The sequence below is a fragment of the Carcharhinus amblyrhynchos genome, chromosome 1, assembly GCF_965287045.1.
Source record: "Carcharhinus amblyrhynchos chromosome 1, sCarAmb.v2.hapA, whole genome shotgun sequence".
Lineage (NCBI taxonomy): Eukaryota > Metazoa > Chordata > Chondrichthyes > Carcharhiniformes > Carcharhinidae > Carcharhinus > Carcharhinus amblyrhynchos.
In genome coordinates, this window is record NC_137324.1 from 88,554,207 (window position 1) to 88,698,385 (window position 144,179).

At 41.8% G+C, this 144,179-nt stretch overlaps 3 protein-coding genes across 4 annotated transcripts in view; 2 read left to right on the plus strand and 1 right to left on the minus strand.

Annotated features, from left to right (window-relative positions):
• Positions 1-14,280: 14,280 nt before the first annotated feature.
• LOC145349863 (uncharacterized) lies at positions 14,281-78,713 on the plus strand. Its single transcript, XM_080198469.1, has 9 exons — positions 14,281-14,324; positions 32,285-32,578; positions 36,480-36,761; positions 41,370-41,504; positions 50,477-50,587; positions 56,918-56,995; positions 64,891-65,025; positions 66,770-66,904; positions 77,497-78,713. Exons 2-9 carry the CDS (start codon positions 32,305-32,307, stop codon positions 77,577-77,579), a joined length of 1,233 nt encoding a protein of 410 aa, XP_080054595.1. The 5' UTR covers positions 14,281-14,324; positions 32,285-32,304; the 3' UTR covers positions 77,580-78,713.
• A 14,653-nt stretch (positions 78,714-93,366) lies between these two features.
• On the minus strand, positions 93,367-136,869 carry LOC145343045 (protein NOXP20-like). The gene is made up of 14 exons (XM_080188824.1): positions 136,777-136,869; positions 132,959-133,366; positions 127,002-127,086; positions 126,183-126,299; positions 123,687-123,787; positions 123,174-123,308; positions 119,852-120,004; positions 115,760-115,883; positions 112,658-112,740; positions 110,435-110,590; positions 104,479-104,618; positions 103,550-103,622; positions 102,603-102,656; positions 93,367-97,436 (listed from the first exon to the last, which is right to left on the minus strand). Exons 2-14 carry the CDS (start codon positions 133,352-133,354, stop codon positions 97,335-97,337), a joined length of 1,719 nt encoding a protein of 572 aa, XP_080044950.1. The 5' UTR covers positions 133,355-133,366; positions 136,777-136,869; the 3' UTR covers positions 93,367-97,334.
• A 109-nt stretch (positions 136,870-136,978) lies between these two features.
• Positions 136,979-144,179, plus strand: part of LOC145343050 (toll-like receptor 6) — a 21,118-nt gene continuing 13,917 nt past the window's right edge. Inside the window, exon 1 of one of the 2 annotated variants that reach the window (XM_080188848.1) lies at positions 136,979-137,075. The gene's annotated coding sequence lies outside the window, so the exon portion shown is untranslated. Of the gene's footprint in view, positions 137,247-144,179 lie in introns of both variants that reach the window. The other variant, XM_080188839.1, reaches the window with a different exon arrangement.

Genomic DNA, 144,179 nt, shown 5'->3' on the forward strand with positions numbered 1-144,179 from the left:
GAGATGGCATTGCTTGCCACTTGTGTGGCACAAATATTACTTGCCACTTGTTAACCCAAACCTGGATATTATCCAAATCTTGCTATATTTGGACATGGACTTCTTTGGAATCTGAGGAGTCATGAATGGTATTGAACATTGTGCAATCATCAGCGAACATCCCCACTTCTGACTTTATGATGGAAGAAAGGTCATTGATGAAGCAGCTGAAGATGGTTGGACCCAGGACATTACCCTGAGGTATTCCTGTAGTGATGTCCTGGAGCTGAGATGACTGACCTTCAACAACCACAACATCATCCTTTTGGTAGGTATGCACTAGGTATGACTCCAATCAGTGGACAGTTTTCCCCTCCCAATTTCCATTGACTCCAGTTTTGCTCCTTGATGCCACACTTGGTCATATGTGCCTTTGATTTCAAGGCCAGCCATTCTCACCTCACCTTTGGAATTCAGCTCTTTTGTCTAAACTTGAAATAAGGCTGTATTAAGGTCAGCAGCTGAATGGGTTTGGTAGAACTCAAATTGAACATCAATGCATAGGTCATTGCTGAGAAGTGCCACTTGTTCCTACTGTTGATGGCCCCTTCCATTTCTTTACTAATGATTGAGATTAGATTGGTAATTGGCTGGGTTGAATTTGTACTGCTTTGTGTACAAGACACAGAATTCTGATTAAAAATAAAAAGTGTCATCAAAAATGAGAATCACCATTGTCTCAGTATTACTTTTGGACACATTCAGAGAAAAAGCTGCAATCCTCCAGCTCCAGGACAAGCCGCTTCCTGAACTCATTTATGCCCTTCTTTGTGACAACTTTTAACAGGAGTTTGATGTGTGGAATCCACATTGCTGGGTAGATGCCAGTATTGTAGCTGTAATGGAACAGCTTGGTTGGAGCACAGCAAATCTGAAACACAAGTCTTCAGTTCAATTGCCAGAATGTTGTCAGGGTCCATAATGTTTGTAGCAGCAAGCGTCTTCAGCCGTTTCTTGATATCACGCGGTGTAAATCAATGGGGGACATAATGGCACAGTGGTTAACACTGCTGCATCACAGCGGCAGGGATTTGGGTCTCAGGTTCAATTCTGGCTTTGGGTGACCGTGTGGAGCTTGTGTGTTCTCCCTATTTCTGTGTGGATTTCCTCCAGATACCTCGGTTTCCCCCCACAGTCCAACGATATGCAGGTTAGCAATAGCCAGGGCTTTCAGCTGTAATTCTGATCCATCAATGTGTTTGTCTTCCTGGGAAAAAATGAGTGATTGCATTTGTCCAAAATGTCCTCTCAAAGAGCTGAGAATGCTGTGGGAGATTGAAGCCCTTTATGAAGAAGGAGACAGGGGAAGGGTAGGAATTGGATAGAATCTGCAATTGTACAGGGGGTTTATAGAAGTCTGAAAATGTAAAATTAATAGTTTAAGATAGTTATTAAAGTTGAGATTTTTTGGGGCGGGGGGAGGTGGAATGTAGAATAATAGGTTAATAGTTATGGTAAGGAATAGTGATATGTATGATGATGTAACAGTGATATCAGCAATAATGAGCAAGAGACTGAAAAGATAAGCTGGAACAGCTTGACCAAGAGAGAAGTACTCATCTAGAAACTTGGAATGTACTGTCATTTAAATAAAGAAATTTTTGAAGAAACATACCGGAATCACTCGTAGGTAATGGGAAACCTTCCCAATCCAGAACAGGCTACAAATTACCTGAAGAGAGATCCAAATCTCTCCCAGTAAAAGTCTCAAACAGCGAACTATTTTTCTTTTTTCATTGAGCAAGTGGTCCTTCAGCTTCCATGTCACCAGAAACGTGACAGCTGAGCTATTTTCAAAAAAACAACTATAGCCTGACCAATGTGTGACTATGAGCCAGATTATACCATCAAGTTGCACCCATTTTTGGGTGCAAAAACTTGGTAAATGTGGGCATGAGGTGAGTAGTGCAATTTGCGCCCGCCTGCATGCTGGTTCCCCCTTTACCAAGGCCCGAAAATGCCAGAATCGGGACTGTGCCTGAAACAGGCTAGATGGCCATTTAAATGCATTTGCATGCATTTAAATTGACTTAATGGGCTGCAAGCCCAACCTTACCAGCACTGTCCATCCAAAATCAGTGCGAAACAGACATGCTCCACAAAAGTCCAATTTGGGCACTCCAGTTAGTGAGGAGGTAACCGACGGCTCCCTGTTTGAGATTGTTGGGTGGTTGGGGGCTCACTGCCACTCTGCCTGTGATCAGTGAGAGGGCAGGGGGGTTCCGCTGTCACTCTGCCTGAGATCAGTGAGGGGGAAGGAGGGGTCTGCTGCCATTTTGCCTGAGATCGGTGGGGGGAGGAGGGTGGATGGGGGAGAGGGATCTGAAATTGGTTTGGGTGGCAGAGGGGATGGGGTGTAAAGAGGTCAGTAATGTTGTGGGGTGGGGGCAGTCTCTGTGGAGGTCAGGAGAAGCATTATCCAGCGTGGGGCGGATGTGGCAGGGGAGCTGCATTCTATCATTTTTTTCTGTGCATGCACAGCTGGAGGCTCTGATCAGAGCTGCAGGATTTCAGGTGCGTTAAGCCCTGCCCACAGGCTTCTGCAGCGCGATTCAAAATCGTTGAAATTTTTTCAGGCAGAGTGCGTGTGGGGTATCTGAGAATGGGTCTAAAGGTCGGATCTGAAACACTTCCAGTTTCAAGTCCGCCCAGCACTTAGAATCAAAATGGTAAAATAGGGCCCTATGTTGTCTAACAGCAACATAGTTGATTCTTTCTTGTTCATTCAGGGATGGATGACAAGATGTCCAGTGACTGATCTCCGTACTCTTATCAACTGCTGCAACTTTAATACAACTCAGTATTATCTTGTTCTAAAAATGAACAACATCTGTTTACCACATGTGGCAAGCAGTAAGCATATTGGACAACACTGACCAAGAAGAACAAAGACAACAGAAACATGGGAGCATTGTCACCTGCAAATTTTCCTTTAAGTTACACACCATGCTGAAGTTCAACTATATTCCTGTCCCTTCGCTGTTGCTGGATCAAATTCCTGGAACTCCTTCCCTAACAGCACTGTATATGCACTTACACTACATGGACTGCAACGGTTCAAGAAGGCGAAGAAAATAAAAGTGGAAGTAGCCATTCTGTTGATGAGTGAGAAGATTTATACTCGAGGGAAGTCCATCCTAAAATCATCATGATTGGTAAATGGCAAGTTCATCCCAACTACTTGGAAGTTTTTTAATGGGCGAATGTGGCAGTCCATTCAAAACTTCATTGACTTTGGCAGGACCAGAAGATCTCGTGGGTGGGAGGGGCCATAAAATTCCACCCTGTATTTCTAATCAATTGAACACTTTTAAAGCACAGTCATTATTACGATAAATGTGGCAGCAAAATGGTTCACAGCAAAACCCCATATGATACATATGAAATACCAGATAATCTATTAAACTATTAACCAAATTTGGTGAACTGGTGCGGCAACAATAATCTCTCTCTCGATGTCAACAAAATGAAGGAGATTATCATTGACTTCTGGAAGCATAAGGGAGGACATGCCCCTGTCTACATCAACAGGGACAAAGTAGAAAGGGTCAAAAGCTTCAAGTTTTTCGGTGTCCAGATCACCCATGACCTGTCCTGGACCCCCCATGCCGACGCTATAGTTAAGAAAACCCACCAAAGCTTCTACTTTCTCAGAAGACTAAGAAAACTTGGCATGTCAGCTATGACTCTTACTAACTTTTACAGATGCACCATAGAAAGCATCCTTCCTGGTTGTATCACAGCTTGGTGTGGCTCCTGCTCTGCCCAAGACCACAAGGAACTACAAAGTATCATGAATGTAGTCCAATCCATCATGCAAATTAGTCTCCCATCCATTGACTCTGTCTACACTGCCCACTGCCTCAGCAAAGCAGCCAGCATAATTAAGGACCCCACGCACCCTGGACATTCTCTCTTCCACTTTCTTCCACACAAGAAACAATACTTTTCACTGTATACTAATATATGTGACAATAGATCAAATCAAATAATCTATTATCTGTTTACCAGATAAACTATTGTTCCTTTGGTTTTGCATGAAGGAAGAAAGTTAGTCAGAAGATCAGGACAACTCCCTGCTCTTCCACAAACAGCATGTGATGGTTTACATTTATCTCTGCAAGTAGCTGAATGTTTCATCCAAACAATAGCACTGTCATTCATTGTGTGCTCTTCAAGTGCTGCAGTCACGCCACCCTTGGTTTTGTGTTCATGTTCAAAACAGTGCTTGCAATCACTACTCAGTCCAAGGCTCCCAACTGTGTCAAATCATTTTATCATGCTAACTGCAATCAGCGACTGATCAGCTAAAATCAGAAGTTGAATCTTGGTCCTTCTGGTTCCATGGGAAACTGCTTTTCATTTCTTTAAATAACAGCCATTGGGATTTGAATACAGTATTTATATATTACACTTTAAATATTGTACAGATTCATGGCATGTTGCACACTGCTATCCAAACTTGTACTTTTCTAACAAATCAAACTTTTAATAATCACCATAAAGTTTTGTTGCCGCCCCCTTCCTTAGTGGAATTGAACAGAAAGAGGAAGGAACTTGCCACAGGCAGACAGACTAGAACTTATTGCTCTCCAACCATGTGCTGAAACAACAATGGCAAGAATGGTCCTTGTGAAAATAATAACAATTGCTCTGGCTGTTTACATTATCTGTTTGTCTGATTTCTTCCTCCCGTCTGAAGGTAAGAATCACAGATACAATAAGTAGCTTTTTTTTTAACAAAGATCTGTCAGTACTGAAATCGTGGTCCCTTCAGTGTAACAATGAGTGACACTGCAGAGAGGAAGCTTCCAGTTATGGAACAAATAGTTTTAAAATTGATACTTGGCATGAAAGATGTGTCAAGCTTTTATTCCTGTTGAGTTTTTTTCTTTAACTATACACTGCAGGGAAAGGATATTTTACATCAGTAAAGGCATTTTATAGTTCAGTTTGTGTTTTCATTTCAAATTGATGCAGATTAGCTTTCAGTAGTCAGTTTTCAGTTAGAAAGCATTTGGTGCCACACTTATGTACAATTTTGATCTCCCTTGGTGAGGTATTTTCAAATTCTAAATCCTGTGTTCCTTTCATGTCACATATTCTTTTTATACAGTGTACTTTTGCTACATTCTGAATGATTATTTATCTGAACAGTTTTTTCATTTTTAGTAGCAAACTCATCAGTAAATGAAATTGCTTGCTAACATGCTGGAGATGCGGTTTGTCTATTGTGAAATATGTGATGGATGGAATGTAAAGTCTTTCAATTAGATTAGCTATTGAGAAATACCTATGTGAACAAAATTTAACATTAATATCAACCATTCCACATTTCACAATATAATAATTTTGTAAATCAGTAAATATCAAAATGTGTTGTAAGATTTTCTTGTTGACTTTGATAATGTTGACAGTGAGGTATGTCAGTATTAGGAAATGATATACTTTTCCATTCTTGAACAAGGTCAGAATTGAGGGAAGTATGCAGCACAGGGAATAAAACTTGCTTTATTTTCTCTCAACATTGTTGGTTAGCTCTAATCCTATGAAGACACAAGAGTAAATATTCAATTTCTCACAAAAACGTCCTTGTACAGCTATGAGTATAACTACCAATTTAATGTTATTTGGTGCCAAAACGTGTTTTATTTTCTATTGACTTACTTTCATAAGATAATGGGTGCGTATTGCACCAATTCCTTCCATTAAGGACTTTTGGAGCAAAACAGAACATCATCTGTTCGGCTGTATGGAGACAAATTCAGTTTCCAGAGGTAGAAATACATTTGTCTGATAAGAACATTTGCTTCCGTTTTTACGTCAACATGAATCGTAGCCTTCTTGCTGATTGATTAATAGTTTAGTGCCACAGGTCACATCCCGATTATTAAGCTTTTATTTTGCAATCAGTAATTGAACATTCAGAGCAACGTTTATTGTAGATCTTCCATTTAGCATAACTTCAAATGGCAAATAGCTAAATCATAAATCGTACTTATTTAAGGATTAAATTTGGTAAGCAAAAGAAAATTTTTTGAAGTAATCTGATAAGAAGAGAAGTTGGCAGAAGGAGGGGAAGAATGAAAGTGACTTAGAGTATGGGGACCTCTGACTTCATAACTCACCTTAAATGGAGGAAATAGGAGTGGGGGATAGATAGTTAAACGTGAATGAGGGGAGAATACTGGAGTTGAGTATTTAAACGGAAAAGGGGCTAGGACTAGTACGAGTGAGGCAATGCGAAGAAGAGGAATAGGCAGTGGCAAAGTGAAACGTTATGGATGCAATGGGAATATGAAAGAGAAGAAGAATGATTAGTGAAGGAGAAAATGGGAAGTGCACTGAGAATATATTTTCATCAATACTCCAACCCCAAGTGTAGCTATTGGTGACTTCTTTCCTCCATTGATTTTTGCTTTCCTGTGAAAGAGGCACACATCTGAAATTGGTTCAGGCCACTCAAAGCTGCTTCAGTTAGATGGGTGTTGCACAGCCATTCTGCTGACTTTGTGGCTGTTATGGCGAAAGTCAAATTTCGCATTTTTTTTACATATGCTCTGAGAATGTGTGGGAAAGTAATATTTATTGCCCATTTTGGGTTGTTTTCATTGACTTTGCCCTGAATGGTGTTCAACATCACGAGCTGCACCCATTCAGGTGACTGGCAAACATTTTGAATCCTGATTGCAGCCTTGCAGATGGTATTGGGTGAAAATAAAGCAAGTTTTATTCCCTGTGCTGCATACATAAGAACATAAGAACATAAGAAATAGGAGCAGGAGTAGGCCATCTAGCCCTTCGAGCCTGCCCCGCCATTCAATAAGATCATGGCCGATCTGTCGTGGCTCAGTTCCACATTCCCGCCCTCTCCCCATAACCCCTAATCCCCTCTCTTATCAAAAACCCATCAACCCGCGTCTTAAAAATATTTAGCGAGGTAGCCTCCACCACTTCAACGGGCAGAGAATTCCAGAGATTCACCACCCTTTGAGTGAAGAAGTTCCTCCTCAACTCCGTTCTAAACCGCCCCCCCTTTATCTTGAGGCTGTGCCCCCTAGTCCTACTATCCTTTCTGAGCGGGAAGAGTCTCTCCACCTCTATCCTATCCATCCCATTCATCATCTTATACGTCTCAATGTGATCTCCCCTCATTCTTCTAAACTCTAACGAGACAAGCCTAGTTTCTTCAGCCTCTCCTTATAGCTCAACCCCCTCAACTCCGGTATCAGCCTAGTAAACCACCTTTGCACTCCCTCCAAGGCCAAAATATCCTTGCGTAAGTACGGCGCCCAAAACTGCACACGGTACTCCAGCTGCGGCCTCACCAATGCCCTATACAGCTGTAGCAAGACCTCCCTACTTTTATATTCAATCCCCCTCGCTATGAAGGCCAGCATCCCATTCGCCTTCCTGACCACCTGCTGCACCTGCAAGCTGGGTTTTTGTGACTCATGCACAAGGACCCCAAGGTCCCTCTGCACCGTCGCCTGCTGCAGTTTTTCTCCATGTAAGTAATAATCCTTCCTACCATTATTCCTACCAAAGTGGACCACCTCGCACTTGCCAACATGAAATTCCATTTGCCATTTCCTGGCCCATTCGCCCAGCCTATCTAGATCCTTCTGTAGACTCTCCACACCCTCTGCACAATTTGCCGTTCCACCAATCTTGGTGTCATCAGCAAATTTCGACACCCTACACTCGGTTCCCTCCACCAGATCATCTATATAAATGGTAAATAGCTGAGGCCCCAGCACCGACCCCTGGGGCACTCCACTAGTCATCATCCGCCAATCCGAACAGCACCCATTGACCCCCACTCTCTGCCTCCTATTTGACAACCAATCCTCTATCCACGCTAACATCCTACCCCCAACTCCATGTCCCCTGACCTTCTGCAATAACCTCTTGTGAGGTACCTTGTCAAACGCCTTCTGAAAATCAAGAAAGACCACATCCACCGGCTCTCCTCTATCCACCGCCCTAGACGCATCCTCATAGAACTCCAGTAAATTTGTCAGACACGACTTCCCTTTAACGAAACCATGCTGCGTCTGCTCTATCAAGCAATTCCCCTCAAGATGTCTCGCTATTTCCTCCTTGATGACGGATTCTAACATTTTACCTACAACAGACGTTAAACTAACCGGCCTATAATTCCCTGCCTTTTGCCTGGCACCCTTCTTAAACAACGGCGTAACATTAGCCGCTTTCCAATCTTCCGGCACTTCCCCGGAATCCGGCAACGTCTGGAAAATAACCACCAAGGCATCCACTATCACCGCCGCCATTTCTTTCAGAACCCTTGGATGCATTCCATCCGGTCCTGGCAACTTGTCCACAATCAGCCCCTCCAGTCTGTCGAGCACTGCCTCTTTCGTAACAGTAATGTCATTAAGACCCTCCAGTCCTACCACCTTTCCATCTCTAACACCCGGCAAATTACTCACGTCCTCCTCCGTGAAGACAGAAACAAAAAAGTTATTCAGGACCTCAGCCATATCCCCATCCCCTACCACTAAGTCCCCCTTCTCATCCTCTAAGGGACCAACGCTCACCCTAGCCAGCCTCTTCCTTTTTATATATTTATAAAAACTCTTGCTATCCTTTTTTATATTAAGCGCTAGCCCAGCTTCATAGTTTCTCCTACCCTTCTTTATCATCTTCTTTGTCAATCTTTGTTGACATTTAAACCTCTCCCAATCCTCTTCTCGCCCACTACTCTTAGCTACTCTAAACGCCTCTGCTTTTAATTTAACACTTTCCTTCACCTCCTTCGTTATCCACGGCTTATTACCTCTCCTCCTACTGCTCTTTTTGACCATCGGAATAAATTTCTGCTGAGCACCAAGAAAGATCTCCTTAAAGATCCTCCACTGCTCCTCAGCAGACCTACCTTCCAACATGCTCCCCCAGTCCACATTCGCCAATTCTTCTCTCATCCTACCATACTGCCCTCTGTTCAAACAAAGGACGTGTGTCTGGGAACCCACTTTCTCCTCCTCCATCTGCACCAGAAACTCCACCATACAATGATCACTCTCCCCAAGAGGATCCTTCACCGCAAGGTCCCTAATTCTACCCGCCTCATTACATAACACCAGATCCAAGATAGCTCGCTCCCTCGTCGGCTCCAACACACACTGTTCCAGGAAACTATCCCGGCAGCGTTCCAAGAACTCCTCCTCGAGCCCACCGCGTCCAACATGGGTTGACCAATCTATATGTAGATTGAAATCCCCCATAACTACGGCCGTCCCATTCCTGCACGCTGCACTTATTTGCGCGTTAACAGCCTGCCCCACCTCCAGATCATTATTCGGGGGCCTATAGATAACACCCACCAACGTCTTCCTCCCTTTGCTGTTCCTAATCTCTACCCACAACGATTCCACTTTCTGCTCCTTGGCTCCAATATCATCCCTTGCTACCACCCTGATGCTTTCCTTAATCAGCAGAGCTACGCCCCCCCTTTTCCCTCCTGCCTATCCTTCCTAAACACTTGATACCCCTGGACATTCAGCTCCCAGTCCCTGTCACCTTGCAGCCACGTCTCTGTAATGGCCACCAGATCATATCCATTTGTGCTGATCTGCGCCACCAGCTCATCCACTTTATTCCGAATGCTTCGTTCATTCAGATAAAGTGCCTTCATCCCAGATGCATTTTGGAAGGAATAATGCAGAGAGGAGTTATGTGATAAAAGGTAGGCCGATTAGGAGTATAGATGTACAGAGAGACCTGGGAGTGCAGGTCCACAAATCCATGAAGGTTGTGTCACAAGTGGAGAACGTTGTTAGGAAGGCTTATGGGATGTTAGCCTTTATAGGAAGGGGCTTAGAGTATAAAAGCTGCCGTCTAATGCTTCAGTTATACAGAACGTTGGTTAGACCGCATTTGGAGTACTGCGTCCAGTTCTGGTCACCTTATTACCGGAAGGACGTGGAGTCTCTGGAAAGGGTGCAGAGGAGGTTTACCAGGATGTTGCCTGGCATGGGGGGACTGGGTTACGAGGAGAGACTGAAGAGACTGGGGCTATTCTCCTTGGAAAGAAGGAGATTGAGAGGGGACATGATAGAGGTATATAAGATACTGAAGGGAATAGATAGAGTTAATAGTGAGAGACTGCTCCCTAGACTGGGTACGAACACAAGAGGTCATCAATTAAGGGTGAGGGGGGGGAGGTATAATTTGGAGGTAAGAGGAAGGTTCTTTACACAGAGAGTTGTGGGGGTCTGGAATGCGCTACCGAGTAGGGTGGTGGAGGCAGGCACGTTGGACTCGTTTAAGATGCAGTTAGATAGGCATATGAGTGAAACGGGAATGGAGGGATATGGTAGGGGCTATTAAATAGGGTAAACCTCGGGAGACACCGGAAGGGCAGGCTGTATAACTAATATGTTTTGTCTTTATTCCACAGGTGGAGGTCCACCTCGTGTCAAGCGAGGGGCATGCACACGGCAGGTTGTGCGTGGGCTGCTCTTGGAAGTCCAGGAGTGGCCTAGTACTTCATGTCGGTGTGTGTGCTTGATCCTGGACCGATAGACGGGCACCGCAACAGCTCAGTGACTAGCACTGCTAGCTGTGCAGATACATGGATTTGGGCCTGTGTCTGTGGGAGTTTGCGCATTCTCCCTGTGGTTGCGTGGGTTTCCTCCGGGCGCTCCGGTTTCCTCCCACACCCCAAAGATGTGCTCTTAGGCTAATTGGTTTCCACCAAATTGACACTATTTCTTCCCTGAATCTGACTGAGTAGGGTCCCATTCGTAGACATGCAGGGTAGAATAGGTGTAGGGCGATGCGGCGGCGCGGGCTCGTTGGGCCGAAGGGCCTGTTTCCCGTGCTGGGTTGTTCTTTGTTCTTTGTTCACCTGGACCCTATTTGCCATAACGCCACCAACCATACTCACGCCCCCCACTCCCTCTATTATTGGGACATCCTCGGCCTTTTCCCTTACCTGTACCCTCTCCTCAACTTTAGACCCCATAATGTCACCTACCCTCGCACCCCCCCCCCCCCCCCCCCCCCCCAATTAGTTTAAAGCCCTGTCTACAGTCCTCTTTACTCTATTCGCCAGCACTCTGGTCCCTGCACGGTTCAGACCAACCCCATCCCGCCCGAACAGGTCCCACCTACCCCAATACTGATGCCAATGCCCCATAAATTCAGACCCATTCCTCCCACACCAATCCCCGAGCCACCCATTCACTTCCTTTATCCTATCAACCCTACGCCCGTCTGCACTTGGTTCAGGCAGTAGCCCACAGATAACCACCTTGTCGGTTCTACTCTTTAATTCCATTCCCAGCTTCTCATACTCCCTCCCCAGATCCTCAGTTCGCATTTTGCCTACGTCGTTGGCACCCACATGTACCATAACGACCGGATTCTCACCCTCCCACTCCAGGTTCCTGCATGAATGAATGAATGAATGAATGAATGGCATGAATGAATTCAATGCTGACATTGTTCATAAGTATATAATTTCCTAAAACTGACAAATCTCATTGAGAACACTATCGAAGTCAACTTCCCGAACTATTTTCCAATATGATTCTATTTTATCACTGAAAATTAACACAACCTTTCATACCAACAAAAACCAAATAGTGATAAAGCAGTATAGCAACATGCAGTATGAAATTATTAGATGTGTGGTGCAGATCAAAAAATATAAAAATCTGTTTTTTAAGTACTTTGTAAAAATATCATTATTTTTATGCACTCACTAAACCATTATTTCACCTAAGCCACTCTAACCCATGGATTTTAGGCAGGAAGGATATATTGAGGGTTTTGAGGTGGATGATGTTGGGACCCATATCATTCTACAGTTCCAGGATGATGGGGTTGGGCTCAGAGACACTGCATGCAGATCAGCTGTGGAGGCATCACTGCCCAGTTCAAGGTTGGATTTCCAGACTCAGCAAAACAGCCACAGGTCGAAGTCCATGGCCTGGAGAGAGAGAGATCGAGAGTCAAAGAGAGCAAGGGGTAGGACTTAGCTTTGTTGTTGGTGCACGACACAGTCTCAGAGGAGGGGATGCTTGGCCTGCACTTCATGTTTACAATGTTCAATCACTTCAGAGAAAAGTAGTGATTGGAAATACAATCTCACTCAATATTTCTATTGTATTTTTATTGCTGAATGCAAGGTAGAAATAGTGATGATATCAAATTTGGCATTTTTGGTACATGTGAGAGAAAACTTCATTGAGTAGTGCCAGTTTGCCAATGAGAATTACTGTTTACCTGTCTAAGCTGTGTGGGCTTCCTCATTGATACCATTGTTAAATGCTTGATGGGGAGTAATCCATGGCATTGTCTGCTGCTTCCAGGGAATCCATATAGTTTACCTAGCACTGTCAGAAGTGAGGATGCACAAATTTTTTGATGTAATTTTTTTTGTTCTATCCAAACACTAAATAATGTTTGAAGAATATGCTGTTTAAAAATGCATGGTAAACAAGAACCCAGAATTATAATGCATTTGTCAAAACTGAATAATTGTGCTTATGTTGAAAACATTTCCAAAAATCCATTACCCAGCCTGTCATTTTTCATCTGCTTGTTGGAGCATCAACCTTTAGCAAATCATATTGGTCATTTTTGAACAAACAACATATTTTTCTGCACAATCTACTAGATCAGCGTTTCACTGATTTAGAAAAAGATTGAGAAGGCAGAATATTGGCATTTTATTTTTCTGCTCAATATATGCAGTGGCTGCACTGATCCTGCTATCTAAACAATACTGAGGTCTTCAATAAGTACAATGAGACCTACCTCTAGATGTGTGGGTCCAATGCAGATGGTTTTGCTATTGAAGCTATTTGTATATTGTACAATATATAATTTATGTATCTTGCACAAAACTAGCTGTGATGCCTCTGGAAACTGGAGCAAAAAGTCATCCCAGTGTTTTATTCTCTCTAAGAAAGCCATACATAAAATGAATTCCTGTACATGTGTTTGCATATTTTTTACACAGGATCACATATGGTACAGAAAGAGGCCAGTTCTCCCAATTCTGTTGGTATTTAAACTCCACACAAATTCTCCTCGCATTGTATCCAACTCATCTCAACCTTTCAGCATATTTTACTCTTTTCTCTCATGTTCTCAGGTTGTTTCCTTTAGAAGCATCTAAGTTACTTGAAATACCACTTCCTATGGTAGGTAGCAAGGTTCAGATTCTAACCATTCTGTGAATAAAGAAATTTCTTCATATTTCCCTATTGGATTTATTAGTATTCAGTTTATATTTATGGCACCTATTTTTGGATTCTGTCACAAGTGGAAACATTCTCTATGCTACTACCCTGTCCAGCCATTCGTAATTTCAGATATCCTCTATCAGGTCATCCCTACATTTTCTTTGTTCTAAAGAAAAAAGCTTCAAACTGTTCAATCTTTCCTGATAGTTCTGATACCCTGCCAGTTAATTTCTTTTGCATTTTCTCCAAAATGATATTCTTTTTATAATATGATTTTTATGATGTAGGTAATTTTTCAAAACAAACTCCAAATGTAAGCAGAAAGTCAAAAGGTAAATTGAATTCCTTCACTGGGGAGAAGCGTTTTCAGATACCCTGAGGGCACTTAACAGTTAAATATTTATGGTTAAAGGAATGCAAAATTTTTACAATTATGAGAGGATAGTTGGTCTATTATAACAAGCCCCCAGACAAGTTACCAATATAGTATGAAGTCAACCATTTCCTTTAATTTGTATTGTTAGATAAAATATTACTTCAGGGACTTTTGATGATGGAGCATTTTAAGATCATTTAAAATGAATTTGAAAATCCACAGTTAAAAACTAATCTGATGAAGGGTCATCCAGACACAAAACATTGGCTTTGTTCTCTCTTCACAGATGCTGTTAGACCTACTGAGATTTTCCAGCATTTTCTGTTTTTGTTTCAGATTTCAGCATCCACAGTATTTTGCTTTTAAAAGCTCATCATCCTGGAAATGAAGAAGTCAATTTACAGTTTTAATAATATATTAACTTGCCATTCTGTTAAAAATGCAAATTGCTGACAGTCAACAACATTGTATGAGATAAATATCTACATTAGTGTATTCCAGTTTTCAAACTTAACCTTACATATGTTGCTCGTCTTAAGTATGGATTGGGATTCTCCCAAAAAAATTCTAAGTATCAAATTCATGTAAAAACTGGAGTAAAATTGGAGTAAAAATTCACGTAAAAACTGTTCCTGAGGAGCAGTATCAAGAGGCAGCGATTTTTGGGCGTGAGAGGAGGCAGCAAAAAGGTACATTTTTCTGTTTATATTGTTTAACTTTTTATTTATAGTTTTAAAGTCGCGAGTTTCGGCGGTTTTTTTAAATTAGTTAGAAACCGGAAATCGTCACTAGGACGCTTGCCGGTAGTTGTAGTTTGTTTTTCTCGGGCCCCTAACCCTATAAATTAGTGTAGAGAGGATACCCGATCCTCTACACTGGTAGAGAATCCCACCCTCCCACCTCCTCTAACCTAATTATAAGTGTGGGGGAAGTTTTTTAAATTTTATTTATATTTTTCTGCTGGTAATTGCTTCAGGGATGGCAGTTCAGGCAGTAAGCTGCATCTCCTGTGGGATGTATGTGGTGAGGGAATCTAGTAGTGTTTCAGGTGATTTTACTTGTAGGAAGTGTGTTAGATTGCAGCTTCTGGAGGAGCGTGTAAAGGAGCTGGAGGTGGAATTAGAGGAACTTCGCATAATTCGGGAGGCGGAGGTGGAAATTGATAGGAGTTATAAGGAGATAGTCACTCCTAGAAATGAGTCTTGGGTCACTGCCAGGAAGAGGGGAAAGAAGCAATCGAGGGGACAATCCCCTGGGGCTGTTCCCCTCCAAAATAGGTTTTCGGTCCTGGAGGCTACAGTTGAGGAGGAATCAACTGGGGATAGCCAAAGGGAGCAGGTCTCTGGGGGTGAGCCTAGTGTGAAAGCTCAGGTGGTTAGGGGCTGTAAAAGATTGGGCCCAGTGATTGGGGACTCCACAGTTAAGGGGACAGATAGGAGAGTTGGAAGGTAGGGACTCAGGGCTGGTGTGTTGCCTACCAGGGGCTGGGGTCCGGGATGTATCAGAAAGGGTATTCAGGACTCTTAGGGGAGAGGGAGATCAACCCCAAGTTATAGTTCATGTGGGGACACATGACATAGGGAGGTTAAGGGAAGGGGATATTAAGCAGAGGTTTATGGAGTTGGGGTGGAAACTAAAGGCCAAGTCTGATAGAGTGGTTATCTCCGGACTCTTGCCTGTGCCACGGGATAGTTTAGAGAGGAATAGAGAGAGGGAAAGTTTGAACTCGTGGCTGAGGGGTTGGCGCAGGAGGGAGGGGTTCAGGTACTTGAGCAATTGGGGCTCATTCTGGGGAAGGTGGGACCTCTATAAAAGGGATGGTCTACACCTGAATCAGAGGGGGACCAATATCCTGGGGGGTAAATTTGCTAAGGCTATGCAGGGAGGTTTAAACTGATTCGGAGGGGGGGTGGGATCCTGAGTAGAGGGGTTGAAAGTGAGGGGGGCATAGATGGGGACTGCAATGCACAGCATCGCAGGGGTGGGGTGGAGCAGGGTTTGAAATGCGTATACTTTAATGCGAGGAGTATTCGCAATAAAGTGGATGAACTTGCAGCATGGATCAGTACCTGGGACTTTGATGTTGTGGCCATTTCAGAGACATGGATAGAGCAGGGGCAGGAATGGTTGCTGCAGGTCCCGGGGTTCAAATGTTTTAGTTGGAGTAGAGAAGGAGGTAGAGGGGGGGAGGGGTAGCTTTATTGGTCAGGGACTGTATCACAGTGTCAGAGAGGAAGTTTGATGAGGACTTGTCTGTTGAGGTAGTATGGGCGGAGATTGGAAATAGGAGTGGAGAGGTCACCCTGTTGGGAGTCTTTTATAGACCTCCTAAAAGTTCTAGAGAGGTTGAGGAAAGGATTGCAGAGACGATCCTGGTTAGGAGTGAAAGTAATAGGGTAATTGTTATGGGGGATTTTAACTTTACTAATATTGATTGGAATTGTTATAGCTCTAGCTCGTTAGAGGGGTCAGTTTTTGTACAAAGCGTGCAGGAAGGTTTTTTGACTCAGTATGTAGATAGGCCAACTAGAGGTGAGGCTATATTGGATTTGGTGCTGGGAAATGAGCCAGACCAGGTGCTAGACTTGGAAGTTGGTGTGCATTTTGGTGATAGTGACCACAATTCGGTTACGTTCACCTTAGTGATGGAAAGGGATAGGCATGAACCTCGGGCCAGTGGTTTTAGCTGGGGGAAGGGTAATTATGAGGCTATTAGGAGAGAATTAGGAAGCATAGGTTGGACTAGGAGATTACAGGGACTGGGAACGTCTGAAATGTGGAGTTTTTTCAAGGAGCAGCTACTGCGAGTCCGTGATAGGTATGTCCCTGTCAGGCAAGGAGGAATTGGTAGGGCTAGGGAACCGTGGTGCACCAAAAAAGTTGTTTCGTTGGTTAAAAGGAAAAAGGAGGCTTATGTTCGGATGAGACGTGTGGGCTCGGGTAGTGCACTAGAAAACTTTAGATTGGCTAGGAGGGAGTTGAAGAGTGAGCTAAGAAGGGCTAAAAGAGGACATGAGAAGACTTTGGCTGATAGGGTTAAGGAGAATCCTAAGGCGTTCTATAGGTATGTCAAGAACAGAAAGTTGGTTAGGGCAAGATTAGGGCCAGTTATAGACAGCAGAGGGAAGTTATGTGTGGAACCGGAGGAGATTGGAGAGGCATTGAACCAATATTTCTCTTCGGTGTTCACGCAGGGGGACATGGATATAGCTGAGGAGGACACTGGGTTGCAGGGGAGTAGAATTGACAGTGTTACAGTTGATAAGGAGGATGTGCTGGATATTCTGGAGGGTCTGAAAATAGATAAGTCCCCTGGTCCGGATGGGATTTACCCCAGGATTCTCTGGGAGGCAAGAGAAGTGATTGCAGAGCCTCTGGCTCTGATCTTCAGGTCGTTGTTGGCCTCTGGTATAGTACCGGAAGATTGGAGGTTAGCGAATGTTGTCCCATTGTTTAAGAAGGGGAACAGAGACTTCCCCGGGAATTATAGACCGGTGAGTCTCACTTCTGTTGTGGGCAAGGTTTTAGAAAAAATTATTAGGGATAGGATTTATAGTTATTTGGAGAGTAATGAATTGATTGGAGATAGTCAGCATGATTTTGTGGCGGGTAGGTCGTGCCTTACTAACCTTATTGAGTTTTTTGAGAAAGTGACCAAAGAGGTGGATGGGGGTAAGGCAGTGGACGTGGTGTATATGGATTTTAGTAAGGCATTTGATAAGGTTCACCATGGTAGGCTTCTGCAGAAAATGCAGATGTATGGGATTGGGGGTGATCTAGGGAATTGGATCAGGAATTGGCTAGCGGATAGGAGACAGAGGGTGGTGGTTGGTGGTAAATACTCATCATGGAGTTCGGTTACGAGTGGTGTGCCTCAGGGATCTGTTTTGGGGCCACTGCTGTTTGTAATTTTTATTAATGATCTGGATGAGGGTATAGTTGGGTGGATTAGTAAATTTGCTGATGACACCAAAGTCGGAGGTGTGGTAGATAGTGAGGAAGGGTGTCATAGTTTGCAGGAAGACTTAGACAGGTTGCAGAGCTGGGCCGAGAGGTGGCGGCTGGAGTTTAATGCGGAGAAGTGTGAGGTAATTCACTTTGGTAGGAATAACAGATGTGTCGAGTATAGGGCTAACGGGAGGACTTTGAATAGTGTGGATGAGCAGAGGGATCTAGGTGTATGTGTACATAGATCCCTGAAAGTTGGGAATCAAGTAGATAAGGTTGTTAAGAAGGCATACGGTGTCTTGGCGTTTATTGGTAGGGGGATTGAATTTAGGAGTCGCAGCGTTATGTTGCAACTGTACACAACTCTGGTGCGGCCGCACTTGGAGTACTGTGTGCAGTTCTGGTCCCCACATTACAGGAAGGATGTGGAGGCTTTGGAGAGGGTGCAGAGGAGGTTTACCAGGATGTTGCCTGGTATGGAGGGGAGGTCCTATGAGGAGAGGCTGAGGGATTTGGGGTTGTTTTCGCTGGAAAGAAGGCGGCTAAGAGGGGATCTTATTGAAACATATAAGATGATTAGAGGTTTAGATAGGGTGGATAGTGATAGCCTTTTTCCTCTGATGGAGAAATCTAGCACGAGGGGGCATGGCTTTAAATTAAGGGGGGGTAGTTATAGGACGGATGTCAGGGGTAGGTTCTTTACCCAGAGGGTGGTGAGGGATTGGAATGCCCTGCCTGCTGCAGTTGTAAATGCGCCTAGTTTGGGGGCGTTTAAGAGATCCGTGGATAGGTTTATGGACGAAAAGGGATTGGTTTAGGTTAGTGGGTCATTGTTTTGTAACTGGTCGGCGCAACATCGTGGGCCGAAGGGCCTGTTCTGCGCTGTAATGTTCTATGTTCTAAATCTGGCTATTTTTTTAAGTGGGATTTTCAAAATGAATTCCCCACACACCAGTGCACTCTGCAGTGCACAGCAAGATTCACCTGAAAAATCAGGGAGTGGGGCCTTTTCCCACTGGAAGGTGGCAGCGGGATGTCCTGCCTCCTTGGCATTGTCCAATACCTGATGGACAGTGTTAAAGTGTCTCCTTGGCCATTGCCACTTTGCCCATGGGCCAGTGCCAGGGGGCCAGGCTGGCACTGCCATTCTCACAATGCCCGGGGTGGGGGGGGGGAACCCTCCTCACCCCTGACCTCCTGCGGGGCCTCAATGGCCCCTCTTCACTCCAGTGGGGTTAAACTGCTAGTTTCCAGCAAGTGTGGAGCTATTGTAAAATCCACTGGAGTGAAACACTCCTGGAGGGGAGGGAGACTCTAGCTAATGCTAATCCTAATTTAAATAAATTATATAGCTCCATGCTGATTTTTGGCATAGAGCTGACAGCGTCGGAAATCCAGTGCCCAGAGACTCATGGAGGCATTGGCGCCCAGTGGGAAGCCAATTACATGGCCTCCGCTTGAGTCTCCTAGAATAATTGCCCCTTGCATTCTGATTCACAGGCAAATCATGAATGCTTAGGATTGAAAATGTGCATGCAAGGGTTTGTTGTGGATTTGTTTGTACCTGTTTCTATTAATAATGGAAACCTTTCTTGATTGGTGACATAGTGACATGTGGGTGATATATCTGCAACTGAAACAACAATTAAGAAATGTAGAGGGGACTCAGTAGAATGCATACCTGTGCTATGTTGTCAGGAAATTGGCCATGATAAATAAGTCAATGGCAAGACCATCAAATTGTAGCAAAATGGAAAGACATTTTAAGTATGACTTGATAAACTAGACAGTTGTTAGCATGGTAGCACAGTGGTTAGCACTGCTGCCTCACAGCTCCAGGGACTGGGGTTCAATTCCCGGCTTGGATCACTGTCTGTGTGGAATTTGCACATTCTTATTGTGTCTGCGTGGGTTTCCTCCTACAGTCCAAAGATGTGCGGGTTAGGTTGATTGGCCATGCTAAGTTGTCTCTTGGTGTCCGGGATGAGTGGGTTAGTGGGATTAGCAGGGTAAATATGGGGTTATAGGGATAGGACCTGGGTAGGATTGTTGTCGGTGCTGACTCGATGGGGCAAATGGCCTTCTTGTGCTCTGTAGGGATTTTATGATCCGAGTGCAATGACAACAATGTTCAAAACTCAGACAGGATTTGTTTTGTAGATCTCCCTTTATTGTTCTTTCTCTTTGGTGCAAACTTCTTAAACTTCTAAAGTTTATTCTTCAGGCTTCTGTGACTTGCTCAGTTCTCGAATCCTGGTTAGGGGTAACCTCTTTCCTTTGCATTCTGATTTACTCCAAAAAACATTACCTCAACCTCTCTTTACATTAAACTACTAACTAGTTCCCTCATTGACAAAACCATTTGAGCTAATCGATCAATTATCAGGCACCAGGCATGCAATTGAATTTTGATTGAACTTTGGCATCTGATCTTAGCTCCAAATCTATAAAATTCCTAAGTAAGAAGATTCTCCTGTGTTTAAATGCCTTATCACTTTATATTGGTTCTTACTAGTCTAACAGTTTTTTGCAGTTAGAAGGCCAAAATGCAAGCTATGGTTATGAAAGCTCATTTATATTATAGTGTTTGAACCAATACAGAAGTGTGTTAAAGCTACAAATTTGAAGATATTGTTTAATTATTTTACAAAGTATAATTCTAAGGCATTATTTTCTCAAGCCTCCCCACCTTGAATGTGCAATATATTTATTGATTCCTCAGTAATTACTACATCCCACTGATTGGTGAAGCTATCTCTGAGCCATTCGTTCATTTATTTAATTTGTGGACCAAGCATCTCTGATAAGAGGACATGAAAATACCATCAATTAACACCAAATCTGGATTAGGATCATCAGAATTGATAGTATTCTGACCCAGGGGACTTGCCCAACATCATAGACAGTTTCCCACCAGCATCGTTCCTTTATGTTATTCCACTTTGTTATTCTGCTTCATTTTGACTAGATGATGCTATGAGGTGGCTGTTCTCTTTCTATTAACGAGAGAAGAGACATAGGATGTCCGAACTGTCCAATTTCTTTGGGTGCCTCCTCTTGTGTTCTGAAGTTTACCCTTAGCTCAATAATGTTATGCATCAGTACTGAGAACAAGACATGGCTTCCTACTTGGGTGTTCTGGGCTGGCTTAAAGGTAGAGCTGGATCTTTCAATGGGGCATAGCTTTTCCCCACACCATACTTTATGGGAATTCCACTTTAAAATCTCCCATTCAGCATACTCATATAGCGGGGCAACCACAAAACCACTATGATCCTATTCTGATAGTCTCTAGTCCCCTTTATTAAGTAGGACAATTTATGCCCATGGTCCAGGCACATAGTAGAATTCACATTCTATCCTCAGCCCTCATTGTTACTTTTAGTATTTCCAAGATACAATACTGACAATGCTTTTAACTGTTTGATTGAGTACGACGATGTCTATGTTGCTTTTTCAACATTGTTTTGAGGGCATTCTTTCTCCTTTTCACTATTCCTGATGACTGAGGTGATGAGAGATTGTAAATTCGTGTTTAATCTGCATGATTTTTTTTGCAACTGAGTGAAAAAATTCCAGTAACGTGGTTCCTGATCACGATTACTTGTAATAATTGTTCCCACCTATAGAGAACTTTACTCAATAATATCCCTTAACTGTTTGCAGGAGAGCTGCTTAGGCTGCAGTTTAATATCTCTTACATAAATCAAGAATTTAAAAGATTCTCCAGCATTCATCTTGTGGTTAGCTCTTACCAGTATTATTACTTCCAAGCCCTTAACTGTCTCAATCCTAATCTTGCACTTTAATTTTGACTATTTCTACTGTGTTTAATTCTATCCTGATTATTTTAAAGTCAGTTTCTCTATGGAGTATGCACAGTGCATATGTTTACAACAATGAGACAACGTTTACAATATTGTCTCATTCTATTGGTCACATTAACCATTTCATATTATGCTGTTTGTCAAATACTTATGCATGTCTGAGACCTGTTCTTCCTTGCATTTCCCCATATATTTTAGCATATTAGTTGCTTCACAAGTCACATTTTCACATTCGTGGCAGCATCCTAATATCATACCACACATTCTTGACTTTCAGGCGATTTCATCAAGATATCAAAGGGAATCTGTTTCAGAATCTTTGCTTGTCTCTCCAGTGAGACAAACAGAGGTCCCAGTGCTTTAGATATTGGCCAAACTTATCAAATTCAGTTCTCTTAATAGTTCATAGGCAAGGACACAATTATGACCAAAAGAAAGCTATTAATTTATTAGTCACATCAACACTTTTGCTGGAGAGCCTCTACTGTCCAGTACAGTGTTCTTATGATATCTTCAAACAGAAATTAAACATTCACATTTGATGCCAGAGACTAACAAATTTGTTTGTTCTTCATTTTAGATCACATTTTATTTGCTCAAAGTAATTGGCTAAATTGTGCTTGACTTCCTTTTCATCCCAGTGAGAGGTGAACCAGATAATCATATTTATATATTAATTTAAATATGCAGGGTTTGTTCGGCACCAGATTCTCCCGGCTCCTATAATTCTTTAACCTGTGAGTGCAGCAGGAACTCGGCGCAAATCACTTCTGGTCTTCATAAACGGAGACTATCATGATGGCCATGGTAGGGGAGCCAGAGACTATTGAAGTCCCTAAGGGAATTGGCTGAGTAGTGCCCTGGCAATGCCCCCTGGTAGTGCCAACCTGAGCATGGGAGGGGGATGGAGGGGGCTCCTGAATGGAATGGCATGGGGGGGGTCCTTTGTTGAATCCTTTGTGGTGTGACACTTATTTGGGGATTTTCAGGGGGGGCTGATGGTAGTGGGTGTTGGGAGTAGGGTGGTCTTTGCTGGTGAGTAGCGGGAGGGTGGTTGTGCAGGGTTGTCTGGAGATTGGGGTGGTCTTTAAAAATGGTGCCCCAATCTCCAAGGAACCGGTCTTGCTGGCATCTTTAGATGCCCACTCCAAAGAAATTCTAAGTGTGAGAATTTAACTGATTCACATTACACAATGGGAATCTCATTGGCTTCTTCAAGGCTTCAATGTAGAAATTTCACTGTGAAACTTGCCTTTTTCCAGGCAAACTAATTTTTTAAGCTAAAAATCACTTCTTACAGCACAACACTCATGTTTTAAATTTAAGATGCTGATGTCATTCTGTCCTTATATTTTAATTGATTTAATGATCAAATTCATACTGCTTTCCACAAAGAAATACATGTACACTGATAGATAGATAGGACCAGCAACAAATTTGTGCTTTTAACATTAAGAACCATACAGCAAAGTTCTAACGATGCTAAATCTACAAAAAAGCAAACAATTCTTTTAGCTTATTTCCTTTCTGCTGAGCCACTTTCCCTTCAAACCTTGCTTCAATTTACATCCACGTTTATAGCAGGGGTACAAGCGTTTTTACATTAGTGCCAAGCACCCTCCACTGCAACAACCAGTTTCCTCAGTGCATGATCTTGCTGTGACTTTAGGCACTTCTTTACCATCTCCCATGCCCTGCAGACATTGACTTTCATCTCTTCCTAGCAGTCCATATGTTGGCTGGAGATACGGAAAGCTGCTGTAAGCATAGGCTGAAGTTCAGCCAGGAACATCCTTAAAATGCTTCTGAATCTGCCCCTTCATAATATCCACTTTTGGTACAGGGAGCACTTATACAGATTGTAGAGATGATCAACAAAAGCTACCGGGTTCTCATCTGGTACTGTTTAGTTTGGCTCAATAAAGCCAGTAAGTTTTAAGTTCTTAATCCCAAGATAATTGGGAACCTTTGGCATTACATCAGTGTCAATAGCATCCATCTCGTAATCCAAAGCACGCTGTTTACCTAACATCCCATTCAACTCTGTTATCTTCAGCTTACACAGGGAATGATCTGCTTCCTGACGGGGCCATTACCTGCCTCTCCTAGTGATCCTCCAGTATCCTCAAGCTCCTGTTTGAACTTCTCACTCTGGAACTTCTTCAACTCGTGTTAGCCTTCTAACAGAGCAGTTTCCACATTTAAGCTAGAGAGACTGCTGCTGCAGTATCATGGCTGACTGTTCAATTGCCAATTCCGAACTGCGGTTTGACAAATTACCTCCTGATCTTTCTGGTATGTGATCTCCTATATCTGCTGTTTGAAATTCCAAATCTCTTCTTCTCTCTGTTTACATTTCTTACATCTCTGACTGCAGAAGTGCTTTAGATTTTTTTCACCTACCCACTCCTGGATAAATTCTACTACTTCTGAAAAAGACATGTGCTTGCCCTTTGTGAGGCATCCTATTAATAGTTATTGTACATAGAAACATAGAAAATAGGATCAGGAGTAGGCATTCAGCCCCTTGCACTTTCTCCAACAGTCAATATGATCATGACTGATCTTCTATCTCAATGCCATGTACCCAATCTCTCCCCATACTCTTTAATACCTTTTGTGTATAGAAACATATTTATTTCCTTCTTAAATGTATTCAGTGACATGGCATCCACAACCTTCTGTGGTAGAGAATCCCACACATTCATCACCCTCTGAGCAAAGAAGCTTCTCCTCATCTCAGTCCTTTATGGCCTATCCCATTTCCTAAGACTGTGCCCCACTAGACCTCCAGCCAGGGGAACATCTTAGTTTAATGTCTGTGGTAGGTAAAATGTTAGAATCCGTCATTAAGCAGGAAATTGCGAGGCATCTTGAAGGGAATTGCTTGATAGGGCGGACGCAACACGGTTTCATTAAAGGGAAGTCGTGTCTGACAAATTTACTGGAGTTCTATGAGGATGTGTCTAGGGCAGTGGATAGAGGAGAGCCGGTGGATGTGGTCTTTCTGGATTTTCAGAAGGCGTTTGACAAGGTACCTCACAAGAGGTTATTGCAGAAGGTCAGGGGACATGGAGTTGGGGGTAGGGTGTTAGCGTGGATAGAGGATTGGTTGTCAAATAGGAGGCAGAGAGTGGGGGTCAATGGGTGCTATTCGGATTGGCGGTTGGTGACTAGTGGGGTGCCCCAGGGGTCGGTGCTGGGGCCTCAGCTATTTACCATTTATATAGATGATCTGGAGGAGGGAACCGAGTGCAGGGTGTCGAAATTTGCTGATGACACCAAGATTGGGGGAAAGGCAAATTGTGCGGAGGGTGTGGAGAGTCTGCAGAAGGATCTAGATAGGCTGGGCGAATGGGCCAGGAAATGGCAAATGGAATTTAATGTTGGCAAGTGTGAGGTGGTCCACTTTGGTAGGAAAAATGGTAGGAAGGACTATTACTTACGTGGCGAAAAACTGCAGCAGGCGACGGTGCAGAGGGACCTCGGGGTCCTTGTGCATGAGTCGCAAAAACCCAGCTTGCAGGTGCAGCAGGTGGTCAGGAAGGCGAATGGGATGCTGGCCTTCATAGCGAGGGGGATTGAATATAAAAGTAGGGAGGTCTTGCTGCAGCTGTATAGGGCATTGGTGAGGCCGCAGCTGGAGTACTGTGTGCAGTTTTGGGCGCCGCACCTGCGCAAGGATATTTTGGCCCTGGAGGGAGTGCAGAGGAGGTTTACTAGGCTGATGCCGGAGTTGAGGGGATTGAGCTATGAGGAGAGGCTGAATAAACTAGGCTTGTACTCGTTAGAGTTTAGAAGAATGAGGGGAGATCTCGTTGAGACGTATAAGATGATGAATGGGATGGATAGGATAGAGGTGGAGAGGCTCTTCCTGCTCAGAAAAGACAGTAGGACTAGGGGGCACAGCCTCAAGATAAAGGGGGGGCGGTTTAGAACGGAGTTGAGGAGGAACTTCTTCACTCAAAGGGTGGTGAATCTCTGGAATTCTCTGCCCGTTGAAGTGGTGGAGGCTGCCTCGCTAAATATTTTTAAGAAGCGGGTTGATGGGTTCTTGATAAGAGAGGGGATTAAGGGTTATGGGGAGAGGGCGGGAAAGTGGAACTGAGCCACAACAGATCAGCCATGATCTTATTGAATGGCGGGGCAGGCTCGAAGGGCTAGATGGCCTACTCCTGCTCCTATTTCTTATGTTCCTATTTCTTATCTCTCCCTCGAGTCTGTCCATCTCTGTCAGAAATTTTATAAGTTTCAGTGAGATCTTGAAATTCCAGTGAATACAGGCCCAGTCAACCTGACCTCTCATCACATGGCAATCCTTCCATCGCAAGGATCAGTTTGGTGAACCTATGCTGCATTCACTCTATTGCAAGTATATATTTTCTTAGGTAAAGTGACCAAAACCTACTCCTCACCACTCATATTCCCACTTGTGTCATCAGCAAACTCAGAAATATTACATTTGATTCCCTCATCCAAATCATTGATATATATTGTGAATAGCTGGGGCCCAAGCACTGATCCCTCTGGTACCCCACTAGTCACCACTTGCCTCTTTGAAAAATACCCATTTATTCCTACAAGGCAGCATGGTGGCACAGTGGTTAGCACTGCTGCCTCACAGTACCAGGGACCTGAGTTCAATTCCCATCTTCGGTCACTGTCTGTGTGGAGTCTGCACGTTCTCCCTTGTGTTTGCGTAGGATTTCCTCTAGATGCTGTGGTTCCCTCCCACAGCCCGAAAGATGTGCTGGTTAGGTGCATTAGCCATGCTAAATTCTCGAACAGGCCTGCACTGTGGTAACTTCACAGTAACTTCATTGCAGTGTTAATGCCTACTTGTGACTAATAAATAACTTTAAACTTTACTGCCTGTTTCCTGCCTGGTAATCAATACTCAATCCATGGCAATATATTGCACTCAATCTGATGCGCTTTAACTTTGCACACCAACCTCTTGCATGGAACTTTATCAAATGTTTTTGAAAATCCAAATACATTACATTCACTAGTTCTCCTTTATCTATTCTACTAGTTATGTCCTTCCATGAGTCGTCAAACATGATTTCCTTCCCATAAATCCACGTGGACTTTGTCCAGTCTAGTTGTTATTTTCTAAGTGTCCCGTTACCTCATTCTCTATAATAAATTCTAGTACTTTCCCTGTTACTGATGAAGGAGCAGCACTCCAAAAGCTTGTGCTACTAAATAAATCTGTTGGATTTTAACCTGGTATTGTGAGACTTCTTACTGTGCCCACCCAGTCCAACACTGGAATCCCCACATGATGGGTACTGAGAGTACCCATGATAAGAGTAAGCAGTCTTTAATTCCCTGTTTTCTCTCCCCCTCCTTTCTTAATACTCCAATCTGCCAGGACTGTTCCAGAATCTACAGAATGGAAGATGACACCCAATGCATTTTTTCTAAGCATGTCCTCACACCCACACTACTTTTAGCCTCTGGAAATTGTAATGACTCAGGAAACCCAACTGGAAAGGAACATAATTTATTTACAGAATGCGAAGTAAAACCACTACAGTGATATATATACACACCAGGGTCAAGTAGTTCTGCAGACTCAGTCCTGGGCCTGCCTTGACTTAAGTAATGAGTTCCACTTGGGCTGGCCACTGCCTGTTACCATGGGAACTTATAGTCAACAACCCCACAAGGAGATCGATCAGTGATTCTCCATGGATCTTGTGGGGGTTATCATAGGAGTAATGGGGGAAAAGTGGTGAAACAGTTCCTGCACTGATTATCAGCCTGCTGAACCATATTGAACCCTCCTTCCAAAAAGCCTTGGCATTGGACTTGAACCTGGAGATTCTGGTCCAGAAGTAGGGACACTTCTGTTGTGCCTCAAGGCAACCACCCACCTCCATTAGTACCTTGTGTTTTAGATTATCAGGCACTAGAGATTTATCGGCTTTCAATCCCATTAATTTCTCCAGCACTTTTTTTAACTAATACTAACAGAACAAAAGTAGTTATTTTAATTGCTCTGTCATTTCCTCATTACAAATTCTCCTATTTGGGACTTTGAGGGATCTGCATTTATCTTCAATAGTTTTTTTCTTTTTACATACTATGGCAGTTTTTACAATCTGTTTTTATGTTCCTTGCAAATTTACTCTCATACCCTATTTCTCCCCTCTTAATCAATCTCTTGATCCTCCTTTGCTGAATTCTAAACTGTTCCCAATCTGTGAACTTGCTACTGTTTTTTTAGCAATTTTATACAATTTCTCTTTGGATTTAATACTATCCTTAATTGGTTTTGTTAGCCATGGTTGAGCCACTTTTCCTGTTTTGTTTTTGCACCAGAAACAAATGTGTGACTGTTACAATGCAAGCATTCATTCCTTCAGTATCAGCCATTGCCTGCCCACCATCATGCCTTCTAATAAAATTCTCCAATCTACCATAGCCAACTCATCCCACATATCTTCATCATAACCTTTATTTAGATTTAAGACCCTAGTTTCCGTTTGGACTTCCTTACTTTGGATCTTAATGAAGAATTCTCTCATGTTATGGTCACTCTTCTCTAAAGGATCACACACAACCAGATTATTAATTAACTCCTCCTCATGACACAATACAAAATTTAGGATAGCATGTTCCCTAGTTAGGAAGAATGGTAGGAAGGACTATTACTTACGTGGCGAAAAACTGCAGCAGGCGACGGTGCAGAGGGACCTCGGGGTCCTTGTGCATGAGTCGCAAAAACCCAGCTTGCAGGTGCAGCAGGTGGTCAGGAAGGCGAATGGGATGCTGGCCTTCATAAGGAGGGGGATTGAATATAAAAGTAGGGAGGTCTTGCTGCAGCTGTATAGGGCATTGGTGAGGCCGCAGCTGGAGTACTGTGTGCAGTTTTGGGCGCCGCACCTGCGCAAGGATATTTTGGCCGTGGAGGGAGTGCAGAGGAGGTTTACTAGGCTGATACCGGAGTTGAGGGGATTGAGCTATGAGGAGAGGCTGAATAAACTAGGCTTGTACTCGTTAGAGTTTAGAAGAATGAGGGGAGATCTCACTGAGACGTATAAGATGATGAATGGGATGGATAGGATAGAGGTGGAGAGACTCTTCCCGCTCAAAAAAGACAGTAGGACTAGGGGGCACAGCCTCAAGATAAAGGGGAGGCGGTTTAGAACGGAGTTGAGGAGGAACTTCTTCACTCAAAGGGTGGTGAATCTCTGGAATTCTCTGCCCGTTGAAGTGGTGGAGGCTGCCTCGCTAAATATTTTTAAGAAGTGGGTTGATGGGTTCTTGATAAGAGAGGGGATTAAGGGTTATGGGGAGAGGGCGGGAAAGTGGAACTGAGCCACAACAGATCAGCCATGATCTTATTGAATGGCGGGGCAGGCTCGAAGGGCTAGATGGCCTACTCCTGCTCCTATTTCTTATGTTCTTATGTTCTTATGTTAGTGCCTTGGCATACTGGTCTAAAGAAAACCCATCTCGTACACACTCCAGGAATTAATCATAGGTTAAGCAAATCAAATTGGCAATAATACTATGTGTAGATTAAAATCACACATGAATAATATTGTAGCACTCTTGCTGCATGCATCTCTAATTTCCTGTTTAATGTCATTCCTTAGCTCACAGCATGTAACTGTTGTGGGTTCCCTGAATCACTGACAACAAGGACTTTAAACAAGGTAGTTTGGAGGTCTAAAGACAACTCCCACTAATGTTTACCTCCCTATAATGCCAGCTATTCTCTATAAAGTTTCTAACATATCTTTATGAGCCATGGCAACTTTTCTAACTTCTCCTTATTAGCTGCAGCTACGTTTTTTGATGTCATCCTTACTGTTTCTAAGTTTGAAGTAACTGTACCTTTGATTATTAGTTGGTCTCACTGAGCTGAACTCCCACTGTGATGTGATATTCCTTCCCAGACCATGGGCTGGTCAAACAAAATTACGCTGAGATTCCAGGTTGTCGAAAAGGTGGTCTATGCCATCTTTTATCATGTCCTTTATGAAGGCCACCAGATTCTGCAAGTGCTCCCTCAGTCCTAATCACTTGCCAGTGGTGGGGTCTTCTGACCCCTTGCTGTCAATGCAATCCCTTGACTGCACCCCATGCAGCCATGAAACCCTTGGTGGGGGTGTGCTATTGACAGGATCAGAAGATCCTGCCGGAGTGAACAGTCGGAGAATCCTGGCCATTAACACTTCTTCTCTCGCTACAGATACTGCCAATCCCGCTGAGTTTTTCCAGCATTTTCAATTGCTCCACAGTGTACAAATGATTACATCTACTTGTCTGTAGGCGGTACATATGCTGCAGGGTTTCTGAATGCTGATTAGCTGGCATATTGAAGTCTCATTTTGCATTGCTGCGTCTGTCACAGTATGCTTTCTGCTTATCCGGATTTGTTCATTTGTTGAGCATTCTCTTCAGGAAATGTAACACATAAAACATAAGGTGTACCTGCTCTTTTCAAGTGCATACTAACCAGAATGACGCCATTTTCCTCTTCAGGGACTGGTGTTTAAAAGGCTAAGTATATTAAAAAAACAGAGTTTGTTTTATTAAGTATTCAATCACATTTTTTTTGTTATTGTTGAATGGAATAAGGGAAAAGTGCTTTGTTAAAAAATGTCATTTGCCTTTGACAATTGTATGCACTTCTAAAATCAATGCCAATGCAAACAAACAACACCAGACCAGCATGAAGAAAATTAATTTCTTTTCAACATTCAGTTCACCTCACTGATATTTTACCAATGAGCTGGTATTTGTGCTGTGATGTTGAAATCATTCTGACAATTAGCATATACATTTTTAAGCATATCTTCACACTCACACTTTTTTACCTTTTGGGGAATAGTGGGGGAAGTCATGGAAGGATTCCTGGACTGATTATCAGCCCATTGAACTGTGTTATGAACACTTCTTCCATGGCCAACAAGTCCTGGCGTGGATTTGAACCCAAAGCTTCTGGCCTAGCAGTAGGAGTGCTACAAGGTGGCACAGTGATTAGCGCTGCTGCCTCACAGCACCAGAGACTCCAAATTTGATTCCTGGCTTGGATCACTGGCTGTGTGGAGTCTGCACATTCTCCCCATGTCAGCATGAGTTTTCTCTGGGTGCTCAGGTTTCCTCCCACAGTCTGAAAGATGTGCTGGTTAGCTGCATTGGCCATGCTAAATCCTCCCTCAGTATACCCGAACAGGTGCCAGAATGTGGCAACTCGTGGATTTTCACAGTAACTTCATTGCAGTGTTAATGTAAGCCTGCTTGTGACACTAATAAATAAAATTTTAAAAAAACAAAGCCTCCCATTAGTTTATGAGCACCTCAGCTAATTAAAGGACATTCCCTTTTCTAAGTTTTAAACAGTAATTTTGGTCTCTCAAAAGAGTATATTTGCATTTTATGATGTACAATACGAAGAGACATGCATTCACATTTATCTTATGAATATATGTATGATTAATAAGGGTATGTTCAGAGAGGTTGTTTGAAGTCATTGGGCTGTTCATGCTCTGCCACCGCTGTCAGCATTCAGCCAAATCTCTGTTCACTGCAGTGGGACCACAGAATCTGAGCTGTATGTGAGCCAGAGAATCCAGCCATTGTAATTCAGGTGCATAATCACATGTATTTTATGAGTCTATGTTCCCCGCAGGTCCTAACTACTAGGTGCTTGAGAGCACATCAAGCCTCTTGTACTGGGAAGGATATTTTGACCCACCTGGTTTCTTGTAGTGGGGGAAATACAAGTCAGGTGGCCTTGCTAGTGGGAGTGGAGACCATTGAGGCCACCTGGATGGTCAGGGACAGGGTTGGGAAGTGCCACCCTGGCACTGCCCACCAGGCACTGGGCAGTGCCAAGGAGGTGGGGCCTGAAGGGGGCATAGTCTGAGGGGACAGAGCTAACTTGGGGGGAAGGCAAAGGAGAGGTCGGGGTTTGGTGCATAGCAGGGGAGGGAAGGAGGAATTCTGCATTGGGGTGGGTGCTGATCAGTTGGGGTTGGTAACTGGATTGGGGCCGGCTAACATGGGTTGGGGCTGATGATCAGGGCAGGGGGGCACTAATCTGGTGGAAGAGGATCCATGTGATGCCTTGGGGTTGACAGATTGACAGATCCCCTAGTATACTGTGAATAACTCCACCCACTCCACTTGCTGGTGGGAATCACATTACAGCCTCTGTATGGCACAGAGTGCCGTAAATTACCACCACTGAACCTCGCTGGAAAAACAGGTGAGACAACTTCTTGTTTTCTTGCCCATTTGACACTTTGAATTTTTCGGAGAAAATTTCACCTGAGTTCTTCAAGAGGAGTCAGAGCTTCTGGTATTCTATATACTGAATCCTCCAGGACTAGTCTTTAGCCCTTGAAGGTATTGGGAGTCCAGCGCTATACAGGTTATTTCAGTCACTTAGTAATAGATACTTGAAACATGTTTTCTTTCATTCTTCCAAGTCACCAAGGCTGGTTGGAAATCTTTTTGGAATATGCTTTTTTTAAAAATTGCAGAACATGTTAGAACATTTCGGCATATCTTTTAATTTAAACAGCATTAACATTGCAATTTTGAACAACACTTGGCAGGTTTGCTGTATTGGGCAAATTTACCACTGGGTGTACTGAGGTTTACAGCCCATACAGTTCCAGCTTCATTCCCCAAGTTTCTGCTGACCAGCTGATCTTAAACGGAGCCACAGCTCAAGTGTTACAATAGGCCTGAGTGACCTGTGTTAGAGACAGTGAAAATTGGATTCATGCTCCTAGTCACCACCCAGGGACCCCTGCTGGAATGTGCCTGTCTGTGGCTGTAATTAAGACAATAGCTCTGCTAATTCACTAAATTCACTCACGCATTTACTTATTGTCTGTTCACAGGAGATGTTGTTAATGTGCTGATGGTTGTGTGCATTCATCCAACCTTATCAAATAAAGTAGCCAACCTATCGTCTCTCCTCGGATTCATGAACATTACTAGTATTACCAGCTGTTCACAAAATGGAACTCTAAGAAGATTGACTGAGATAAAAGTTTCTTTAAATTATTCCAGCAATGCAAGGAATCGGGGAAGATCTACTTGTCTGAACATAACTCCACGTTTTACAGCCACAGGCTGGTTCACATGTAAAACAAAGGAAAAGCATACACTACAACAGGGATCACCTTCTCAGGGTAAAGCCATGTGATTTATTTGGTGCTTATGCCACATCTAAAACTCAGTGATTTGTCATGTTACTACTTACAAAATTTCAGTATTTCAAAAGTGCCTGGGTAAATTTGCTTTATATATCTCTCATTTGTTTCTAGTATCCATGGAGAGTTAAGTCATGATAATTGTTTTAAAGTAGAAATATTCTTTACCTCCTAAAACAATTACTGTAAGCACCATGTACTTTGTTTCTAGATAAGAGATGTTTGGTTTTCAAGGTTCATACTATGTAATGATCAAGGGCCACCACCAAAACTCAATTTAAAAGCGCAGTTAACATTCTTCTTAATGCAACCTAATTCTGGGTGGTGTTGCAATTCAAAATTGAGTGGTTTATTAATGTTGTAAAAGCACATCAAGATATTGGATGAGAAAATACTATTTAGATACAAGCCTTTTCATTGGACTTCTTGTCCTAACAGGAATTCTGCCTCAAAAGTGAGATATATGGATATAAGATAATCTGCAACTGAACCCACCAAGAGAGGAGCAGAGCTAAATTTTACAGGTTACCCATGGGTGAGAAAACAGGCACTTGGACCTATAAATTAAGGCATTGTGATAATGGACGGATTGGCCCACCACAATCACATGGATAGCCGGAGAGGCTTTAGGTGGGTCGCACATCCATGGCCCAGTTGAGTATCTTGAGCGGGAAATTAATGCATAATTAAGGGCTCTCTCTTGTCTATAATGCAGCCCAACATTTCAGTTTGATGACCTTTTGTCAGGATTGTAAAATGCTAGACCTGAAACATTGGGCTCGATTATATGATCCCCCACCAGTGGGTCTGTTTGAATGCATGTAAAAACCAGCTGCCCACCTGGTTGGCCCTGCCCTCACCATTTTGTCACTGGCAGGGGAGGCACAGGTGGCCTGCTGGCCAGTGGGCCAGTTGAGATCCCTCTGAGCACGTAACGCCATTCAGTGGCCTCAATCATTTATTGCCTGTATTTTAACCAGTGATGGGAGAGGCCCATTCCATTTGGGAAGACCAGCAGGTTTCTCTTCATGGGCTGGTGGTGGGCATAAGAGTCGGGCCATTCAGAGACCCCCACACTTCCATTCAGGTTCTCCTCCACCCCTGGCCTTTAAAACCCAGACTTTATAGGACTTGATGGGGCCAGGGCCTGCCAACTTGGCATTTGGGGAGATCCGTGACACTCCTGCTGGGCTAAATCCAATACCAGCTAACTCTTCTCAGTTGTCTTTACATACTGGAGAGCTGTCAGTCTTTGGCTGGTGACACTCTGAATTGAGACTTCCTGATCCAGATGGATAAAAGTTCCACTACCAGCCTATTAATGTTTAATTGGCCACTAAATGGCTCTGGAGCAGCTGGTGTTCTTGGTGGGCATCCTCTCTCCTGACATTTTTAGCCAAGGGAGTGTGGAATTCTGCACCCCATTTAATTCAGTCCATTTACTCTGGAAAAAGCTTACATAAGAACATAAGAAATAGGAGCAGGAGTAGGCCATCCAGCCCTTCGAGCCTGCCCCGCCATTCAACAAGATCATGGCTGATCTGTCGCTGCTCAGTTCCACTTTCCCGCCCTCTCCCCATAACCCTTAATCCCCTCTCCTATCAAAAACCCATCAACCCGCGTCTTAAAAATATTTAGTGAGGCAGCCTCCACCACTTCAACAGGCAGAGAATTCCAGAGATTCACCACCCTTTGAGTGAAGAAGTTCCTCCTCAACTCCGTTCTAAACCGCCCCCCTTTTATCTTGAGGTTGTGCCCCCTAGTCCTACTGTCTTTTTTGAGCGGGAAGAGTCTTTCCACCTCTATCATATCCATCCCATTCATCATCTTATACGTCTCAATGAGATCTCCTCTCATTCTTCTAAACTCTAACGAGTACAAGCCCAGTTTATTCAGCCTCTCCTCATAGCTCAACCCCCTCAACTCCGGTATCAGCCTAGTAAACCTCCTCTGCACTCCCTCCAAGGCCAAAATATCTTTGCGCACCCACCAGCGTCTTCCTCCCTTTGCTGTTCCTAATCTCCACCCACAACGATTCCACCCTCTGCTCCTTGGCTCCAATATCATCCCTTGCTACCACCGTGATGCTATCCTTAATCAGTAGAGCTACGCCCCCCCCTTTTCCTTCCTGCCTATCCTTCCTAAACACTTGATAGCCCTGTACATTCAGCTCCCAGTCCCTGTCACCCTGCAGCCACGTCTCTGTAATGGCCACCAGATCGTATCCATTTACAGGCCCCTACCAGCAGGTTTGCAACTAAGGAGACTCATAAGATCCTCTGGGTCACCTTCCTGCCACCTACCTGCCTGCTCCTGTCTGAAATTTTCCAAGGGCGGATGAAGTCTAGGGTGGCCACTAGCCTTGGGTCCCTTGAGTCTAGATGGTGAGTGGTAGTAAGTTACTCTAGTGAAGGACGTCACAGTGAAAAGGCATCATATATTGACAGTGCATCTGCCCCAAAACACTTTTCAGCATGGGCTAATGACAGCAACCAGGAATGGGAAAACCTTTGCCTTTTGTAGCTAAGGTGCCAAGGGTTGTTGAAATCAATTAGAACATTTGGATTTCTATTCGGGCTCAGATCAGCTACACTATTTTCTTCCTTAAAGAAATATTTTATCTACTTATTTATAATCAGGTGCTTGACATTGTTGGGTTCCTATGGCATGAAAAGAAATCCAGTACTGTGTTAAGAATTATATTCTCATGATTTTCTTTTAAAAAAAGGATTTTATGTTGAATGAAAATGGAAGGCTGCAACAAGCCACATGACCATGGGTTGGTCCTTTGTTCTGGGAGCAACCTTCAGGAGTTAGAAGCACAAAAGAATTCCTCACTCAGCCTGTAGAATCTCACACTTTATTGTACAAACCCATTGTAATCAACAAAAGTAGAGAAAGTGCAGACGAACTGGCTCCCTCAACTAGAACTAACATAAAAGACAGTGATCAAACTCATTATATTGGAAATTAAGCTAATAAGTGCTTTGTTGCGCTCTGAAGGAAGAACAATGGAATTCTGGCCTGGAACATAAACCTGATTGTTAAGCTGTAATTAACCATTAATGCAACATTGTTGCATGGTTTGTTAGACTAATTAAAGCACATGGGAAAGGAGGCAACATACTGGCATTGATTAAGAATTGGCCAACATGCAGAAAACAGTAGGAATAAATGGGTCATTCTCACATGACAGGCTGTGACTAATGAATTACCAGAAAGATCAGTACTTGGGCTGCAACTATTCACAAATTATATCAATGATTTTAATATGGGGCCAAATTTAATAATTTCCAAGTTTGCAGATGACAAAGCTAAATGGGAATGTGTGTTGTAAGGAAGATGCAAAGCAACTTTAAGAGAATTTGGGTAGTCAGTGGGCATGAATCTGCCATATGGAATATAACATAGAAAACTGTGAGGTAATCCACTTTGTTAGGAGGAATGAATGTGCAGAGTGTTTCTTAAATGGGAAGAGATTAGAAATTGTAGATGTGTTAAGGGACCTTTGTGATCTCGTCAATAAGCTACTGAAAGCTGACAAGCAATTAGGAAGGTTAATTGTCTGTGACTCTTTAACACAAGAAGATTTGAGCACAGGAGTAGAAAAGTCTTGCTTCAACTGCACCTGAAGTATTGTGTGTAATTTTGAATCCTTTCCTTTACCTTAGGAAAGATATTATTGTTATAAAGTACAACAAAGGTTCACCAGACTTATTTTTGGGTTGGCAGGTGGTGGTGGACTTGGATCAATTCTGAGAAATTTTCCTTCCAACCTTTCTTTCAATGCTTCAGTCTTGGCAACCATTAAGCAGACTTCGTGTTTCTTTTTCTTTGCTTCATCTGTGCTCATTTCTTATGTGCATTTATTTCCATACAGTATCCAAAATGATGATATTTATAACAAGGATCAGTGGATTGAGGAAACACATGTTACCCTTACCTAACAAAATTAATGCTACCTGGAGTTACAGTTCAGTAAATGGGATGAAAACTACCAAATGTTACATGGAAATTCAATTTTGGAATTCTGCTGGAGAAGATTTGACAGATCAGAACCAAGATCTTTGCACTAATAACTGTCACCCTGTTGTGAAGAGGGAAATTACTAATGATCCATGTTGCAGAGACACAATTAATTATTTGGCAATAACCATTAAAGGTAAATTGTGCATTGATGTTAATGTTTATTTCCTGCTACGGACATGTATTTATAAGTTCAGTACCTGGTTTAACATATAAACCTTGCCTAAACCTGGATAGTTCAATTGGACCAGCTAAACAAAAAAATCTGCTGTTATTTTTATTACTTCCCATTATAAGGTATTTTTATTTCCTTCCAGATATACCAGAATGAGCAAACATCCTGTTCTGAGTACTTTGCCTATTTCTGTCTTTGGACCATTCATTGTGAGATACCCAGTGGAGAAAGAGAGTTAGTTGGGTTTTTTTTTGATTCTTCCTTCCTTCACTTGCCTCATCACTACTGGCTACTGTCCAGTTACAGTGAGCATTGCAAGTGCAAATCTGTATTCCTCCACGCTATAAATTTGTCCACTTTTTAAGATATCCAAACTAAATAAAATATTTTGAGATGAGCCAAGCTTGAAGTTTTGTTGTGATAAGATTAATTCTGTAGTCAGAATGATTAAATTACCCAAATTCTCCTTGCTTTTGGATGGCTAGCAAAGTATAGCAGGAAATGGCTCAACTCTGCAGGATATCTCGAGGTTCTTTGGAATAGATTTTCCTCCACAGTAATGGAAAATAACTGAGGGAAAATGGAATGTCAAGGCCTATTGTTTCCTTCCCGTTGCAGCCTGATTTTTCTTCTGTATTTCTTCTGGGATAATTGTTGGTTGCTCTTCCCTACTTGCTTTGTGTAGATGTTAATGGGGAGTGGGCCCTGGATTTTCATATTATTTCCCTCCCAGCTGCCTTTCTTATCTGTTCCTTGGGATTGCTTGCTGGAAGGTATGCCCACAGCACTACTGTGAATTTTGCTTTATAACCCTAGCAGATTCCCTTTCAGTCTGTCAGCTGAGTCTAAGTTCATAGAATCATAGAATTGTTACTGTGCAGAAAGAGGCCATTCACCCCATTGTGCCTGCATCACCTCTCCAAATGAGCAATTCATTTAGTGCCATTCTCCCAGTAATCCTGCACATCCTTCCTTTTCAGATAACAGAATAATTCCCTTCTGAATGCTTTGATTAGGCCTGCCTCCACCACACTCTCAGGCAGTGCATTCCTTATCTTCATCACTAGCTGTGTGTAGTTTTTTTTTCATATCACTTTTGCTTTTCTTGCCAACTGCTTTAAATCTGTGGCCTCTCATTTTTGATCCTTTTAGGAGTGGGAAGTATTTCTTCCTAATTACTTGACCCCTACCCCTCATGATTTTGAATGCCTATGCCAATTTTTCCTCTCAGCCTTCTCTTTTCCAAGGAAAAGTCCTATCATCTTCAATCTATCTTCATAACTGAAGTCCCACATTCCTGGAACCATTCTCATGAATCTTTTCTGCACTCCCTCCATTCCTTCACATTCTTTTTAAAGTGTGGCATTCAGAACTGGTCACAATACTCCAGCTGAGGTCAAACAAGTATCTTGTCAAAGTTCAACACAACCTTTTTGCTCTTGTATTCAATGCTCCTATTAATTAAACCTATGATATTGTATGCTTAACTAATCATTCTCTCAACCTGCCCTGCCAGCTTCAATGATTTAAGCATATGTACACCCAGGTCCCTCTGCTCCTCTACCCCATTTAGAGTTGTACCTTTCAGTTTGTAAATTGGTAACACTCTCACCACTGAGTCAGAAGGTTGTGGATTCAAGTCCCGTCCAGACGAGTGCAATAATCTAGGCTGATACTCTCTGTTGTAGTTCAGGGAGAGTTTTGTCCTGTCAGAGGTGGTGCATCTCAGATGAGAGAGACATTAAACCCAGCCCCATCTGCCTTATCAGTTGGACACAGATGATCCCATGAGACTATTTTGAAGAGGAGTAGGGAGTTAGCCTCATGTCCTGGACAATACTTACCCATTAATCAGCATTACAATAACAGATTAACTGGTCATTTATCACATTGCTGTTTGTAGGAACTTGCTGTGCACAGATTTGCTGCCACGTCTCTGACATTACAATAGTGACTACGCTTCAAAAAAGTACTTCGCTGGCAGTAAAGCACTTTGGACGTGTAGTGGCTATATAAAGTTCTATATGGATTTAGGCCTTTCTTTCTCGGTGGTGGGAAGCCTGATGCAAACCTGTCTTGCGTGGCCAACAACTCCTGATCCTTCCTTAGATTTAAAATTGGACTAAAAAGGAGTGTACAAGTCCTGCTTTACTGTTACCTCATTGTTGGAAGGCAAACCAGCCTTTATTATGTAACAGCAGTTTTCAAACACTTGGATCATCTGGCGGAATGATTTCAATGTAACTCAATATTGGGTCACATCCTGAGCAATAGAGTATTCTCCTGCCGGTGGTTTGAGAGCAAGTAAAATCCAATGGTTGGCCTTCCTGCCTGCCCCCAACATGTCTGAAATTTTCAAAGGGGCAGGGAGGTGTCGGGCCACCTTGGCACTACAATGGCTGATTAATGGCTACTTAAAGGCTTCATCCAATCCCTGCTGTGTTTAAACCCATACCCCATAACATGATGGATGTAACTTAAGCTGTGTGTGCTGGTGTCAAGCAAGGGGGGAAACTTCCTTTGCAGACCAATAAAAAGCACCCACTTCAAGATTAGTTCCACTCTGCTCAGCCTCTTGAACGTGGCCCTGCACCCTCCTCATTGAGGCCCCCAGCTCCAAACTTATCTGAGCTCCTCAGCATTGGAAAATTCCTGTAATCCCAGCATTGGCGACCATTCCCAGCTGGTGTTATGAGGCTACAGAGTGGCCAGCAGCTCTCTGAAGCAGGGCTTCCTGCTGAGGTAGGTAACTGAAATCCAGCCGTAAAGTAACAAATGCTGCTCCCATTGTTAAACGGCTGCAGAGTGGCCATCAGGATCGTGGATGGGACCTCCCTCTCAGTTTTTTAGTCATGGGATTGAGGACTGATCTAGAAAATCCAACCCAGAATGTGGAAAAAAAAATGATATTTCAGGTATTAAAATGTGAGGAAAATATTCTACTCCAGTAGAGGTCACAGTCTGAGGGATGGTTAGTGCCTGAAACATTAACTTGTCTGCTTTCTCTGCATTTGCTGACTGACTTTTTACATGTTTACAATTTTTTTTTGCTTCACTTCATATTTCTCAGCATTGCAATACTTTGAGTTTTACTCACACTTGTTAACCAGATTAAACACTGCAAACCTGTTGCAGGTCATACCTATGTGATATATCTGCACTGTTATAATATAGGTCTCTGCTTCATTATGTTTAAGCTCAGTTGGCTGGACAGTTGATTAGTGATGCAGAACAAAGCCAATAATATGGGTTCAATTCCCCTACCAGCTGCGGTTATTCATGAAGAGTGATGTCACAAAAGCCCGGATGGGGCTGAGTTTAATGTCTTCTCAACCTGGCCCCCCCCGTCTGAGGCATGGCGATCCTCAGGTTAAATCACCACCAGTCAGCTCCCCTTTCAAAGGGGAGAGCAGCCTATGGTCATCTGGGACTATGGCAACTTTTGTCATTATTATCCTCAGTGACATTAATAGTCTAGTGGATAATGAACCCCATATTTTAACTCTACCACATATGTTCAGTGTTAAGCTGTTTTTGTTTAGCTTTATTATTGTTGTCTATTTGCCAAATTACCACATAGGAACATAAGAATAACTAAATTTCAAAAAGATCATTCAACTTCTACCATCCTGGTAGCTGGAGGTGCAACAAGTGTAGCGTGCACTCAGTGCCAGGGACCTGGGTTTGATTTCCAGCTTGGGTCACTCTCTGTGCAGAGTCTACATGTCTCCCTGTATCTGCATGGGTTTCCTCCAGGTGCTCTGGTTTACTCACACTGTCCAAAGATGTGTGTGTTGGGTGGATTGGCAATGCTAAATTGCCTCTTAATTTTGGGGACTAGCTAGGGTAAATACATGGGGTTATGGGGAGAGGTCATGGGTGGGGTTGTGGTCAGTGCAGACTTGATGGACTGAATGGCCTCCTCCTGCACTGTAGGGATTCTATTCTATGAACTCTGACATACTATATTAATTCAGTGTAATTACAATTATGCAGTTTTTCCTTGAGGCTTTTCTCTGTTCGGTTGTTGCTCTGTAATTTCAAAACTGAAAAAATAAATATTCCATCAAGAGCTTCCACCTCACTAAGGAGGCTTCCGGCTAAGCCACATCCAACAACCTGTCCTGAAAACCCAGCTCATGTTTTGAAAGCTGTGGTAAATTCTACACAGCAACTGAGACAATTCATGACGTTCTAAAATGATCAACAGCATTCTAAATAAAATAACCTACAGCATTCTTAAAAAAAGACAACTTGCCATATCTCCCAATGTTATCAGATCCTTTAAAAAATTCTGGGTTCTGGATCTGCAACTGTGCTAAAAACTGATCAGGTTTTCCTTGGACCATACCATATATGTGTACCAAGTTTGCTTAAAATCTATTCATTCGTTTTTTCAATATGTTGTTCACAAATGGGCAAACCAATTACTTGTGCCCACCTTTAGTGGCAGAGGTAATGGCAATGGAACTGTTGACTAACCTTAGCAATCAATGTGAGAAAACCAGACTAGACTGTGAAGCATTTGAATAATCAAACACATATATTTCCCTCTGATTTCCCTCTCAGATATGAACAAAACCACAGCGGAGCCTTCACGGGAAGATATTAATGTCGCCTGGAACAGTCATTCCCCTGATGGAATGCAAATTACAAAATGCTCTACACATATTCAGCTACAGAATCTCTCTACTGAATATCAAGGTCAGTACAAAAAGTTGGCTTTGATGAAGATCATAACTATATTGAACAGACTAATTTGCAATTAGTGGTCAAATATGTCCTTGTACCTTGTAAAATAATGTGAGGAAATTTGTGAATAGGTTTCTTATATATGTCCCTCTCTTGGTTAGAAATGCCTCAAGTCTTACTAACCATAAAAAGCACAAAACCAGTTCTTGAAAATAGTCTGCAATTATTTCCATTTTGCACCTCATCATACAATTCTTTTCATAACATAATATAGTTTATATTAGTTAACATCTAGATTTGGTTGTGCAGCTTATTTGCTGACATTGTTATCTAAAATAACATTAAAAATTCAAGTGAACTAGTTTCCTTAGATTTAGTTACTGAAGCCTACATTCATGCACATCTGTTTATGAGGACCTGCATGTAGCTTCATTATGAGGTTTCTTGTTGGTCCTTTTACACATTAACATAATAGTTGCTTGATAGCACGAAACTTGCATATTGTTGAGAAAAGGGACAACATTCTATCAAAACTTCTCATCTTGCACTCATTAGGACAGACACAAGAATACCAAATTTCAAAGAGAACAACAATTTATATTGAATCACAGATTACTACAGTGCAGAAGAGGCCCTTTGGCCTATTGAGTCTGCATTGACACATGAAATGCCATGACCTGACCATCTAATCCCACTTGGCTCATAGCCTTGAATGTTATGGCGTGCCAAGTATTTATCCAGGTACTTTTTAAAGAATGTGAGGCTTCCCGCCTCCATCACTCTCCCAGGCAGTACATCCCAGACTGTTACCATCCTCTGGGTTTTAAAAAAAAATCCTCAAATTCCCCCCTAAACTTCCCAACCCTCAGTTTTAACTTGTGTCCCCTTGTAATTGATCCTTCAACAATCGGGAACAGCTGATCCCTATCCACCCTGTCCATCCTCTTCATAATCTTGAACACCTCAATCAGGTCGCCCCCTCAGTCTTCTCTGCTCCAGTGGAAAAAAACCCAAGCCTATCCAACCACCAAAGTCCGATACAACTCCACCATGACCTGTCTGCTTTTGTAATCTATACCCCGATTGATAAAGGCGACTGTACCATATGCGTTTTTCAATGCCCCATTAACCTGCCTTTCTGCCTTCAGAGGTCTATGGACAAACATGCCAAGGTCCCTTTGTTCTTTGGAACTTCCTAGTGTCAGACATTTCACAGTATACTTCCTTGTCGAATTACTCCTTCCAAAGTGTATCACCTCACACTTTTCAAGGTTAAATTCCATCTGCCACTTTTCCACACATTTGACCACCTCACCTATATCTTTCTTTAATGTTAGATACTCAACTTCACTGTTAATCACCCAGCCAATCTTTGTGTCATCGGCAAACTTACTGATCCTACCCCCCACATAGTCAACTATTTCATTTATATAAACGATGAACAATAGGGGTCCAGCATGGATCTCTGTGGTACACCAATAGTCACTGGTCTCCAGTCAGCCGGCTGTCATCACTCTGTTTCCTACCGCTAAGCCAATTATGAATCCACCTTATCAGACCATCCTGTATTCCATGTGCATTAGTCTACATAGTAAGTCTCCCATGTGCAACTTAAATCCATGTCAACTACATCAATCACACTACCTCATCACACTTGGTTATATGCTCAGAAAATTCAATCAAATTCTATTAGCTATTCTAATTACTCGCTGTACCTGCCTACTAACCTTTTGTGATTCATGCATGCCCAAAGGCACTCAGATCCCCCTTCCTTCTACATCTCAGAGCTCTGCAATCTCTCACTATTTAAATAATGCCCTTTTTATTCTTCTTGCCAAAATGGACATTTCATATTTTCCTGCTTTTGCTAAATACTCCTTATTATGCTCCTTTTGCCAGATCTTTGCTCACTCACTTAACCTATCCCTTAATAGCCTCCTTATGTCTTTGTCACAACTTTCCTAAACATCTTTATATCATCAGCAAATTTATTAACTATATCTTTAATCCCTTCATTCGTCATTTATATAAAATGTAAAGCTGAGGTCCTTGCACTGATTCTTGTGGCACACCACTCATTATATCTTACCAGCCAAAAAATAATCCACTTATGCCTACTCTCTGTTTCCTATTAGCTGGTTAATTTTCTATCCATGCCAATATATTATCCCCTTCAGGCCTACACCATGAGCCTTTATTTTCCACAATAACTTTGATGTGGCACCTTATCAAATGCTTTCTGGAAATCTCAGATCAGTACATCGACTGATTCTCCTTTATCCAGAGCACATGTTACTTTTTCAAAGAATGCCAATAAATTGATTAAGCATATTTCTCTCTCACAAAGCCATATAGACCTTGCCTGATTGCCTTGAATTTATCTGAGTACCCCTCTATAACATCTTTAATAATAACTTATACACATGGTATTGCTGTTGACATGCAGGTTGTATATACTTTGTGTAAAATTGAAGGAATTCTTCATTGTTTTTGAAATACCTATTCAGAACTGGCTGTAGCAACCCCCTCCACCAGTTGACCAATTCAGGGACCTCAGGGACTGCATGGTTCAAGAAGGCACCTTCCCGTCTTTTTCTGAAGGCCAACTAGGGATGAGCAGTAAATGCTGGTCTAGCCAGCAATGCCCACATCCTGAAAATGAATTTATAATAATTTCAAGTTATACAGAATCAGTCATAGATAAGATAAGGCGTAATGGGATAGCTCTTTTGTGTGTCTCTGGCAGCCCGTACGTACATGGATGTAGTGAATCATGAGAATGAATCCTACCATATAAACCACAAGGCAGCCTGTTATTTTCAGGCAAGTCTAACAAACATTTTTTGTAATTTGCTTTCGAACAGGACTGTGCGACCATGTTTGATGACGAATTTGGATCGTTGCTAAGAATGGTGTGCATTCTTTCAAAATAACTGTACATGTAAAAGAGGATTATTCCAGTCTCTTTGCCCAGTTTGCAGATATGTAGGTCTGAATTGGCAGATATTCATGCTGCATGTGAAATTCGGACAAGTCATTGAGTAGCCCACAAGTGCTGGATCAGCAAGGCACACTTTCAGTGACTCAATATTTCACTGAACATGGGTTTGTGGAAGGATAGCTGAGAAGAGAAGAGTTCAAACTCCACAACTATGTTCTCCCATCTGATGTGGAATGTAGGAATACCAAAATTGTAGCCATGTTTTAACAGTACATGATCAGGCAGAAATTTGGTATTCTTCTGATGTGTAAATTTCATGCCTTTTTTGTTTTACGTTTATTAGTGTCACAAGTTGGCTTACATTAACACTGCAATGAAGTTATTGTGATAATCCTAGTCGCTACACTCCGGCGCCTGTTTGGGTACACTGAAGGAAAATTTAGTATGGCCAATGCACCTAACCAGCATGTCTTTTGGACTGTGGGAGGAAATCAGAGCACCCTGAGGAAACCCACACAGATCTGGGGAGAATGTAAAGACCCTGCACAGACAGTGACCTAAACCGGGAATTGAACCCAGGTCCCTGGCGCCGTGAGGCAGCGGTGGTAACCACTGTACCATCGTGCAGCCAATTAACAAAATTATTGCTCAAAACGTTCCTGTTTTTTATGTTACTGGAGTTGCACCAGCTGTTTACTCAGAGTGACCTGCAGGAATGTGTGGACAATAATTCTGGCTGGAATTCTGCAATTAATTTGGGACTAAAGGAACCTCCAATTATGGGGAGTCAGATGTTCTACACATTGGGTAACATCAGCTAGCATCAATGGGAATTGCAAAATTTTTTAAGCATTATGGATCGTGCAGTCCAGGCTATGCGATGACTAAAGTTTCTGAAAGCTGAGAACTTATGTTAGATGTACCTCATTGAAATGAGTGACATGACAACTTGAAAGTTTAGGATTCCTTTAACATAATGGTCAAAATGTTGTGGACATTCATGCTAGTGGGATTTTCCCATCCCACTGCAATGAACAGAGATTTGGCTGGGCGCTAAATTTCCTGCTGCAGCAGGAGTGCGGTAAGATCGCACCTAATGAGTAGATTTGGAAGAGTTGGTATTATTTTTAAGGATGGTTTATGATCATTTTCAAGTTCTCAGAGGTAATAATAAAATAAATATCTTATACTAGTAATGGGACTTCTCTAATGTGTGGAAAGGAACCAAATTTCATATAAATAGTACTGGTTTAAAAGAAGAAAGTTTGCGGTACATCTCGCAACCATGTGAAGAGCACATGGAATTCACCAGGTTATTAACATAAGTCTATTTTTGTACAGGTTTGCAGCACTTGATTCTGGACTGCTGTATACTGGTGATGATTATTAAACTTTATTCTGTATGGCTGAATTATCATTATCGAGCTTATAAGTGTCAGATGCATACATTGCAAGTGGCAGTATTGTGAATCAAACTCATGGAATAAATTGCTAATTGATATGCACCTCTAGATGCTAATTGACCTCTAGATACATGAGGTTATTATAAATAAAGGTTCAAACTTTGGATCTGTAGTGCTTTTGGAGCCTCAGCTGTTCTGGTGTGGCCCATATGGTGTTCCAAGCTGAAAAGGGCACTCGCTTGGATATCCTAAGCATGCACGGGAAACATCTGACTTGGTGCTATCATGTTACTGTGCTCTACCTGCTGATGTAATGCTCAATTTTCAAATTTGGATGATCCAGATTTATTGTCTATATTCATTTGTCAGTCATCAAAGAACAATGTTCTGCAGGAAAGAGCCTAGCATTAGTATTATTTAAAGGACCATGACCCAACTTGCAGTGATCTAAGGTGAAATTTCCTGACTATTCCCAACGGTTCCATCTCTTCCTTGAATATTTGCTTTATTTTCTTATTCCTACCTTCTATTGCTGTACATTTTCTATGTTTTTGTTTCTAAGCTTTTTCTAATGGTCTGCTCGATCAGATTTTGTATAGCAGCTTGGATTGCATTGAATGTTTTGTGCATATGTTATACACTGGAGTCCTCAGCGATATCGTCAGTGGGTAGTCCTGTCGCCCTGTGGTTATCATTTGCTATGTTACAATAGTGCAAATGCAGCTGGTACAACACAAGCTCGCAGAATGAAGGCATTGTAACGGCAAACAAGATGTTGAGCATTTACCTGAGATATTGTGTCTCAGTGAATAGACCGCTTTGATGAACTGCAACAGTGAATGATAAACTGCATAATAGATCTCCAGCTTCGTCTTGGAAGGAGCCTGGAGTATTAAAGTTCTTGGCATAGTCAGTTCCACAGCCACTGACAATTTGGTTGTCATGCTTCTTTGAGATTGCAGTTGTGGCTACAGCAGGTGACAGATTTCAGTGAGGACATCTGCATTGAAACACTGGTGTCTCGCACACTGTTTCTCACTGTGAATCAGGTAGGAGGATTGTTCCCTGAACATCCTGCTATGAACCCTTCTCTCCTTCATCCTCCTTCCAGTAAGAGTTTACCCTGTGGTGTGGGGCCTCTGTTCATCCTCCCTTACGTGCTGTATTCCAAACAGAAAGCGCAACTGCAACCATATCTGGGAGTATCTCTGATAAAGGCTTTAGACTTTAAATGCTGGCAGTGTTCTCTCCCCACAGATGATGTCAGACCTACTGAGATTTTCCAGCGTTTTCTGTTTTTGTTCCAGATTCCAGCATCCGCAGTATTTTGCTTTTATCTGGGAGCATCTGATTTGTGCAAAAAGCTTGAAGTCAGGACCAGATCCTTCAACACATGCTCCATGGGATCTTTTCACTTTGCTATCACAACCTCTGCCCTCCCAGGAACTACCTTTTTCAAAGATGTGTCCTTTAGGCTGTCTGGCATTATGCGAGGCATCTGATAGTGATATTACAGTATATAAAAATATGAACAGCATGAGCAAATTAATCCAGGAAGTCAAAATTTCACAATATATTGGGCACTTGAAAATTGCAAAGTTAAAGTATTTGCCATGCTGTTATTTGGTTTCTTTTACAATCATGGAATCCTACAGTGCAAGAGGAGGCCATTTGACCCATCAAGTCTACACCGACCATAATTCCACCCAGACCCTATCCCCATAACCTGATGTATTTACCCTAGTTTGTCCCTTTGACACGAAGAGGCAATTTAGCATGGCTAATCCACCTAACCTGCACATCTTTGGACTTGGGAGGAAAGTGAAACACCCAGAAGAAACCCACGCAGACAGGGGAGAATGTGCAAACTTCACAAAGACAGTCGCCCAAGGCTGGAATTGAACCTGGGTCCCTGGCACCTGTTTTGTCTTTATTGGTTTAAACCCCTTGTCCACATGGGAAGCTGGCAACCCTATAATCCACCAGGAATACTTTGGTTATCAAGAGGAGAATTACAGAGAAATTGTGGAAAAGTAAATAAAAAAGGTTACCATTAAACTACTTGCATGATATTAAAAGTCTGAAACTCGAGGTTTTCACTTGTAGCTGAGCAATTTGCAGCAAGAGTTTAAACTTCAAGCCAAAAGACAAAATGGAGTGAAATGTTTATGATCATCTTGGATGATAAATGTATAGCTTTAAGCTATAGTAAAATGTATTATTTATTTATGTTACAAATAGGTCATGTTGCATAACTAATAGTTTATAGTCCAGAGACGGAGCCAAGAACCATTAATTCAAAATCAGCAGCCTTGTCACCGTCAGGAAATGTCCTCAATCAGATTTATGTTTGAGTTTAACTCTCTGCTGTTTCACTGCCACACAATTGTGTACAATTTTCTCAAGAGGTTCTTAGTGGACCCTATCAAACAGAATTTATGCGAAACAGAAAATGTTGTAAATACTCAGCAGATGAGGCAGCATTCGTGGGGAGTTCTGATGAAATGTTATTGACCTGAAATGTTGAGCTGCATTTTATCCACCCAAAAAATGGATGGGTTGGTATCAGAAGTTAAATTTTTATAGATCTGAAACCTGATCCTGTTTAGGGCTTGGGCGGTTGGCAGGACAAGAACATAAGAACATAAGAAATAGGAGCAGGAGTAGGCCATCTGGCCCCTCGAGCCTGCCCCGCCATTCAATAAGATCATGGCTGATCTGTCGTGGTTCAGTTCCACTTTCCGGCCCTCTCCCCATAACCCTTAATCCCCTCTCTTATCAAAAACCCATCAACCCGCTTCTTGAAAATATTTAGCGAGGCAGCCTCCACCACTTCAATGGGTAGAGAATTCCAGAGATTCACCACCCTTTGAGTGAAGAAGTTCCTCCTCAACTCCGTTCTAAAACGCCCCCCTTTTATCTTGAGGCTGTGCCCCCTAGTCCTACTGTCTTTTTTGAGCGGGAAGAGTCTCTCCACCTCTATCCTATCCATCCCATTCATCATCTTATACGTCTCAATGAGATCTCCTCTCATTCTTCTAAACTCCAACGAGTACAAGCCTAGTTCATTCAGCCTCTCCTCATAGCTCAACCCCCTCAACTCCGGTATCAGCCTAGTAAACCTCCTCTGCACTCCCTCCAAGGCCAAAATATCTTTGCGCAGGTGCGGCGCCCAAAACTGCACACACTACTCCAGCTGCAGCCTCACCAATGCCCTATACAGCTGCAGCAAGACCTCCCTACTTTTATATTCAATCCCCCTCGCTATGAAGGCCAGCATCCCATTTGCCTTCCTGACCACCTGCTGCACCTGCAAGCTGGGTTTTTGCGACTCATGCACAAGGACCCTGTCAACCTGTCCCGAGGTGGCTATTGACAATTTAAATCTTTAATGAGACTGGAAGCCCCTCGGTTAACCTGCTCTGTAGGATTGAAAATCCATCAACTGCAGGGAATCAAAGGCAGCTTCAAGCAGAAGGTGGTTGCCTGTGGGTCATAAAGAGCAGGAAAAGTACTCCTTTTTTAAAACTCCTTCCTATCAGAGTCTCCCAAACTAATGCCCTAAATCACTCCCACCATCCCTTGGGTCAGGGAACAGCCTCCACTTAGGATTGGACCCCTATGGGGTCAGGAATCAGGCCTTGCTTCCCCCTCTCCCCACTTGGTCTTGCAGCCTTATACCAGAGACCTCCACACTCAACTGTAGCCTCTGGCTGATTGTTGGGTGGGAGCTTATGAAGATTAAATGATATACGCTGAGGAGCTAAAACTGAAATTTTCCCAACCCCTCTCTATATAACCTGCCTTTCTTAATATACAGGCATTTCTGTTATTATTTGTATCCTTTAAAAATAGGATGGGGGGGGGGTGCATTTTCCACCACTGTTTTTGTGGGCGGGGTTGGCAACGGGTGGAGAATCGAGAGGGAATCTGGAAATGTCTTTCATGCTCACAAGATTTCCCTGCTTGATTGGCCCCTCCCATCGCAATGAAGTAATGGGAATTCCACCATGAATGTCGGAAACCTCATTGCCATACATTTAAATATCATTAGTGGGTTTCCCTGCTGTGCTATTCCCCCCATGTTAGTTTCCTAGTCCCACCAGCACGAAGCCATGTTGGCAGCGTTTATAAAAAGCCCTGACAAATGGGGACCTGGTGAATGATCCTCGCCCGGAGTGCACAGGTAAGCACACACCCCAGGGGGGAAGAGGTTCATGTCCGGCAGTACCCTGCCCATGTCCCCTGCCAGTGCCCCCTGTCAGGTCCCACTGTCACTGCCAGGGGAAATGTCAGGGGCTGAGCTTGCTGGAGGGGTGCGCTCATTCAGAACCTGTCCTGCCAGTGTGATGTCATGGGACTGACCTCGAGGATTTTATTTAAGAAATATAGTGTGTTAAGCTGTCAGTGTGGTCAGTGGGTTCCAAAACAGCTTTTCCTGCCTGACTTGGCACCATCAATAAAAGAGAAAACTCCACCCAATCATTTATTGAATAGTTCTGTGGAATAATGTTACTTTTACATGTCTAAGGATTCTTTTCAGTACATTCCACAAATAAATAAACATAAATTTAGTCTCACATGATGAAATCTAAGTGCTTGCAATCTTCTGTTAATTCTTAATTCTTTTTTCATTTCAGAGAAGAATTGTGTCCTTGACATTATTTGGTTAGTTTTATTCCCAATCATCTGTGTGATCTTCCTTCTCATCGTATCTTACCAGTTGTTGAAGGAAGATGTATCCTGCAAAGGTTAGTGTTGTTTAAAGTGAAACTCTTTTCCAAAGAGAGGCCTGCCAGTATTTTGACTGTAACTTAATTCAGTGTATTTTATATGCTTATCAAAATAATGCATACCAGTGTGGGGCTTTGAACGTTGTCCCACTTTGCATTCAGTTTCAGCATCAAACACTACAAGTCAAATACAGCACGGGTTACACTAAGGGTCAAGCACTATCTACAGTGACAAACAACATGTTTAAAATAAACTCAAATGGGCATCCTGACTTTAATTACACAGAAACAAAATTCACTCACCTGCTCTGCGTCTGACATGATCAGTTCACTATCAATGGTTTCAGTCTGATCAGAAATCTATTACCAATAAGAATCCCAAAGTTCAGATCAGGTTAAGTGGTTAGCATTACTGCCTCACAATACCAGGGACCTGGGTTCAATTTCAGCCTTGGATGACTGTCTAGGCCTGATTTTACCATCATGTGCCCATTTTTGGGCGCAAAAACTTGATAAAGTCTGGCATCAGGCGAGTAGAGTGATCTGTGCCTGCCTCCCTGCTGGTTCTCCCTTTACCAAGGCCAAAAATGGCCGCGATTGGGACTGCACCTGAAATAGGCACGATGGCCATTTAAATGCATTTACATACATTTAAATTGACTTAGTGGGCTGCACGCTCAACTTTACTGGCACTTCCTCCCCCTTTACTACCACGTGCGCCCATCCAGAATTGGCGCAAAACAGACATGCTCCATAAAAGTCCAATTTGGGCACTCCAGTTAATGAGAAGATAGGTGCCTAGCATCCGATGCCTCTCTGCTTGAGATCACTGGGTGGAGGAAGGGTGGTCCGCTGCTACTCTGCTTGAGATTGCTTGAGGGTGGAGGAGAAGGGGGGGATCTGTTGCCACTCTGCCTGTGATCGGTGAGAGGGGAGGGAGGGTCTGGTGCCAGTCTGCCTGAGATCAAGGGGGGGAAGGGGGAGTCCACTGCCACTCTGCCTGAGAAACAGAAAGAAATCCCACAACACCAGCTTAAAGTCCAAACAGGTTTATTTGTAGCAAAAGCCGCAAACTTCCGGTACAGCCTGTCCCTTCTTCAGGTGGCTGGGAATTCTGATCGTAAAAAGGACACAAAGACACAAACTCAATTTACATGCATAATGATTGGAATGTGAGTCTTTACAGCTAATCAATTCTTAAAGGTACAGACAATGTGAGTGGAAAGAGCTTTAAGCACAGGTTAAAGAGATGTGTATTGTTTCCAGACAGGAAAGTTAGTGAGATTTTGCAAGTCCAGGCAAGTTTGGGGGTTACAGATAGTGTGACATGAACCCAAGATCCCGGCTGAGGCCGTTCTCATATGTGCAGAACTTGGCTATCAGTCTCTGCTCAGCGACTCTGCGCTGTCGTGTGTCCTGAAGGCCACCTTGGAGAACGCCCACCTGAAGATCAGAGGCCGAATGCCCATGACCGCTGAAGTGTTCCCCAACAGGAAGAGAGCAGTCTTGTCTGGTGATTGTCGAGTGGTGTTCGTCCTGAGGCTTGGTACACTGGGGAGACCATACAGACGTTATGACAACGGATGAATGAACACCGCTTGACAATCACCAGGCAAGACTGTTCTCTTCCTGTTGGGGAACACTTCAGCAGTCATGGGTATTCAGCCTCTGATCTTCAGATGGGCGTTCTCTAAGGTGGCCTTCAGGACACACGACAGCGCAGAGTCGCTGAGCAGAGACTGATAGCCAAGTTCCGCACACATGAGAACGGCCTCAAATGGGATCTTGGGTTCACGTCACACTATCTGTAACCCCCACAACTTGCCTGGACTTGCAAAATCTCACTAACCTTCCTGTCTGGAAACAATACACGTCTCTTTAACCTGTGCTTAAAGCTCTTTCCACTCACATTGTCTGTACCTTTAAGAATTGATTAGCTGTAAATCATTATGCATGTAAATTGAGTTTGTGTCTTTGTGTTCTTTTTAGGATCAGAATTCCCAGTCACCTGAAGAAGGGACAGGCTGTCCCGAAAGCTTGTGGCTTTTGCTAGAAATAAAGCTGTTTGGACTTTAAACTGGTGTTGCGGGATTTCTTTCTGTTTTACCCCAGTCCAACACTGGCATCTCCACATCACTCTGCCTGAGATCAGTGGGGAGGGAGGGGAGAGGTCCGCTGCCACTCTGCCTGAGATCAGTTGAGGGGAAGGGACCCATGATCGGCGGTGGGGACGTGGGGGGATAAGGGGGATAGTAATGTTAGAAGGGTTGAGCAATATCTATGGGGGCCGGGGGAGGCATTATCCGCCTTGGAGAGATGTGGCAGGGAGCTGCATTTTCTGTGCATCCGCAGTTGGGGGCACTGATCAGTGTTGCAGGATTTCAGGTGCATTAAGCTCCGCCCACAGGCTTTTGCAGCGCGATTCGGAATTGCTGATATCTTTTTAGGCAGATGGGGGGAGTGGTCCTTTGAATGGATCTGAAAGTCGGACCTGAAAATCTCCCAGTTTCAAGTCCACCCAGCACTTAGAATCAAAATGGTAAAATAGGGCCCTCTGGTGGAGTTTGTATGTTCTCCCCAGTCCTGCATTGGTTTCCTACAGGTGCTCTGGTTTCCTCCCAGAGTCCAAAGATGTGCAGATTCGCTGGATTGGCCATGCTAAATTGCCGCCTTAGTGTTCCAAGATGTGTAGATTAGATGGTAATCTAGCTGGTAAATATGTGGGGTTACGGGGATAGGGTGGGAGAAAGGGCCTAGTAAGATACTAGGTGCAGGCCCAATGGGCCAAATGGCCTGATTCTGCACTGTAAGGATTCACGGTTTGCTGGAATTGCTCTGGTGAGGTTGGAGGGCAAAGCAGTTCTTTGTAAAAAAGATTGTTCTCAGGCTGCATCCAACTTCCCTAGTTAAAGGCAACTTTCATGACAAAGAAAACCAAGAGACGTGATGAGGTGATGTGTGTTTTCATTTAATATTATGGATCACCATTGGTAGAATATATATTCTTTCTGATAGCCCTGGGATCTAATTGTAAGATTCACTATCTTAGGAAAAGGAAAGATTTTGTAACCTCATCCATACCTGTGCATAAAATTATATGTGAAATATTCATTGATATACAGTATACTTTGTATAATATACAGTGTGCAATGAGAAGTTCAGTTCTATTGCAGTGTGGGAGTGGGAGTGACATTAGCTGTTTGGCAAAATCTTTGTCATTTTTCCTGGTTTCTCATGTCAGATTCAAGCTGTGTTTTAGAGATAAGTTCCAGCCACACCATCAGTGTGTTTACCCAGCAAACAGGCGTCAGGTGAAAGCAGAATAGAGAAAACTTTGCAGTTGTCAGTCTGCACATTGCCCATGAGGATACAATGTGGAAGGTTGAATGGGCATTTTCCCTTGCCATGAAACCACCATTTGATGCTCCAAAAAGCTGCATTATCATATGTTTCATATGTTGTCAATATATATTACTCACACCTAAGCTACACTATAACATTCAAAACTCAATTTAACTCCTAGCTCCAGAATGCCTAGATAAAGGGTAGGATGTTCACTGCATTGATGGTGATCTATCCTGTTTCAAATCATAAACATTTCTACTAGCATTATTTTTTATTGCAGATTTTAGCTGGACCAAGCTTAGTAAGTTACTAGTTAATAGTTTGCAGGAAAATGGTTGCTTGTGTGTGCGTGTGTTTGCGTGTGGGGATAGGTGTGAATGAGTATGCAACTGTTTGGGTAGAATTCTTCTATCTGAGGCTAAGTCCTGTGGCTGGGGCAGGGTTAGAGACGGGAAGTGTTTCCTGCTGCAGAAGCCAATAAGAAACCACAGCATATTCTCCATTCGTGACCTCATTAATTAAGCATCCGGGGGATTCATGGCAGGGAAAGCTTGATTGCACATGTCCCACTGCCATATTTGGATGCCATATCAAAGAGGCACCCAACATCACTGACCTCTATTGAAGAAAGAAGATGAACCCTGCATTAGGAACAGTATAAGGCTGGAAGATAAGACCTCCTGATTTTACTGAAACAGAGGATGCACCTGATAGATGCTTCCCCAACATACTGCTCTGATGTTTCAGGGACTAGGGTTGCTGGCAGCCTCCGTCCTGACCTCCAGAGACAGCCCTAGGCATTTTTCAGGTAAGTCCCAACTTCTGCACACTACGTTGTTCCAGACATGTTTTGCACTGGCAAATTTTCCCACTAGCGTCATAGAAAATCAGTTGTGAGGTGAAGATGCTGGTCATGCCTTCATCTGCATTCCATTTGTGGCATACAAACCTAGTTCATGCTGGCTTCTAGTGGATTTCCCAATCCACAATAAGCGGAACCAACCGAAAATGCTACGGGAAATTTATGCTGGTGTGAAACCAATTGTTAGACTCCCACTGAATTCTGCACCGCCCCCTGGCAATTCGGCAGCCATTGAACCCACCAGAGGTAGCCCTAGGCATTCTTCAGGTAAGTCCCAAATTCTGCATACTATGCTGTAAGTATGGGAGAAGTGTGCTGTGGAGTCATAGAGGTTTACAACATGTAGCCAGGTCCTTTGGCCCAACTTGTCCCTGCTGCCCAGTTCTTACCACTAAGCTAGTCCCAATTACCCATGTTTGGCCCATATCCCCCACACCAACCTTATGCAAATAATTGTCTGCAAGGCTTTTTAAATGACAAAATTGTACCCATCTCTATTACTACCTCTGGCCACTCATTCCAGACTCTCACCACTCTCTGTGTGAAAATATTGCCCCTCTGGACCTTAAACCTATACCCTCTAGTTTTAGATACCCCTACTTTGGGAAAAGATGTTGACTATCTGCCTTATCCATGCCCCTCATTATTTTTTGGACCTCTGTAAGATCACCTCTAAGCCTCCGACGCAGCAGGGAAATAAGTCCCAACATATTCAGCCTCTTGATGATTGGATTTATCACCCTGTGAAGATTACAGGGGCAAGGTAGAATTCCATCACCATAAGGCTTACTCAATTTAAAAAACTTTGAATATGGACTGCAAGAATCATAAGAGGCCAGTCATTTTAATGTCAGAAAACAGTTCAACGGATCAGAGTGGTGCTATATTTTTGAATTGTCATAAATGCTTTTACCACAGAAAATGGTATGTCTTCCAAGACTAAGAATATTCTGGAAGGATTTGGATTTTTTTTAAAATGCACTGTCTCTTAAAGGATTAATGCAAAGCGTCTGGTTGCTGCTCTTCCTGAAAATACTTTAGAAGGCTCACAACACCAGGTTAAAGTCCAACAGATTTATCTGTAATCATGAATCCAAATAAGTAATCCAGTCCAATGCCAGCATCTCCAATCATGGCTTCTTGGAAAAGACAGCATTTTATAGGACAAGGTAATTAAGCTGTTTGAAGAAACTGGAAACTCTTTGGTCATTTCTGGCTTTATGTTTTATAAACTGTGTTTAAAATCTGGGTAGGACTGTTTTGCTTCATAAACAAGGAGGATCAACTGCATGGGCAAAGAGGACAATGACCCCTGAAACTTCAGATCTAGTCCAAAGCAGAGAGTGAATAGATGTTGCTCCATAGATGCTCTGAAATTAAGAGACTGCAAGTTTTCCTCGAAGTCTGGATGAAAATTAATGCAAGAGTCATTGATTGTTTCCCAGACCTGTGCTTAGAAACCAAACTATAACCTGGATGCCTTTGAAGGATTCCCCATCAATCCTTTCCCTTTGAACTGTGTGTGTGTGTGTGTATTGCATACTGTATGTTAATAAGCTTTCCCTTTCTAATTGACAATCATAGTTTTATAATAAATGAATAATTTTGTTGTTTATTGAAGAAACGTAGGCATTGAGTAGTCATTCTGAGAATTGTAGCTAAAGCACGTATTTGGCTGTATAGCTGAAAATATCATGGAGATATATATTGTGTTCTTTGAAGAAGTGGAACCAGAGACAGGCAGTGCACTCCTTCCAGTTTGGCCATAACCGAGTAGATTACTTTCTGGAAATAAATAACAACTAGTCAAAGGTGAAGTAATGTTTTCTCAGTGAAAATTGATGAGCAGTCTGTACCAATCCCAATGTAATCCAATGCTAAAATAGCACATTGCTATCCTGAGGCATGGCACATTTGATTGCCACTGGCAGTCATAAAGACAGTATGGATTTCCTGTCCCACATAAATGCATGTGACTTGGACTATCACATTAAATAATGGGACAACAAAATTCACATTGAGATATACTTATTGGAATCAAATATCAACATGTCTTACTTTCTCTTAATGTCATCCAAATTTCATTAATACATTTGATTGCAGACATCATCCTTAACAGTACATATTTTATTCTTGTCTAGCATGGAATTGCAGATCAAACTCTGACCATCTACAAGAAATCATGGAAGCATATGAACGCAGAAATGTCCTAATGTCAGGTAAATTTAATTCTAGGGTCTATTTCTGAAATTGTTTTTTTGAAGGTTATAAATCCAGATAACAGGTGCACTGTAAGTACTCAAATAAATATAAAATGACAGCAGCGTTAGAAACATTTTTGGTTATCACACATTTTACTTTTCAGATGTCCATCACAATTCATCAACCTGCTTATGGTGTTCAAATCTTGACACTAATAAAATTCTAACTGTCATATTTATTCTGAATTATAGAACAATTAAAATGGACCAGCTAGCCTTACATTTTTATTATGTTTGTAAAAGAAACAGGGGATGATTTTCCCAGCCTACTAAACTGTAGCATAGTGAGCTGGGAGACATCAGTGGAGGCCATTTCAAGGGCTTCCTGCTGGGCTGCATGTCCCCCAGCCTAAGATTTCCAGAGTAATCAGCTCCACTCCAGAAATCAATAAGATAATCCACATTTCAGTGTTATTAATGGGCCCAGCACTGAAGTCTCAGGGCCCACTAATGTTCCCCCCATCCCCTGCCAGGAGTGGTTTACTCCAGCAGGGTTTACAACTGCTTCCCACCAAAGGGAACAGGCGGCCCAACCCCACTGGAGGGAAGAGTGACCATTGAGGACCCTCAGGGTGTAAGGGGAGTGCTCCCTAGGCAGTGCCAACCTGGTTGTCTGGCACTGCCCAAGGGCAAACTGGCAATGTCCTACGGGCACAATGACACTGCCAAGGATGTGGGCCAGAGGGAGTGAGGCCTATTGGGGATGGGATCTATTGGGGGTGCAATCATGGTGGGAGTACTGCTGCCACTCTCCAGTCGGGATCAGTGGCAGAGGGAGGGTGGATAGTGATCGGGGCTGACCATCTGGGTGGGGGAGGAGATGGGTCAGGATTGCCGAGTGGGGTGGATCGGAAGATTGGGACTGACTGGGTGGGTGGGGGTTGTCGGTCGGTTGGTTGGTAAGATTGGGGCTGGCCAGAGAATGGGGACATAGGAATTGGCCTGGCAACGTCCAGGAGGCCAGCAATCAAGTGGTCAGGGAGGGGGGTCAGCAAGGGCAGCGATGGGGGGCGTGGGGTGGTGGGTTGCTGCATGACACTCTGGGATGCAGAGAGTGTGGGCGATTCAATCTGAAAATCCCTCTAAAATTCAGCGGGAGTTACTCCCGTTTTCACATGAATTAAGGACTGTTTTTTCTTGGAAAAATCCCAGCTATTAAATACTATATTCATAATACTTTGTTTGTGGAGAGATGTTAAACAAAAACGGAGAATCTTTTATTCTAAGTAGTAGTCATTTGGCTATACAGAACCTACACATTGCTGAAAAAGAGATATGCTGTCAAAGCTTTTTGTCTTATACTCATCAGGAGATTCACAAGAATATCAGTTACAAAGAGAACAACAATTTATATTGCATGAGATTTATATTAAAAGTTATACTAAGTAGTGTACAACATTGAATGTGATTCCGCAATTGGACACTTGCTAAATAATCCTGATAGTGCTAAGAGTTAATTTTAAATTAGGTTTCAGCTTATCAATTAGGCTCGTGGTGTTGTTCATTTATTCATGCTAGAAACTACATTACACAGGTCCCTTTCCTTTTCGGACAGAAGGAGCATGTCTGTACACAATGCCGTTGTCAACTAAATAAAACTTGACGGACAGCCAATCTCTGGTTCATTCCCCATGGCAATGCCTTGATCAATCAGAGTTGAACTATCAAGTTTAAATTTAAATAAAAGCTTGGCCCTTAGCTGTTCCCTAGTGTATTTCCCATGGCAACATGTCTACCAATCAGAGTCCACTTGCCAACAAATTAGCATTTCCTTTTCATGCAGTATAAATTATTGCTATCTTTGCAGCTCATATTTTCACATATCTGTCCTGATGGGTGTAAGATGAAAAATTTTAATAGCATGTCTCTTTTTTTTGACAATCTTGTAAGGAAATGCATTTCAATATTGGCTGCAGCAGTATTGATTTCATTTTCACATCATATGCTATTTTAATGTTCAACTATTTTTTGAGATTGTTATGTTCTGTAACGTGGATCAAAAATCATTGTGAGTCACATGAGCTGCATTATTAAAGAACCAGTCATCTAACTTTCTGAGCATTCCCTCCTGCTTAAAACTATCAGGTGTTCTTAAAACAATTTGTTGTTTCCTTTTGGTCTGTGAGGAAACTGAGGAACCTGGCTGACATTCAAATAAATTAAAATAGATCCACTGAAAAGAGGAATGATTCCTTTCAAATAAAAAGCAAGAGTCAAATGTTTCCAATTTATTTTATATAATGGATTCAGTATTCTCTTTTGTTACTGTTTCATCTTGGATTTGGGCCTAGTTGAGGTTTCCAGAGGGTTTGCCTATTACCCTAAGAATGCTATCAGATTGTTGTTCAGAAAAAATGTTTTTGTTTATTTGCAGTTCTATTTACATCTCAGTACTTCACACAAGGTTCTACTTCTGCTTCCCACCTGAGCTTCATCTCTTAACCATGACACAATGTCACATGATTATCTGGTGCTTCTGATATTAATCTTTACTCTACAGATACTTCTCAGAAATGAACCAGTATTGACTCAACTTTTCCTGCAAATTCTTTATTCAGAATTCCATTTTCAAATTTGTGGCGATGCAAACACAATTTTGTAATACAAGCTTGCGAGTTATTCTCACGTTCTTGTTAAATTCTCTAGTCCGCTATTTTAACAAGACATTAATCCATTTCAACTCACCAGATTAAGGTTTCTATCAAAATGGTGAGGTAAGAATTTAATCTGAGTGTCTTTGCATGCAGATATTTACAATGTGTAACTTGAAGTCTCTTTTGTGGTTTGTGACACAAATGTCTCTAATGCAAACTCAAGCTAACCTCAGAACATTATTTTGTGCCTGTACAAATAAAGTCTGAAAATCGGTACTAGTTTTACAATAAGGTCCAGAAGAAATGAATAAATGTCATCAGAAATGATAATTTGTTCTATTGTGTTTCTACTATGAGAAACTGCATTAACTTTAAGAACAGCTGTCCATGACTATGCCTATAACAAAATAAAGATCAGGGGGCAGGTCTGAGATAATGGAAGAAAAATAAAAACTGTTTATACACTGCAATTTGTACTTTATTTTTATTTCCTTTGAGCCACATATAACATTAAAACTCAACTTAAATAGAAATAAAATTACCTGTGATGGAAGAATAATCAGACCATACTGTCTAGGTAGGAAATATGTTTGCATTTCAACCAAAAGCTCGCAGATTGCTCTTCTAACTAAAATAATTGCCAAGAAAAAAATAGATCTTTATGCTGTAGTATAATTTTAAAGCAAACCAGAACCCAAGACTTGATGATTTGAGTTATAGGGTGAGGCTGGAAACAGCTTAGGAGTCATTTTATAGGTCTGCAAAATAATGAGGAGCATAGATAAGGTAGATAGTCAATATCTTTTCGCAAAGGTAGGAGAGTCTAAAACTAGAGGGCATTTGGTTTAAGGTGAGAGGAGAGAGATAGAAAAGGGTCCAGAGGGGCAGTTTTTTCACAGAGAGGATGGTGAGTATCTGGAACAAGCTGCCAGAGGCAGTAGTAGAGGCAGGTACAATTTTGTCTTTTAAAAAGCATTTAGATAGTTACATGAGTAAGATGGGCATAGAGAGATATGGGCCAAATGCAGGCAATTGGGAATAGCTCAATGGAAAAAAACTGGGCGGCATGAGCAAGTTGAGCCATTTCCATGCTGTTAACCTCTTTGGCTCATCAGGGACACCTACATCCTAATTTACATAAATTTTTATACCCTGTTGTATTACACCATGTTTCTACGATAGATGATTTATTAGGAAGCCAAAGTTTAGATGCAATTGCTAATGATTAGCTATCCGTGGACTGAAAAAAACTGCCAGTGGGAATTTGAACATACTCAGGATTGTCAAAGCTAGCTTCTTTAAATTGTTGGAACTCATTTTTATGTTAAGGGTAAAATTTCCTCAATTTGTTATCTTTAATTTGAACAAGTGTATGACGGCAAAAGGATCGAATATCCAAAACAATCTGATTTCTAGACTTGTAACTCATACTACTCTCTAAAGGCAATATAGAGAAGTACATTGCTACAGTGCCAGTACCTCACGCAAGTGACATTGTTTATGTGTGAGTTTGTTAGTGCTTTTATTTGGATAATTGAAACCATTAGTGGAAACTCACTCCTCTCCAAATATATCCACATTCTTGCGATTTCTTGCAGTAATATCTAGTTAACAAAATAACAGAAAATCTGGCTGATTGTTCTATCCTTGGTGCAGAGATCCTGAGATTAATTTTAACACCATTCTAGTTCGATTGAGAATGACAATTTCAGCACAGAGTAAGTCTCAAAGCTTACACTTTTTTGTGATGCATCATGCCAGGCCACATGTTTGAATATCTCCTGACCTAATAGGAGAGTATTTGCATCTCTTTCCCCAATGCCATGGTGAAGCTGTGCAGATCGATTCAGAATTTTTGATAGGATTGTTTCCTCCTGGGCTAAATATAGATATCGGGTTGGATTTTGATCCCCCAATCAAATTGCCAAGACAATGCCCGGTTGTATTTCCTGTTCACATGGGTGGCAGATGCTTGCAGAAAATGGTGCAATGTTTGAATGTTTTTAAGCCCCAACTCAGAACAAAACCCAGCCCATTGCAATCACTGGTGTTAATGCACGTGAAATGGAAGTACATTGAGTAAGTTGACATTGATCTCCATAATCAGTAACGTAATTGATCAATTTTTAGAATTTTTTGCAAAATAACCTGTACCAAATTACAATTTTTGCTATATTTAAAGTAAATACAACAGCTGGGAATTTTCTTGAAGAAAAAACAATATAGCTGAATAACTAACTCAAAAAAATCAGTGCCTGTCCCTTTTTAACAAGTTCTGGAGCAAATATTGGTTCCCTTCCATTTTCAGCGAAGGAAGTTGTGATTTCCAATTTGCCCGTGCCCAGTTCCCTTGAGACAGGTTTCATTTTGTCTCCTCATTACAATTGTGGCATTTAGCTGATTGTGACAGGCCCTGGCAACATTCTTGTAAATCTCTTCTGCACTCTCTACAGAGCAATTCTGTCCTTCCTGTAATATGATGACCAGAGCTGCACACAATACTCCAGTTGTGGCCTCACCAGTGTTTAATACAATTCCAACATTATATCCTTATTTTTATATTCTATACCTTTGCCAGTGAAGGAGAGGACTCCATATGCTTTCTCTAGAGCCTTATCTACCTGAACTGCTGCCTTTAAGGACCTGCATACTTATACGCCAAGATCTTTCACATCATCTACTCCTTTTAGTGTATTCCTATTTATTGTGTGTTCCCTATATCTGTTTAACTTCCCTAAGTGCATTGCCTCACACTTCTGTATATTAAAATCCATCTGCCACTTTAACGTCCAATCCACCAACCCATCTATATTGTTTTGGAGATTATAGCTGTCCCCTATACTGTCACTGATCAGCCAATCTTTTTGTCAACTGCAAATTTCACAATTGTGCCCCCCATGTTCATGTTAATATATTATACAAGCATAAGGGTCCCAGCACCGAGCCCCGTGGAGTACCACTTGAAACAACTTTCCATTCGCACGGGCACCCATCGACTTTTACCCTTCGTTTCCTGCTACTAAGCCAACTTTTTATCCAGTTTGTCACATTACTCTATATTTCATAGGCTTTTACTTTTTTTTACTAATCTGCTATGTGGGACCTTGTCAAATGCATTGCTAAATTCCATGTACACAACATCCACCGCACTACTTTCATCAACCCTTTTTGTCACTTCCTCAAAGAATTCAATCAGATTTGTGAGGCAAGACCTTTCTTTAATAAATCCATGCTGACCTTCTCTGACTAGTCCATGCCTTTATACGTGACAGCTAATCTTACCTCTCAGGATTGACTCTAGTAATTTGCCTGCCACCAATGTAAGACTAATTGGCATATAATAGTTTGGCATCTTCTTTGATCCATTTTTAAACAATAGAACTACATTTGAATTTCTCTAGTTCTCCAGTAGCTCCCCTGTATCTATGATGTGGATTAGAAAGTCATCTTCAGAACATCTGCTATCTCCTTCCTGACCTCCTTCAGCAGCCTTGGAAACAATCTACTTGGCCCTGGCGTCTTATCAACTTTCAAGGATTCCATCCCTTTGAGTACTTCCTCTCCCTTTATGATTATCCCGTCCAATATCTCACAGTGTTCCTCCTGGATTACTATATCTGCAACATCCCTTTCCTTTGTTAACGTGGAGACAAAATATTCATTTAAATCCCTTTCCACAGCTTCAGGCATCTGCACACTAGTTCCTGTCATCATCTCTAATATAGCCCATATTTTCCTTAACTAATATTTTACCATTAACATGTCGGTAAAATATCTTGCTAATCTTTCGTCATGCCTTTTTACACACTTTTTTATACACTGTTCAATGATGCCAGCCTCACACCTCTTTCTCAATTCTCACCTCCCCCTCATCTTGCTGTCTTACATGAAATGTAAGCTGTAAATGACATAACCATGGATCTTTTTGCTTTCCGCACCCTTTCCCTGTTCACCCCAACCCTGCCTAATTGATTTTATGCTTTTAGACACCCAGGAATTGCTGCTTACCCAGTCACAGCAGCCTAAGGAGGGAGGGCAAGGACAGCACCATATCAGAGCTGTAGCACAGCACTGATGGAGTATTGTCAGTTGATCTGGCACTCAGAGCCACCAGCTCAGACACTGGCACTGTGCAAACTTTAGAAGGTAGTACAGAATTGGAATCTATATCTGGTGAGCCATCAAGTACCAGTGGGTTTCAGTCCAGCAGGGAGAAAGGATAACTCGTACCAGAACACTAGAGGTTGAGGTCACAAATCAGTCCTGTTACAGAGGACTCAAATGAGAACTTTGATGGGGCAGCATATAGGAGAGCATGTATACCAATGCTTGGCATGTAGCCCAGCCTGCCACCAATCCTCCTGTCACTGTCATGGATCATGGAGTTGTCCGTAGGGCATTATACAGAGCTTGAAGCCCATTGTTTCTACTGCGGAACTGGTGACTAGTTCCACGACTGTGAAGCTGTGCCTGATGACCATTGTCTCCGTTTCCACTGAAGGATAGGCAGAAACCACCCAACATCCCAGTGCTGCAGCGACAACTCAGACTGATGTCATGAGATGCATGCTTGTTGTCATGTCAGCTCAGACTTCTGCTATCATGGCTGTGGATTTCAGTTCTCTCAGGCCTGTATGCTCCTGCAGCAATCTATGCTTCCATAGTTCATTAGAATTGCTGAATGCCGCCCTGGGGAATGACAGTAACTCCATGGAGCACAAGCCTGCTGTCCTTTCTAAGGATGATAGCCTTCATCCTCCCATCAGTGTTGTTGCTGTTGCGTGTCAGCCAGTCAGCTGAGACCGGCTGACAGGCAACAGTCAGTTGTAGTCAGAAGCTGGAACCTCATAGTGCACAGCTATCTCAGGGCATCCTACAGATGGCAATGTGTCAGAGCAGTGAGACAGGTAAAGGCACCTGCAAGACAAGCACGAAGGAAATTCTTGTGTGAATAATTCATCCTTGTTTGTTTAATTGGATGGGTGATTTGATAAAGATGCGATGAAAAGGTTATTTGGTGTCTTTTATCGCAGGATCTTGGCCAAGAGGATGCATAGAGTCCAATATTATTATCACTACTGTTGGTAATATGTTGTCATTTATAATATCACTGAAGAAATCTCAAAACCGTGTGACATATAGAATGACAATTAGTTTGCATGAATGAGTATTTTCTTTGCTGTGCTGCATTGATTCTAGCTGTTGCAATGAACATGTAAGAAAATAGAATCTTCAAGTTAACTAATTTTTGTGATGTAGGTAAAAACGCAAGCCAACAGGAAGCACCTGTGTACCTCAATGAGATTCAGCATGAAGAATACAGAAGGCAGCCATCAGGTCATGTGGTGCATTCCAGAGAAAATCAACATGCAGAGTCAATCATCAATTATCAGGGTAATTCAGTAATATGCAGTAGGATTGGACCAGAATGATTTTGCTAAGGTGGGGCATCACATAAAGGGATGGAAAAACTGGAATAGCAGAACAATGATGATGAAGTGAAGCTAAGTCACTTGAACAAAGTCCCTTTCACCATACCCTTTCAGACTAATTGAATGGACTTTCTGCTGCAAGGTATCCTCTGTTGATTCCATGTCCTTTCACTCTTCACAGTCCTTGCTTCCTCAAACATGGGTTCTGTTCTCACTAACCCTCTGCTTGGTGGTTAACCTAAAGTAGTTATTTTCTTCTGCTTGCCAGACAGTACATTTTATGGATCTTCTTCCTCAACTGTTGGTCTGGCTGTCTCTGTGAATCTGAGGGACACTCTCCCATCTCCCATCCCCCACCCCCACCACGCAATCAGCAAAAACAATTATCTTGTTATTTGTGTCTAGATGTTAAAGCTTACGCCTGACTTTCCATAGAATTTGATTTGGTTTCCATTCTTCCTGCCAACTAAAACACGTAGGACTCTCGTCAGACAGAGTTCAGTGTGACTTCACAACATTGTTCATTCCAGGGGATTCTGTTTTATCTTAAATTAAAAGAGACAGTCTAATAAAGTCTATGGATCATAACTCTGTATTTTATTTTACATATGCATTGAGCCCAATGTGCTGTCAAAGAACAAAGAAAATTATAGCACAAGAACAGGCCCTCCGGACTTCCAAGCCTGCACTGACATGCTGCGCGACTTAACTAAAACCCCCTACTCTTCCAGGGACTATATCCCTCCATTCCCGTCCTATTCATGTATTTGTCAAGACACCCCTTAAAAGTCACTATTGTATCTACTTCCACTACCTCCCTCAGCAGCGAATTCCAGATACCCACCGCCCTCTGTGTAAAAAAACATATCTTGTACATCTCCTTTAAACCTTGCCACTCGCACTTTAAACCTATGCCCCCAGTAATTGACTCTTCCACCCTGGGAAAATGCTTCTGACTATTCACTCGGTCCATGCCTCTCGTAATCTTGTAGACTTCTATCAAGTTACCCCTCAACCTCCATCATTCCAGTGAGAACAAATTAAGTTTCTCCAACTTCTCCTCATAGCGAATGCCCTCTATCCCAGGCAACACCCTGATAAATCTTTTCTGTACCCTCTACAAAGCCTCCACATCTTTCTGGTAGTGTGGCAACCAGAATTGAACATTATATTCCAAGTGCAGCTTAACTAAGGTTCTATAAAGCTGCAACATGACTTGCCAATTTTTAAACTCCATGCCCCAGTCAATGAAGGCAAGCATGCAGTATGCCTTCTTGACTACCTTCTCTATCTGTGTTGCCGCTTTCAGTAACCTGTGTGCCTGTGCCTATCCCTCTGCCTATCAATACTCATAAGGGTTCTGTCATTTACTGTATATTTCCTATCTGTATTAGACCCTCTAAAATGCATAACCTTACATTTGTCTGGATTAAACTCCATCTGCCATCTCTCTGCCAAAGTCTCCAACGAATCTATATCTTGCTGTATCCTCCTATCCTGCTGTATCCTCTGTCCTTACTGTTGGCAATATGTTATCATTTATAATATCACTGAAGAAATTAACCATCTCAAAACCATGTGACATAAGGAATGACGATTAGTTTGCATGAATGAATTTTTTTTTGGTGCGCTGCATTGAGTCCAGCTGTTGCAATGAACATGTGAGTAAACACGATCTTCAAGTTACACGATTTTTTCTAATGTAGGTGAAAACTCAAGCCAACAGGAAGCACCTGTGTATCTCAACGAGATTCAGTGTGGAGAATACAGAAGGCAGCTGTCAGGTCATGTGGTGTGTTCCAGAGAAAATCAACATGCAGAGTCAATCATCAATTATCAGGGTAATTCAGGACTAAGGATTTGCAGGTTAGGTGGATTGGCCATGCTAAATTGCAGCTTAGTGTTTAAGATGTGTAGGTTAGGGGAGTAACGCGGTAAACGTGTGGGGTTACAGGGATAAAGTAAGATGTACTTTCAGAGAGTTGGTGCAGACTCAATGGGCCAAATGGTTTCTTCTACACTGTAGGGATTCTATGAAATGAAATTCATTGGATCAGAATCTTCACGTGAAATAAACAGATCAAAATAATACGTAATTTTCTTAAAAGGTAAAATAATCTGCAACTGATTCATGATCATTCATTCATTGCACCATTCTGCGCGTAGAACATTTTCAAGTTCTAACACGGAGTCATAGAGGTTTACAGCATGAAAACAGGCTCTTCAGTCCAACATGTCCATGCCGCCCCTTTTTTTAATCCCTAAACTAGTCCCAATTGCCTGCATTTGGCCCATATCTCTTTTAACCTATCTTACTCATTAACTGTTAAAAGATAAAATTGTACCCACCTCTACTACTGCCTCTGGCAGCTTGTTCAAGACACTCACCACCCTCTGTGTGAAACAATTGCCCATCTGGACTTTTGTAACTCTCCCCTCTCATTTTAAACCTATGTCTTCTAGTTTTAGACTCCCCTATCTTTGGGAAAAGATATTGACTATCTCGCTGATCTATGCCCCTCATTATTTTATAGACCTCTATAAGATCAACCTTCAGCCTCCTACGCTCCAGAGAAAAAACTCCCAGTTTATACAGCCTCTCCTTAACACCATCAAGTCCCGGTTGTATCCTAATAAATCTTTTCTAACAGTTAGGTACTGAGCTGGTTATTTAGTGGAGGTTTGTTGAGGTGTCGGGGTTCTCACCTGCTGGCTGAAGAACCAGGGAGAGACATGCGCAGCTGTTTTTTGGGAATGTCTGCTGAAACATATGCCAATCAGGCAATGGCGAGGCCAGAAGAGGGCCTTTTCTTGGAATCAAGGCCCTGGGGATGGATGTCTTGCTTATTGAGAACTTCCAGCCAGTCACAGGCCAGCAGCTCATGTGCTCAGCAGCATCTCGGAAGGTTGTGGCTGCTGCCAGCAGGCACAGGAGTCCCAGATTGCACAGTGACTCAGGTCATAGCTAGGTAGTGTGGGGTGGGTGAGTGGTTGGGAGGGGGGATGTTTCTGCAGGGCAGGAGTTACAGGAAGAGGGGTGCAGGAAGTCTGGCAGCAAGGGCTTTTCTTTAAAGGCAGGGCTCTGTGATGGAGAGAGACACTCTCCACCCCTACCCTCAAGGCTCCTCCCCTAGAAATAAGAAGCTGGCCGAGCAGTTTTGTTTGTCATGTGTGCCAAAATCCTGCCTGCAGCTGAATTAATAGCAGTGACAGCAACATGAGGACCTTAAGTAGCCACTAATTGGCCATGTAAGGGTCTCTATTAGCGGTTGGCCAGGAAGTTTAACTGTAGGCCTTGCCACCCAGAACATAATTCTGGTGAATTCTGGAAGGCAGCGGTGTTCAAGTACACCACCATCTGCTTATCTTGGATCTGGTGTTATGTAATGAGGCGGGTAGAATTAGGGACCTTGTGGTGAAGGATCCTCTTGGGAAGAGTGATCATTGTATGGTGGAGTTTTTGATGCAGATGGAGGAGGAGAAAGTGGGCTCCCGGACACGTGTCCTTTGTTTGAACAGAGGGGAGTACGGTAGGATGAGAGAGGAATTGGCGAATGTTGATTGGGGGAGTGCATTGGAAGGTAGGTCTGCTGAGGAACAGTGGAGGATCTTTAAGGAGATCTTTCTTGGTGCTCAGCAGAAATTTATTCCGATGGTTAAAAAGGATCGGAGGAGGAGAGGTAATCAGCCGTGGATAACGAAGGAGGTGAAGGAAAGTGTTAAAAGCGGATGCGTTTAGAGTAGCTAAGAGTAGTGGGCGAGAAGAGGATTGGGAGAGGTTTAAATGTCAACAAAGAATGACAAAGAAATTGATAAAGAAGGGTAGGATAAACTATGAAGCTGGGTTAGCGCTTAATATAAAAAAGGATAGCAAGAGTTTTTATAAATACATAAAAAGGAAGAGGCTGGCTAGGGTGAACATTGGACCCTTAGAGGATGAGAGGGGGGGACGTAGTGGTAGGAGATGGGGAAATGGCTGAGGCCCTGAATAACTTTTTTGTTTCTGTCTTCACAGAGGAGGACGTGAGTAATTTGCCGGGTGTTAGCGATGGAAAGATGGTAGGAGTGGAGGGCCTGAATGACATTATTGTTACTAGAGAGGCGGTGCTCGACAAACTGGAGGGACTGATTGTGGAAAAGTCCCCAGGACCGGATGGAATGCATCCAAGGGTTCTGAAGGAAATGGCGGAGGTGATAGTGGATGCCTTGGTGGTCATTTTCCAAACGTTGCTGGATTCCGGGGAAGTGCCGGAAGATTGGAAAACGGCTAATGTTACGCCGTTGTTTAAGAAGGGTGGCAGGCAAAAGGCGGGGAATTATAGGCCGGTTACATTAACGTCTGTTGTAAGAAAAATGTTAGAATCCGTGATCAAGGAGAAAATAGCGAGGCATCTTGAGGAGAATTGTTTGGTAGAGCAGACGCAGCACGGATTCGTTAAGGGGAAGTCGTGTCTGACAAACTTATTGGAGTTCTATGAGGATGTGTCTAGGGCGGTGGATAGAGGAGAGCCGGTGGATGTGGTCTTTCTTGATTTTCAGAAGGCGTTTGACAAGGTGCCTCACAAGAGGTTATTGCAGAAGGTCAGGGGGCATGGAGTTGGGGATAGGGTGTTAGTGTGGATAGAGGATTGGCTGTCAAATAGGAGGCAGAGAGTAGGGGTCAATGGGTGCTATTCAGATTGGCGGTTGGTGACTAGTGGAGTGCCCCAGGGGTCGGTGCTGGGGTCTCAGCTATTCACCATTTATATAGATGATCTGGAGGAGGGAACCGAGTGTATGGTGTCAAAATTTGTTGATGACGCCAAGATTGGTGGAACGGCAAATTGTGCGGAGGGTGTGGAGAGTCTACAGAAGGATCTAGATAGGCTGGGCGAATGGGCCAGGAACTGGCAAATGGAATTTAATGTTGGCAAATGTGAGGTTGTCCACTCTGGTAGGAATAATGGTAGGAAGGACTGTTACTTACGTGGCGAAAAACTGCAGCATGCGACGGTGCAGAGGGACCTAGGGGTCCTTGTGCATGAGTTGCAAAAACCCAGCCTGCAGGTGCAGCAGGTGGTCAGGAAGGTAAATGGGATGCTGGCCTTCATAGCGAGGGGGATTGTATATAAAAGTAGGGAGGTCTTGCTGCAGTTGTATAGGGCACTGGTGAGGCCGCAGCTGGAGTACTGTGTGCAGTTTTGGTCGCCGCACTTACACAAGGATATTTTGGCCTTGGAGAGAGTGCAGAGGAGGTTTAGTAGGCTGATTCCAGAGTTGAGGGGATTGAGCTATGAGGAGAGGCTGAAGAAACTAGGCTTGTACTCGTTAGAGTTTAGAAGAATGAGGGGAGATCTCATTGAGACGTATAAGATGTTGAATGGGATGGATAGGATAGAGGTGGAGAGGCCCTTCCCACTCAGAAAGGACAGTAGGACTAGAGGGCACAGCCTCAGGATAAAGGGGGGGCAGTTTAGAATGGAGTTGAGGAGGAACTTCTTCACTCAAAGGGTGGTGAATCTCTGGAATTCTCTGCCCGTTGAAGTGGTGGAGGCTGCCTCGCTCAATATTTTTAAGACGCGGGTTGATAGGTTTTTGATAGGCAAGGGGATTAAGGGTTATGGGGAGAGGGCGGGAATGTGGAACTGAGCCACGACAGATCAGCCATGATCTTATTGAATGGCGGGGCAGGCTCGAGGGGCTAGATGGCCTACTCCTGCTCCTATTTCTTATATTCTTAAGTAAAGACCCTTTCCATCTCCAAGCTCGCCACCAGTGAGATAACAAGATTCCAGCCATTGACCCTCTTGGGGACAAGTCAAAGACATTATCTGTTGTCTACAGAAAATGGTCATGAAAATTGTTACCACAGAGGTTATGGCCAATTTTATTGAATAGCCACACAACACTCCTTTAAATCCATTAACTTTCCTATAGTAATAATGCATTCAATTTTCCTGATATATGGCACATACACCATTTTTGGTTTTGCCTCACTTGAAGCTAGAATGAAACTTAGATGGATCATTTATATGATGTTGAAATCGTTTTCTAATCCTAGAATGGAATAACATAAGACATGGCTGAAATCAACAGAATCATAAAACTATATGTCCAACCATTTCACCTCAAAGACGGGATCAGACAAAGGTGTGGTGTATGGTTAATTGTATGATTATGATGTTGTAAAGTTTAGTATTTTTGTCCAAATGTATATTCCCTGTTACAACAAAATGTGCAATCATTTAACCCACTGTAATATCTTTTTTGGCTCAGTGTTAATTTTTGTCTGATAATTCTCACCGTTCAGTTGGTGGCCGTGCTTTCAGCTGCCTAAACCCTACACACTGGAATTCCCTGACTAAACCTCCCCTTCTGTCTACCCCTCTGTGCTCCTTCACGACCCAGGAATGTTTAACTATATTAGAGATGCTGGGTAAATGGAAGTTGTTTTGCTTTCTTGATGTATTTGATGCATTTATATATAAGGGTCCTGAGTCTGGTTGGCACAGGATCAATGCTGTTAAAATTGGGAATTGGTAGGAACAAAGCTGGAAATGGAACTGCTCCATTTTAGGTGCTCACCTGCTCAGTTTCTGCTCGCAAAGTTGCTACCTGTTCCTCACTGGAACCCCTCAATTGTCTGTGAGTGGACATGAATCTATACACAGACCTTATTCAAGCGTAGTGTTGGCAGTAGGGAAACTAGCATGATTCCCTTAGTCACCATGTCTCTGTTGTAAGTGTGCAAAAACCAATTTGAGTATAAGACCAAAGGAGGAAACAAGAGAAATTTTCTTCATCCTTGTGGCCAGTTGCTGAATTGAGATCTTAGTTTTATCCTTGCTTGCCAGAAGAGAGGTCTGCATCAGGCATGGTTAAGGAGCCAGTGTACCAAATCTGTGTGGTCCTTACTTTGGATAAGTGCAGTGGACCAGACATTGTGATGTCCAATAGAGAGGGTCATAGGCTTTTTTTGCTGTTTATCTTAGTGTTTAATTTATTTTGAAAAATCCATATTAACTTAGAATGATTTTCACTTTGAGCGTTTGTATCATTTTTGTTGTAGAACATTGCAGGTTATATTCCCACAAGCTAGGGTTTGTGAGATCACTCTGCTTCGAACAATTAAAAAACTGTACTGGCAGCATCTTGTCAAGGCCCTGGGCCAATATTTCACTTAGTTGTAGAATGCAGATGCTGTTAATGTGTAGTTAAAAATGCAAGCTAATTTGTAAGCTGCAATGTGAGAAATAACTTTTTCATGTATTTCTTTAGTGATGTTGAATAATGGACAATTTTTGCTTATGACACCCAAGATCCCGACTCTTCTTTGAATGGCTCTTTGTAATCTGTAATGTCCACCTGAATGAGCAGACAAGGCCTTGGTTTAATTTTAACAACAGCAGGGGAAGTTTAGTGAGGGAATTCCAGCGTGTAGGGCCTGTGCAGCTGAAAGCGTGGCCATGTACTGAACAGTGAGAATTACCAGACAAAAATTAACACTGAGGCAAGAAAGATATAGTGGGTTTCATGAATGCACACTTTGTTGTAACTGAGAATATACATTTGGACAAAAATACTAAACTTTACAACGCTACAATCATATAATTGAACATACATCACACCTTTGTCTGATCCCATCTTTGAGATGAATTTCTCATCTAAAGCGTGATAGTCCGATAATACGGCGCTTCCTTTGTTTTGCACCAGTGTCTAATTTTAGATTATTTGCTCAAGTTCTGAGGTGGGATTATCAATCCATAAATTTCTGGATTGGGGGTGTAAAGGCTTCCAGCTGAATTCTGCTGACAAATAGTCAACAAACAAGCCACAACTGAGCATTGAACAAACTCTAAGGAGACCCCGTGAACTATGTAAAGGGAAGTGTTTAGGAAAAAGAATCATTTCGAATTGCAGGCATCTTTATTTTTAATCTCTCTCAAGAAATAAATTAAGTTTCCACCTCACTCCTTGCCAAGTTACAGCAAGGAAATTCACAGTCCATGATTAGACCAGAAGAAATAGGAGCTGGAGTGGGCCATTTGGTACTTTTATACTTGCTCCACCATTCAATAAGATTAGGGCTGAACTTTTGCATCAACTCTATCTTTTTGCCCTATCCCCAAGTTCTTTGATTCTCTTAGTCCCAGAAATTTATCAATCTCTATTTTGAACATACTCAATGACTGAGCATCAACCTTCAAGGGTAGGGAATTCCAAAGATTTGCAATCCTCTGTATGAAGGAATTTCTCCTTACCTCAGTCCTAAATGGCTGCTCATTATCGTAAATCTATGAATTCCAGTTTTAGGCATTTCAATGCAAATTCACCAGACTTGGAAAAGTTTATTATTGCCTGTTTTTGGAGGGAGAGGATACAAGACATCCAGATGTGGACAATCCAGAATGAGGAGAGAAGTTCTTTATCTCAAATATATTTTAACCCATTGGTTTGTTTTATCAAGGAGCTCCTGACTGCTTGACAATTTGAAACAACAGAACAGTGATGGTGCTTTAGCAGATGAATACATAAATGTGCACTGTGAAATGAATGAAACCTCATTGAAAGACCAACATCCATCGGGTGTTGAACATTTTCTTTAAATTCCTTAACACTATAGTTTATAATTATACTACTTTTATTATGAAAACTCAAGCCAATGGGAAGCCCGTATGTACCACAATTAAATTCACAAGGAAGGAAGCAATAGGCTTTGACTTAAATGGCAGAAAAATTGCTAGAATGAATCTGATCATGTGGCCTCTTCCTGAGAAAATCAGCATCCAGAACCAATCATCAAGGTAATCCAATACTAAAGTTGTAGGAGTGGTCTAAAGTGTTCAAGTAAAATAAACTGTAGCAATACAAATTTTTCTTATAAGGTAAAATAATCTGCTGCTGATTAATGAAAATTCATTTATTGCACCATCCTGTGCATGAAACTTTCCCAAGTTCCTACACTTAGATACTAGCTGAATTATTGGGCTGGATTTTTGCCAAGATGGGATGACTTGGTAACCCTTTAAAAATAGTCATCAGAACCCGATTCCACTACTTCCTTATTCCCAGGATTTCTAATTATCGGGAGTGCCTTTTAAGGGTGGTCTGGTTTGGTTAAAAAATTCACACTCTGCATCCTAAGCTGGCCATTTCCATTGCTGGGATGGGCATGTTTTAGCCATCCACAATTTTCATGTAGTCAGGTCAGGTTTTCAATGAGTCGTGGTTCACGGCATCTCAGAGATGTCACAAACCATAGTGTATGTTAGAGAACCTTTAGAGAAGCAAGTTCAAATGTTTCTTCTCATGCCCCCATTACCAATGTATGCTCCCGACGACTTTCTATGGCCCTCATGTTCCTATGCCAAGGTGTACCCTCCAAACAACATCTATGGTCCGTCATGCCTGCTCATGCCATTATATTCGTCCAACACTCTGTAGCCCCTCATGCCTCCATGCTCCCATGAAAATGTATGTTCCCCAACAACCCTTCTGTCCCCTCATGATCCTTGCCAGGCTGTGGCACTTCCATCTATCTTTGCAGAGTTAATCATGCTTGATGACATTAAAGTTTTTTGTCAGGATGCCACTTCTGAAATGGTTGAGCTGATACGAATTATATTATGAGTAACTCTGAATAACTCATCACTCAGTCATCCTGTATCCTGATAATTTGTCTAATCTGCTGGACTTTTCCTAAATCCTGATCCTAAATTTATTTGGAGGCTAGTTATATCACACAAGTGGGACAGAGAAGAGAGAATTTTGTTTGACAGCCACATCGGTGTTACGCCTTGCCTCGGATTATTTGAAGTTTGTTTGCATTGGGCCCATTTTTCAGGTGAAAAGCGGTGCTAAAGAGTTCAATATGGTGTGCATTCACTCAATCTTTGCTGGATTCACTGCAGTGACAAGGATGTCCTGCATTCACTTTGACCGTATGCCTGAAACTGGTCTTCAGCCTATTATTTATGCAAATTGGGGCCTGATGTCTCTTTCAGATGCCAGTCTCAAATTGGACTGTGAGTGACAGTTTCTCCAACATGCAGTTCAGATGAGCACATTCTAAAGATACTGAATGCTCTGGATTGCAACTGGGGTCACTGCCTGCTTCTACTCAGTCTCCTTCTGCTGTGCTTGAGCTAATCTCGCTCACACCCTTGTGTGATGAGCAAGTTGCTTTTGGGGCCATGGCTAACACATGCAACTCACCTCTACTGTACAAATGAAGCTGATGGACTAATTTCCTGTGGCCTGCTCTTGGTCCCTTTAAGTATGTGCCATGAACCCTGCATTTGGATGGTGTCCTGATTCTGTGCCATCAGATTTCATGGTGTAGTTGTCCAAATTCTGAAATAGTTAGATTCCCCAGAGCTATTAATCATCACCTTGAGTGCCACATTTCTTTTAAAGCCTCCATTAATATCAATAATTATAGCATCGAGCTCCCAAATTGTTTTAAGGAGTAGTATTTTAGTGACCCTGATAGCAGAAAAGCTCTTACCATGATACTAATGCTTCATTTTTTGACACTTTAAGGAATGAATGAATTGCTCCAGCTATATGGTAATATGCAAGAACCAAACAGTGAGGGTACTCCAGCACATGAATATGCAGACTTTCTGGATCTTGCAGCACATGAGTTGATTTATTTGACCTTAGCGAAATAAAAAGTTGCATTGCCTGTGAACAATATTCATTTTTCACATCAAATAAACAAAAAATAACATTGAAGATATAACATATTGGATGAGAGTGAAAACTGCCAGAGCCATGTTTATTCAGCTGTGCTTTTCCAGCTGGGAAAGAATTATTGAAAAGGCCACAAGATGCTTATCCTATGAATGTGACAGGGACTCAGCTCATATCCTAGCACATCCATGGAATCTGAAGATTCTGGAGCAGTGTTAATGCATTATATTTTTTACAACATTTAGGAGTTATTTTCATATTTGAGAATGCAATGTATATTCCTCCTCCACTTAGCCACACAGTGTACTGCTTTGTAAAGTTGAACTGTTCTAAACTACTTGCTAGCCTTTGCCCCCATGTATTTATTTCCCCCTGTTTCTTCCTTCAATCTGGGGACCGGACATTCATTGGGAAATTACACTGCAGCCATGTCCATAGCTGATGTCACCAGTGTCTATGCTGCACGGGATCTGTGCATTTGTGCCTGAATCACGGTTGAGACTCAATGCACTACCCCATGAGTTGGAGCTCGCCCTCTGTCCTGCTACATATTGCTCTCTCTCGTGAATCAACTGAGAACTGGCAACATTCATCTGAACAGGCCAACTCAATTTTAAAATCAAATCTTTTATAATCTTGGCACGACTTGAGAAACATGACGCAACATGTATTTCCAAGAACGGATTTGCTTTGCACACCAGCATCTGTCTGATTTCATCAGTACTGAGAAATTACAATACACCCTGCAGATTACAGGTTCTGATGAAATGTATTTATTATTTTCCTTTATTGAAACATAAAAGTGTATAAACAATAGAACCAGATAATCACTTTTGACTCGTGTGTATAACATATATATATATATTTTAACATAAATAATGAGAAAATTGCTAGAATTAATCATCAGAAGCATAAGTGAGATGCTGACAAAGGAGAAATAGGTAGTTTTCTGGAAGGTTTTCTGTGGGGCAGAATTTTGTGGTCCTCTGCTGGCAGATTTTCAGGTGGGTAGAGCTTCTTGGGTGGCCTTTACACTGCCCACCTGCTCACCCTCGTCTTGTCTGCAATTTTACGCGGGGTTGGCGAGACTGGCAGGAGGAGTTCAAGGGAAGAGTATGAAATCACTATGGGGCTGCTGGGATCAGAGGGGAAAGCTTGTAAATAATTACTTACATTATATGATATTTTTGGCCAAGTCAGTTAAATGGGATAAGTGGTTTCACACTTAAGCTATAAGAATCTGAAATGTCTCGATTCCAAAGGTCGTAGGTACAATTATTTCAGGTGATTAAAAGTGTGGTAAATACTTAATTGAGAAGTAAAGGACATGAAAAAGAGAAAGATAATTCGGATTAAATATATAGAGCTGTCAAAAATAGTAATGGGCTGAATGGCTGACTCTCATCCTTATGTTCCTAATTTGAAAATTGAAACAAATATTTGACAATGAATGATAAACATCTTTCTCCTGCACTATAACAGCATCTACACTTCAACATTATTTTATCTGTAAAGCGCTTTCAAATCTCGAATGGTCATGGAAAATGCTGTATAGATGCAAATCTTTATTTTCTCTTTTGATTATCAAGCTGTGCCATCATTTGGCTTTGTGCCGGTTCAGAACAAGAATGTTACTGGGGCAGCTGGAAATGCAAACCCTCTGTAACTGACTTCAGGTGGGTGAACTAATTCTGTCAGTTGTTACTCTGACCCATAATCAGTGGTTACTTGAACTGATGGTGATTTATCTCCTCCACAGGCACTCCGGATCTCCATCGTGACCATAACGGCAGCACTAACATTGCCAAGAAAAAGAGAGGAATCCTGTGTTTTTACGATTAGCATTTCCAAAGTAAATTCTCTATGGCAGTCGCTTCCATATTTCATCCCGGTTCTATTGTTGAGTGAAAGGCAGAAAAAATAGAGTCTTGTTTTATAATGTCAATTGTCTAAATGTTGTAGGTCCTGCAACAGAATAAATCAAGATTTGAGCAGATATATTATTACTTAATAATTCATTAATATATACTGTTCAGTCTGCAATGAGTCTCAAGTTTCATTAGTATGGGTTTCATAATAACATTTATCATTTAATTGGAGAAAGTTGCAGACTACCAATTATTTATACACAGTTTTTAGATTCAAGGCTAAAACAGTGTTTCAGTGTTTCTCTGTTTGTTTCAGTGTTTCTCTGTTTCAGCATAACGAATATTCTGCTGTTACCATGAGATTATTAAAAGCTATTGAAATAAAACAGTTAGGGCAGCAGGAATTGAATGGGGTGGCACTAAGACTTACGTGCTTGGCTTGATTCTAAAATTCCAAGTTTTCTTTGAGAGAAACTGCCTACAGTGGGAAATTGCATTGTTTCCTGTTCTTAATTTTAAAGATGTAAGAACATAAGAAACAGGAGCAGGAGCAGGCTCGCCCCGCCATTCAATAAGATCATGGCTGATCTGAAGGGAATCAGTTCCACTTTCCCGCTGTCTCCCCATAACCCTTAATTCCCTTGTCTATCAGAAATCTATCTAACCATGACTTAAACATATTCAACGAGGTAGCCTCCACTACTTCAATGGGCAGAGAATTCCAGAGATTCACCACCCTGTGAGTGAAGAAGTTCCTCCTCAACTCTGATCTAAACTGGCCCCCCCTTATCTTGAGGCTGTGCCCTCTAGTTCTGCTATCCTTTCTAAGTGGGAAGAATCTCTCTACCTCTACCCTATCTAGCCCCTTCGTTATCTCGTAAGTCTCTATAAGATCTCCCCTCAGCCTTCTAAACTCTAACAAGTACAGGCCTAGTCTATTCAGTCTCTCTTCATAAGCTAACCCCCTCATCTCCGGTATCAGCCTGGTGAACCTTCTCTGTACTCCCTCCAAGGCTAATATATCCTTTCGCAAATACGGGGACCAAAACTGCACACAGTACTCCAGTTGCAGCCGCACCAGTGCCCTGTACAGTTGCAGCAAGACCTCCCTGCTTTTATATTCAATCCCCCTCGCTATAAAGGCCAGCATTCCATTTGCCTTCTTGATCACCTGCTGCACCTGCAGACTGGGTTTTTGCGATTCGTGCACAAGGACCCCCAGGTCTCTCTGCACTGTAGCATGCTGCAGCTTTTTACCCCTTAAATAATAATCCCTCCTACTATTATTTCTACCAAAGTGGGTAACCTCACATTTGCTAATGTTATACTCCATCTGCCAGGTCCTCGCCCACTCACTCAGCCTACCCAGATCTTTCTGCAGACTTTCCGCACTCTCCACACAATTTGCTTTTCCACCCATCTTCGTGTCATGAGCAAATTTTGTTACCCTACACTCAGCCCCCTCCTCCAGATCATCTATGTAAATGGTAAATAGCTGAGGCCCCATGTTTCTTCATGGAGTATCTGCATTGAACAATAGCTTTGGGCAGATACCTGGTTAGTATCATATGGACAGGGTGATGAAAGGTGGAGATAGAGTGTGTATGTAGTTAACTTTTTATTTCCGTTTTGCTCAATTCTTATTCCCCCCTGCCAGGCAATATAAGTATCCTCCAGAACTTTGTCAAGGACATAAAGTCATCAAATCTAAGCTATTTGTTGCATTGGATATGTCTGTATTACTTTTTGCTTGAGAAATCCACTTTATTCCACTGCCCAGCCCTGTGCCTTCCTCCACTTTGAAATATTCATCCTGTCTGTGACAAGAATGTGTTTTTTTTTAAAAGAGATGTAATTTGTAAGTTTTCTTTCTCTGGCTGAGTTTTTTAAAAAACTGGAACCTTTAAAGGTAATGGAAGCTGCCCAGACAGTTAAAATACACAGTGACGATTCATCTTGTGGGATATGGAAAAAAAGACACATCTTCCTGGGGCATGAAAGACTGCAGTTGGAATTCTTTGTCCTTGCAGGAATTTTCCGATCCTGCTGCAATGAATGGATATTTGGCGGAGCGCCAAATTCTCTGATTTGACTGGCAGTGAGGATGAGGAATACGACATTGGCGAATACTGGGCCCCATTGCCTTTTAGTTTCACACGACCTAAGACTGTTATAGTCTGATCTGGTGAGGGAGAATAGAGGTGATATTTCACCATTCGTCATGTGGTCGTAACATTCCTTAAAAACGAAATGATCTCCACCATAATTATTCTTTATTGCTTTTAAAAGTCATCCTCAGCATGTGGGAGTTCCAGTGTTTTGACCCAGTGATGATCAAGAGATGATAATGTATGTTCAGGCTTTGAAAGTGCAGTGGAAATTGGAGGTAATGTTGTTCCCATGCAGTTACTGTTCTTACTCTTCCACATGTTGGAAGTCATGGATTTGGGAGAGGCTGATGGAAATGTCTTGCTAGTTGCTGCACTGTATCTTATAGATGCTTAACACTGAAAACAGAGAAAATATTCATTCCCACTTCATTGAAATCAACCCCCTCATAATTAAAAAAGACTCAAACAAATCTTCTCTTAACTGCCTCTGCTCCAGCTGAAATTGTTCCTATGTCTTAAATTGTTTCTCATAAATAACAATTCCCATCCCTGATTCATCTCAGTGAATCAGTACCATATTTTTTCTTTGATTTTACTGACCCAGATTTTCCAGTCCTGTCGTGGGAGATTTGGTCCTAGCCAAATGTCTGTTGACTTTCGGTGGGACCGGGCAATCCATTGGTGGGCAAGACTAGAAAATGTTGCCCAGTGCCTTTTCCAGAATGGTGTTGCCAAAACTGCACACACTACTCAAACTGTGGTCCAACTATTGCCTTTTAGAAATGCATTATTTACTCTTTACTTTTGCACTCAATGCCCCAATCTGTAATACTGTTACTGCCTTTTTTAAATGGCTTTCTATACCTGCACTTGCACTCTCAGAGAATATTGATTTGTACTTCAAAATCATTCTAGTCATGTGCGTATACTGCTATCCCACCAGCATTAACTACCACCTATCTCTCCAAAAGTTACCATCTGCCTACTAATTTTAACCTGTTTTAATCCTCCTGAAGTCTTTTGCAGCTCCCATTTTTCAGCAAATTTTCTACTTTTGTGCTGTCACCAAGTTTTGATAACATGTCTCCTACATCCAAGCCCCATAGCTACTTGAAAGCTCAATCATCCCATTGATCTTCTTTCCACTCCTGTACATGCGTGAGATCATAACTCAATGGAGCGAAGGTCAAACGTCGATCTCAGCAATGTACTGCAGTCTGAGCTGCCCAGGGTAGGACATTCCTGTATCTGCCAGATGCATGAATTCAGTGTCTCATGGCATAGCCCAAGCCCAATTTTTAAAGAATTATCTCAAAAGTGGCAGCATCCACCAAGCTGAGAATTCACATAAATGAGAGATATATCTGGAACATGAGTCCTCACATCATTAAACACTAAGCTTTTGTTTTGTGTTTTAAAGTATTTGTATGTCCAAGATGTTTATTTGCATAATAAAACCAACTGATGCACTCTGTAATGTTTTATATGATGTAAGATGAAAATAATAATTTGTTCTGATATTGTAATAACAGCTATGCCAACACAGAAGCTTCAGGACATTTAGAATCATAGGATCCTGCAGCGCAGAAAGAGGCCATTCGGCCTATCAAGTCTGCACCGACCACAACTCCACCCAGGTCCCATCCCCATAACCCTTGTATTTACCCCAGCTAGTCTCCCTGACACTAAGGGGCAATTTAGCATGGCCAATCCAACTAACCCACATATATGTCTGTTCCACAGTAATTCTAGAAAGATGAAGACATAATTTACCAGAGTCTACCATAAAAACTCATTGAGCTTTATCAAACTGATTTCTAGAATGTGTATTGGTATTACTTTGATGATTATTATTGTTAAAACTTTGTAAATAAAGGCTACATTGAAGTAATTAATTATTCCTTCTCATGAATAGCTAGCCATCTCATCCAACTTTGTACACCTTTGATGTTGCTGCTGCTCAGTTACAAATATCAAGAAAATTTTTACCTTCCTGAATCCCAGCCTTTGGACCTTCATTCACAACAACATCTCTACAGCCACTGATTTGCTCAACGGCACCCACACTCCCACCTTAACTGTCCTCGTTCCCAGTAAACCTTTACTTTCTCTCACCCTGGCCCTTATTTCTACTCCCTAAGTCCAAGACCTGCAGATTTGAAAGGATATGGGAAACTGGTTTAGCCATTCACCACCACAGTAGGCTAGACTACTGGAAGCATTATCAGGCATTCTATGATAAAACTGCTCACTATCTCAGGATCATCCTGGAATGCAAAGATAACTCTCAACTTAAATGTTCCTCTTAAATCTCTGACCCCTGTCCCTTCCACCTTTACCTCCAACGAGTGTGAGGAGCTTATAGCCTTCCTTGTCATGAATCAAGTCAATCTAGTCAGCTGTGTTTGTTACATCCCTTCCTTATGCTTGCCATCTTCCCAGGCCTGAACTCCTTTTGTTTCCATCTCCCCTCAAACCTCCTTTGAATTCATCTGGTCCTTGTGCCTCACTTCTTGCTGCCTCAGCCAATTGCATGAAACTGCTGATCATGAACATGAATATGTAAGTGAGACAGTTCATATCATCTTGGGGAAGTGATGTATGACCACATGACTATCATGATAACCTAGTTGCAAGGATGATATTTCATTCTAGATGTAATTATTCTTTGTTATTGTTTTAAATAATGTTGATATTAAACTCTACTTCAGAAGAAATTATCAACTGCTCAAACAGCAAAATATTAGAATCACTCAATTTCCCCTCCTAGTCCCAATGTTAGTCAATATTGTAAACAGTTCTCTGTGTGCGTGTTGTCCCTCCCTCTTTCAATCTGCCATCTTCACCATTAACCTTAAAAAAAATTCAATACTGACCTTGCAAAGTACCATCCTGTCTCCATCTTCCTTTCCACTCCAAAATCCTAGAATGTGTCATTGCCTGCAAAATCTGTTCCCACTTTTGGAACTCTGTGTTTGTACCCCTCCAATGAGTTTCCAAACTTACCACAGGACCAAAATAGTTCTTAAAGTCACAGATTATACCCATGTGACTCTCATTCTGTCTTTGTCTATTTCAGCCCTGTCTGCAACCTTTGACATGGTTGACCACACCATGCTTCTCCAACACCTCTCCGCTGTCATTAAATTGGGTAACTCTCACCAGCTCCCACTTTTATCTATCTAATCGTAGCCAGGGAATCACTTGCAATAGTTTCTGTATCTCCTCCCACACCAGTACCTCTTGTATACCCCAAGGATCAATTCTTGGTCCCGTTCTTTTTCTCATCTGGTGACATTGACTGAAAACAGAGCATCCCTTTTCCCATGTTCGCTGATGGCAAGTGTTGTATGTTCAATAGGTCTCATGTAAAGGTGATTTACTCTGGGCTTTCTATTTCGAGTCTAGATGGCGCTTTGTCATCCATGGTGGTACTTCCCCAGTGTTTTGATGTACCTGCTGTAAGTTGTCCAAGTCCCTGAAGCATATAGGAGCGCAGGGGTCACTGTTGCCTGGTAAACCATGAACTTCATCTTGGATTTGAGTTGAAAGAGCACCTTAGTTTTCCAGGTTTTCAGTGAGAGGCCTATTTTCTCATTGGCATCAAGGAGTTGGGGTGAGTTTGTTTCTGGATTGAAGGCGATATGTCTGAACTGTTTCGAATTTGTTCTGTAGATTATCTTCATGTCTATGGGTAACTTACTAGAGGTGAGATGCAGCATTGCAGCGAGGAAGATGGAGAAGAGGATTGATGCAAAGACACAGCCTTTAGTGAGATTGGGTCTGTGGTGGTTCTAAACGTGAGGGTTACAGTTTGCATGTGAACATGAAGTAAGCAGAGGATAGCAACAAATGCCTCATCTTAACCTCACCTCTTGGATTGAGATTTAATGTTCCCCTTTGCTTAGCATCTTTTGCCCTTAAGAAACTTTTCTATGTTAAAGATATTACAAAGTCACAAATTTTATTTTATTTGTTCTTGGCATGTGGTGAAATTATCATATAAACAACATAGAAACATAGAACAGTACAGCACAGTACAGGCCTTCTGGCCCCCAATGTTGGCTGAGCTATATCCGAAGCCAAGATCAAGCTCTCCCACTCCCTATCATTCTGGTGTGCTCCATATGCCTATCCAATAACCGCTTGGAAGTTCCTGAAGTGTCTGATTCTACTGTCACAGCAGGCAGTGCATTCCACACCCCAACCTCTGAGTAAAGAATCTAGGATATCCCTCCTATATCTCCCACCATGAACCTTAAAGTTATGTCCCCTAGTAACAGCTACATTCACCTGAGGAAATAGTCTGCACATCCACTCTATCTATCCCCCTCATCGTCTTATGCTTCCACATCCTTCTTATAGTGAGGTGAGCAGAACTGCACACAATATTCCAAGTGTGGTCTCACCAAGGTCCAGTATAATTGCAGCATCACCCCATGACTTTTAAACTCAAACCCCCTGTTATTAAATGCTAACACACTATAAGCCTTCTTCACAGCTCTATCCACTTGAGTGGCAACCTTCAGAGATCTGTGGATATGAACCCCAAGATCTCTCTGTTCCTCCACATTCCTCAGAACCCTGCCATTGACCCTGTAATCCGCATTCAAATTTGTCCTACCAAAATGAGTCACCTTGCATTTATCAGGGTTAAACTCCAACTGCCACTTTTCTGCCCAGCTCTGCATCCTATCAATGTCTCTTTGCAGCCTACAAGAGCCCTCCATCTCATCCAGTGCTCCATCAATCTTGGTGTCACTGGCAAATTTACTAACCCACGCTTCAGCCCCCTCTTCCAAGTCATTGATAAAAATCACAAATAGCAGAGGAGCCAGCACTGATCCCTGTGGTACACCGCTGGTAACTGGCCTCCAGTCTGAAAATTTTCCCTCCACCAACACCCTCTGGCTTCTATGAGACAGCCAGTTACTTATCTAATCACGCAAATTTCTTTCTATCCCACACCTCCTTACTTTCTTCATGAGGCTACCATGGGGAATCTTATCAAACGCCTTATTAAAATCCAAGTATACGACATCAACTGCTCTACCTTCATCTACACACTAAGTTACCTCCTCAAAGAATTCAATCAAATTTGTGAGGCAGGATTTACCCCTCACTAAACCGTGCTGACTATCCCTGATTAAACTGCATCTTTCAAAATGGTCATAAATCCTATCTCTCAGGACCCTTTCCATTAACTTACCGACCACCGAAGTAAGACTACTGGCCTATAATTACCAGGGTCATTCCTATTTCCTTTCTTTAAGAGAGGGACAACATTCACCACTCTCCAGTCCTCTGGCACAAACCCCGTGGACAGTGAGGACCCAAAGATCAAAGCTAAAGGCTCTGCAATCTCATTCCTTGCCTCCCAAAGTATCCTAGGATGTATCCCATCAGGCCCAGGGGACTTATCCACCCTTAAGTTTTTCAAAATTGCTAATACATCTTCCCTTAGAACATCTACCTCTTCCAACCTATCAGCCTGTATCACACTCTCATCCTCAAAAATATGGCCCCTCTCCTCAGTGAACACTGAAGAAAAGTATTCATTCAATGCCTCACCTATCTCTTCTGACTCCATGCAGAAGTTCCCACTACTATCCTTGACTGGCCCTAACCTCAGCCTGGTCATTCTTTTATTTCTCACATAAGAGTAAAAAGCCTTGGGGTTTTCCTTTATCTGACCCGCCAAGGACTTCTCATGCCCCCTCCTAGCTCTCCTAAGCCCTTTTTTTAACTCATTCCTGGCTACATTGTAACCCTCAAACGACCCAACTGAATCTTGTTTTTTCATCCTTAAATACGCTTCCTTTTTCCTTTAGACAAGACATTCACTCTCCTTTGTGAACCATGGTTCCCTCACTCGGCCATTTCCTCACTACCTGCCAGGGACATACCTATCAAGGACATGCAGTATTTGTTCCTTGAAAAAGCTCCACTTTTCATTTGTGCCCATACCTGACAGTTTCTGTTCCCATCTTATGCTCCCTAATTCTTGCCTAATCGCAACATAATTACCCCTGCCCCAATTATAAACCTTGCCCTGCTGTGTGGCCCTACCCCTCTCCATTGCAATACTGAAGGACACCGGATTGTGGTCACTATCTCCAAAGCGCTCTCCCATAAACAAATCTAATACTTGGCCTTGTTCATTATCTAGTACCAAGTCTAATGTGGCCCCACCTCTTGTCGGCTTATCCACATATTGTATAAAGAAACCCTCCTGCACACACTGTACAAAAAGTGTCCCATTTGAACTATTCGACCTGTAAAGGTCCCAATCAATATTTGGAAAGTTAAAGTCACCCATGATAACTACCCTGTGACCTCCATACCTATCCATAATCTGCTTTGCCATTTCTTCCTCCACATCTCTATTACTATTTGGGGACCTATAGAAAACTCCAGCAAAGTGACCAATCCTTTCCTATTTCTAACTTCAGCCTGTATTACCTCAGTAGGCAGATCGCCCTCAAAATGCCTTTCAGCAGCCATTAAACTATCCTTGATTAACAATGCTATTCCTCCACCTCTTTTACTGCCTTCCCTACTCTTACTGAAACATCTATACCTCGGAACTGCCAACAATCATTCCTGTACTTGTTCTAACCATGTCTCCGTAAATTGCTCAGCCCAAGTTGTCTTAAGAGTCAAATAGATGGAATGGGACTGGAGTCTCATGATCACTTTCTGGTGCAAAACTTTATTGAATTTAATTTCACTACTTGCTCTGCTAGAAATATAGGAATCTTGTTGAGGTTTTGAGAGTCTTGCCTTGCCAGCTGAAGAGCTGGTGAGAGACCCAAACTGCCACTTTTCAGAAAGATCCACTGAATCACAAGCCAATCAGGCAGGGCTAGCAGTGGCTCTTCCCCTGGAATCTCGTCTACAAAGAGCTACTGGCCAATCAGAGACAGCCAGTTCATGTGCTCAGCAGCAGCAGTGGGAAGGCCACAGCTACTGGAAGGACAGGCACCAAAGTCTCAGGATGGCAGAGCAACCCAGGCCAGAGTTCAGTAATATGGAGAGGGGCGTGCAGTGTTTGGTGAGATAGGAGTGGTGGGGAGAGGGTTTGGATGGTTGACAGCCACCCTATCTTCTTGAAGCTCAGTGCCTCGAGGAGGAACTGAGTGTCTTTGATTCATGGAACCCCCAACTACCAGAAATGACATGGTAGCCACACAGTTTTACTTGTTGTGAGCAATGTGTGGCAACAGGCCCAGCTGAAGCTGAGTTAAATACCTGTGATGGCAGGATGAGGCCATTAAGTAGGCAAAAATTGGCCATTTGAAGGCCTCAATTGGTGTAGGGCAGGAAGTTTAACCCTAGGCTTTCATGCCCTGAAATTAATTCTGGTGGATGCAGGAAGGCTGTGAGGTTCTGCCTAAATAAATGGCCTTTCCACCTTCAAGTTCGCCATCAGCAAAAGTACAAGATTCCAACAATCAACTCAATTTGGTGGCTGCTTGTAAAGTAGTATAACCACCAGGTTAAAGCGTGGTCCCCTTGTAGGAATTGATTCCTGCGTGATAGTAGGTGAAATGATATCACTCATGAATACAATTGTGCTTGCCCAAGATAAAGATTATAAAGTGATTTTCTGAGTTCACACTGCCAGTTGGGAGTCTTGTCTACCAGTAGTACTTAGAAATTTGCAGGCATGTGGTCCATATTTTCCACAAACTTTAATTAATGGACAATTATAGCAAACCTCTTGAAATATCCTGTAGTGCAGTTAGCATGTGAATCTAGTTACTACCAGTACAGACTTAGAAAATTACTCTCCTAATAAATTACTGCAAGGAAATCCAGGAAAGATATTTCTTGGACACTCTTTAGGACTGCAATGAGCTCTGCCAAGACTATTTTGGAAGTTGGCTATATGTTTTCTTGCAGCAGCTGGCACAGCCTTGCAACCAGCTGTTAACCCAATGCCTGTTGAGACAGTTGTCCCACACCTTTGCAAAATAAATGGACCAGGACTATAGGTGGAATTGGCAGCATTATGGCAAGTATCCTCACTCTGGGTTTGATACCAGCTTGTTTCCCTGACATACCTCACTTTAATAAACAGCTTCATTACTAATGGCCCAACCACCACAGGGCATCATTCTGAACTACAGTGCAAATATATACAGTATTTTTTTCATATTGACTTTCCACTGGACTATGTCCAGAGCCTGAAGGCCTCCTTTGTGCCTGCACCCAGATTTCGAGACAGCACCACAGCTGTACTCAGATTTATTTGTTTATTTAGCATGTCTTTTTAAAATTCTTTCAAGTGAAATGGGTGTCGCTGACTCAACCAGCAGTTATTGCTCTTCCCTAATTGCCATAGTGTGCACAGGCACAGAACCATGCAATAGTCTGGTCAGTGACTGGAGGAGGTCTTTAAGCCTGCCTTCAAATTTAGTCAGTAGACAGTCCTTGACAATGAGTAATTTGTTGGACAGCATCACAGCTGCAGCTTGGATAGTCTTGGCAACCCAGCTGATGTTGGATGGCTACACAGGCAGCTTGGCCAACGCGGAAAATATTTAGAAGGGTACACTCTTGCTTTGGGAGATCTAAGCTGGGTGACTGAGCAGTGGTGGCTACGATGACAGAGTGATTTCTGGTGGGTGTTTTCTTCTCCATCAGTCCTCAGTCTTTACTCCTTGGCATAACACATGGTGTAGCCAGACCAGAATACTAATAATTGAGCAAACCTTTACACATTATGACAAATATCTAGTTCATGGTTTATGTTAATACTTTAGAGGTGGTTACTTCTGGGAAGATTGTTATTGTGAAGATAAGTTAACTACATTGCAGGGTTTTAAAGATTGCCAGAGCACTTAAAAGAAAATGGCAGTTCAGAAGGTTACCTATATTTGTTTAATTGAGGCAGAATAGATGGAAACATAGAACATTAGATGGATTATGGATGATATGGTGGGACAGATGTTATCACTGCTACCTCAGCACCAAGGACCTGGGTTCGATTTTTGGTTGAGTCACTGTCTGTGCCGAGCCTGCACGTTCTCTGGGTCGACGAAGACGAGCCGTTGATGTCGTCTATATGGATTTTTGTAAGGCGTTTGACAAAGTCCCTCATGGTAGGTTGGTAGAAAAGATTAAGGCTCATGGAATACAAGGCCAGGTATCTAGATGAGTTGAGAACTGGCTTGCTAAGAGGAGTCAGAGAGTAGTAGTGGAGGGATCCTTTTCTAGCTGGAGGTCTGTCACTAGTGGTGTGCCGCAGGGCTCAGTACTGGGACCTCTTTGTAGAATATATAAATGACTTGGAAGAGGGAGTAAGTGGTGTGACCAGCAAATTTGCAGATGACACTAAGATGGCTGGATTGGCAGGCAGTGAGGAGCAGTGTCTGGCAATACAACGGGATATTATTAGGCTGGTATATTGGGCAGATATATGGCAAATGGAGTTTAATCCTGATAAATGTGAGGTGATGCATTTTGGCCAGAATAATGTAGGGGGGAGTTATATGATAAAGGGTAAGCCCATAAAGAGTATAGAAACGCAGCGGGACCTGGGGGTGCAAGTCCACAAGTCTTTGAAGGTGGCAGTACAAGTGGAGAAGGTTGTGAAGAAAGCCTATGGTATGTTAGCCTTTATAGGAAGGGGTATAGAGTATAAGAGCTGGAGTCTAATGTTACAGTTGTATAGAACGTTGGTTAGGCCACATTTGGAGTACTGCGTCCAGTTCTGGTCACCTTACTACCAGAAGGACGTGGAGACTCTGGCGAGAGTGCAGAGGAAGTTTACCAGGATGTTGCCTGGTATGGAAGGACTGGGTTATGAGGAAAGATTGAGCAAATTGGGGCTGTTTTCCCTTGAAAGACAGCGACTGAGGGGAGATCTAATAGAAGTATATAAAATTATGAAGGGTATAGATAGAGTAAACAGTGGTAAGCTATTTCCTGTGTTAGAGACACACAGTACGAGGGGCCACGGGCTTAAGGTGAGGGGGGAGAGGTATAACACAGATATTAGAGGGAGATTTTTCACACTGAGGGTAGTGGGGGTATGGAATGCTCTGCCAAGTAAGGTGATGGAGGCAGGCACACTGGAGTTGTTTAAGAGTAACTTAGACAGGCACATGAGTGGGTTGGAGATGGGAGGATATAGGAGATTGTTTTAAATAAGGTTCATTAGCATTGGGACGTCCCTGGTAATGTAAAAGGATGTGGTATGATACTAATGTTTTTCTCTTTTAATTCACAGGTATTAAGTTGGTCCACCTTGTTGTCCAATGAGGGGCATATGAAGAAAAACAGCCTGGGAAACAGGCCCTTCGGCCCAATGAGCCCGCGCCGCCATTTTAACATTACCAGTCCCCCCTCCACCCATGACCCTTATCTATGATTATGGCATTCCACGTTGAGGGAAACTAATTTAGGGACAATTTATTACCTCCAATCAGCCTAATAGCACATCTTTGGGGTGTGGGAGGAAACCGGAGCACCCGAAGAAAACCCACGCAAGCACGGGGAGAATGCGCAAGCTCCCACAGACACTGGCCCAAATCCATGTATCTGCACAGCAAACAGTGATAGTCACTGAGCTGTCGTGTTGCCCAACATCTGGTCCAGCTTAAGCGCACACTAACGACATGAAGCACTAGGCTACTCTCGAACATCCAAGAGCAGCCTTAGTACAACCCATCGCGTGTATGCCCCTTGTTGGCCAACATACACGCGATGGGTCGTACTTGGGCTGCTCTTGAATATTCGAGAGTAGCCTAGTGCTTCATGTTGTTAGTGTGTGCTTAAACTGGACCAGATGCTGGGCAACACGACAGCTCAGTGACTATCACTGTTTGCTGTGCAGACACATGGATTTGGGCCAGTGTCTGTGGGAGTTTGTGCACTCTCCCCGTGCTTGCGTGGGTTTTCTCCAGGTGCTCCGGTTTCCTCCCACACCCCAAAGATGTGCTATTAGGCTGATTGGAGGTAATAAATTGTCCCTAAATTAGTTTCCCTCAACGTGGAATGCCATAAACAATAGATAAGGGTCATGGGTGGAGGGGGGACTGGTAACGTTAAAATGGTGGCACGGGCTCGTTGGGCCGATGGGCCTGTTTCCCAGGCTGTTTTTGTTCTTTGTTCTGGTTTCCTCCCACAGTCCAAAAGACATGCTGATTAGTTGTATTGGCTATTGGCTATGCTACAATTCTCCCTAAGTGTACCCAAATGGGCACCAGAGTGCGGTGACTAAGGGATTTTCGCAGTAACTTCATTGCAATGTTAATATAAACCTACTTGTGGCACTAATTAAATAAACTTAAACGTATTTAACTGAAGAAATTATAAAGGAAGGATAATTGGCTTGGAAGTCATTCTCAAGGTGTGTTTGGTGGGAGAGGGTTTTAATTGCAATGTGGACTTCGTGCAGTTTGCAACTCACAGAAATGTCCGGAAGCCAATTAGCAGCTCGAGACAGTTAGGATTCAGAGAAGCCTTGGCAAGCATTAATTGCTGGGTGCAGTCAGGAGACCGGAGTTTGGAGAAACACTGAGGCAGTGCCAGCTTAGTGAAGCTGGCAATTTTTGAAAGAGCCAGTAATTAGAGATGGGAATGCAGCGTTGTGAATTCTGTGGCAAACAGTCTTAGAAGTTGAGATTGAATCACTGGGAGGTTATCAATCATTGAGACTGGTTTAGGAGGGAATTCAGAGACTAGATTTTTGAAAATGAGTTTAAATCCCTTGAGGGAGACAGATTGGAAGGTTATCACTCTCTATGGTCACTATCATATTGGTGGGTTGCTCAGAAATCCATGGTATTTGTCTTGATCACATTTGCTATTAAGTTGTAATGTGGTCTGTTTGACCACAGTTTGCTTGTTAATCATACTTAGCTCATATTAATTCTGAACAGTAGAACATAAGATAGATAGTGTAGATTGTTTTACTTTGCTGACTTTGTTTGGAAAGGTTTATTTTGCTTGTTTGAAACCATGGAATCTTGTAGCCCAGGATTTCAAATTTCGCCTACTTTTAAAGGAAAAAGTTACTGATCCCTAACTCTATTGCAACAACATATATATCTGTTTTGGTTACATTTGCTTTGTTAAGTGTCGCTTCACACTGGTAAGGGAGGAAAGTGATGTTCTAGTTTACTGAATATACACTATAATATACATCAGGTGATGAACATTTATTTTTCAAAACTCCTGGTGGTTGTATAAGTGATGGCACTTTGCCTCCTGGCAGACAATTTCTATAAAGGTAGCTGCAATTGCTGGCTGAGTAGTGGGCACTTTAAAGTAAAATATGCATATGTTAGGTGGAAAAACATTCCTGGTTCTGGAATCTTGGGCCCAATAAAGCCCCACTGCCCAAGGTGAACCCACCATGTGTTTCCCTCTTGGCTCTGTTGATCCTGGCCTCCCATTCTCTTTTAATCCACAGGTGCTTCGGTCCGCCTTGTTGACCAACAAGGGGCATACATCACATACACGCAACGGGTCGTACGAGGGCTGCTCTTGGATGTTTCGAGAGTAGCCTAGTACTTCATGTTGTTAGTGTACGCTTAAACTGGACCAGATGCTGGGCATCACATCAGCTCAGTGACTATCACTGTTTGCTGTGCAGATACATGGATTTGGGCCAGTGTCTGTGGGAGTTTGCGCATTCTCCCTGTGCTCGCGTGGGTTTTCTCCAGGTGCTCCAGTTTCCTCCCGCACCCCAAAGATGTGCTCTTAGTCTGTGTAACAAATTGTCCCTAATTAGTCTTCCCTCAATGTGGAATGCCTTAAGCGTAGATAAGGGTCATGGGTGGAGAGGGGTTCAATGTTAAAATGGCGGCGCAGGCTCATTGGGCCGAAGGGCCTGTTTCCCACGCTGTGTTGTTCTTTGTTCTTTATTCAGGCCCCACTCTTGGCTTCCATTTTCATCCGGCTCCATATCTCCTTGGCACTGGTGAATGGCTGCAGTCCCAGCAGTGTAACACTACATTTTGCACTCTCTCCTTTCCTTCTCTCTGTATGGTATGCTTACCAGTATAGTGTGCAAGAAATAATGCTCTTCACGGTATACTAATACATGTGACAATAATAAATCAAATCAGTGCCTACTACTCCCAGTGGCACTACTGGGGCTAGAGAGTAGAACATAGAACATAACAGCGCAGTACAGGCCCTTTGGCCCTCGATGTTGCGCCGACCAGTGGAACCAATCTAATGGCCCTCTAACCTAAACTATTCCAAGTGTGTGGAACATTTAATGATTGCCCAGCAGTTCTAAGCAGTAGAACTTCCTGCCAGACGGGGGATAAAGTCCCACTCTGAAACAAACAATCTACAGCCAAATCAGTTTGGGATGACTCAAGCAAATGGAAGCAGGCTTGTCACAATTTTTAAGATGGCAGAGGAAGTGGGGTGGGTGGTGTATGGCCACCATGTAAAATGCAGTCCTACATAAGTACATATATCTTAAAACAGACTTGATCGATTGGTCAGTTTCAGTATTTCAGAACGGTACATGAGCAGCACTAAAATATTTTCAAGTGGATTATAAAACCTCAATTGCTCACGCTATTTATGTTTAATGCCTTTTTTTAAAGTGAGAGGGGACAGTTCTGTCTATATTGTATTTGACAAATGCAGTGCACATGAATGAAAGACCATGTATCAAAATGCTCACCTTTGTAATGTTTATTCAAGACAGAATGATTAATAAGATGATGAAGGAAGAATCTATTGAACAGATTAAATGTTAACCTAAATTTACCATAACAAGATAAATCCATTTGTTGATTCAAAGATCATTTTAGGTACAGACCACTTCAAGTCCAAACATTAAAAACCAATTGAATGCTTAATTTTTTACACTTTCTAACTTGCCACTTATAAAATCTAAAACAATGACCTCTTACATACAGGAATTATAATCTGGTATATAGAGGAGGGGAAAACAGTCTTTCTAAACCTCTGAATTCATATCACCAAAGGAATTACTGTTAATGACACTAGCTGTCAGATATTGGATTTGTATTGTGTTCCTTTGTCCACTACTTTAACTAATCTGTCTATTTTAAAATTGATTAGTGCATACCTTTTGGCATTGGCAATTGTCTGCTTTGTTTACAACAGTGATTTCAAGACTATTATTCTTAGGCAAACATGAATGAAATAAAACAATGGAGGTATCTTTTATTTTACACAACTGTTGGCACAGCCAAGAAAGGTTAAAATGGCATACTCTTCCTGAATTCTTTTTTGATTTCTGGATGAAGCACAAATGGAAAAAAAAACACTGATCAATCTGTGGATTGTTTTAGGTTTTAAGGTTAAACCTGTTTGAATCTGATATGGAATTTACCTCGTGAAGAGCCAATAATAAGGGTTAAACTGGAACAACTGGAAACATAAAAGAGTGGAGTAGTGCAAGGCTGGAATGGTATTCACTCACTTTCAGTGAGAAATTCAAGTGTTCTCAGTGTTCGTGAACATTATAAACATACGAAATTCAACAGGTAAGGCTGAAGATACAGCCATGATACATACCACTACTTTTCAAGGAATGAGTGTTTAATTACTTACAAATGTTTATTTGTCCCTTCCAAATGTGTTTTGACAATTAAGTTCACATAAACAAAGCTTTTGATTTCAAAAAAATGCTTATTTTAACCTGAAAAGGCACATTGATCTCATGTAATTTTGCTTTGTTTCTTGACTGAATTCAAGAAAAAGTAAAATCAGAACGCTTAATTATTTATGCTACTACCTTGAACAGGACTTGCATTTACTGAATAGCAATGCATATTGCTTGAAAAAACATAGCAAATCTTTATATTTATGTTCATCCTGTTTTGTCATTAAGACAGTGACATTTTGCTCTCCGAATGCAATTTAAACAATAAATAACTCATTCTAAAATCGATAAGAATATGTATTAATATTTGCAATATAGACCCAAAAGAGAGTCATAAGCCCTTCATGCTTTAAAACAAAACTCTCCTGGATATGGTGCTACAAGCACAAGCTGACCTCATCATGTGTCCAAGTAGCCATTCCTCATCAGTGAGGCTTGGCAGCAAATGTTTGCTGGTTATTCACTCACATGGAAGACTATTGTTAAACTTGATTGTGGCCTTGTCAAACTTCACGGTTTCCAGCAGGAGCTACTGAATAGCAATTGGAACAAAGGAACTTTGGCTGATTTTGTCTTCCCTAGCCCAGGATGCTGAGGCCAGAAGAAACATTCCTCCTTTAAGAGGTCAAAAACTGAAGTTGCGACTTTTCATTGTTTGACTCAATTATTTTACTTCAGGCATCTGATCCATTAATCCATAATTGAGGATTGCACTTAACTGTGTCACTAATGTCTTTAGAAAAATGAACCGAGTGTCTTACAAATGGTTTCCTGAACTTTATGAATATTTTGCTTTGTCGATACAGCTACTTCAGAACAATTATCAGGTGTTGTATTTAAACTTCCCTTTATTTCTGTGAATATACTAACCAATGCAATAGTCATCATAAAAGTGATCTGATTAAATTTTGACAAAGATCTAGAGAATTAAATGTTGGCCAGTAACAAGGTCGGCCCTATTTTCCTTTCTGGACAGGTTTTGTTTTATAGTTGCAGTGCATCTCACAGAAAAATTAGATATGTACTTGCCTCTCATAACCAAATGGAAGCCAAGTACAGTGCTTTTTGCCCATGAAGTTAGAGTCAGAGTCAAAGGATTTGATTTTTCATTTATTTAATGTGACTAGGCAAAAAAAAGCTAGACAAAAGTTTATCTACTGTACTAGAGCTGTATTAAGATCCAGATTTTTTTCATCACTGTTAAATTTTAAAAAATCAAAATATGAAAAATATCAAAGGCAGAATTCTCCCTGCAGGCTTATGAATCCCACCACGAGTTTCAAATTGCGGGGGCGGGGGGGGTGGTCAGAAGCCTGCTCTATGTGGGAAAAGTCACTCATTGTGATTTTCTCCTGGAACAGCCAATTAACAGTCAGAAGGTGGGCTCACTGTCCAATTAAGGACAACCAACAGCCTCTTAAAGTTGACGCCTCAATCAGAGGTCTTCATCTTGAAAACAGCAGCAAGATGCCATGATAGGGAAGTGAGGAACGGGGTGCCCTAAAATAGAGGGGTGTCTCTCTCTCTCTCCAACCGTTTTTAAACTTGAAAGAAAAAAATGGCTGTTGCAACCGGATCATCACTCTGGGAGGCTGAGAGAGAAAAAGAGTGGTCTGCGGTTGCATCTAAGCAGGTAAGTCTGCTTCCAGGCAACTAAATTGTTCTCCATCAACTCTGGGGAAACTGGAGGACGAAAGGGAAATCCTCATCAACTTCCTTCAATGGGCTGTTATTTAGCATGCTGCTGAGTATCTTGTTGTCCCCACCATCCCATCTTTGGGAAAACAGCAGGATGGCAAATGGACACTGGCAAGCCACTGAGCTACTTTGAATGCCCATCTGGTCCTTTCATAGCCCAATGGAGACTAAAAATTCAATCCAGATCTGTGCTTACATCTCATTATATGAATTACAAGCGTAACACAAAACTCATTTGAGCTTTCAGAATGTAATTTGGATTCCAAAATTGGGAACAGGCAACTATGCAATGCATGGTTAAAGAATTAAAAAATAGAAAAAAAGATCGAATTTCCTCAGGGATTGATAATGTCACTGGCGAGATAATTGGAGACCTTGGAGAAACTGTCACTTCTAACATGAATTCTCTTGAATTTTGCTGGTGTCCACTGAAGTTATGGTGGGAGGTGGGCACAACACTGTGGAAACCTAACATTTATATATTTAACAGGTGCATTTTGTTTATATCTTTGTCGACTTCAGTTGTGTGTGGATTTTATCCATTATAATTATTTTAATTTCTTTTCTGCACAAATTTTTAATCCAAGAGAAATTCAAAAACTTGCTACAATAATATTTAACTTTCATACATTATTCACATCAGCATCTAGTGATTTTCCTGCAATCTTATAAATTAGATTTTTGCATTCACATCCTGGATCAAAACATTATTTGCTTACAACTAACTATGAAACTACTGCAGCGGCATAAAAATATTAGTGATATTTGTCTAGTGTTTAATGTTAATAAAATTGAAAAGTGCAGGTTTGGTGACAAGAAGCTGAATTCTTTTGCGGGATGCAGGCTTTGCTGGCTAGGCCAGCATTAATTGCCCATCCCTAATGGATGGCATGATTTAAATATGATCACAAATTATATTTCTTTGAAATTTTGGGAGAAAGGTAATTTGGAAGTAAAAAGATGTTCCAATATTGTAAAAATTAATGCAGGAGTTGCACCTCCAGATCTCTCAAGGAGTCAAGATATCTGATATATGCAATATTAAATGATCATTGCTTTCAAAAGAGTGTGGCACACCATAGGGCACTATTTATTTCACTGTGTTAGTTCAGGTTTTTCAAGAACTAAGGCACTTGGTGTTTCATTTGATCTTACAAAACTAACAAATTCTAGTCATGACTTTTCTATAGTCTTGGTGTAAACCCTTCAGTGCAGAATTAGGTTCTTGTTAGCTTTGCTGCAGGTTGTCCAAAATCGTGCAATTCAAAATATAATGTTACTGAATGCAAAGTTAGTCCCACAATTTCTTTGCTTATTTGTCTGCTTTGTTGATGCTGGACTGTATATGGCAAATTTGAAGAATCGGAAGAAGTAACTGAAATGCACCTTGGATGTAGGTGGTACTGTTGGAGCCCTGTAAAGATGAACCCAAAGCAAATTAGTTCCTTTTATTAACAGTCCTTTATAGACATACAAATTTATTTCCTTATAACCAATAAATATCAGAAATTTTCTTTATGTCCCAATTTATTGGCATGCTTTCAAAAACAACCGATGAAGAGTGGGATCCTGTGAGCAGATAGTGTGACTTCTAAGTAGCAAAACTGTATCACGTGTTTCACAAACACATTTTCAGGATTGAATTAACTGAATGGCACAGTGAACCATCATAACAAAGTAGTAGGGGGAAGTGTAAACGTCTTTCAAAATCTAGTCCATCGCATTACACAACTTTTAACATCTAGTTCAGTAAGCAGCATTCATTAGGGAATGTTGAATTCCACATGATATTTAGATGGTAATTATTATGTTTGAAATAGGCAATTAAAAATGGTCATATCAATTTACTTCCTGATGGTATTAAAGTCCTAGGGCTGATTGTGTTCCCAAGTCATAAAAAAGGGAGAAGTGCCTTGGCTCAGCAGCACCACGAAGTATGCAAAATGATAAAAGCATGCACTTCAAGAAAATAGAAGTGGAAGACTGCAAGTGATGGAAATTTTGAAATAAAGGGATAAAATGATGGACATGTACAGCATCCAGAAAGGGAAGATGGCCTTTGATGTTTCAGCTGTACAGCCTTCAGTGGAACTGAAGGTTAGAAGCTAAGCAAGTATTTTAGGAAGGCTGGGAAATAAAAAGGCCACAAAGTTGACGGAAGAGACAATTGACACATACATCAATCACAGCAGGGGAAGCTGACTTGCATGTTGGGAAAATATTTTCTTAATACTATGAAATGAGGTTAATAAATGGAAAGAGGATACATAATGTTTCAGGAAGGGAACTGTAGACACAAGGTTATCCTTCTGCTACCACCCAGTTCTACATCTCCACCACCTCATTCGACCTTGAATGATTCATTACCTACTCCAGCTAAATATGGAGAAGGGTGAAGTCACTAACTTTGGTCCTTACTACAAATCTGGCAACTCTGGTGGGGAAGGCAGTCAATACATTGTGCCCTAGACGATTGTCAATCACTCTGTTCATAGTCTGGACCTTCACAGATTCTGAACAACTCCAGAGGCCTGGCAGGTGGGATTCCAGTCCGCATTACAAGCATGCCCAATTTTCACTGGCACAGGATGTATGTGTGGCTAGTTAGACCACATCCTGCACTCAGGACATGGTCAATTCTACTGTTGGGGGTAGGCATCTCCTAGACTCCACAATCTTTGAGCAGTCACCTCAACTTGCATAGAATAGAATCCCAACAGTACAAAGAGAGGCCAGTCAGCCCATCGAGCTTGCACCAACAACAATCCAACCCAGGCCCTTTCCCTATAACCCCACATATTTACCTTGCTAATCCCCCTGACACTAAGGGTCAATTTAGCATAGCTAATCACATCTTTGCAGCGTGGGAGGAAACTGGAGCACCTGGAGGAAACCCATGCAGACATGGGGAGAACATGCAAACTTCTTTCTACTTACGGATAAGTGGCAAGAGGACAAATTATGTCGTTTAAATTTCTCACCCACATCAGTCACGAAAGTCAGGCCCTTGCTTTCCTATTCGACTAAATGTTCCCTTGCCACGAAGATTGCTTAATTCCATCTCTAACACAACCTGCCTCCAGTCCTCCAGCTTCCTTTGAGATCATTATTTTTATCACATTCAAATTTGACTATTCCAATACTTTCACTGCTCATCTCCCATTCAAAGAAAGGAAGACATGCATCTATATAGTGAATTTCACAATCAATGGACATCTCAAAGCACTTTACAGCCAATGAAGTACCTTTTGAACACAGTCACTGTAATAGGAAACGCGACAGCTAAAATGCACACAGCTAATGTCCAGAAATAGCAATGTGCTAACGATCACAATCTGTTTTTTTTATCATGTAGCTTAAGGGATTGGTCAAGGTACTGGGGGATAACTTCACTTCTTTTTCAAAAAAATTCAATGGATCTTTCACATTCATCCAAGTAGGCAGTTGGAGACTTAGCTTAATATCTCATCTGAAAAAAATGTTACCTCCAACAGTGCAGCAATCCTTCAGTGTTGTGCTGGAATGTCAGTCTTCTGTGGAGGTAAAGCACTTTGTGATGTTTCCCCCTCCCATCCCCCCACTTTTGATGACTCTCTTTTACTACTTAAATGTTCATAAAAGGCTTTTAGGTTCCCTTTGATGCTTGCCACAAATTGATTTTTGTACACTTCCATTGTTCCTCTCATTTGCATTTTCAATTCTCCTCTTCAATCTGTGGCTCTCTATTGAATATAAGCTAACATTCATCATAAGCCTTTTTCTATATCTTTTGACCCATGATACTGCTGGGGGCTGAGACCTCATTCTATATTTATACAAGCTTTAAAACTACTGAAGCTAAAATGACGAGCTACGAGTTGCTATGAAGTTATAAATAGAGGACTGGTTCACTCCCAAGTTGAGGGGTTGGACAAAATATTCACTACTTACAAAGGGGAGATCAAAATCATAGACCTTTTTGTTAATAAATGGGTGGTGAAAGGAGAAATCAGGTCTCATTTAAAGTAAACCCCTTGTCTGTTACAATATCTTTAGTAAGAAGTCTCACAATATTAGGTTAAAGTCCAACAGGTTTATTTGGCAGCACTAGCTTACAAAGTCTCAAGCTCCTTCATGAGATGAATGAGCATTTGTGCTCACAAACAGGGCATATAAAAACACAAACTCAATTTATAAAATAATGGTTCAAATGTGAGTCTTTACAGGTAAAGAAGTCTTAAAGGTACAGACAGACAATGTGAGTGGAGAGAGGGTTAAGCACAGGTTAAAGAGATGTGTATTGTCTCCAGCCAGGAGAGTTCATGAGATTTTGCAAGTCCAGGCAAGTCATGGGGGTTACAGATAGGGGTGACATAAACCCAAGGTCCCTGTTGAGGCTGTCCTCATGTGTGCAGAACTTGGCTATTAGTTTTTGTTCAGCAATTCTGTGTTGTCGTGATTCGGGACATGCTTTCCTGCAGCGTATCAGGTCGACAACGATGGCATTGCTGCAACTGCCTCAGTACTCAACACCGACAACTGCCAATCTCCAGATGCAGTTTTACAACTCATCCGCTTCATCTTGGACCACAACGTCTTCACCTTCAACAACCTGTTCTTCATCCAGACACATGGAATAGCCATGGGGACCAAATTTGTACCTCAATATGCTAACATCTTCATGCACAGGTTCGAACAAGACCTCTTCAATGCACAGGATCTTCAACCGATGCCATACACTAGGTACATCGATGACATTTTCTTCCTTTGGACTCATGGTGATCGATCACTGAAACAACTATATGATGACAACAGCAAGTTCCATCCCACCATGGACTACTCTCTGAAATCGGTTGCATTCTCGAACATACGTATCTCCATCAAGGGCGGTCACCTCAGCACTTCACTGTATCGCAAGCCCAAGGATAACCTCACGATGCTTCATTTCTCCAGCTTCCACCCTAAACACGTTAAAGAAGCCATTCCCTACGGACAAGCCCTCCGTATATACAGGATCTGCTCAGATGAGGAGGATTGCAATAGACACCTCCAGATGCTGAAAGATACCCTCATAAGAACAGGATATGGTGTTCAACTCATCGATCGACAGTTCCAATGTGTCACAGTGAAAAACCGCATCAACCTCCTCAGAAGACAAACATGGGACACGGCGGACAGAGTACCCTTCATTGTCCTGTACTTTCCTGGAGTGGAGTAGCTACAACATCTTCTCCGGAGACTTCAACACGTCATTGACGAAGACAAACATCTCGCCAAGGCCATTCCCACACCCTTGCGGTTGTTTGAAGGCATTTCTTGCCTTCAAACAACCGCACAACCTCAAACAGACCATTGTCTGCCACAGCAACCTCTGCAAGACGTGCCGGATCACTGACACGGATGCATCATCTCACGTGAGAACACCATCCACCAAGTACACGGTGCATACACTTGCAATTCGGCCAACATTGTCTACCTGATACGCTGCAGGAAAGGATGTCCCAAGGCGTGGTACATCGGGGAGACCATGCAAACGCTACGACAATGAATGAATGAACACCACTTGACAATCACCAGGCAGGAGTGTTTTCTTCCTGTCAGGGAACACTTCAGCGGTTATGGGCATGCAGCCTCTGATCTTCGAGTAAGCATTCTCCAAGGCGGCCCTCACGACACACGACAACGCAGAACTGCTGACCAGAAACTCATAGCCAAGTTCCTCTCACCAGGACATCCTCAACCGAGATCTTGGATTCATGTCATTCTATCTGTAACCCCCACGACTTGCCTGGGTTTGCAAAATCTCACTAACTGTCCTGGCTGGCAACAATACGCACCTCTTTAATCTGTGCTTGGCCCTCTCTCCACTCACACTGTCTGTACCTTTAAGACGTGATTGCCTGTAAAGACTCGCGTTCCAACAATTATCTTGTAAATTGAGTTTGTGTATTTATATGCCCTGTTTGTAAACACAAGTCCTCACTCACCTGATGGTGAAGAAGCTTGAGACTCCGAAAGCTAATGCTGCCAAATAAACATATTGGACTTTAACCTGGTGTTGAGAGACTTTTTACTGTGCTTACCCAGTCCAATGCCAGCATCTCCACATTACAATATCTTTAGTCATTGAGGAAGCTCCAGCTCTGGAAGCCTTTCCTCTTTGTGGGAATGTCTCTACTCTGTATCAAAATTATATCCTTATTAAAAAGTATTCCAATGCTCATTTGTAAGGTATGCTCAACACGAGACAGTTGTGGAAAGAGCATCTATAATAGCTTTACAAAGATAAAAATTTGAATAAGTAAAAATGTAAAGAGTCTAAGGGGAATCCAGGGGAAGAGGACAAAATGGGTAGCTGTTTCAAAGGCTGAATGGCCTCCTTCTGTTCTGTTAATCCTATGATGCAAAATCAGACAGACTTTACATATTCAGCCTGCAGTAAATACTCTAAATAAACTTAAGAACAGCTTTGCATATTCTGAAAACTAAACTTGGCATTTTGTTTAAATAAAGACTAGGTGAGATAAGTTTCTCATTTAAAACAAACAGCTACATTAAGGAGCATTGTATAGGCTTTATTTTGAAGAAATATAAAGCTCACCTCCAATAATATGGTATTTATCTGTGGATTTAAAACCTCTGCCTTCTTTTTAGCCTGTAGAAAATTATACAAAAGCAATTACAACAAGTCAGCCTTATGTTACAAAGAACATACTGGAGATGCTTGAAATCTGAAATAAAAACAGAAAACACTGGAGCTACTCAATAGGTCAGACAGCATCTGTGGGGAGGAACAGAGTTAGTGTTCCAGGTTGATGTTGATTCTTCATCAGAATTGAGGAAAAGTAGATACATACCAACCAGCTCAAAAAGAGCTTCTTCTCTGTTGCCATCAGACTTTTGAATGCACCTTTCATCCTAGCTATGACTGTAAAACTACATTCTGCTCTGTCCTTTCCTTCCCTATGTACAATATGCTTTGTCTAATGTGTAAGAAACAATACTTTTCACTGTATACTAATATATGTGACAATAATAAATCAAATCAAATCAGTGACAGGCTTTGGTCAAGTAAAAGAGGTGGGGGAAGGAGGAGGAACAAAAGAAAAGGTATGTGTTAGGGTAGAGGGCAGGAAAAATTAAATGAGAAAAGATTCTGTGGTAACGGGCAAAGAAATAAAAGATGCATCCAGACAAGAGTTGAGTAGCTAGATAACATTCAACCAAATGCAAAGTATGCCTTATGTTAAATTGACTAACTCTTCAAAATAGGGGAGGAATTTCAAAAATGTTCACATCTGATTTTTATGTAAAATCATCAATGTGTGTTTAAAAAATTATTCTATTTACAAAGTTGCTCAATGAAGTATCTTTTATCCTGACTTCTTACAGTAATGCACATTACTACTTCTTGGAATATTCAATAGATTGTAAAATTCCCGAAACTTCCTGGTCACCTTGAAGTCCATCATCTTCAAACAAAAACAAATAATCTTTCTCAAATTTGAGTTAATAAAAAAGTGATAACATATAACTACAATAACTTACCCCTGCTCGAGTCATACAGGAAGCAAATTTCTTCGATAGCGAGGATACTTCCGTACACATAGCAACAGTTAATCTGGGTTATCAAATAAAATCTGATCAGAAAACGTGATTTATGAACAAACCAGATATAATCAAATTTGCATACAAAGGCTTGGTGAAAGAGTTACTTGAAAACTTTCCTAAGAAAGGGTATGTACGACTAAGTGCTCAAACATGTCTTGATTTATTTTACAGCTCAAAAATAATAAAAGGACATCATATTAAAATATTAAGTAATAATAACAACATTCATTTTCAGGAAAGTGATGCATGACAATGAGATAAGAAGTGATTAAGGCCTCCCAAATTGACAAAGTTGAGAAGGTATCATGCATTTTAGAGTGCAATTTTTGATAAAAAGCAGAATGGAAGGCCATGCTGTAAGCTCTTATTTATTGCAGATATGAACTACTATCGCCAAAAATAACAGCTGTTTGCAAATGGATATTTAAATAGTTTTAACCTGTGTATAATGAAGATAATTTGAATGTTTGTAAAATGGCTCTGGAGTCAACTAAAAAGAAACAGTTCTGGGATAATGTATACACATTTGTTTAATTTATGAGAGAAAAGGGAATGCATTTTTAGAAGGAAAATACTTTAAAAAGAGCACATTTAAAAACAAATATTGGCAACAAATCCTAACTCCTGCACCATACTGCCTTTGTCAGAATTTTATTATAAAGTCTATTGCCACAAATATCTATATTTTGGCATTTGAGGGATATTTCTGTTTTTTAATTTTATTAAAAAAGGATCCATAAAGTAAAGCAGTGCTCCCTGATTGTCTTATCACTGTTCTTTTCTAATCATGTTATACAGAACACACATATTTTGATTAAATCAAATAAAATATCCCAAATCAAGATCAGTATAGTTTTAGGTCTTACGTAGTGAGGATTTTAGACTGATCCAATGCTGGCTTCTCCACATCCTGTCCATGAAGAATTAACTCAGCCACCTTATGGAGTTGCTCAATGCAGCGTGCTGTTATCTCAGCCAGGCTCTCAATGGACAACGTCAAAACATCCTGAATTCAAAACAGTTTTTGTTTTACAAATAAATGTTTTTCTGTGATCTTTATCCCTTCTTCTTTGCAGGGATAGCACACTACAGTTGCCAGCCAATCACTTTAGTCATTGTAACACTTCTAAGAAGTTAACAGTTTATTTATTAGTCACAAGTAAGGCTTACATTAAGACTGCAATGAAGTTACTGTGAAATTCCTCTAGTCATCACATTCCGGTGCCTGTTCGGGTCAACGCACCTAACCAGCATGTCTTTTGGACGTGGGAGGAAACCGGAGCACCCGGAGGAAACCCATGCAGACACAGGGAGAACATGCAAACTCCACACAGGCAGCAACCCAAGCTGGAAATCGAACCCCGGTCCCTGGCTCTGAGGCAGCAATGCTAACCACTGTGCCAGCCATATTTTAGTAGAGGTTTTTAGATTAAAGATCAAGGAGGTGCCACTTTGTCCTCTGTAATCTCGGAGTGCTCCTGTTGCTGTCCCACCGATAGCAGCTAATTCAGTAAAAACTAGACATTAAACCTGACACCACCTAAATTTGTTTGGCTCAGATATTCATTGGGGAGGTCAGGGACCATGTGGAGTGAGTATACTGGTAAGCTTTTATTTTATTTCATTTAAATTAAGTAAGACGACTAATTAATCAGTATAAAAACTAAAGTCAAATTTTTAATTTATCATATAATTACAATCAATCTTCAATTGATTAGTTAATTCTAGGGGAATAAAGTTTTGCAGCTCTAATTTCCTTACAAATTTGTTGCCCTATATCTTTCCCACTTCTTGGAGGCCTATAGAATACACCCAATACTGTAATAGTAGCTCTGATCAAATGGATTCTGTTGTTAACCCTCTAGACACCCTTTCTCTCAAGCGTGGTAATTAATTTTCTTCTTAGTCAATAATGCTTTCTTTCTTTTCCTATCTCTCCTGAATCCCAGGAATATTTAGCATTCAGTCCCACCCTTTTTGAACCATAAGAACATAAGAAATAGGAGCAGGAGTAGGCCAACTAGCCCTTCGAGCCTGCCCCGCCATTCAATAAGATCATGACTGATCTGTCGTGGCTCAGTTCCACATTCCCGCCCTCTCCCCATAACCCTTAATCCCCTCGCTTATCAAAAACCCATCAACCCGCGTCTTAAAAATATTTAGCGAGGTAGCCTCCACCACTTCAACGGGCAGAGAATTCCAGAGATTCACCACCCTTTGAGTGAAGAAGTTCCTCCTCAACTCCGTTCTAAACCGCCCCCCCTTTATCTTGAGGCTGTGCCCCCTAGTCCTACTATCCTTGTTGAGCAGGAAGAGTCTCTCCACCTCTATCCTATCCATCCCATTCATCATCTTATACGTCTCAATGAGATCTCCCCTCATTCTTCTAAACTCTAACGAGTACAAGCCTAATTTATTCAGCCTCTCCTCATAGCTCAACCCCCTCAACTCCGGCATCATTCTAGTAAACCTCCTCTGCACTCCCTCCAAGGCCAAAATATCCTTGCGTAAGTACGGCGCCCAGAACTGCACACAGTACTCCAGCTGCGGCCTCACCAATGCCCTATACAGCCGCAGCAAGACCTCCCTACTTTTATATTCAATCCCTCTCGCGATGAAGGCCAGCATCCCATTCGCCTTCCTGACCACCTGCTGCACCTGCAAGCTGGGTTTTTGCGACTCATGCACAAGGACCCCGAGGTCCCTCTGCACCGTCGCCTGCTGCAGTTTTTCTCCACGCAAGTAATAATCCTTCCTACCATTATTCCTACCAAAGTGGACCACCTCACACTTGCCAACATTAAATTTCATTTGCCATTTCCTGGCCCATTCGCCCAGCCTATCTAGATCCTTCTGTAGACTCACCACACCCTCCGCACAATTTGCCTTTCCACCAATCTTGGTGTCATCAGCAAATTTCGACACCCTACACTCGGTTCCCTCCTCCAGATCATCTATATAAATGGTAAATAGCTGAGGCCCCAGAACCAACCCCTGGGGCACTCCACTAGTCACCATCCGCCAATCCGAATAGCACCCATTGACCCCCCACTCTCTGCCTCCTATTTGACAACCAGTCCTCTATCCATGCTAACACCCTACCCCCAATTCCATGCCCCCTGACCTTCTGCAATAACCTCTTGTAAGGTACCTTGTCAAACGCCTTCTGAAAATCAAGAAAGACCACATCCACCAGCTCTCCTCTATCCACTGCCCTAGACACATCCTCATAGAACTCCAGTAAATTTGTCAGACACGACTTCCCTTTAATGAAACCGTGCTGCGTCTGCTCTATCAAACAGATCTCTGTTATTGGCAGAACATCATTGGGGAACATACCTCCAAGTTACTAACATTATTTACATACATGCACTGTAAATCTAATTTAGGTCTTACTATGTTCCTTCTTACTCATCCCTTACCTTACTATTTCTTACTCTGGTGTTATGTGTCTATCCCAATTGTTTGTACATTTTATTTTCCTCTCTACTGTTAACTCCTGGCTCTTGTTGGACTGTCTTAGCAGGGCAAACTAGTACTAGTCAACTTTCCACACGGACATTAGTTCTAAATGTGTTCAGACATAACCTTAAGCTAGGAGTGCCAGACAAAAGGAACTTGCCTGGTAGGCAGCTGGCACATTGGAGAGGGTTTGCTGGATGGCTTTTGAGAAGCATGGGAAAGTTGTGCAACTCCCATTTAATTGCCCAGCCACCACTAAAATTCAGTTGACTCGGAGATAGTTGCTGTCAAGTAGCTTATTGAAAAGCCTATTGATTGCCGCAAGTAGGTGAGTTTCTCTCATTGGTCCCATCCTGCCTCGGAGTAAATTGTGTAAGATTTTCCTGCCACCAGCCGACTAACGTGCAGCCTCTCTCATGATTAACAGTATTCAGGCACTGTGTTTTCCTCGGTGATGGATGGGATTAAATTCTGTGCACAAATCATTGAAAGTGGCAGGGCAGCTTGTGAAAGTGCTTTTTTTTTGTTTTTATTCCAATTCAATCAAATCAAGTCCAATTCAGAGTTTCAACAAGTTGGGACATTCCCGATTCAAGCTGACAAGACGGGGCTCTCACCTCCTGTCTTGGGCTTGATCTACATGATCCAAGCTGATTGGAGTAGGCATAGCTCCTACTCCAAGGCTTGATCTCATTTGCATTTTAGCCAAAAGGCCAAGATGCTGCTTTTAAAAATTGCTTCAAGTGAAGCTTAAATGTAACCTAATGACTTCAACCAAGCATGGCATGTCAATACTACACCTGATCTAGTAATGTAGATTAAATATGGCAAACAGTCTGTACATACCAAAATCTCTTGAGAAGTACCGAAATGAATAACCAGATTAGCTAGCTTTTCATGGAATCTTGTAAACGATAGAACCAAAATTTACCGGATCCATATAAAGGCCGGAATTTTCTGGTCAAGCCTGTGGCAAGAAATGTCGTGGGTGGGACAGAAAATTTGGAGAAATATTTAAAAGGCCATTGACTTTTGGAGTAAATTTCCAGAAAATCCCAGTCAAAGCTTACTTGTCCTGAATTACCCACTGAGTAAATTTCTTTAAAAGTTAAGTCATAAGCTGCAGTCTTTATATAGAAACTAGAAGGTATATTTTAAGGAAGTTATGCACAATCAAAATGCCATTGGATATCATAGGGTGACATATTGGTTAGCACTGCTGCCTCAATGCCAGGGACCTGGGTTCAATTCCAGACTTGGATGACCACCTGTGTGGAATTTCCCTGTGTCCGCGTATCTTCCCATGGGTTTCTTCTGGGTGCTCTGGTTTCCTCCCACTGTCCAGGATGTGTAGGTTAGGTTAGGTTGATTGGCCATGGTAAATTGCCCTTTAGTGTCCCAAGATATATAAGTTGGGGGGATTAGTGGGGTAAACATGTGGGGTTATAGGGTTAGGATCTGGATAAGAGTTGGTGCAGACTTGATGAGCTGAATGTCAGGAATAAAAGATTGATTAGGGCAAGATTAGGGCCAGTTAGGGACAGTAGTGGGAAGTTGTGCATGGAGCCTGAAGAGATAGGAGAGGCACTAACTGAATATTTTTCGTCAGTATTCACGCAGGAAAAAGTCAATGTAGTTGAGGAGAATACTGAGATACAGGCTTTTAGACTAGACAGGATTGAGGTACATAAGGAGGAGGTGTTAGCAATTCTTGAGAGTATGAAAATAGGTAATTCCCCTGGGCCAGTTGGGATTTATCCTAGGATTCTCTGGGAGGCTGGGGAGGAGATTGCAGAACCTTTGGCTTTGATCTTTATGTCATCATTGGCTACAGGTATAGTGCCAGAAGACTGGAGGATAGCAAATGTGGTCCCCTTGTTCAAGAAGCAGAGTAGGGACCATCCTGGGAATTATAGACTAAGCCTTACTTCTGTCGTGGGCAAAGTTTTGGAAAGGATTATAAGAGAAAGGAGTTATAATCATCTGGAGAGAAATAATTTGATTAGGGATAGTCAACATGGTTTTGTGAAGGGTAGGTCATGAATCACAAACCTTATTGAGTTCTTTGAGAAGGTGACCAAAGAGGTGGATAAAGGTAAAGCAGTTGACGTGGTGTATATGGATTTTAGCAAAGCGTTTGATAAGGTTCCCTATGGTAAGCTACTGCAGAAAATACGGATACATGGGATCGAGGGTGATTTAGCAGTTTGGATCAAGAATTGACTAGCTGATAGAAGACAGAGGGTGGCGGTTGATGGGAAATATTCAACCTGGAGTTCAGTTACTAGTGGTGTACCGCAGGGATCTGTTTTGGGGCCACTGCTGTTTGTCATTTTTATAAATGACCTAGGTGAGGGTGTAGAAGGATGGGTTAGTAAATTTGCAGACGACACTAAAGTCGAAGGAGTTGTAGACAGTGAGGATGGACGTTACAGTTTGCAGAGGGACATAGATAAGCTGCAGAGCTCGCAAATGGAGTTTAATGCGGAAAAGTGTAAGGTCGTTCACTTTGGAAAGAGTAACAGGATTACAGAATATAGGGCTAATGGAACTGTCAACGAGCAGAGAGACTTTGGTGTACACGTGCATAGATCCCTGAAAGTTGGCACCCAGGTTGATAAGGTTGTTAAGAAGGCGTACGGTGTGTTAGCTTTTATTGGTAGAGGGATTGAATTTCGGAGCCGTGAGATCATGTTGCAACTGTACAAAACTCTGGTACAGCCGCACTTTGAGTATCGAGTACAGTTCTGGTCACCTCATTATAAGAAAGATATGGAAGCACTGGAAAAGGTGCAGGGGAGGTTTACCAGGATGTTGCCTGGTATGGTGGGAAGGTCTTATGAGGAAAGGCTGAGGGACTTGAGGTTGTTTTTGTTAGAGAGAAGGTTAAGAGGTGGCCTAATTGAGGCATACAAGATGATCAGGGGATTAGATAGGGTAGACAGTGAGAGCCTTTTTCCTCAGATGGTGATGGCTAACATGAGGGGACATAGCTTTAAATTGAAGGGTGATAATTATAGGACGGACGTCAGAGGTAGATTCTTTACTCAGAGGGTAGTAAGGTCATGGAATGCCCTGCCTGCAGCAGTTGTGGACTTGCCAACTTTAAAGGTGTTCAAATGGTCATATGGATGACAGTGGAATAGTTTAGATTAGAGGGTCATTAGATTCGTTCCACTGGTCGGCGCAACATCGAGGTCCGAAGGTAATGTTCTATGTTTTGTGTTGTAGGGATACTATGTTTCTACATCTGAAATAAGGCTCTGCACTTTTGACTAATAGCAATTTAATAACAATTTTAACAAGGTTATCTTTCATTCTAAGCACTTGTGTACGCTTCACATTTGAGAAAAATCTCACCTCTACAGATATTTTGTCTTTTTGATTTTCTTTGCATTTTTGTTTCCCTTTTTGTTTATCCTCTTTCTCGTTATTTGTTTCTGAACTCTTTTCTTCAGCTTCTTCATCAAGCAAAGCATTGGTCTCCTTCAGCCAATCAAAAGCCTTTCTCCTCACCTGGAAAAGTGAATTTAGGACATCAGCTGAATAAGTGCTTCAGCATCACATAAATCTCTTCTTTAAAAATAATACTTTAAACATATGATGTCTTATGCTATAATCACAAAACATAAAAAATAGAAGAGTTCTGTATGGCAATATATTTTTAAACTAAAATGCATGTTGAAAGTAACAATGACTTGGGGGGGGTGGTTGGCGGGGGAGAATGGGAGTTAGGTTTTGGCTTAATTTATATCTATACACCTAGATGAATTGCTGCAGGGTAGTGTCTTTGTCCACATTAGAATATTTTTGTGGATAAATTACCTTAGATATGTTTATATCAATTATACTCACAGTTGAACCCAACTATAATAATTAGTGCATTATATTTGCAAAGCACAACTCACTTATTTCATGAGTTTCAATACATTCAAAAAGTTAATTTAGTATGGATCAGCCATGCTAAAATTGCCCCTTGGTGTCCTAAGATGCATAAGTTAGACGGATTAGCGGGTAAATATATAGGAATATGGGGATAGGGCCTGGGTGGGACTGTGGTCGATGCAGACTCGATGAGCTGAATGGCCCTATTCTGCTCTGTAAAGTTTCTATGATTTTTTTTCTATTATTTTAATTTTTACGTTTAGAAACAGATGCAACCTAATAATTAAAGTTGCCTTTTGTTATTAGGGATTTCTTGTCTAAAGTAATTCCATTCCTTGCAGAACAGTAAGGGTTAAAGTGGTAAGCAATATAGTTGGAATCACATTTGAAGTTACTATCTTGTTTGTTTCAAAACTGAATAAAACCAGTGGACCATGTTTGGACAGTTGTATAATAAGGAAAAAGTCCTATAAACAGCTCAATGACAACAGTTGCAAGAATATGATTATTGTACTGGCTTGACAATAATTCATTTTAGAAAGTGATGATTTCAGTTCCTTTGGGGAGTAGTGCCTACAACATAAGAAAATTGATATTAATTATACTCACTAATCAGAGCCCAATGGAAAATAGACTTATTGGCTGCACGCAGAATAGGCACAAGGTATTGCAATATTACAATTTATACAAAGAAATATCAGCTTAGATCACTGAATATGAAATTTTATATCTTGCTTTTCCTAAATGGAGCTGTTCACAATACCAACAATATTATTTCAATCGAAAGCTTGATTGAAACCATGTCAAATATGTACAGATTGAGTTAAAGAAAGGCTCAAAGCACTTTCAGATCCAATGAAGCAGTTCTGTCTTGACAATGTTCTAGAGAAACTCAGCAACTAACTGAACAGCAAGGTCCTGCAAATAGTAATGAGATAAAGGCTTCAGATGATTCAATTATTCTGAACATTTATACAACTAGCAAAATATGACAGGTATGTTCACGTAACGCTCCCAGAAAGCAATGAATTAAACATCATTAGTTTGTTTATTGGCTGATTTCAAGGAATAATTTGTTTTAATAGCAGATCCTCTGCATTGAACAGTTCACTGGGTAAATGCATGGGATGCAATATTGAACTATGCAAACCATGTTGAAATATGTAGGAGCAAAGAATTGATCTCTAGTTTTAATAAATCAGGGTTGAGGCAGGTTCATTCTAATAACCCTTGGAATGTCTGGGCTTCAGAATGCTTCTCCTGATTATTGGGCAGCAATCTCTGCTGAAAAGTATAGCTGGTTGGACTTTAAGTACAGGATTTGACAAATGAATAGCATGCAATATTCATCATTCGAGCTTATAGAGGAAAATGGCTTTTGAGGGAAGTACTGGTTCTGATCATTTGTAAATACACGTGATGCTTAATGAATGTTAACGAACATATATGTTCTTTCAAATTGCACTGTCTTATATGAGAATAAATCCATGTGATTGAATGCTCTCCTTTCTAATTCAAGGAAAGAAATGAGTCTTTAGCTAACAATTAAAGACTTACAAAAAGCAATGTAGAACACAAAAGGGCAACTACAGAACATCGAGAATGTTCCCCACAAAACACAATTACACCCCTGTTAACTGCTATGCATTTCCAAACCTTAGCACAAATGTATTGTAATTATTCACAAATTCTACTTGCCTTGTTAAGCTTGTCTGGAGTAGCAGCTACATGCAACTCAAATAGTAGCTCAGTTAGCATGTACACAAACTCCTCACCATCATCTGCCAGAAACAAAATAGCATTTTGTCTCTTTACTGCATTTTTTTACATTACTTTCAAAATTACTGATATTAACAGTTTCCTCCTAAAGCCTTCAAGGTTACATCAGGTGTCACACCACTCATGCACGATAATCCATTGTCATGCTTCCAATCTTTTGCTGAACCAGTGGTAAATTATTTTATCTGATTGTACAGTACAGAAAACATGTTCTCATTTATGAAGCAATTCTTTTGGGAAGAATACAAAATTAATCAGGAAATCTTAATTCTATAACATGTTACACCGATATAATGGTAAGAGATATTTGGATTTGTGCAAATTGAGATTTCAGTGCTGGTAAATTTAAATACAAAAGACCTAGCATATTTTGTTGGGATTAAGTTAGACTAAAATGTATTGATTTATTTTTAAATAGGAAAAACGTTCTCTTTGCTTATACTACACTACATATTAATCCTCTGCTGACACAAGTCATGCAACATACTTTTCATTATAGCCATTGTTAGAATAGTTCTCTACATTTTTCAAACAGTTGAGATGACAGCTCCCTGTAGTGAAGTGCAGGTGTTGGCCTTTCAATTTGGTTCTGCATTTAGATGTAAAATGGCTGATTTCTACAGTAAAAAGTCTGACAACACCAGGTTTTAGTCCAACCTATTTATTTGATAATATACTCGCAAGCTTTTGGGTTAGCCCCTTCGTCAGGTGAATGGAGAGTTCTGGCCTCAGACAGAGCATATAAAGCACAGACAGTTTAGAGATTACTGATTAGAATGCGAATCCTTACACCTAACCTGCTGTTCAAGACCTGAAGTGGCTGATAATGTGAGTGGAAGGAGCACTGATCACAGTTTGAAGAGATGTGTATTGTCTCCAGACAGTACAGTAAGTGAGGTTTTGCAAACCCAGGCAAGTCACGGGGGTTACAGATAGTGCGACATGAACCCAAGATCCCTGTTGAGACCGTCCTCACGTGTGCGGAACTTGGCTATCAGTCTCTGTTCAGCGACTCTGCGCTGTCGTGTGTCGTGAAGGCAGCCTTGGAGAATGCTTACCCGAAGGTCAGAGGCTGAATGCCCGTGACCACTGAAGTGTTCGCCAACAGGAAGGGAACAGTCCCGAAGCATGGTACATTGGGGAGACCATGCAGACGCTACGACAACGGATGAATGAACATCGCTCGACAGTCACCAGGCAAGACTGTTCCCTTCCTGTTGGCGAACACTTCAGTGGTCACGGGCATTCAGCCTCTGACCTTCGGGTAAGCATTCTCCAAGGCGGCCTTCACGACACACGACAGCGCAGAGTCGCTGAACAGAGACTGATAGCCAAGTTCCGCACACGTGAGGACGGTCTCAACAGGGATCTTGGGTTCATGTCGCACTATCTGTAACCCCCGTGACTTGCCTGGGTTTGCAAAACCTCACTTACTGTACTGTCTGGAGACAATACACATCTCTTCAAACTGTGATCAGTGCTCCTTCCACTCACATTATCAGCCACTTCAGGTCTTGAACAGCAGGTTAGGTGTAAGGATTCGCATTCTAATCAGTAATCTCTAAACTGTCTGTGCTTTATATGCTCTGTCTGAGGCCAGAACTCTCCATTCACCTGACGAAGGGGCTAACCCAAAAGCTTGCGAGTATATTATCAAATAAATAGGTTGGACTAAAACCTGGTGTTGTCAGACTTTTTACTGTGTTTACGCCAGTCCAACGCCGGCATACCCACATCATGATTTCTACAGGACATCAATTTACCTGTCTTTTGTTCATGTCCTTTGTAATAAGAAATCTGTTGATCTTGTAAATGTCAATTGATTCAGCCTCCTAGGGAAGAGAATTCTAAATTTTTAGCAGGTTTTGTTAGAAAATGCTTCCTGGTTTAACTTCTAACTGTGCCTCCCAGTTCTGGACTCACCCACCAAAGGAAAGAGTTTTGTTGTATCTAACGTATCAAGTTCTTTAATGCTGTTAAACACTTCAATTATGATACCAAACTCCTTCTGAACTGAAAGAAATACAAGCCAGGTTTATAGAACCTGTTAGCTTTATTGAATGAGTTAAGCCCTGATGTTATTCATGAGATTCTGATGAATGAAATAAATGTTAAGTACAAGAAATATGAGGGTTAAAATTATGTGAGTAATATAATGCCCAGTTAAAAGAGAGTTGAGAAGAAAATGAGAAGCATAACAGATGTTTTTAAATTAAACACACTTTAAAGTAGAATCATAGAAACCCTACAGTGCAGGAAGAGGCCATTTGGCCCATCGAGTCTGCACTGACCACAATCCCACTCAGGCCCTATCCCCATATCCCTACATATTTACACACTAATCCCTCCAATCCACACATTTTAGGACTCTAAGAGGCAATTTTAGCATGGTCAATCAACCTAACCTGCCTATCTTAGGACCATGGGAAGGAAACCAGAGCACCCTGAGAAAACCCACACAGACATGAGGAGAATGCAAACTCCACACAGACAGTGACCCAAGCTGGGGATCGAACCTGTGCTACCCATTAAAAATGTTCAACATTTTAGTAATGTATCAATAATGGGCCACAACTTCCAAATTCCTCGGGATTGTATTGGGAAATAATCTAAAGTGGTGCTGGGGAATGCCCTTCAGAGGAGCACACATAAGGTTTGCATGACAATTAGCTAGAAGTGCAAATGTTCATTACGCAATTGCTCTGCACTGGAAACCATTTGAAAACGTGATTTAAATCACAATTGCCAGATGATTCCAACTGGGTTACACCAACAGGTACTCAAAGTTAGAAGGATCAAAACCACTTCTAATTTCTGGGTATCTATTGTTAAAACCCAAGCTGAACCACCACAGGACTCCCCAATACCCTGAACCTCAAGGACTTGCACCCCCCAATGCCTCCACTACCCCATCCCTGTCCCTCAGTTTCAGTTACATTATGCTCATTACTTCTAATACCAACTTTTCACATCATCTTTTGAGAAACCATGCAAAGAGACAGTAATATCACATTAGCATACATTTCTTTTCCTCTTGCTCTTCCTCTATATTTAATTCGAGTAAGAAGACATCTTTAATACTGATCAAGTCCTTTCTCAGAGTATCCAACTCATCTCCTGAGAGAGACATCAAAACAGACTGAACCTGAAAAAGCAAAAGAAGATCTTCAATAAATGATTTATGAATAATAGGTGGAACATAATGGGGGCAGTGCGTGGGACACAATATAAGCTTCCAAAACTGACAGCATATCCATTGACTCAATTGCCAGGAGCCTTGAGGGGATGAAGCCCCTAACTAGCATCAGCAAACCTACCACGGGGCTCATGGTTCCATGGCAAATATTTACATGCTGCAGTTCTCCTATTTCAGTAGATATCCTCCTGAGAGTACTGGTCAATCTGAAGCTGGCAGCTCTACATTACCACAGAATCATTGGTAGTGGTTGCTACTGCCGGAAATTCACTTGGGCCTTCTCCAGGGATCCCTGAAGAAAAGTAAGAGCAGGTTAGGGAGGCAGTCACTGATGAGGGAGGTCAGAAGGAAAGGAAAGTGGATGGCTCTCAGCAGGCACTCCACTCCCAAAGCTAGGCCCCTTAATTAAACAATGAGTGGCTTTGAACCACAATAGAATTGTCCCACAAGGCAAGTACCTCAGCCTTTGCTGGTTGCAGTTATTATTAGCTAAGTAATAATTGCCCACTTGAGTTTCATTAGGCATCTAGCCAGGTAGTCTGTGCTCAAGTCTTCCCATCCAAGATTTAATCAGTGGAGACCCCACGCTACATCCACCAACATGATCAAATGACTCCCCGCCTCAGAATTTGCCTCCAAGGAGATATTCATTGCCACCCATTAAAACCATTGGCCAGAATTTTAAGAGCTCCTTCTGACGGATTGACAGGTGCCTGTGAAATTACCCAAGTGACATTTCCCATTGGACCCAGCCCTGTCAGTAATATATAGGGAACAGGTGTATGGTCCTGCTCTAATTGAAGCCTTTAAGTGTTCAATTAATAACTACTTCCAGACCTGGCCTCAGTAGAACAGGGAAAGCCTGGCAGGTTACCCTTGCTCTGAAGTAAGGGCAGTTCAGAGGCTCCTCGTGCATAAATCACGAAAAGCTAGCGTGCAAATTCGGCAGGTAACTGAGAAAGCAAATGGAGTGTTGGACTTTATTTAAAAGGGAATGGAGTATAAAAATGGGGAAGTCTTGCTAAAACTATACAAGGCATTAACTAAACCACACCTGGAATGCTGTGAACAGTTCTGGTCTCCTTATCAAAGGAAAGATATACTGGCATTGGAGGCAGTCCAGAAAATGTTCATTTGGTTGATCCCAGGTATGGAGGGATTGTCTTATGAGGAGACATTAAGTAGGTCAGGTCTCATTGGACTCTAAAAGAATGAAAGGGAATCTCATTGGTACATATAGAAATCTCAGACAGCTTGACAGGGTAGATGCTAAGATGTTGTTTCCTCTTATGGGACAGTCTTGGATAAGGGGGTATAGTTTCAGAGTAAAGAGTCACTCATTTAAGACAGGGATGAAGAGGAATTTTTTCTCTCAGAAGTCTGTAAATCTATGTCAGATTCTATGTTCAAAATTCTTTACCACAGAGGGATATAGAAGCTGGGTCATTAAAAATACTTAAGACTGAGATGGTCAGATTTTTAATCAGTAAAAGTATCAAAGATTATGGGGATAATGCAAGAAAGTGGAGTTGAACATTATCATATCAGATTCGTCATGATCTCATTGAATGGCAGAGCAGATTCAAGAGGCTGAATGGCCTATTTGTGCTCCTACGTCTTTTGGTCTTCCGGTGGACTATTGTCCCATGCAGTCTGTCATTCACCTGGAAGTTTTAGAATCATAGAAACCCTACAGCACAGGAAGAGGCTATTCGGCCCAGAGTCTGCACTAATCCTAATCCCACCTACTAATCCCTCTAACCTACGCACCTCAGGACACTAAGGGGCAATTTTAGCATGGTCAATCAACCTAACCTGCACATCTTAGGACTGTGGGAAGAAACTAGAATGCCCGGAGGAAACCCACACAGACACGAGGAGAATGTACAAACTCCACACCTACAGTGACCCAAGCCGGGAATCAAACCCAGGTTCCTGGAGCTGTGAAGCAGCAGTGCTAACCATTGTGCCACCATGCCGCCCCATTATTTTGAAAATTGCTAAATACATTGAGGTATGGGTAGGCACAACGTATCTATAAAGGTGTAATTGACTTGGACGGACAAGTGATAAAAATGGAACAAGTTCAAGACACATGAAACAGAAACTTCTCCCTGGAAGTTTCCCTCCAAGTCGCTCACCATTTTGACTTGAAAATATATCACTGTTCCATCATTGTTGCTATGTTGAAATCCAGGAACTTCATCTCTCGGAACACAATATGGTGTAGCTACACCGTAGAGGCTGCAGCAGTTCAAGAAGGCAACTCACTATTAACTTTACAAGTATATTTAGCGATGGGCAATATATGGTAGCTAGCCAGCAAGGCCCACATTTTGTAAGTGAATTTTTAAAAATCATGTGATGTACTGATGTCCTGTTGTGGAGGGTGCTCTGGAGTTTTAAACAGATCAATTCCATAGTTGTGCTTTCACATGGAGTATATCCACTTCAAAATGGGGATTAGAACCAGCACTGTTCCTTTACTTGCCTACAGGATCTATTCACCTCCATAATTTCTGAGACTTGAAAAGGTCACTTTTTAAAAAAATTTCCTTACGCAGTCACTTAAATTTAAAGGAACCTTTATCCATCTAATTTTGAAATGCTGTAGATCAGGACTGAACGCTCACAACATTCTGTGGTGCCCCCCTTATAATCGTATTCATGAAATAGCTTCGCTGCAGAATTGTTCTGCCAGTGAACGATTTGAACTTTTCAGAGATGTGTTTTGGTTTTTAACAGGATCACTGTATTAGTCTTTAGATTTATTGTTTATATAATTTGTATTCATTAGAACTACATAATTCCCATACTCCATTTATGCTTATTAGATATTGGCAACATAATTCAAAGAATAAACAGAATTCAACAAGGAACAGTAGAATGCTATACGGCCCTTCCAGCTTGCATGCCAAAAACAATGACTGATATTTGATCTCAATACCACTTAGCTACCTGTAAACCTCCACTCTAACCACCCAGTCCGAAAATCTATCTTGGCTTTGAATATACTCAATATAAACTGAGCATCCACAGTCCTCTAGGGTAGAGAATTCCAAAGTTTCACAAACCTCAATAAAGAAATTCCTCCTTGTTTCACTTTCAAATGGTCAGTCCTTTAACCAGAAAGACTAAGGGCCAGGTTTTCCCTTTATAGAAGAGAATCAGAAGGCAGCTTCAATTCTAGACTGCAAACCCACCTCTAATGCAAAACAGAAAGCAACTGCTATTTTGATCAAATGGGGGAATTAATTGCTTAAAGCCAGATCTGCTGCCCAACGAGCAGGACAAGGAAGCGGCTGGGTCAGTCAAAAAGCAGGCCATGTTCTGACTTGCTTCAGCATCAAATGTTTTATGTTTGAAGTTGGCAACATTAAAATTTCCCACATTTCAGAGGGCAGCAGGAGGCCCGGATTCAAGGAGAGGGTAGACTGATGATGTGTTCATTAAAATTAGTCAACTTTTATATAATATGGTTCCATCTGCCATGCTCAGTCTCTTCAATACTGTTTTAATTTATATCTTCGCATATAAACTTACTGGGGAGGGGTTCATAAGCCTACAGCAATGTCAAGTTCCTCATTAATAGAAGACAACTCCCTTTTTAGCCCTTGGGCAAATGGCAGTGAAAGGAAGTGGAGGTGTGAAATTTGGCCATGATCCATGAATCACCTCACATCTCCTGCACTGTACTCCATCTGTCTCCCCCTTGATCTCTTAACCTATCTATATGTCTTTATAGCCTCTTTGTCTGCCTCTCAACTAATTGTCCTATCTAGTTTTGTTTCATCTGTAACTTGGATATATTATTCTCAAAGTCATTAATAGGAATTGTAAATTTGAAAAAAGAGATAGCCAAATAAAGAGAATATAAAAAGAAAATAGGACAGTTTGAGAAAATTTTCAAAACTCACTTTTATTTCACTCTCATTGGAAAGAATTTCTAAAGCTTCCAAATGAGAAAGACCTTGAAAGTCATCAAACAGCATTCCATAGTGAGCAGTCTTCTCAACAGTCAGTTGATGAGAAAGTTGTTGCTTCTCTTTTTCTTTTGCTTCCCTTAACCTCTATTTGGAAAAATTAATACCAGTTAAAGCATTGTTTTATTATATACATAATATAATTAATAAATTCAGATGTCAGGTGAAATGTGCAAATCGCATCATGCGTTATGTAACAAGATTCAAAAATGTCCACATGATGGCATTTCAGAGGCTATGAAAAATGCAAGATTGAATTGCCATTGCAGTATTATCCTGCTTCCCTTTCCAACATGTCTCAATGTTTATACTGTGGCATGAAAATCTTGATGGATAGTCAATTTTAGTAGTTATTGAAATCATATTGAATGAGCCTTACTATGGGTGTGATGGAAACACAGACATAGAAAACAGGAGCAGTAAGCCTTCAGCCCCTCGAGTCTGCCTAGCTGTTCATTATGATCATGGCTGATCATGCAACTCAAGTTATGAATTTTAAGAGCAGTCATAGATGTTATTGCAGGGTGGATAATGGCAAGCCCTTTAAAAATTGTAAAGCTCTCTGCATCAGTCTGAGAAATTTGTCAAAACAATTGTGCTAATACTTTCAATAGCTGCTTTGACATGGCACTAAGTGCTTTCATTAAATCATTATTAATACCTCGTTGCCGTCCACAACCTATCACCACAATGGAAGGGAAGCTGTAAATTCACATTTGATTGACAGTTCAATGAGACACAAAGCTGTCATTGATGTGGGATTATGAATACAAGTGTTGGATTTAACAAGAGATTAAGTACTCCAGGGGATTGAATGAGCTTTCATAAATGGGATTTTTTTTTAATATAGAGATATTTAAATTTTATTTGAATTCATCACAGCATGGCTCCCAAAGTCTGCCAATGATGGATTGTGGGGAAATTGGCATGGAGTTTGTAAAGGCAAAGAATTGTGGGTGGTAATACATCCACTGATCTTACTGAATGGTGGGGCAGGCTCGAAGGGCTAGATGGCCTACTCCTGTTCCTGTTTCTTCTGTTCTTAAGACACGAGTTAACACTAAGTTGGCTTTGGGGGTGAGCAGCAGGCATGGGTTGATGTGAAAGATAGGAGGACCCATGAGATGGCATAAATGGGCTTGTGGGCTGAGGGTGAAGGAGTGTGAAAGATGAGTACAAATGGTCTAACGTTTAAGAAAGGCCTAGAGAACCAGCTGGGGCTTTTAAACAGCCTGGCTCTGTGACCATTTCTGACCTGTATTCACCTTCAACCTGGTCCTGGGGATGGGTGGCTTGATTCCATTCTGCATCCACTCATCAAGAATTAAGATCCTGCCATTTAAAGCTCTTCCTCCTATCGCGCACACCCCCACTCTGACCACCAGCATCCAAAATGGATGCAGAGAAATTTTCTGGAAATTTTCCAACTCCCGCTTCCTGACACAAGCGAAAATCCAGGCTGCGGTCCTTGTAATTTGGAATGTGGAGTATTGAGGTAGAGCTGCACTGTCAAAGTTAGGTGCCATTTTTTAGCTTAGGCATTAAACTCCGGTCTATCTGCCCTTCTGGGTAAGTGCAAAAGATTTCATGGTATTACTTAGAAGAAGAACACGGGAGATAATCTTAGTCTTCTGGCTAACGTTAATGTCTTGGTCAACATCAAAAACCAAAGTAGCCGGTCATTAACAAATTCCTGTTTTTAGGATCTTGCTATGAACAAACAGGCTGCCTCATTCTCCACATTACAACAGAATGACCACACTTCCGGAAGTACTTAATTGGTGATGAAGTTATTTGTGACATCCGGTGGTGGTGAAAACATGATATAAATGTAAATCTTCTTTGACTTCATCAAGTTAAGATGTTAAGAGGAACAAATAATAGAGAAAATCTATTTCCACTGTTTGGGAATCTAGGGCTAGGCAGCATAGTCTAAAGGTTGGAGTGAAATTAGGAAACATTTCCACATAATCAGTGGTAATTCAAAATTTGATTCTGTAAAAGGCAATTGTTAATTTCAAAACTGAGATTGACGGTTTTTTATTTGCCCAAGGTGTTATGGGACAAAGCTGGGTAAGTGTTCGGTCACAGATGAGCCACAATATCACTGAATAGTGGAGCAGGCTCCAGCAGTTAAATATATTTTCTCTCTCCACAGATGTTGTCAGACATGCTGAATTCCTCCAACATTTTCTGTTTTTGTTTCAGATTCCAGCATCCACAGTACTTTGCCTTTAGCCTACTCCTTTTCCTGTTTAATTCCAAGAAATTGTTGTAGTTTGAGGCATTTAAAACAATACCTGACCAATTTAGATGTTCCATTTCATGAAAATGAGATTCCAAATTGACATTTAAATAGGTAATGAGTATTTGCAATAGTAGGGCTTGGACAGAAGCCATTAAGCTTTTAGTGTGTCATTTGAAGAGCTCATTAAATTGGATGCTATAAAATGTTGAGAAAATTCTGCTGGTTACTACAGCTGACAGTTGCGCACATTTAAATACATTGGATCAGTATTTTTAAAAGTGAGGACAACATTCCCTTTTGTTTCCTCAGTTTCTACCCTTTCCTGGTATTATTCCATTATTGTATCCAAGATAAGGGCAGCACGGTAGCAGTGGTTAGCATTGCTGCTTCACAGCTCCAGGGACCTGGGTTCGATTCCTGGCTTGGGTCACTGTGTAGAGTTTGCGCATTCTCCTCATGTCTGCGTGGATTTCCTCCAATAGTCCAAACATGTGCGTGTTAGGTTAACTGGCCATGCTAAATTGCCCCTTAGTGTCCCAGGATGCGTAGGTTAGAGGGATTAGTGGGTAAATGTGGGGATGTGAGGGTAGGGCCTGGGTGGGATTGTGGTTGGTGCAGACTCGATGGGCCGAATGGCTTCTTTCTGCACTGTAGGGTTTCTATGATTTCTATGATAACAGTTACAGTGACTTGCTTTCACTCTTCATTGATATTCTGAAAAGATCACTAGTAGATGTGAGAGACTCTAACTACTGCCTCTAAGAGACTGTGGAGCTCAACAAAGGGAACTCTGTAGGTACATAAACTTCCATCATTGTGTGGAACAGTGCAATGGTGTTCCTGTCCCATACTACACTGTACTATTTTATAAACTGACCAATTCATACTAGCATAAATACTAAAACAAGAGTTTCAGAAATGATTACAAGTGTTCTGATGAAACCAATAAAATGTAAAGTTTAACTCAGTATAAAATGCTACTGTAGTTGTAAAATGCATTCTCAATACCTGGGACAAAGTGGCAGTTCGATGTATTAATATCTTTGTTTTCTTGAATCCAGGATCACTTTCTGCAAGGACATTCATAGTCTTCTTGCCAATAAATTCGAGCGCATCCAAGCCACCTGTGATCACAGTCTTACCCTAAAAAAAGGCACAGAAAATAACAAGTAGTATTTATAGTTAATCATTATTTTTACAGTTGATAAGTTAGTCCACACATTATAACTTATCACATACAGCATCACCTATTTCAAGCATGTTCATCAGACATTTTGTATTCGAAACTCATTTACATTTCTGAATTATTTCCAGAACAATGGTCAGTGCAGAAGTCAGGCTAATTAGAAGTCAGTATCGGTTGATGTGGTTAATTATGTTTCCCCCTTTTTCAGTTGGGCCTGAAAAATGTAATGCAGCATTTTAACCAACTGTAACCAGCCTGGAAGAACTTGATTAAGAAAGGAAGAAACCTTGCATGAAAATCATAATGTGCCAGTCAGGATGTCTCATTTCACTTACTGTGCTTTGAACAACATTAGAAATTGTTGACAACATGCCACGAGATCCGGCACTGGGAGAAGAGGGTTGAACATCTTCAGAATGGATTTCTTCTTGTGGATCTGTTCAGGAAAGTAAAATAATTTACTAAGATCACAACGTATCCCTATTATTAGGGGAGTTGAAGCTGCACAATTCTACCAATTCCTCGAAAGTATTTCCCACAAGAAATCCAATGGAAATACAGAAATTACTTTCTTGCTGCATCTTGACCTCCACATCTCTTGACACTAAGATAGGTTCAAACAGTACTTGTATTGTTGAGACTGACAAGGACTCAACAATGCTTAATTTTATTTTCAAAAATGCTTCATTTCTTGCTACACACAGCTTGAGAAGAACCAACTAGACTGGACTCCATTTTAAAACAGAAAAGTGATTATCCTTGCAAAATTATCTATTCCCTTGTATCCAAAGCCAGGACATCACACGTTCTGGTCTCTGAGCTCCAAAAGAACTCTCTGTTGGATGAATTCCTGCAGACATATTTTAGAAAGCTAGGAAATAAATTAGAAGTAGGATTGCAAAGATAGTTTTAGTGGAAGAAGCTGAGCTGGTGGAAAGGGTATTAGTAGGGCAGTATTTTAATGACAGTGTTCATAATTCAGTTAAGTTTCGTACAATTACGGAAAAAGATAAAGATAGACGAAGAGTAAATGCTCTCAACTAGGGAAAAGACAAATTTATAAAACTGAGGTGTGATTTGGCAAAAATGGACTGGAAACAGCTTGGAGGTAAATTAGTGTCAGATAGTTTGAGGGATTCAAGGAGATAGAGAGAGTTCAGAGCAAATATGTACCCACAAGAAAAAGGATTGGACTCCCAAGTATAGATCCTGTCTCCTCAGAATATGTTAAGACAAAAGAAGAGAAACATGTCAGATAGCAACAGCTCAATACTGCAAAATGCCTCAAGTGGTATTGAAAGTGCAGGGATGAAATTACAAAGGAAATTAGGAAAGCGAAGGGTGGCATGATAAAATATCGGCAAATAAAACAAAGGAAAGCCCAAAGAGCAGAAGGATAAGTAAAAGAAGAGTAGATTCTGATTAAAGGTCACAGGCCTAAAACATTAAACTCTGTTTTTCTCTCCACAGATGCTGCCTGGCCAGAGTTCTTTCTGTTTTTATTCCTAGCATGAGCACCATCTTGCCTTTGCATTAGTGCTCAACCAAGAGGAGCAAAGGCGTGGAGAGGTGTTCAACAGCACATGATTAGTGGCAGGGAAGGGATTAGGAAATGTTACAGAGGTTGAAATAGGTGGTCTAAGTAACGATAAATTTCAAACCAAGGTTGTGTAAAATCTGGTTTGGCCACAACCATTTGCCAGGAAGAGATGGAGCTGGTGATTAGAAAAAAGTTAAGTGGGGAGTGAAGACACAGTCTTGGTCTTCACATCACTTTGTTGAAACAAAACTTTGCTCATCCTGTACTGTATGTCAGTCAATTAGTTTGACAAAAAGAGTCATTGGAGGCAAAGTCAATGAGGATAGCTCCGTGAGAAAGTAAGCATAATACTTGGCGAGTGGTATAGAACAATGATGAGGTGCAAGAGGAAGAACAAGGGGAGATGCTTAAAGGAGGTGAAATGGCCAGAATAACTGGGAGACAGGAGAAAATATGATTGAAAAATATATGCAGGGATTGATAGGAACGATGGGAAGATTAACTTTCGGCAGGCACACCATATAAGAAATATAACACAGCAATTGGGGTTGCTGCTTGTTAGGACACAGTAATAACTAAGTGTCTTGCTTGGCCTTTTAGAAGATGCCCAGGGAGGCACAGAAGCTGTCAAGTAATTTATGATGGAGTAAAGCCTAGCATGGTAGCAAATGAGTAGGAAATTGGGAGCTGTAGAATTAAGGCTTACGAGTGCAGAGTGACTGATGGTAGAGAAAGGAATAAAAGGGATTGAACAAAAAAAGGAAGAAAAGGGAGAGAAAGGGGAAATTTAAAAAGTGAGGGATTGGAGTCCAAAACACACATGCAAATGGATGCAGGTAAATTAAGTCATATAGGCATGGTTACATGCTAGATCTAGATAACTATGGTTTGAAGTGCATGGATAAGCCACAGAAGACAACACACGGGGAAAACTCAATTTAAAGTCAAAGGTCTGATAAGCTGATGCAAGATAGTTGGAAATGTCCAAATGAATGAGGCTAGATTCTATTCAACAGGCACAGCATTGATGTAAGTATTTCCATAATTTAAATATTTTCTCTGATCAGGTGTCGTTCGTGCCCAGCTTTCTACACAAGACAGTTACTGATGCTGATCCCCAGGAATCACTACTGATTAATTTAGAAGCTGCAAAACAAAGCACTTCCAGCAAGACTACCAGAAGACACACAATGCCTTTGAAGTACTCCCAAACAAAGAATCGATGCCATCAAAAGAGAAGAAAAGAAAACAGACAAGAAAAAGATACTAGGTCCAACTTTTTTCCAGCTACCTGATGCTGAGGTAACTTCAACTGTCTCAGACAGTTTCCTCTCCTCAGATGCTTGAGTATTACTATGTATTTTGAGAGATGCTTCTGCCTTCTCCATTACAGTGCTCAGCCCATGACCTGAAATTGAATTATAACTATTAATTTATTCAACATACAGATAAGGATTTAAATCATATTTCATAAAAGAAAAAATGTATCTTTTTCTACCCATTAAACGTTATTGAAAAAAGTTTAAAATCTCTTACTACTACAACTTGGCATATGATTATTTCAAATGGATATTAAAGTCACTTAGTGTGATGGGCTAACGGTTAATTAATTTTAACCATTAGCACACATCTCCAAGATTCTCAGGATGTTACTCCCCAAGCACATTTATCCAACCACATTGACTGTGCCATAAATTAGTAATGCCTGATGCTAAATCCAAGCCCAGTTTTGTGATCAACCTCACTATGCACAGAACCCCAGGTACAATATCCTCATCCTCATAGGCTCTTCTGCTCTCTCCCCTCTCATCACCAGCAATACACTGGGGCCTTCTAACCACTGACTCCCTTCTCCACTCCTTTACCATGCTCACCTGCCTAACAATCAGCCAGTCTCTCAATCTGGCTGTGACTAGAAATAAAAGTAAAAGATTTTCATTTAGTCCTACTGTTAAAGTCCACAGGATCCAAAAGAAACACACATCCGTCAGTAACACAAAGGCCACTGCATTGTGTTAACCTGTAAAGCTACTACACTCCTCTCTGGAAACCTCCACAGTCAACATACTTTTAGCGCTCTTAATTACTAGATTTCTTCCAGGACACTTACCAACAGTTGCTGTTGCTGATGACAACAGTGATTTCCCCCAGGTTCCCCAGGATCCCCAGGCTTTACCTTTATTCGAAGTTGGATCCTGTAGATTTGATACACAAATGAAAATGTTTATTTATTTACAAGGTACAGTTGGGGGCGTTTTGACTATACACAATCTCACAGCAGCCGCTGTCTAATTTTATAGAATGGTGGTTATTAATTATCTTAGACAAGTAAATAGTTTGACATATTCTTTGACCTTACAAACTTACACTGTCTACAAAAAATTTCATAGCAGGAATTTTGGCTGAGAAAAAGATAGAAAGTTCTGTACATAGGCTTCCAAAGTCTGTTTCGGATGCAGAAGTGTCGAGGCACAGTCCTTCTAGTCTCCTCCTTAGCTTCACATCATAAATGCCAGCCCTCAGCCAATGTGATCTCCAACAATATTCTGCTATTGTGCAGAAGACTGTTCAAGAGCTAGCCACATCTCGTTTGACTTGGTTAAAAGGAGGACAGGACTGCAGCTGAATATTCCAGGGTATAAGTGTTTTAGGTGACACAGAGGAGTGATTAGAAGAGGTGGGGGAGTAGCAATACTGGTTAGGGAGCATATTACAGTGGTACAGAGGGTGGACAATTTGGAAGGATCATGTAACAGGTCACTGTGGGTGGAGTTCAGAAACAGGAAGGGTGCAGTCATTGTGCTGGCAGGAGTGCGGGACAGGCATGTCCCTGTAAAAAGGAAAGACAGGAAAGGTAGGATTCGAAAGCCGTGGATAACCAGAGCAATTGTGGGTCTAATCAAAAAAAAAGGCATACATAAAGTCCAAGCAGCTAAAAACAGATGAAGCTTTGGAGGAATACAGAGAAAGTAGAAAAGAACTCAAACAGGGGGTCACAAAATGTCCTTGGCAGACACAATTAGGGAGAATCCCAAGGCATTTTAGGAACAAGAGGGTTGTCACAGAAAGAGTCAGACCTCTCAAGAACAAAGGAGGGGAATTATGTTTAGAATCCAAGGAAGTAGGTGAGATCCTAAATTAATACTTTGCATCAGTATTCACAAAGGAAAGGGACATATTGATTGGTAGTTTCCCAGAGGGATGTGTAGACCCATTAGAACAAATTGCAGTTACAAGGGAGGAAGTATTAGGTATTTTAGGAAGCATTAAGGTAGACAAATCCCCAGGGCCTGATGGCATCTGTTCTAGGTTACTGAGAGAGACAAGAGATGAAATTGTTGGGCCCCTAAGAGAAATCTTTGTTTCTTCATTGGACACAAGTGAGGTCCCAGAGGATTGGAGGATAGCAAATGAGGTGGAGAGGTTCTTCCCGCTCAGAAAGGACAGCAGGACTAGAGGGCACAGCCTCAAGATAAGGGGGGGGGGCAGTTTAGAACAAAGTTGAGGAGGAACTTCTTCACTCAAAGGGTGGTGAATCTCTGGAATTCTCTGCCCGTTGAAGTGGTGGAGGCTACCTCGCTAAATATATTTAAGACGCGGGTAGATAGGTTTTTGGTAGGCAAGGGGATTAAGGGTTATGGGGAGAAAGCGGGAAAGTGGAACTGAGCCACTTCAGATCAGCCATGATCTTACTGAATGGCGGGGCAGGCTCGAAGGGCTAGATGGCCTACTCCTGCTCCTATTTCTTATGTTCAAATGTGGTCCTGTTATTTAAGAAGGGTAGCGAGCTCAATGTCGGAAATTGTTGGAGAAGGTTCTTAGAGATAGGATTTGTATACATTTAGAACTGAATAGTCTCATTAGCGATAGACAACATGGTTTTGTATGAGGGATGTCATGCCTCACAAATCTGATTGAGTTTTTTTTGAGGTGGTGACAAAAATGATTGATGAGGGAAGGGCCATGGATATTGTCTACATGAATTTTAATAAAGCATTTGACAAGGTCCCTCATGGCAGACTGGTGCAAAAGGTTAAATCTCACAAGACCAAAGGTGAGCTAGCTAGATGGGTACAGAACTGGCTTGGCCATCGAAGACAGAGGGTAGCAGTGGAGGGGAGGTCTGTAACTAGTGGAGTTCTGCAGGGCTCTGTTCTGGGACCTCTGCTGTTTGTGATATATATAAATGATTTGGAAGAAGATGTAGCTGGTCTGATTAGTAAGTTTGTGGATGATACAAAGATTGCTGGAATTGCGGATAGTGATGAACATTGTCAGAGAATACAGCAGGATACAGATAGGCTGGAAAATAGGGTGGAAAAATGGCAGATGGAATTTAATCCAGATAAATGCGAGGTGATGCATTTTGGTAGATCTAATGCAGGGGGGAGCTAGACAATAAAAGGCAGAACCATCAGGAGTATAGGTACACTGAGGGATCTGGGTGTGCAAGTCCACAGATCCTTAAAAGGTGGCAGCACAGACTGAAAAGGTGGTGAAGAAGACATATGGCACGCTTGCCTTTATTGGACAGGGCACAGAGTATTAAAGTTGGCATATGGTGTTGCAGTTATATAGAACATCTGGAATACTGCGTCCAGTTCTGGTCACCACACTACCGGAAGGATGTGGAGCCTTTGGAGAGAGTGCCAAAAAGGTTTAACAGGATGTTGCCTGGTATGGAGGATATTAGCTATGAGGTGAGATTCAGTAAACTAGGATTGTTCTCCCTGGAAAGACAGAGGTTGAGGGGCAACTTAATAGAAGTTTATAAAATTATGAAGGGCATGGATAGGGTGAACAGTTGGAAGATTTTTTCCAGGTCAGAAATGACAATCACAAGTGGTCACAAGCTCAAGTTAAGCAGGGGGGGGGGGGGGGGGGTGGCAAAGTTCAATACAGATATGCGGGGGACATATTTTACACAGAGGGTGGTGGGGCCTGGAATGCACTACCAAGTTGAGACAGATATGCTAGGATCATTTAAGACTCATCTAGATAGCCACATGAACAGACTGGAAATAGAGGGATACAAACAGATGGTCTAGTTAGGAACACGTGATTGGTGCAGGCTTGGAGGGCTGAAGGTCCTGTTCTTGTGCTACCTTGTTCTTTGTTTCTCGATAAACTACTCCATTTCAGCTTCAACATTGGCCTCAACTAACATGGAAAATTGCCCAATTACATTTTGTCCAAAAAAAAGCATAAATCCATTCTGGCCAATTATTGCTGACTTTAAATCATCAGAAAAGTAACAGAAGGGCTAATGTCATTAAACAGCATTTATTTAGCAATATTTAGTTTAGGTTCTGAAAGGACTAGACATGGAATTAGCCTGCATGCGGAAGAAGCTTCAGAAGGTTTTTTAATTAAATGTTTCCCACCCATCCCATTGGGCCCACTACAAGCGACGGCACTTCCTTGCCCATTGATCCACTACACACTGCGTAGATGCAATTAAGTCTATGGTGATAGTAATTTGTATAAATAAAGTTTTAAAAGAAAGCAATTCAAATCTTTCCACTTGCTTGGAAAAAACTTATTTTTACTACAGGCCAATGAAGTGTCAATCATCCAGACTCTTTAAAGTATCAGTAGAAGACATTGAAAACACTTGAAACTGCTCTATCTCATGTAAATAAACACTGTGCAATTGACAATATAAAGCAAAGATCCAGAGCTGTCAATCAAGTATTTTTTCCCTCCAGGACTCAGGTGTTTCAACAGGTTAATGGATTTCTGGATTGTCAGCCAAGCCTCGTTATAGATAGAAACATAGAAGCAGGAGAAGGTCATTTGGCTCTTTGAGCCTGCTCCATCACTCATCACAATCATGGCTGATAATCCAACTCAATAGTTTAATCCTGCTTTCTTCCCATAACCTTTGATTCCATTCACCCAAGTACTACATCTAGCCACCTCTTGAATACACTCAATGTTTTGGCATCAATTACTTCCTGTGGTAATGAATTCCCACAGGTTCATCCTTCTTAGGGTGAAGAAATATCTCCTCACCTCTGTCCTAAATGGTCTATCCTGAATCCTCACATTGTAAAACCATCCCCCCCCCCCCAGTTCTTGACTACCCCACCATAACATCGTTCCTGCGTCCACCCAGTATAGGTCCTGATTTGAATTTTATAAGTCTTTTTCCCCTTCGTGCATCTGAATTCCAGTGAAAACAATCCTAACCTAGTCATTCTCTCCTTATACATCAGCCCTGCCATCCCTGGAATCAGCCTGGTATACTTTTGCTGCACTTCCTTGAGGGCAAGAACATCTTTCCTCAGAAAAGGAGACCAAAACTGCACACAATATTCTAGATGTGGCCTCACCAAGGTCCTGTATAATTGCAACAACACATCTCTGCTCCTGAACTCGAAACCTCTTGCAACGAAGGCCAACATACCATTTGCCTTCTTTACCATCTACGGCACCTGCATGCCTACCTTCAGCGACCGGTACAGAAGGATACCCAGATCTCGCTGCACACACCCCTCTCCCAATTATTCCCATTCAAATAGTAGTCTGCCTTTTTTTTGCTTTCAAAGTGAATAATTTCACATTTATCCAAATTATACTGCATCTGCCATTGATTTGCCCACTCACCCAACTTGCCCAGATCATACTGAAGGATTTCTGCATCCTCCTCACAGTTCACTCTCCCATCCAACTTGGTATCATCTGCAAACTTCAAAATGTTACATTCTGCTCCCTTATCCAAATCATTAATAAATATTTTGAATAGCTGGGGTCCCAGCACTGATTCCTGCAGCACCCCATCACTTACTGCTTGCCAATTTGAAAAGGACCCATTAAATTCCAACTTTGTTTTCTCTCTGCCAACCAGTCCTCAATCCTTATCAATACACTTCCCCCGATCCCATGCGCTTTAATCTTGCACGATAATCTCTTATGTGAGACTTTGTCAAATGCTTCCTGAAAGTCTAAATATACCACATCGACTGGCTCCCTCACATCAACTCTACTAGTTACATTTTCAAAGAATCTGGCACTCTCTCCTGAAAAACAGAAAGGCCAAGGCAGGAAATTTCTTGACTCTCACTACCCACCTCAAGGATGAAAATTCAGCCCATAGCTGAGTTTTGGGAGATAGGGGTTGAAAGGAACAAAGTGACAACTGACATAAACATGACATGCAGCATACCCAAAGTATTGAAGAATTTGCATCTTTCCTGCAGAAACTGATGATTTTATGATGCACAATAACAATGTTTTGTTATGTCAAAAATAGAAAAGGATGACTCTGCATTGACAAAGCTTTGACAAAGGGTCATCTGGACTCGAAATGTCAGCTTTTTTCTCTCCTTCCAGACCTGAGATTTTTCAGCATTTTCTCTTTTGGTTTCAGATTCCAGCATCTGCAGTAATTTGCTTTTATCTATGACTCTGCACTGTTTGTCATTAATAAAGTATATACAACCAGAATTGAATGTTTCAGATACAGTTTGAACTGATAGGAATAATGGTTTGCCATTTATTCCAAATGGAAGCCACTGATCATATACACATATTAGAATACTCAATGGTTAAAACTGTAATCGTTAACTATCAGAACAATTCATTACTTTAGGGAAAAGAGATATTGCCTGCCAGCACTGGGGAACACAACCAACCTCAGCATCTTAATCAGCGAAGAGGAGTGAAAGACAAACAAAATTCTTAATCCTGCTTGCTATTTAGTGACTCGACTAATAGTGCAAAAACAAACAAATAGTAATTCATGATTAGGATGGAAATCTTTGATGTGGAACATTCACATATGTGGATCAAAATCAGACAAAAGCCAATTAGATTTGCATAATGCTTAATCAATCAATTATTCATTATCAAAATAATTGTACACCCCAGTTTACATTCTATTTAGCCATCAGCAACGGTAGATTACCATTCCAGCTTTCATGATACATGCCACTTACATGAATAAGAAGCACAAAATATTGTCTCTAGAGATCTCAACAGAGCTTAAGAGCTAAAAACCTCCATCGTAACGAGAACTAGCTTTATTCTGATTATTTAAAACTAGTTCTCAAATGCACCACATACCTCAATATTTTCCTTTGTTGATGCATGCTCATCCAAATTTGGAGGTCTGCTGAATTCTGATTCAAGACTTACTGCTTCCTTACAATCATCAGATATGGTTTCACATGTCTCTTCTGTCAAGAGAAGATCTTTTGTCATGGCTTGTTCTACTAGATCACTCTGTTTTGGTTCACTGATGGCCTCCGTATGCTGTTCAATGTCTTGTTGGATAGAGCTTGTGCTGTCAGTTGGCAGTTGAATGGGTCCAGACTCCAAAGAATGACTTACTTGAGAAGATGATGCTGTGGCTGGAATATCAGCACCATTTCCAGATGGCTCACTAAACTCATCTTCCATAGATAAGCTTGCCACTGCAACTGAAATATCATCTCTTTTCCCATCCTCTGTCTCAGACATTGCCAATCATACCTATCAAATAAAATGTTGATTATTACCACTCACATTCATTCCAAATTTCTCAAATGTAGACAGTTGAATAATTTAAAACACAAATAAGCAAGCATTTAAAAAAGTACAAAAAAGTGTGCTATTGGCCATACTTCGTTAGACCAACAAGACTTTTCCCAATGGCTGGGGAGCCACCCTCCAGTTCTGTGACGGAGGCCTGATGGAATTAAGTGTTCTGCAAGCAATTCAATTCCCTGATAGCAGATGCCACAACCACTGAGAGCTGCCAAGCAGATGCTGGCAGCTCATCATTGCTAGCAGCCCTAACAGACCTTGTCTTCATTAATCTACCTGTTGCATATGCATTTACGACAGTGTTAGCAGGAGTGATCACCATACAGTTCATATGAAGATGAACTCCCTCTGACTGAAGATACCCTCCATTGTGTTGTGTGGCACCACACCATGCTAAATAGCATAGATTCAGATCAAATCTAGCAGCTCAAAACCAGGCATCCATGAGGTCCTTTGGACAGAATTGAGGATCTCAATCATAATCTGTAATCTCTGTCTGGCATATTTCTCACTTGACTATTACCATCAAGCCAGAGGATCAACCCTGGTTCAATAAAAAGTGCAGAAAGACAGCAACAGGCATACTCAACATAAACCTGGTGAAGCTACAAGCAGGACTACTGACATGCCAAACAGTGGAAGCAGCATGCAATAGACTGAGCTAAGTGGTCCCATTGCCTGTGGCTCAGATCTAAGCTTTGCAGTACTGCCACATCCAGTTGTGAATAGTGGTAGACAATTAAACAACTGGAGGAAGAATGTCCATAAATATCCCCATCCTCCGTGATGGGAGGAGTCCAGCACATCAATGCAAAAGATAAGGCTGAAATGTTTACCACAATCAGCCAAAAGACCTTAATAGATGATACATTTCAATCTTCTCCCCAGGTCCCCCGCATCACAGATTCCAGTCTTCAGCCAATTCAATTCACTCCACATGACATCAAGAAATGGTTGAAGGCACTGCCAAAGCAAAGGCTGTGGACCCTGACAACCATCTCAGCTGTAGTGCTGAAGATTTCTGCTCCAGAACTAGTTAAACTGTTCCAGCACAGCTACAACATTGGCATTTTCCCAGCAACGTGGAAAATTGCTCACGCACGTCCTGTCCACAAAAAGCAAGACAAATCTAATCCAGCCAGTTAATCACCCCATCAGCCTACTCTTGATCATCTGCAAAGTGATGGAAAGTGTCTTGAGTGTGCTATCAAGTGGCACTTATTCAGCAAAAACCTGTTCACTGATAGTCAGTTTGGGGCCACTTAGTTCCTATCTCATTATAGCCTTGGTTCAAATATGGGCAGAAGGACTGAACCCGAGGGGTGAATTGAGAGCAGTTGCTCTTGCCATCAAAACAGCATTTGGCCAAGTGTGGCATCAAGAAGCCTGAACAAAATTAAAGTCAACGGGAATCAGGGGAAAAACTCTCTACTGGTTGGAGTCATACCTAGTGCAAAGGAAGATGATTGTGATTGTTGGAAGCAAGTTATCTCAGCTCCAACACACCTCAGCTTCAGAAGTTCCTCAGGGTGGTGTCCCAGGCCCAACCATCATCAGCTGCTTCATCAATGATTTTTCCTCCATCACAAGATCAAAAGTGGGGATGTGCACTGATGATTACACAACATTCAGCATCATTTGCGACTCCTGAGATACTGAAGCAATCTATGTCCATACGCAGAAAGACTGGGACATTCATATTGAACTAAGTGGCAACTAACATCCAGACCCACAAATGCCAGACACTAACCATCTCCCCCTGACATTCAACTACCTTATCACTGTTGAATCCTCCACTAGGAACAGCCTGTGGGTTACCACTGACCAGAAACTAGACTAAAGTGGCTACAACGGTGGGCAAGAGGCTGGAATTCTGCAGCAAGTAACTCATCTCCTGACTTCCCAAAAACTGTCCACCATCTTAGAAGGCACAAATCAAGCAGTAATGCAATACTCTCCATTTGCCTGGATGACTGTAGCTTCAACAACACAGCATTCAGGAGAAAGCAGCTCATACACTACCTTAAACATTCACTCCCTCCCCTCCACCACTGATGCACAATGGCAGCAGTGTGTACCATATAGGTGCCCTGGGGCAGCTCACCAAAGCTCCTTCCACACTTACAACCTTTCCCTGCAAGAAGGGCAAGGATAGCAGATGCCTGGAAATATCACCACCTGCCCCTCCAAGCCATACATCATCCTGACTGAGGACAGCATTGTCATTACTTCAGTGTCGCTGGATCAAAATCCTGGAACTTCTTTCCAAACAGAATACCTACACCAGATGGTTGCAGTGGTTCAAGAAAGTGGTTCATCGCCATCTTCTTGAGGGCAATTAGGGATAAGCAACAAATGCTGACAATACCAGTGACCCTCAGCATCTCTTGATTACACTCCCTCAGTTCTGGCCTTCAGAGCAGTCCCTATTTGAATCACTCCATATGTGGTGCCTTCAGCTGCCATTTTTTAATCATTTGTGGGACATGGGTATCACTGGCTGGCCAGCATATTTATTGCCCAAGGGCATTGAGAGTTAAGCACATTGTTGTGTAGACCAGACCAGGTAAGGACTGCAGATTTCCTTCCCTAAAATGGTATTAGTGAACCGGTTGGGTTTTTATAACGATTAACAATGGTTTTATGGTCATCGGTAGATTTTTAATTCCAAACTTTTTTTAAAGCGAATTCAAATTCCACCACCTGCTGCGGTGGGATTCAAACCTGGGTCCGCAGAACATTAGCTGAGTTTCTGGGTTAATAGCCTAGAGATAATATCATTAGGCCATCACCTCCCTGGGTTGCAAATCCCAAAATCCTTTCCTACAGCCCTCCAGCTCTCACTATATTCCTTTAAGATGCTTTTGGGCATCAGCTTGAATATCTCCTTACCTGGGTCGGTTTCAGCTTTTGATAACGCTCCAGGACTTTGGGGATTATCATAAAGCTTTCAAAATGCTTTTATAAATACAAGTTACTTTTTCAATACTGTAATTATGCATATAATAATAACGAATACAGAGAACATTTCCCATTGGTCTCCCTGAATCAGTTTAACATCTCTTCGTATATCCGATGCATGCAACTTGTAAAACTATTGAAGACCAGTCATGGTGAGCTTAAAACTTTTGTCTAGAACTATCCACCACAGGTCCATGAGCAGCAGCTGACAGCCCCTCAGAAGGGTGTGTACGGGAGGGGTTCCAGTGAAGCTCCCCTTGCTGCTGCTGCTGTCCACCCCGCTGCCAGTGGCCGCTCCAGCCCGGACTGAACCCAGCCCTGCTCCCGCAGGCGCTTTGCCCTTTTCTCCACCCGAGTCCGTTACCCTTTAAACTGCCCGGGGGCTCGAGCCTCACCTGTCCGCGCGCACCGCCTCGTCTCTCTCCCTTGTCCTCTCTTTCCCCGCCCCTCTGGGCGCCGCCACGTCGACAACACAAAACCCATCCTGGATCCGGAACCTTGTGTTCGGCACAGCGCGGCCCTCCGGAAAGGAGCGGCCCACCTACCTCCAACCTATGACGGGACGGGGGTGGGGGGGATCGATTTAGTGTTGCACCAGCGCTGGGTGTGTAATTTGGGAAAGTTTCTATTCTGCACAGATATTGTCAGATCTGCTGAACATTTTTACTTTTAAAATGTTTGACCTGTTTTCCAGGTATGCCCAAGGCTGTCTGCAAGTTTCTCCTTTTCAAGGGTATCAGTTATTCAGGGATGAACTTCTCATTCCGCACTTTTTCAACTCACTGAATGCTTTTGCCAAGGGTCAGTGGCCGTAGTAAACCAGAACTTCCCATTCATGCCAACTGTGTTTAAAATAACACTCGAGGTAAATTTCAGCTCCTGCACTTTTACTTTGATAACACTTAAAGCTTCTGCACAGATGAGCAAAGCATTTTAAAATGCCGCAAAAAAGTTGGGCTTTTATTTCCTTGTGGCTGGCATATCAAGGAGAGGAATTATTGCTTTGGAGTTTTTCTCAGACCCCATATATGTTTCAATTTTGGGACTGGACCTCAGGAAGCCAAATTGGCCTTGGAAAGAGTGCAACACATTTACCAGAATGCTGCCGGAACTTAGGATAGATTTTTAGAACAACTTGCGTGCGCTTAGTTTGTATTCCTTTTGTCAGCTGTGGCCCAGTTGGTAGTACTTTTATCAGAGTCACAAGATTCTAGGTTTAAGGTCTACGGCAAGACTTGAGTGCAAAAATTTACCTTGACACCAATACCGCCGAAGGAACATTGCACTGTCATAAGTTCCGTCTTTCAGGCGAGGTGTTAAACCGAGCGCCTATCTGTTGCTTGGTTGGATGTGAAAAATCCAATGGCATGATTTCAAAAAAGAGTAGGAGTGTTTTTTGATTTTTATAAATTTATTATTGTCACATGCATTAGTAGTATACAGTGATAAGTATTTTTCCTTGCCAAAGCATACCATTCATAGAGAAGAAAAGGAGAGGGTGCAGAATGTAGTGTTACAGTCATAGCTCGGATGTAGAAAGAGTTTAACTTAAGTTGAGATATGTTTTGGGCAATTCTTTACACATCACAAAAAAAACTGATCATTATCACAGTTTGCTATGTACGCACATTGGCTGCTCTGCGTCTAACATTATAACAGTGATTACACTTCAAAAAATACTTCATTGGCTGTAAAGAGCTTTGAGTCATCAGATAGTCATGCAAAATGCTATATGAATGCAAGTTTTTTTCTTTTTTGGCATTTGGTGATTGAGGGGGTTATCTAACTGTGATGTTTAAAATATTGAAAAAAATGATAGGATGGAAATGGAGGAATTGTTTCTTATAGAGCCATTGATGTTTACAATATGGAAACAGACACTTTAGCCCAAATTGTCCACGCTGCCCAGTTTTTACCACTATGTTAGTCCCAATTACCTGCATTTGGCCCATATATCTCTATACCCATCTTATCCGTGTAATTGTCTAAATGCTTTTTAAAAGACAAAATTGTACCAACCTCTCCTACTGCGCCTGGCAGCTCGTTCCAGACACCACCCTCTGAGTGAAAAAATTGCCCCTCTTAAACCTATGCCCTCTAGTATTAGACCCCACTACCTTTGGGAAAAGATGTTGACTATCTACCTTATCTATGCCCCTCATTACTTTCTGTACCTCTATAAAATCACTCCTAAGCCTCCTGCATCCAGGGAAAATAGTCCCAGTCTATCCAGCCTCTCCTTATAACTAAATATCAAGTCCTGGTAGCATCCTAATAAATCTTCTCTGCTCTCTTTCTAATTTAATATCCTGTCTATAATAAGGTGACTAGAACTGTACACAGTATTCCATGTGTGGACTTACTAATGTCTTATACAATTTCTTCTGGTGTGGAGATGAAGAGCAATGGAAAATCTTAAAATGAAAGTTAGGCCCATTCAGGAAAAGATGGAGAGATTTTTAACACAAAGAGCAGAAGGGAAAATAGAGATGTTTACTCATGAAGAGTTTTACGTGAGGAGGCTCTTGGTCATCAGGTCAATGCTGTTCATCTCTGCTGCCCTTTCAGACAATGAGTTCCAGATTCCCACCACTGTTTGGGTGAATAGGTTTCTCCTCACATCGCCTGTAAACCTCCTGCCCCTTAACTTAAATCTATGTCTCCTGGTTATTGACTCCTCTGCTAAGGGGAAAAGTTCCTTCCTATCCACCCTATCTGTGCCCCTCATAATTTTATACAACTCAATCAGGTCCCTCCTCAGCCTTCCCTGCTGTAAGGAAAATAACCTCAGCCTATCTAGTCTCTTTTGATTACTGAAACACTGCAGCCCAAACAACATCCAGGAAGACAAGTCTCCTGGCCATGATGGAATGCATCCCAGGATACTAAAAGAGATGGTGGAGAAAATAGCAAATGCACTACGGGTAATTTACAAAATTCACAGGACTCTGGAGTGGTTCCCGCAGATTGGAAACCTGTGGCGCCACTTTTTAAAAAAGAGGTTAGACAAAAGGCAGGTAACTATAGGCCAATTAGCTTAACTTGTGTAGTACGGAAAATGCTTGAATCTATCATCAAGGAAGAAATAGCGAGAACTCTGGATATAAATTGTCCCATTGAGAAGGCGCAGCATGGGTTCATGAAGGCCAGGTTGTGTTTAACCAAGTTCGTAGAATTCTTTGAGAACGTTGCATGTATGGTGGACAATGTGGATGTGGTGTATCTGGGTTTCCAGAAGGCATTTGACAAGATGCCGCACCAAAGGCTGCTGCATAAGATAAAGGTGCACAGTGTTATGGGTAATGTATAGGCATGGATAGAGGATTGGTTAACTAAAAGAAAGCAAAGAGTGGAGATAAATGGGTGTTTTTCTGGTTGGCGATCAATGACTAGTGATGTGCCTCAGGATCAATGTTGGGACCACAACTGTTCACAATTTACATCGATGATTTTGGAGTTGGGGACCAAGTGTAATGCATCAAAATTTGCAGATAACACTAAGATGAGTGGCAGAGCAAAGTGTGCAAAGGAATATAGATAATTTAAGTGAGTGGGCAAGGGTGAGGCAGATGGAGTACACTGTTGGTAAATAGATGTCATTCATTTTGGTAGGAATAACGACAAAATGGACTATTATTTAAATGGTAAAGAATTGCAGCATGGTGCTGTGCAGAGGGACCTGGGTGACCTTGTGCATTAATCAAAAAAAGTTGGTATGCAGGTACAGCCGAAATTAAGATGGCAAATGGAAATTTGTCCTTCATTGCTTGAGGAATGGAGTTTAAAACAGCAAGGTTATGTTGCAGCTAAATAAGGTGCTGGTGAGGCCATACCTGGAGTACTGTGTACAGTTTAGGTCTCCTTACTTAAAAAGGGACATATTGACACTGGAGGGAATACAGAGGAGATTCACTAGGTTGATTCTGGAGTTGAGACGGTTGGCTTTTAAAGAGAGATTGAGTAGACTGGGTCTGTACTCATTGAAATTCAGAAGAATGAGGGGAGATCTTATAGAAACACATAAAATTATGAAGGGAGTAGGTAAGGTAGAAGCCTCAAAATAAAGGGGAGCAGGGTTAGCACTGAGTTGAGGAGGAACTTCTTCACCCAAAAGGTTGTGAATCAGCAGAATTCCCTGCCCAGTGAAGCAGTTGAGGCTACCTCATTGAATGTTTTTAAGGCAAGGATAGATAAATTTTTGAAGAGTAAAGGAATTAAGGGTTATGGTGAGTGGGCTGTTAAGTGGAGCTGAGTCCACAGAAAGATCAGCCATGATCTTATCGAATGGCGAAGCAGGCTCAAGGGACTAGATGGCCTACTGCTCCTAGTCCTTAGGTTCTTATCCTGTTGAGTCTCCTCTGCACCTTCTTTAGGGCAATCACTTCTTTCCTCAAATGCAGTAACCAGAACTGCACACTGTACTCCAGCCGTGGCCTAACCAGCATTTTGTATAACTCCATCATAACCTCGCTGGTCTTATATTTAATGCTTGGTTAATAAAGGCAAGTACTCCATATATCTTCTTAACCACTTTATCTACCTGTGCTGCTGTCTTCAGAGATCTATGGGCATGCACACCAAGGTCCTTATGATCCTTTGTATTTCCTCGGGTCCAACCATTCATTGTATATTCTCTTGCTTTTTTAGTCCTTCCAAAATACATTACTTCACACTTTGCCACTGTTCTATCCAACTAACCAGCCCAGCTATATCGTCCTGTAATCTAATATCTGTAATAGTGCTCCTCACTATTTACCATGCCACCAATTTTTGTGTCATCTGCAAACTTACTTATACCTCCTGCATTCACATCCAGATCATTAATGTGCACTACAAACAATACCAATTCCCTGCAGAACTCCATTGGACAGAGGCTTTCAGTCACAAAAACAACCTTCCTACATCATCCTCTGTCTCCTGCCACTAAACCAATTTTGGATTCAATTTGCCAAATTGCCCTGGATCCCGTGGAATCTTAATTTTTTCATCATCCTCCCATGTGGGACTTCTTCAAAAACCTTACTGAAATCCATGTAGACTACTTCAACTGCGTACTCTACACACCTCCTTGAAAAATTCAATCAACTTTGTAAGACATGATCTCCCTTTGACGAAACCATGCTGACTATTCTTGATTAATCCTTGCCTCCTCAAGTGGAGATTAATTCTGACCCACAGAACTTTTTCCAATACTTTTCCTGCCACTCAGGTTAGATTCACTGGCCTGTAATTTCCTGCTTTTTCCCTACTTTCCTTCTTCACAATTATTCAGGACTGGTTATGGTAGGACTGCAGAGCTTTGATTTGATGCACTGGTTGTGAAATTGCCTTATTCTGTCTATCACACACTGTTTACATTGATGGTCCAAAGCTGTTTATAGATGTCCCATTTTGAACTGCCAGATCTGTTCTGGATCCATCCTTTTAGCATGGTGGTAGTTCCACAGTAAGATGGAGGGGGTCCTCAATGGGAGGAAAAGGGCCTATCAGCTCTGCAAGGATTGTGCGGTGGTCAGTCCTACCAATTAAAGTCATGGGCAGATACACCTGCAGCAAGTAGATTTGTGAAGACAATGTGTGAAGGGCAGACAGTGGAATGGTGGTAATGTCAATAGACTAATAATCCAGAGGCCAAGGCTAGTGCTCTTGAGACATGGATTCAAATTCCACCATGGCAACTGATTGAATTGAAATTCAATTAATAAAATAATCTGGATTTTATAAAGCTAGTCTCAATAATGGTGATCATAAAATCATAATTGATTGTCATAAAAGCCCATCTAGTTCACTGATATCATTTGAGGAAGTGAATCTGGAATTCTTGCCTTGTCTGGTCTACATATGACTCTGCGTCCAAACTGGAGTCCAAACATGGGACCATAAGATGCCCCTTCAGATGGCCAAGCAAGCCTCTCTGAGGGATGGGAAACAAATGCTAACTTTGCCAATGATGCCCGAATCCCACGCAGGAATTCTCACACCATTTGTTGCAGGCCTCTTCTGGCAGCTATACAAATATTAGTAGAAGACCATTAGGTCTCCTCAGGCTTGTGCTGCCATTCAGTAAGATCATGCTGATCTGAATGTACCTTCAACCTCCTCACTAACCCTTCACCTTTTTGTTAATCAAGAATGTATCTGGCTCGGTCTTAAAAATATTCAAAGACTTTGCTTCCACTGCCTTTTTAGGAAAAGAGTTCCAGAGATGCACTCCCTTTAAGAGAAAAAAATCTCTTCATCGCTGTCTTAAATGAGCAACCCTTTATTTTTAAACAGTGACCCTTTGATCTACATTCTCTGTCGAGAGAAAACATCTTCTCCACATCCACCCTGTCAATACCCCTTCAGGAATTGGTTTGCTCAGCCAATGGGGTGCCATCAAGCCAGCTTGGTTATTGGCATTGAAGTCTGACCCGGAATATATTCTGTGCCTTTTCCAAGTGGCGTTTAATGCTGGGGAGTAATGATTTATTAACTGAGAAAGGCTGGTAGCTGATAATCAGGAGATGGTAACCTTGCCCATCTTTGACCTGGAACCACAAAAAAGCTACGGCACAGAAAGAGGCCATTCAGTCTGTTGTGTTTTGTGCCTAATGCGGCAAGACATCATGGGGTCCCATGTCAATATTGAGGGCTTTGAGGCCCATTTTTTCCCATTTGTATACCATTCTATTGGGTCTGCTCTGCCAGTGGGACATTACATATCCAGGGATGATAGTCTGGGACTTTGGCAGAAGCTCAGATTCTGTGAATATAACTACGTCTGGCAATTATTTGACTCATCTGTGGAGTAGCTTTCGCAAATTTTACATAAATCTCCATGTGTTGGTGAGTTGAATTTTTCTAGGTTGACTGAGCAAACTGTGCTTTTGTCGCATCTGGTGCCTAGGTTGATGCCTGGTGATCTATCCAGTTTTTTTTTGACTTTTCTATTGTGCTTGATACAACTGAGCGGCTTGCTTGGACATTTCAGTGCATGGTTAAGAACCAACCATGTTGCTATGGACCTGGGATAAGGATCTGGGATACCACATAGGCCAGATGGGGTAAGGATGTCAGATTTCCCTTAGGACATTATCTAGCCTGGATGTTGCAGTCAGTGACAAAGAGCCTCCACTTGCCACTGACCTGAAAGTGCAAACTTACTTAACGCAATGGTGGGAGCAAGAATTTCACTTGCAAGGGAAGGTGATCACTTACAGTATGGGCTTCTACAGCATTTTCTGATATGGGCAAAAAGAACAGGCTACGTGGAGCAGTGGATCTACTACATGACCACAGAATCTATCACGACTAAGCTGCTGCATTATCTGTCATGACAGATGCGTGTTAAAAAAAATTGAAACAAAAAAAAATTTAAAGAAATCATAAACTTAGATATTTTTGAAAAGTCAGATAAATTGTACCAGAATAATGTTATGATGTTTTTAAATCATGTTTAAAAAAGTCAGAACTCTCCAAAAAGCATTCTGAAAGTTGAAATGCCTTCCAGTATCAGTGTCCTCATTGGGCCAGATCTTTTAATTATTTGCAAGTGACTGGGAAACACCATCCTAAAATGTTGTAGTGAAAGTACTTCATTATTTGTGGTCAGTCAGTTCCATTTCTTCCATTTAAATCCTGAGTTGGACGAGTGCAATAGCAAAGCGTCCGCAAGCAGTGAAAAATAGCCCACCACAATTTTCAGATTTATATGTTACAATGTGCGCACTCCCCAGTTATTCTCTCTGGTGAAATGACAGTGAACAGTGAGAGCTTCACCATCATTAGAACAGCAAAATTCAGGCCAATGTTGGAT

Coding starts and splice junctions, on each gene's coding strand:
- LOC145349863 (XM_080198469.1), top strand. CDS start 32,305: ATGGTTGTGTGCATTCATCCAACCTTATCAAATAAAGTAGCCAACCTA. Junction 32,579..36,479: donor ACAGGGATCACCTTCTCAGG/GTAAAGCCATGT, acceptor ATTTCCATACAG/TATCCAAAATGATGATATTT. Junction 50,588..56,917: donor GGAAGATGTATCCTGCAAAG/GTTAGTGTTGTT, acceptor ATTCTTGTCTAG/CATGGAATTGCAGATCAAAC.
- LOC145343045 (XM_080188824.1), bottom strand. CDS start 133,354: ATGTCTGAGACAGAGGATGGGAAAAGAGATGATATTTCAGTTGCAGTG. Junction 112,741..115,759: donor AGAGCAAGAGGAAAAGAAAT/GTATGCTAATGT, acceptor TGTTTCTGGCAG/ATGATGGTGAGGAGTTTGTG. Junction 110,591..112,657: donor CTCCAGACAAGCTTAACAAG/GCAAGTAGAATT, acceptor TCACTTTTCCAG/GTGAGGAGAAAGGCTTTTGA.